The 144179-nt window shown below is 36.2% G+C and overlaps 3 protein-coding genes across 4 annotated transcripts; 2 read left to right on the plus strand and 1 right to left on the minus strand.

The window, feature by feature from the left end:
• Positions 1–17332: 17332 nt before the first annotated feature.
• On the minus strand, positions 17333–21075 carry CGGBP1 (CGG triplet repeat binding protein 1). 2 transcript variants are annotated; one of them, XM_040621108.1, is made up of 3 exons: positions 20918–21075; positions 20110–20313; positions 17333–17914 (listed from the first exon to the last, which is right to left on the minus strand). In XM_040621108.1, the coding sequence occupies exon 3, from the start codon at positions 17893–17895 to the stop codon at positions 17392–17394; it is 504 nt and encodes a 167-aa protein (XP_040477042.1). In that variant the 5' UTR covers positions 17896–17914; positions 20110–20313; positions 20918–21075; the 3' UTR covers positions 17333–17391. The 2 variants fall into 2 exon arrangements, with proteins under 2 accessions (XP_040477042.1, XP_008702810.1); XM_008704588.2 differs by lacking the exon at positions 20918–21075 and adding an exon at positions 20477–20872.
• A 191-nt stretch (positions 21076–21266) lies between these two features.
• On the plus strand, positions 21267–105933 carry ZNF654 (zinc finger protein 654). The gene is made up of 9 exons (XM_008704557.2): positions 21267–21613; positions 46508–46653; positions 68564–68645; positions 83189–83324; positions 85910–86112; positions 86763–86902; positions 96258–96399; positions 99887–102233; positions 102822–105933. Exons 1-9 carry the CDS (start codon positions 21425–21427, stop codon positions 102827–102829), a joined length of 3393 nt encoding a protein of 1130 aa, XP_008702779.1. The 5' UTR covers positions 21267–21424; the 3' UTR covers positions 102830–105933.
• Positions 105934–109370: 3437 nt separating this feature from the next.
• CUNH3orf38 (chromosome unknown C3orf38 homolog) lies at positions 109371–118440 on the plus strand. The gene is made up of 4 exons (XM_008704576.2): positions 109371–109457; positions 109550–110213; positions 112773–113011; positions 114710–118440. The coding sequence occupies exons 1-4, from the start codon at positions 109371–109373 to the stop codon at positions 115388–115390; spliced, it is 1671 nt and encodes a 556-aa protein (XP_008702798.2). The 3' UTR covers positions 115391–118440.
• Positions 118441–144179: the final 25739 nt, after the last annotated feature.

Raw genomic sequence — 144179 nt, forward strand, 5'->3', positions numbered from 1 at the left:
TCATATATAATATAATATAATATAATATAATATAATATAATATAATATAATAAAAACCTCAGTTAGATGAAGGAACGTATTGCAAACCAGCACAACACAAGGCATAACTGTGTGGAGTGAGTTGGTGTATATCTGTGTGGGTGTCTTTCCATGACACCACAACCCAGATGAAGGAAAGAAAAAGTTCACTGTTCTGACGACCTTTTAGAGGGTGATCTTCCTTGGTGACAAGGCAGTGTCAACATTTGATATTACCCTATGGGAACACAGTTCAAGGTCCCAAGCTCCTTTTGTTTTGTCAGTTCTTCCTTCAGAGCCTGGGGTTCAGCAAAGGGGAAAGAGAATGAAAGAGGTTAATGTGGTGTCTCTCCGATTGGATGGGGGCCCCCAAATGTGGGGTGACCAGATTGGGTGGAAGCGGGCGGCTCCACTCGGGCAGTGAAAGAATTCACCTGAGGCAGAACAAAGGAGATAGAATTTTGTTGAATACGGTGCAAGGGCAAGACAGAAGAGGAGAGGTTGTCTGCCACAAGGCAGTGAATGGGTGGGGGCTGTATTTAAAGGGGGAAGGTGAGGAGCTATGGGAGCATATGGAACTTTCCTTTTTTGGTACCTGTGTCCAGGTGTAAATAACCCATTGGAAAGCTAGGGCTTAGAGATATTTTAAGGTGGGTCTCCTGATGAGCCTGTCTGTATTCAGCCAGGGGGTTGGGGTCACTGTGGGCCTTTTCTAATTCCACTGTTAAGACTGTTGCCTAAAATCAGCCTCTACAGGTAACATTTGACTTCCACTCACATTCCACTGGCCAGCATGCCATGACCTGGAGAAGGAGACTGGGAAATGCAGTCCAGCTGTATGCAAGTTTGGGGAGCAGCTGGCCATACTGTGCCACATGGCCTTTGGGTTTTGTCATATCTGTGTCGTGTTACACAGTGTCTTGGAGTATTTTGCTCTACCCAAGTCTCATATATGCTATTATTTATTTGGTAGGTTTTACATTCACTTATTTTTTATACTTCAGGGTGTATTTCAGAAGAAAACTCGCAAAACTGTAATTGGAAAACCAAAGTGAAATATCCATAAATAGAACTTAACTATAAAAACTAATGTACTAAAAACAAAACAGTGTTATAAATTCTAAGCCTCTGAGCTGAGGCTGGCTCTTTCTTTGATGAAAATGGAGAGTAGAGGGCCAGAAAGAGGCACAGTGCCTATTCTACCAATATCAAAAAAAAGTATTTTTTTCCATTTTACAATTCTGAATTCTATTTGTTCTTTTTTTTTTTTAAGAATTTATTTATTTGATAGAGAGCGCGCGCGCGCATGAGCGGAGGTGGGGGAGCAAGGAGAGGGAGAAGCAGACTCCCCGCTGAGCAGGGAGCCTGACAACAGAGGACTCGATTCCAGGACCCTGGGATCATAACCTGAGCTTAAGGCAGATGCTTGACTGACTAAGCCATCCAGGCCCCTGGATTCTATTTGTTCTTGATTGTGATGTTGTCAAAAATGTTCTCGTTTTCCTAGCCTCTCACTAATACACGATTTTCAAATTTTCCATGTAATTTTGAGTACAGTTCTAAGTTACTTTTTAAAAATCCAATATTCTTTCAATAGCAAACTTTTCTATATGATAATGACAGATGTATTTGGATTCATTCCTGCCACCTCATGTTTTATCTTTCACACTGCTTTCCTCTTGTTTTATTCCTTTCTTGATTTGTTTGAATGGTTTTCTTTTTCTAAATTTCATTTTCATTAACAGAATTGGGAATTATACAGATGGTTCCTGTTCTTTCATTAATACACAAATTTATATTTTTTAGCAATATCTATATTTAATTATAGCAACATCTAAAAGTTATAATTTTAGCTATAACTAGGGTTGATCTTAGCATGGTTTTAGGTTTTATTTACTTTCGTTTTTACTCTAAACTTTCATCCCAGTCTCTAAATGTTGTCATCAAGAATTTTAGGACCATGTTTTTCACTGTTTTTAAGCATTATACATCAACAGTTTTAAAATCTAACTGTGGTGGTGCCTGGGTGGCTGAGTCGTTAGGCGTCTGCCTTCAGCTCAGGTCATGATCCCAGGGTCCTGGGATGGAGCTCTGTGTCAAGCTCTCTGCTCAGCGAGAAGCCTGCTTCTCCCTCTTCCACTCCCCCTGCTTGTGTTCCCTCTCTCGCTGTCTCTCTCTGTCAAATAAATAAATAAAATCTTTAAAATAAAATAAAATAAAAAATAAAATCTAACTGTGTATTCATGTTCTGCTCTTGTATATCACATCTTCTGTTATATTCGTTTGAAATTTTTTGTTATGTATTGTCATGTGATTATGTCAGAGAGGTTCTGTGGGTGGTGACTTTTGGAGCCTTTGCAGGTCAGAACATTCTTTTTGATCTTACATTTAAATTCTAGTTTGGATAGGAGTGCCTAGCTGGCTCAGTCAGTGGAGCATGTGACTCTTGAGCTCAAGGTTTTGAGCTCATGCCTCACACTGGGTGTAGAGATTACTTTAAATAAATAAATTCATTCATTCGTTCATTCATTCATTCATTCTAGTTGGATAGGTACATACCTGTGATTTCAGAATAATTCATACTCAGCATTTGGAAGGTATTTCTGCAGTATTTGCCAACAACCACCAAGTGATTCTGCAATTCTCGGTGGACACCTACTGGGTGTCCTACAAATTTAACTCAATTCTGACACTACCTGGAGAGAGCATTAGATCCCACCAGTTAACGACTCAGTCCTAGAAGACTGACCTCATGTCAGATGCCAATCACAAGTTCAGGCTGTCACTTGTGCTTCTGACAGACTGGTTATAAATGGGAGGTTCCTGTGACCCTCTCCTTGGTTGCTATAATTTGCTAGAGGAGTTCACAAAAGTCAGAGAAACATTTACTTACGTTCATCTGTTTATTATAAAAGATACTGATAAATAGCTAGATGAAGAAGTACGTAGGTGAGGTCCAGAGGGCTCTTAAGAGCTGGAGCTTCTGTCCTCTTGGAACTGGGATGCAACACCCTCCCAGCACGTGGGTGCCTTCGCCAACCTGGAAGCTCCTCAGGCTCATCAAACTCAGGCATGTTCTAAAGGGTTAGCCGTGAATAACAAAAGACACGCCTCTCTCGTCGGAAATTATGGGAACTTTAGGAGCTCTGTGCTATGAACCAGGGATAAAGACCAAATATATTTCTTACTATGCCACAGTATTGATCTATTGACTTCTATTACCCAGTATTTGGTATTATTCGGTACTGCAGTACTGCCCAGCTCCTGGAGGCATTTTCTGACCTCCAGACACAATCTCAGGGAATGTCATGGTGCCCTAGAGTGTGCAAAGCATCATTTCCTGTTTGGATAATAGTTTTCCTTTTGGGGAGATTTCAGAAATTTTTCTGAGTCCTAAGAATTCTGAAATTTCACAAATAATTATCTAAGGCAAAGATTTTTATTGTGTTAACATTGGAAAAAAAAACATTCAGAGCACTCTTATAAATCTCAACATTTGTGGTTTGGGGCATCATGGAAAATTTCCCTCAGTTGCATATTTGATTATTTGTCCCCTTTAGATTCTCTTTTTCTGTCTTTCTGGAACTTTGATAGACAACATACATGCTCACCTACTCTTTCATGCTCTTTGCCTTTTGCTCTTCAATTGTGGAGAGTTCTATAACTTTATCTCCCAAATCATTTAGTACTGATTGTCCATTTTCATTTAGAGGAACTATTTTTTTCTCTGATTGCAATCTTTTTGTTGTACCCTATAGTTTTGTGAATACAGTGTTCTCATGTATGATATCCAGTCTGAAGATAGTTCATTTTTTAAATGTTCTCTTTTGGTGTTTTGAATCATCTGATGCGTCATCTTAGTCAATGTTATTTAATGCCTTTGGTTTTGTCATATACCTGGTACACTTTTTGACTGATGCACTAAGTTAATGAGTAAGTTGGTATTATGGTTTGAATTATGTCCTTTGAAAAGACACATTGAAATCCTGATCCCAGTACCTGTGAACGTGACTTTATGTGGGAATAGTCTTTGTAGATGTAATCAATTTAAGATGAGATCACTAGCTTAGGCCCTAATCCAATATGACTGTGTCCCTGTAAGAGGGAAATTTAGGGGCTCCTGGGTGGCTCAGACGGTTAAGTGTCTGGCTCTTGATTTTGACTTAGGTCATGATCTCATGGTCCTGAAATCCGGCCCCACACAGGGCTCCGTGCTGGGTGTGAAGTCTGCTTAAGATTCTCTCTCCATCTCCCTCTGCCCCCTCCTCCCTCAAAAAAAAAAAAAAAAAGAGAGAGAGAGAGAAGAGGGTAATTTAAGCACAGGCACACTGAGAGAATGTCAGAATGTGACAACAGAGGCAGAGATTGGAGGGCTGCTGCTGGAGGTCAAAGATTCCCTGTAAGCCACCAGAAGATGGGAAGAGGCAAGGAAGAATTCCCCCCCAATAGGCTTCAGAGGGAATATGGCCTAGTTGACAGGCTTCAGTTCAAATGTGTAGCCTCCAAAACTGTGAGAGAATATACTTCTGTTTTCATGCATATATGCATTCATATATATGTACGAAGAGATTTATTATAAGGAATTGGCTCATATGATTATGGAGGCTGACAAGTCCCAAGAACTGCAGTTGGTAAGCGAGAGACCCGAGAGCCAATGTTGCAGTTCCAGTGTGAATATTGGCAGGCTTGAGACGCTGATGTCCCAGCTCAAAGCAGCCAGGCAGGAAGAAATTTCCCCTCCCTTGAGGGAGTGTTAGCTCTTTTGTTCTATTCAGGCCTTCCAGTGATTGGATGAGAGGACAATCTGTTTTATTCAGTCTACTGATTCAAAAGTTAGTGTCTTCCAAAAACACCCTTGCAAACACATTCAGAATAATGTTTGACTAAATATTTGGGCATTCCATGACCCAGTCAAGTTGACACATTAAATTGACCGTCACAAATCTGCCCCTGGTCAACCTGGCACCCATACACATCTCATTAAACCATACTTAATCTTCAGATAAAGAAAATAATAAGGTCCTAATTCCACCTAACATGACACAACTATCCTGTGTACAACCAAAAACATACTAAACCTTCCTTAGAAGAAAAGATTAGGTCTTGGAGTGAGGTTTACTCTTCTCTTTAATATCCTTTAACTTAAATTCTATGATATAAAATTAATATGTAAATAGTATGATATAAAGCCAATACATTTATGTACCATGATAAGGGAATAGGATAAGAAAGAAACAAAGAAATAGATAACAGATATATAAACACACAAATGTATTTGTAGCAAAAAAAAGAAAAAAAGAGGAAATACTCAGTGACAATTACAGTCTTCATTTCTGCGTTTGGTTTTGTGATCATTGCTGGTACATATAACTATCTTCTTTCACTGCCCACTCTGTATTCTTTATCTTCAGGAAGTACCACAGGTGGGCATGTTACCTGGTTGGGAGACCCAAATCTTCATTTCTGAAGGGTTTGGGCCTTTAGTGGCCCTGCCTGGATTAAGTTGTCAAAGTTTTCCATTGACCTAAATCACAGGGCATGGCAATACTAAGAGATACCCTAAGGGATCTCTGTATACTTTTCCTTACCTCCATTGTGGAGTAGCAGTCCAATTCCCGTTGGCAGTCAGGCTCAATTCACCCAGCCAGCACAGTAACTCCCTTCCTTGGCTATTGATGCAGAGACACAAGAAGCCCAAAGTGGCTGGACCGTTGTCTCAACTTCCAGTTTAATAGAACATCATAGTTGTGTCTCCTGGTAGAAGCATTCTTCCCTTTGGAACTAAGACATCTAGGCCAGCAGGGCATAAAGTCATGAGAACAGGAAGCAAATATTTTGCTAGTGGGTCACCAGGGGTAATAATAAATGACACCACTCCCATTTCTACTCCTCGATTCCTACACTGCTTGTGGGAGAAAGAGTACCATATATCAGATGCTGATTTAGGGTATATTAAACCTTCTGGAGAACATTTCCCCAACCCTGTACGGTATTGCCATCTAGGTAGCCTTATTAGCCATTTACCCTGCTGATTACTCAGAGACAACATCTCCTCTTCATATTCGTTCACTTCGAGCTTGCCATTTTTCTGGATCCATTCTGAATTCTTCAGCGGTTTTCTTCAAAGCACTTGGGCTTTGTTTTTTCTCTCTCTTACTTCTCAATCAATCTAATACCATCTACTTTTCATCATCTATACAATTCAGTCCTTCCATTATTCAGAGATTCCTTAAGATGTCTTATCTGTTCATTGAAGCCTTTCTTATTTTATAATGCTACAATGAATTTCTTCTCAGATTTTAAGGGATTTGAGACATAAAGGGAAGCAAATATATGTGTACGGCTTGTTATATCTATCCACTCTCTGGCTTTGATGTTTAAATGTCACATATTGAGACCAGAAACAAAGGACTTCTAGTTTAAAATGGTGAATTAGTGGGGTGCCTGGCTGGCTCAGTACAGCATGCAATGCTTGACCTTACAGTTGTGAGTTTAAGCCCCACATTGGATGTAGAGCTTACTTTAAAAAAATAAATAAAAATATTTTTTAAAAAATCAAGAAATACTTATTTAAAAAAAAAAAACTTGTCTAAGTCTTTATTTAAAAGAAAGGTGAATTTAATCTCCTCTGTCCCATAAAACTTCATTAAAATAAAAATATATAAAAGTGTATGTATGTGTGTGTACATGTGTATAAAACACAAGGACAAATGAAATGGAAAAGGACACTTGATATATGATAAATTTTGCCAACTTTTTTTTTTTTTAGAGGGGGCGGGCAGAGGGAGAGGGAGAGAGAGACTCTTAAGCAGGCTCCACACCCAGACTGGAGCTCAATCTCACAACCTGAGATCATGACCTGAGCCTAAATCAAGAGTCGGATGCCTAACGGACTGAGCCACCCAGGTGCCCTTTTAAAAGACAGAGTGTGGTTGGGTGGGGAATAAGTGACTGACTGCCTGGAGTGGAGGAAGTGCCCAAGTTATTCACTCTATAGAACCCATCAGAGGGGGCGCCTGGGTGGCTCAGTCGTTAAGCATCTGCCTTCAACTCAGGTCATGATCCCAGGCTCCTAGGATCGAGCCCCATGTCGGTCTCCCTGCTCAGCAGGAAACCTGCTTCTCCCTCTCCCTCTGCTGCTCCCCCTGCTTGTGTTCCCTCTCTTGCTGTGTCTGTCTCTGTCAAATAAATACAATCTTAAAAAAAAAATTAAAAAAAAAAAAAAAAGAACCTGTCAGAGGCTCAGCACTTAAGCTGAAACGAGGCCCTCGGCTTGCTGCAGGCCCACTTCCCTAGACCACGCAAGTAGGTAGGCATTCCCCCACTCATGCATCTCCACCCCTCACCCATCAAAGGACCAGAAGGTTATTGTCTGGAAAATCTGAGCCCGAGAAACTCTGGATTCAAGAAAGTCAGTCAAATAGAGGCTAGTAGGGAGGCAAGGGGCTAACAACATGGGATTAAAAGAATTATTACATATTGACCCATAAACTCCTGTATTAGATTCCTCGTGCTGTGGCAACAAAATACCACAAACCACAAGTCAGCAGCTTAAATAGCAGAAATATATTGTCTCCCAGCTCTATAGACTCAAAGTCCAAGATTAAAATGTAGGCAGAATAGGTTCCGAGTGCTGGGAGGGAGAATCTGTCCATCTCTCTCCTAGCCTCTGGTGCTTTGCCGGCAATCTTTCATGTTCCTCGGCTTCTGCTGCATCACTCCAATCTCTGCCCTTATCTTTACGTGGCATTCCTCCTGTGAGTGCATGTCTATATTCAAATTTCCCCTTTTCACAAGGGATCGTCATAGTGAACTGGGGACTCATCCTATTCCAGTATGACCTTATCTTAAGCTGCATCTGCAGTGACCCTGTTTCCAGATAAGGTCACATTCTGAGATACTGGGGTTTGTTTAGACTTCAGCATTTGAATTTAGGGGTACATAATTCAATCCATAGTAGTTCCCTTACTCGTCCGATTCTCAGAATTCCAATAATTGGGTATTCTATACACATCTCTGTCACCCCTCTCCCTGTGTGTTTGAAAAATTGAAACCACCTAGATAAAGATTTTAAAAAACTGACATTTGGAGTTCTTCAAAGACTGTGTTTTGCTTCTGATTATTCTACCTGTTGTCAAGTCTCACCCATGCGTACAGAGATTGCGATCAGCTCCTTAGTTCTTAAATATGAATGAGCATCCTAGAATCACTAGATACCTAAATAATATTTCCAATAAGGACGAGACAGATTAAAACAGTCAGAAATAGAAAGGCCTGTAGGAAACAGATACAAAGAAGGATCAGAAGAAAGCTTTTTAAAAAATTATAATTAATATTGACAGAGGGATAAAACACTGCAATCATAAATTTATCATTTTTTTTTAAGTAAATGCTACCCCCAATACGGGATTCAAAGGCATGACCCCAAGTTCAAGAGTCATATGCTCTACCAAATGAACCAGCTAGGAGGAGCCCCTGCAATCATAAATTTATAATGGGATGCTATGAAAAGGAAATGTTTACAGAAAAAGAAAGAGGTCTTAAAAATCAAAAGCAGGGTAGAATAAATGAAGAAGAGTAGATTATCAAAGAAATATAAGTATAATATGAAATATATATAATGAAACATATATGAATATATGAAAATGCATATACATGAATCATTTATGAAATATAATATACATATATTTCATTTATTTCCCTGGAGACCTTCCTTCCCAACTCTTTTCCCTCTTGCTGCACTCTTAAGAGTGTGTTTCTCTAGGTCCAATACAGTAGTCATCTCGCGATGTCTCTTCACTGCTTTTCTGGCAGTAAATATTTACAATCTAAAAATAACGTAAAACCACCTTATAAACTAAGAAACAAGTTTGAAAAAAGCTCTAGACTTATTAATATAACAATAGATGATGAAAGACAATAAAGCAATGACTTCAAATTATCAAAGAAAATTATTTTCAATCTTCTTGGCCAAAATTTTGATTGTGAGGCAATGATGAAGTTATTTTTAGTGACACAACATATCAAGAAATAAATCTTCCATACATTCTTTCTTGGGAAGCTTTTGGATGATACGCTTAAACCAAGCAATGGATTATGCAAAGCATAGGTTGTGGACTACAAGAAAGGAAGACCTAGCCAGACAAGCAGCAAAGCAGCAAAGCAAAGAGACATCTAAGGATGAACATTGTTTTGGACCTAAAAAAAAAAAAAGCAGATTCAAATTTGAGCAGTAGGAGAAAAGGCTAAGAAAGGTCTCTGGGAAAATAAATAGGATTAATAGATTATTTGACATATTTTTACATTACAAAAGTATCTGCTATAAATAGGTATATAGGTATTTGCCCTATCTCAGTGCATTTGGGAAAAAAGGGAACATAAGCAAAAGAAAAAAATGATATAAAATGATAACGTTTTTTAAAAAATCAAAAAATTGTTTGAGAAAGAAAATAATCACAGTACACTGTTCGGTTCAGTGGTGAACAGTCATTTACATGGCCATAAAAATGGAAACATTTTTTGTTAATTTTAACTACATAAAAATCCGATGGTGAGAGAAAGTGTGGAATGATGGTAGTGGAAAACAACAAAATGTTCATTTTTAAGCATCATGGCTAAAATGAATAAATTAAAGTTGTAGCATAAGCATATTATACTGAAAGTAGAAGAAACAGGTAAAAGAGTTCAAGGTAGGTGATGGGAGAATTGAAGAATAGGGAAGAGTGAGAGGGTGAGGCAGGGATTATTGATTATAAATCATTTACATTATCGGATTGTTAAAACTATATGCATGCGTTATTTTGACGAATGTAACAAATTTTTAAAAAAGAATATAGAAGCAAATAAAATAGCAAAATATGCTGATTATAATTTGAAAACATATTAATAAATGTTATGTCTTTCCCAAATGTGGTATGATGATTGGTAATCTACATACAGCCCTAAGAAAACAATTAAGTTGATCGGGTATTTATATTATTGCTTCATTGTTGATTCAAGTTAACAAACACAAAAGTCAACATGATCGGTACATTTACATACACCTAATGAGTTTAAGGTTAATTGCAAAGGCAGAGAATTTTATTGTAAAACTTATAGAAATGTAGAATCTCGTCATGTTTATGTATAACTCCGTGAGGATACTGGTTGCAGCATTCTGACAGTATTTGCAATTTTTTTAAATTTAGCCTTTTAACCATTTTTTATTTTTATTTTTTTTTATTTTTATTTTTTTAAAGATTTTATTTATTTATTTGACAGAGATAGAGACAGCCAGCGAGAGAGAGAACACAAGCAGGGGGAGCGGGAGAGGAAGAAGCAGGCTCACAGTGGAGGAGCCTGATGTGGGGCTCGATCCTGTAACGCCGGGATCACGCCCTGAGCCGAAGGCAGGCGCTTAACCGCTGTGCCACCCAGGCGCCCCTTACCATTTTTTAAAATTTATTTATTCATAATCTCCACCCAACGTGGAGCTTGTACTCACAACCCTACCCTGAGATCAAGAGTCATGTGTTCTACTGAGTGAGCCAGCCAGGCGCCCCAGTATTTGCAATTTGAATTACAGAAATCTACTCCACCCTATGGGTATATGTAAAAATGTGGATTAATAACTACATGGATTGTAGACATGAATTTCCTACTTATGACTCTTGTGATGTCAGTGAGTTGATAATATTTTGTTTTAGCCAAAGTTGCAGCATTAAGAATCTACAAGAGGAAGAGATGAAGAAGCATTAGAGAAGAAAGAAGGAAATCTGATAACACAGAAAGATTAAGAACAGATGGCCATTGGTATAGGGAAAGATTGCACCTTGAATATTCTGTGTCACTGAGATACTGAATAGTAAAGAATTACTGTTGTGCCAATAAGCAAGGGGATGCGAGGCAATCCTCTACTAGAAAGAGTTTTCAAAAGACTGTAAATTTCAGAATAGCTACCTTCATGGAGAGGAATGGAGTTAAATGACAAACAATTACCAGACATGGAGTTTCAATCCTGATATAATGTTGGTTTTCTGAAATAGAAAATTTAAGTGTTTCACAGACATTGTAAGTTATAAAGAACTACCTGATGATATATTATGACATTTCTCTTATTCCCATTAACTGGGAATTTGAAACACGTTGTTGGGGTTTTAGCAGTGATTAAATTTACGTTTGTTATAGGCATTATTGAAACACGGTGGAGTAATGTATACAACTACTATGAACAACTAGAAAGTTTAATCTATTTATAGAAGAAAAATACAGGGATATTAAAGTCATAGCTTTGAAATTAACTCCCCAGTATGTACTTAGTAATGAATAACTTGGAAAAAAGAAAGGTGACTTAACTTTGTAAATGTGCAACTAAATTTTATGAAAGTAAATTTTAAAGAATTCAACCAAAAAAGATGTTTTAAAGTATTTGTTCCGCAAATACTTTAATATTCTCATTAATGATATAAATGAATCATGTGATATTGCTATTCTTCATGGTTGGCTGTAACTATTGTTTGCAGGTTTCAGTAAAAGTCTACTTCATATCTCTACACACACGTGTGCGACAAAGATAACTTTGCTTGTTGTAAATAAGTCAATACACAGGGATGTAAAAATGCAAGTATTCTCTCTCACCACATTCAGTATCACCATGTCAGCAATCTTGGCATATGGCGCGTGCTGAACAACTCATACAAAATGCACTTCTAGAACAGTGTTTTTTTTTTTTCTCAAAAGTGAGAAAATACACTTTATAATTTTTTTCTTAGTTAATATTGTAGATATCTCTTCAGATCTATACTCTTAGATCACTTGAATAGCTCTATAATATGGATGTGTCATAATTTTTGGACCATTCCCCTATTGCTGGACATTCATAGTATTTGCAGTTGTTCATTATTATTATAATATTAAAATGAACTTCCTTTTCATATATCTTTACATATTGACTATTTTGTTCCATAGGATATATTCATAAAAGTGGAACTTGCTAAATTAAAAAGAATACCTAAAATTATTATTGAATAGGTACTACATGAGCAACGTAAGAAAAAAATCAGAGAGGAAAAACAAATGTAAGTACAATGTCTCCCATTACACATTGATTCATTTGATGCTAAAAAAGAAAAGTTTGGAGAATCTGTCATCTAATATACATACCAGCCCAGGGCATTGGATTATGATAATCATTAGTTAATGTGTGATTAGGTACACCACTGAGTATTGATATCCAATATTCAATGGAGCTCTTGATTTGCCATGCACATTGCATTAAAATGTGTGGCAGGTTTATATTTTACAGGTATTTAAACTGGTCAATTCCATTGCTTAATAGATTTTAATCTGAAAATATATACTTTGTGGATTACAAAAACTACCAGGTTTTCAAAGGATATGCAGACCATTTAACCCACAAACTTTCAATTTTTACTGCTCTTCTTGTACAAAATCAGACTTTGAGAATCAAAACAAAACCAGTGATAATGGTTTGGCTAACTAGTCTTATGACAAATGCTTGAAGGAGCTGCTTAGAAAAGACAACAATATGTCCCCCTCCACCCCCATCACAGTGTTATGATAATGAATTATGATACTGTATTATCACTAGAATGTATGCTCCTTGAAGGCATAAATTTATTTTCTCTGATGTGTCTCCAGTAGCTAGGGTAGTATTAGGTATAGGATAGGGACTCAATAAATACTAGTTGATTATTATTCAAATCTAACCAAGAACTTAAGGACTTTTAAATGATCTGATTCCAACATTTAAACAACAGGGAGGTAAGAGACATTCACTGTATATGGTATGCATATAAAACAATTGAAATCAAGTAACATATTGAGAGGGTAGTCAGATGGAAATCATGCCCTACATTATCAAGTGCATCAGATCACAAGGAGTCCTATTCTACCACCTAGTTTTAGCTTTCAGAGGACTAGGTTAGTTACTCTGATCCCAGGAGCATCTTTGCATCATGACATACTGTATTACAGGTACATAATACAATTCAACTTACACATAGACAGAAAAAAAAAAAAACAGGAACTGTTATGAGACCCAGAGGCACATATATTCACTTGGTTTACATTTAATAAAAGTTTTGATGAGATTCTTTAGGAAAAGTAAAGATAGTGTTGATTCACTAAACTGGATGCATTAGTATTGACTGATTTTTTAAAGGTCCTTTCTACCATTTTGATTCCAGGAAATATAGTTAAATACTTCATAAATTCATTAATTTTTTGTCAGAAGTGAATAGGAGAAATATATGCCCTCAAAACTATGTAACACTACTAATAGGCAAGACAATTTTCAACTTCTTTGCATTTTTTCACCCCCAGGGGTGAATAAGAATATAGCAGATCTTTGAAAAACCTAATAAAACATATGAAGTGCAAATTAGGCCCTTGTCTTTCATAAATAATATTTCTAGAAGTAGAAAATTAAAATGTTTCCAATTAAAAGCACTTACTAGGTTAATTCAACTATTACCTATGTAACTTTCAAGGAAAAGAGCTATTTGTAGCCATGGTATGTATCTGATTTGACAAAATATATGCTTTTACATTGGCCATAAGGGCTAATAATCCTTTTGAGATATAAGTAGTAGAAAAATAAAACTCAATTAGTAAAATTGTTATTTTGGAACTATATGTTACTTAAAAAATAAAATATAGGGCACTTGGCTGGCTCAGCTGGTAGAACATGTGACTCTTGATCTTGGGGTCACTGAGTTTGAGCCCCATGTTGGGTGCAGAGATTACTTAAATAATTAAAAAATATAGATGTTACTCACAAAATGTGTTTTCAAAAACTTCTGAAAACAATTTTTGAAATTTATTTCTAAAAGTCACAGAGACAAAACTTTAAAAGTGACACATTTATACTAAGGATACATGTGTGAGAAAAAAAAAGTAAGCATGGGAATACAAAAATAAACACAGTAAAATTTTAATGAATACAGTATTCTGGATACAAGTAGAACATCACTAGGTAAGAACTGTGTTTGTCTTAGAAGTCTAGGATGGTATGGATTGAGATAAATGGTTTAGGGCAGCCACTTCACTATTCACAAGTTAATCAGCGCTGACCAGAAACTAAAGCAATTTATTTTAGGTTAAGATTTTCAATGAAATTATAGGATGAATCTTCTATTTAACGAGTATGTTTTAAGGTGATCTGTACTCATTTAAAGGCAGTTGGGGCAAGTCAAACCACAGACAGCCCTCACAAAGACTAAGCACCAAATGACGAAATGTTTGTGGCTTTCGTTTTGGGCCACTTTAAATTTTATTTTGTTTAAATGTGTTTTCCATTAACATTCACATACAAATTTTCAGGCAAAAGTTTTAACATGGAACTTTCTGCTTGGAGATCTTGCCAACTGTTACTTACAATAGGTTTTAAGCAATGAATACTTCAGAACAATCCCAAGCCGATACTTAATTGGTTACAATTGTAAGATGCAGAGCTTTTTCTTTAAAGTTTTCTGGTCCCCCAAAATTCAGTAGGGCCAAATGCACTAACTGGAAGTAGCATTTGTTTAAAAAAAAAAAAAAAGGCTTAAAGATGATAGTGAATAAAATAACTATTTAGGCTCTCATACACAATCTTTCTAAATTTTCACCCTGTAAGAAATGATTACAATGTCCTTCAGGCTTGCTATATGCCCCACAGAATTAAACAAAACAAAACAAAACAACAAGGAATTTAACATTTCAACAAGCTAGTAACTATTTACTGTTAAGCATATAGTGAAATTCTGGAAGACATACTACCATACTTCAAGAAAACACTATTAACAGGTAAGCATGTGTTGAAGAAGGCAGTTTATAAATGAAACATTACAAATCTTATGTTTATGCATACAACTTATAAAATAGAAAAAGTTGCTATTTTTCCAATAGTACAGCATCACACTAACACTATATAGTTAAGATCGAAAGTTTCTGTACACACATCCACTACACCGCCACAGCAGCATACGCCTTAGACATCTTCATTTGTTATCCAACATACGCCAACCATGGTTTCAAGGATTTGTACCAGTTTGAGCAGGCTAAAACAATCATTCTGCCTTATCTATTGAACTATGAGACAAAGTTAACCGGTTTCAGGGAACAAAAAGTTTCATAATCAGTAAACAAACATATTAAACTTCCACAACAGGATGGAAAATGCTTCTAAGGACATGATATAATCCTAACAGGAGGATGCATTATGCCCCTAGATGGGAGTATGTGGGAATAGTTAGGAGCCTGGAGAAATACATTAAGACATATGGGACCTAAATATCAAATCAATTAATAACTACTAGAAACTCAAATGTGAATTATTGGCTTTTCTTGTGCAACATCATCCAGCTTACTGCTTAGGACTACTCTAAACTGTTCTGCCACTATGTGTTTGCTGTTAGTGCAAATTAATATTGAAATAGGGAGCAGTCTGAATCACATGGAATTTTGAAAAATTAGAATGATTGTATATCTAACCTTATTTTTGTATTCTCAAAATGCTATAAAACTCAATTATTTTCCTAGCTTCTTAGATCTTCTATCATCTTAGATAATTCCAATTAAACATGGTTGCCTGCAAATTCTTTCTAGGGGAAGTAAAAGCAGAGTACATTTTGGTTGTTTTGCCGCCGGTCTCATGTATGTGCTTTAGCAATGACAGCACTGCTCCAGGCATCTAGTGTGCTACTCCACGTAACTAAACATGAGAAAAACTCGGAGTTCAAATTTTGACAAGCAATTTTTTTTTTTGGTGGCAGGCTTATTTTAAAATGAAAACAAAACAAAAACCCACATAAAATCTAAAAATCAGATGGGCATTTTGACAACCTGAACTAGGAACTTAGGTCTGTAAAAAATTTAGACATGGGAAGCTGTTTCTGAAAAATATAACCTTTTCTTATTCACTTTGGTTTTTTTGTTTTGTTTTGTTTTAATGAAGATTTGTGGTAACATGACCTCAAAGAAAATTCCAAGTCACATAGGGTATTCATGTCAGTGCTTTGTAATAGAAATTTATTTTATAAGTATTTTAAACTTGAATGTTTTCAAGGAATTTAAGATTCTTTTTTAAAGCTCTAGTCCAAGTCTTCAGCTGTTTAGTTTTTAAAAAATATAATTTGGGTCTCCAATGGAGAGGACATAACTGGGCTAAGCTACTTTGATGACCTTACAGGATAGTGAGGTTCACATAGAGATCATTTCCTGAACATGGTTGACCTTTAACAGAACTGATTATTTCCTCACCCAAACAGTTATGCAGGATACTGCCAGATCTCCACTACCAAAATCTTGCCAGTTTTTCTAGACAATTGTTTACCATCCATGTTTAAAAACCTTGTACCACTAGAGGCAAAGCACATAAAAGTGAAAATAAGTAAACTTGTTTCTAGTCTATTTACCTAAAGTCTTACAAATCATATGGAAAAATTAATGTATAGAAAGTAATTTCCTTATTATCTGATCTGTCAGCCAAAAAGTAATTACTAGTTTTCTGTAAAAACAGGAAACTCAATCATAAAATGCCTGTTTAAATTAAAATGCCAATCTTGAAATCTTTTAACATCAAGAAATTAAAAAAAAAAAGAAGCTTGCAAATTCAAGAGGATGCTTGAAATGAAAGTTATGGTTCAAAAATTTGTTTATAGTAAGAGACTAAAATCATGTCACTGCAAAATTCCCCATGGCTTTTGGCACTGACATTGAAAGAAAGATTTTAGTCTTTTGGTCACTTGAAGCTGCTACTAAATACAGTAAGTCTTTAAAAAGGGTCAAAAAAGACAGTGAGGAACTGAAGGATAAGATAACTACATCATATACACGCATAGTTTGAAATAAAGACAGTCATTTCTTCGAGGGATCTGAAGATATAAGAACAGTTTCCCACCATCCCTTCCTTTTTGAAGGGGATCCTCTAATCAGAAATAATTCCTTTAAGTTACTGTGAGTGGTGTTGCCTGGCAGCAGCTTCAATTTCCTAGGCTAGTGTTCAATCCAAGTAATTAAGTAATCTCACAAGGAATAATCATATATGGCAACGGGGTAAAAAAGCAGGGCAGTTCTTCCATGCACAAACATTTCAGGAGAAAAACCATCAATTTTAAAGATAACCATCAGGTTTCAGGTATCCTAGCACACTCTAAACCCTAAGTTTTGCTTTACACCATTGGTGACTAAAATTAACAAGTTTTGCAGTGAGGTTTTTTTTTTTTTTTGGTTTTTTTTTGTTTTTTTTTTTGCCTGCAACTATATACACATTGCAAAACTACTCTGCATCACATGATTTTAAATGAAATAAATATAAAAATGAACCACACAATCAACACATAACTTTAATACTCCACATTTATCTTGATCACAATGATGGTAACCTCCTTGTCAACAATCTTGTGAGTTGAGGAGTTGATTCTCATTCTCATATCCATCAGGCAGATATGCTCTCCTCAGCTGGTCTGACTTAGGTATGGAGCCTCCATTCTTCACATGGCGAGACAGGAAAGCACGGACCGCTGGGTGATCAGCCTTCTCAAGTGGGATGTTGGCTTCCAGGCACATTTTCACAAAGTCCTGGATAACACTGACTTTCTCTGTTTGCGCAGTACTGTTGCACTGAAGGGATGCAGTTAGGGGCCTCTGCTTCTTTCTCACATTCTGCTCTTCAAATTCTGCCTTCCTCTTGGTATGAGTCTTTGACTTAAGGTGGTCACTAATGGCAGACTTGCGAACATGATTCAGAACCACATTGCAAGAAGTGCAGAAGAGTTTTCCTCCATCTTCATGCAGCTCACCTCCAAACTCAGTGACTCGATCCAGGGGAGTCACATACAAAGCAGTCTTAGAACGGTTTCGAGCAGGTGGTGCTGTCACTACAAATCTTTCCATTCTGACTCTGAATAAGGTTCTTTCAAGACAAGAGAAACAAAAATCAGTGTTGTAACAACAGTTCATTCAGGAAGTAATTAACAATAAAAAAAAGGTATAAACATTTTAAGACTTAAAGACTTTAGAAAACTTAATTCAAATTAATAGACTGTGTGTCCATTAAGTCTTAACTTACCTGAAATATGTAAGGGAAGGCAAAACCAGAACAAGTTATTAGCAACAACTAGGTCCATTCCTTGAATTGATGAAATTCAAATAAATTAGAACTATGAAAAAAGAACTCCAACTAACCCAGATGTTACTACCTTTTAGGAAAACCTAATCCGATGTCAATATTTAGGGTATTAATTCTATTAACTCTCATTCAATGTAGATGTGTACTGAAGTTTAAAAGAGCTTCTTTTACCTTCACAGCTCTGGGTCAACTGATTTTAGGAACACAATTGTAGGCAACTGTGTACAAAGTATATTCAAACAAGTAGGCCACTAAACTGGCCTAATTCTATATGAAGATTTGTTCTGAGAAGAAAAAAAAAAAGCAGAAACAAAAAAGAACACAGACCAACTGCAATTAACAGTAGTAACAAAGACATTAAATGTTAAAGCCAAGAACTAGAGCTCAAAGTAAGTCATTTTTTAATGCATATATACCTCTACTGAGTTTTCTAAAACGTGATAATCAAGATAAGCTAAGTGCTTTTTCTAACACTTTCTCCTCTTTTTTTCCATTAAAGACTAATACATTTGTTAATTATTTATTTCACTTATTAACTAGTAAGTTAGAACAAATCTAAGAAGGTAACACAGTGCCTAGTATATATGATAGGCGCTCAATCACAATTTGTTGATGGAATACTTTAAGTAAATGATTATCTTTACTATTTTCCCAAGTATTTAACTCAGAAGCAGCTTAATAATTTCTCAATTTACCCTAATAACAAATTTTTAGGATCTTTGCCAAAATCATGGCATTACATTATGGACACTGAAAACTTGAGATACCGAACAAATGTAGTCAGTGACACCCACTTGTTCTCTGGAGCCATACCTTTGGGCTAAGCTCTGCCTATATATAAGAAATTAAAATGAAATTGATAGAATTCAAGGTGGAATTCTGTTCTCTATAAGTAACATCAGAGAAAAATTCCTAAGTGCATTCTCAACAACTATGCTTTAAAAATGTAATCAGGGGCGCCTCGGTGGCGCAGTCGTTAAGCATCTGCCTTTGGCTCAGGGAGTGATCCCGGCGTTAAGGGATGGAGCCCCACATCAGGCTCCTCCGCTATGAGCCTGCTTCTTCTCTCCCACTCCCCCTGCTTATGTCCCTCTCTCGCTGGCTGTCTCTATCTCTGTCAAATAAATAAATAGAATCTTAAAAAAAAAATAAAAGGGTAATCAGTAATAATGGTGTATTCTCTTAACCCATACTAGAGAACTCATAATTGGGTTACAGGAAATGTCTTTCAAAAGAACACTAAATTGCCAATGTGTTAGACACCTGTGGACATAAACTCAGAGACAGGCTTAACGTTTCACAGAAATTCTGCAAAGTATGATAAAGTTTAGGTTTTAATACATTTAATTCAATTTTTTTTCCATTAACAAATTATTCAATGCTTGACTCTCATGTGCCAAATATTGTATTAGGCTATAGGTTTTCAATGGCAGATAAGACAGATATAATTTCTGCCCCAAAAATAATTAATATGAATTACCACTACACGTTTGTACTTTAAGTCAATGGTACGTATTTTTTACTCCCATAGCAAATCAGTCAAAATTATGATTAATTTTGTTCTAAGCTAGTTATGAAAAACATTAAATATCCATGCCCAGGAATACCTAAATCTTTCGATGTGAAAGTCTTCTGTATTCAAATATTTGGATTTCAAACTTTAAAACAATAAACATGTTCATTATTCTCTGAATCGTAAAATGCTCAATCATTTGTGCTAATGTGAAAGGCCTATACATTCCAATGTCTACTAACTTTCAAAAATCTGTTTCTCTTACTGCAGAGGCAAATATCCACCCAGTAGAGGATGCTCGACTTTACAGAGACCCGAATAACAAAAGTGTTTTTCAACAGAAGGTAAAGATACCTTAAACGAGGAAGTTAAAAAGTTAAAAGCAGGAATTAGCCAACAAAAACGTAGCAGCAAATTATTTACTAGGTCGAAATAAACTCAGAAGTTTTCAAGTTTAAGTGTTTACCCGATCAGTTTCCAGTTTTTTTCGTCTTGATACTTAGTTGTGAAGGGTCTCCAGCGCAAAACCAAAGACGCTTGAAATCCTGGCACTTTCGTTTGTTCAAACCCGCAGATGCTTTCAAATCAGTTTTTCAACAAGTGGTGATGGGGAAATAGTTTCTGGGCTTGCACCCTATTTTCCCTGCGGTGCCGGGAAGTCATGCCTTTACTGTAAAACATGAAAAACAAATGGAAAGAAAAAATGGGGGAGGGGGAGGGAACGAAGGGTAGATAAAAAGACGAACAAGAACGACACAGCCACCACGGAGGTGTCTTTAAAACCGCTCCCTTTAGGTTAACTCCACACAACAAATCCGGATCCCAACGTTTACCTCAACACTCCTCAACCCAGTCCTTTCTCAGTTGTTAGCCCCGCTTTGCACCTCCTCGCGCGCCCCAGGCCCCAGGGTTCGGGAGGGGGAGGGAAAGGCGGGGCGCGGGACGTTCCCGGCGTCTAGACTCCCTCCTCCCGCGCCAAGCTCAGCACGCTGGCGCCCCACAACCCCTGCCCCGCTAGCTGGGCAGGGCCGAGACCCAGCTGCCGGCCGTGGGCCCGGGAACTCGACAGCCGAGTTGGCGGCAGTCTCAAGGGAGGAGGCGGCAGGCGCCTGGCGGAGGCGTCTGCTGTCAGGCTTCCCGTCTCCTCCCTCTTCCTCCCGCCGACAACGGCGCCCCGGCCCCGCCCCCGGCTCCCGCTTCAGGACGGAAGGCCCCGGGCCCAAAGCCCGCACCAACGGCCGGGCCCACCCTCGGCCTCCCTAGCTCCTCGGTACCGTAGGATCGGGGCCGCCGTTAGGGGAAGTGGACGAGAGCCGGCCGGAAAGGAAAGGAGGAGGAGGAAAAAAAGGAGCAAGGGGGTGAGGGAGGAGGAAGACCCGTCGCCGCCGCCGCCGCCGTCGTCGCCGTTGCCCGATCGAGCCCCGCGGCGGCCGCCGTGTCCCCCGCCGCGCCCCGTCCTCTTGCACCGCCTACGGCAAAGCTCGTAGGCGGTCCCCAGCAACCGCCGAGCAGCATTGACCAACGGACCGCGAGTCTATCAAACAGACGGCTGATTTGGCCAATGGGATTGGAAGGGTGGGCATGTGTATGATTGGCGGCTAGGCTTCTCCAATGAAAACTGGGGGCGTGGGTGGGCGGAGCCGGAAGTAGAGCCAGCCGAGAGGCCCCTGTCCGGCTGGGGCGGAGGGAAGGGGGAGGGAACTAGAGGAGGAGGAGGTTAACCGAGGCAGCTACAGCGGCGGCGGCGTAGGGGCTGGTACGCGCTGGGCGGCGAGAGCCTCATGGCGGAGGAAGAGAGCGATCAAGAGGCCGAACGCCTCGGAGAAGAGCTCGTGGCCATTGTGGAGTCCCCGCCAGGCCCTGTTGGGTTTAGAGCTGCGGGCGACGGCAGAGGTGGCGCTGGCGGCGGCAGCTGCGGTGTCGGCGGCTTTGGGATCAGCAGTCGGGATTACTGCCGACGCTTCTGTCAGGTGAGGCGCCCGTCGGCCGCCCGGACTTGTCACCCGGGTCCTGGGCCTCCCTGCGTCTCCTGGCCTTCTCGTTCTCGAATCAGGGCTGTGTCCGGTGTTCGCTTCCCCAGCCCAACAAGGAGAAAGAGTGAAGCTCCCTTCTCCACCTATCCGGCTTGGGGTGGGGGGCAGGGAGAGGGACTGGGATGACCCGCGGGTTTAGGGTTGCTGAGAAAGTGAGAGTTTGTCAGGGGTGGAGGGGCTGGAGGGAAGGAGGGTCAGCTGGCAGGAAGGCTGTGTACTGACATGCCTCCTCTCCTCCAAACAGACCCCTTTCTGCCCGAGGGTCCCGCCTTCTTGGGTTTCCTACCCTCTTCCTTCTCATCTCATTTGGAATCTCTGGCAACATTTCCTGCCTTCCCTTCTCCGGCCCTTGCCCCCCGTATTCTCCCCTTTTTCGGAGATGGGTGGCATGCCATCTCTCTACCGCCCCCTCTCCTGTCATCGCCACCCCTCCCCCTTTGCTAGGGTCTCCTGTCATCCCCTCACGAGATCCCACTGGGCCAGTTCTCCAGTTGGTTTAGGCGCTGACCCACTGTTAGTTACTTTTTTGGGAGGTGGGGTTAAGGCAGTGTGATTGTCATCTTTCCTTCTCTTACCCTGGTTCCCCGACAAGCGTACTCTCTTTTCTAATGAACTGCTGATAGAAAAAGTAGTTTTCCTTAAACTATTGCTCCGGTTACCTCACCACCCCCTTCCGTTTTTAAATTACAATGTATTTTATGCAGCCTGTAAAATACAGTGTCCGAACGGTGACGATAAATTATTTACTTGGTAGTCTGCCACTACGATATGATGTAGTTTAAGCTGTTTGACCATAATAAAATATTAGAGCGACAAAGTACTTGTCCAGGGGTAAAATTTGTGCAATTTACATTCACATCTACGTGTATTTATAGTTTAAACATTTCGTTCTCATTCACAACACTCTCGTTTTGCGAACTGTTTTGGATTTTTTTTTTAACACTCCATTCCATTTTTTATTTGTTTATTATCTTGGATTATATAGGGTTCAAATTATTGCTCCACCACTTCCTAGTTGTGTTACCTTGCAACCTAAGTAACCTACAAGTTACTTAACCTCTTTGTGCCTTAGTTTCCTCTTCTGCCAAATAGGGAGAGTAATTAAATGAGTGAATATGTAAAGGATTTGAATCTTTTACATATTAATTGAACTTAGCTATTAATTTCATTGTGGTAACAAGTAGGAATAAAGTTAACAAAAAGTGGGCATTGTGTTTGCTGAAATTTGATTTTATGCCTTTGCAAGCATTGAAAGAAAAAGGATGGAGTTGACGTTTTCAGGTAAGTTTTTAACACTTTAGTTTAAATCAATTGTTTTTTGACTCCTCCTCCCACCTCAGTAGATAAGTTGGTTTGAAGGTGGAAATTGTCCTGGTATAAAGTGTGTCAGTTTTCTTTGGCACTGCTCTCTATTTAGTGACTTTCTTGAAAAAAATTTTTTTTGGTATTGGCATTCACCACTGGATTTAGAGATTCAGTGTCTTTACAGTACTTATCTTTTAACTGTATGTTTTTCATGTAGAAAGCATGTTATAGGTAGACTTTGTATCTATAGTAATTTTAAGTTTCTGAAAATTAAGTTACAGTTGATTTTTTAAATATATTCAGTGGCAGAAAGTCTCTTCATTTTTATCTATGTTTGCTTTTTATGTAATTAATCAGCAACTTGGTTTTCTTTACATTTAGCTTTGTTGATTTATTTGATCAGATAACTGTTAATTGCTGTAGAATTTGAAATTTTGAGGGCCAGAACATTTTTGTTGAACTTTTAACTACTCTTCTGTATCCTGAAATCAGTTTTAAGAACAATGAGTAAATTTAGCATGTAAAATACAGCATCTGAACAGTGACAGTAAATTATTTTAAGAACAAATGAAGTTGAAGGTTCTATAAAACTTCACTACCTCTTAAATATCCAAGAAAATAAACTAAACAGGAAATACTTAACGAACTTTTATATTGCTAAGTTATGAGTTAAGTTATACTGACATACTTTCATGTTACCATCTTCTACCTGAAACCTCATTACATATTTTATAGTACTCTGGATTACCAGTAGATCTGTTCTTAGAGTTCCTGTCCTAGTTCCACCTTGCAAGTGAGCTTTGAAGTTCTTTTTTTGTATTAAAACTTTAAGATGGAATAAAGGATTATCTGTATTAAGTTGAAGTTTATCCATTGATTAATATAATTCTAGTATAGTAGTTCTGTTTTATTCCCCCAGTAAGGGAAGCAGTGGATCATATTACTAATTACCAAAGATTGTTTTTTTAAAGCATTTGGTTTCCTAATATTTATTAAGAATAATATTAAGTAACGTACATTCATTAGTAAATTACTTAATCATGGGTAATCTATAAAATGGATAATATACACTTGGGTGGGTGACAGTTAACTAAATATATGAATTATACACAGAACCTTGTGATGTTGAGAAGAAAGACTCCAATTTATCTTCCCTTTAGAGAGAAATATTAATCAAAATTTCTTGGCAGTTAGTTGTGTGGGTGAGGGGAGAGAGGAAGGAACACTTGAAGAGAAGTTCTTGTGTCTTTTTTACAACAAGGAAAAGTAAAACAGAAGACAGTAGGTAATACATGTGATAAATTATGCCTATACCCAATACTTTGATGTACTTTTCTATTTGAGAAGCAATGCCGGTAATTATAAAATCTTAAACCAAGGGAATAGCCCTTGAGGTTTCAGCTAATTTTTGAGATGATACATTTGAGAGATTGAAAGTGTTGGTTTCCAAATAGTTACATGGTCTAATGTTGGACTAACTGCTGTGTCACATTCTCCCTTGGCTCTTATTTGTAGACTCTGAACAAATGCTTAAATAAAATTGGCCCTTAACTGATATTTCATTTGCTTTAAAGAGGAAAGGAGAGGGAAAAATAATTTTCATTGAGGGCCTACTAACTCTTAAGGCCTTCACATTGGTCTTATTATGCAAGTTACATAATTGAAATGGAGGCCTGAACAAGTTAACTTGCCTTCAGTTCCAATAGGTGTGCAAACTGGGATTGGAGCCCAGCCTTCAATTTCTACTGAAAGGTAGATTGAAATTACAATTAAATCCTCAAATGATTAGGGGTGCCTGGGTGGCTCAGTTGGTTAAGTTCCTGCCTTTGGCTTAGGTCATGATCCCAGAGTCCTGGGGTCGAGCCCCACGTCGGGCTCCCTGCTCAGCTTCTCCCTCTCCCACTGCTGCTCCCTCTGCTTGTGCGCATGCTCTCTCTGTCAAGTAAATAAATAAAATCTTTAAAAAAATTCTCAAATAATTATAAAATGAACTTTTTTTGGCAAGTTGCATAAAGGGGAAAAGTAGTTACTGGAAGTACTCAGGGAATCATGGATGAAAAAGATTTTAAAGTATTCTTTCATTATGCCACAGTATAAAAAATATTTGAAGAAATAGTCAGATAATTATTATTTCTCTAACTTCTTTGGTACTGTGAACTATTTCTCCAATACTTGAAGGTTATAATAATTCGGCTTACCTTGTTGCTAGGTATATTGAAATGTTTTCATCATAAGTTGTATACTAACAAGTTAAGGTACTTTGTTCTTAGTTTAGTGCCAGAAAGAATGTAGTGAGTGATAAATAAGTATTTCTGGAAATATTTTGATATGTTGATTAAAGTAGATTTTAAATTGTTTTTTTACTATACTAGGGTTAATAGCCATCCCACGAGGATTTCATGAGTAGAAAAGGAGAGAATGAACCTGAAGTGCTCAGTACTATAGCGAGCACATAGGTAAGATTAAATAGATAGAAGCTATTAATATTTCTGTCGTGCGAAATCCTCTGAAGGTTTAAGAGGGACGTTAGAGGTAATCTAATCTGTAAGTCACTTATAGTTTGTATCCCACAATAAAATTTAGAGAAAATTTAGGAATGTTACATTTCTAAAATTCTGTTATTTAACTAGAAGACCCTGATGAAATACTAAATGATATGCAGAACAACTGCATGTTCTCAGAGATTTTGTTTTCTTCAGGGGACCTTCATTAAGTCTGGAGATATTTTTGATTGTCTTCATTGGGGGATTGCTACTGGCATATTGTGGGTAGAGGCCAGGGAGGCTGTTGAACATGCACAGGGCAGCCCCAACAACAAAGAATTATCTGGCCCAAAATATCAGTAGTGTCAAAGTTGAGAAACCCTACTATACCCTTACTTTGGAACTCAGTGGATACTTTATGTCTGTAATACTGATACAAATGGCAAAAATGTATATTTTAAAATACATGCTAATGTCTCTTACTTTAGAGAAATTAAAATTTAAGCTTTTCTTTTAATGAGTTTTATTTATTTAAGTAATCTTTACACCCAACGTGGGGCTTGAACTCAGGACCCTGAGCTCAAGGGTTACATGCTCTTCCAACTGAGCTAGCCAGGCACCCCAGAGAAATTAAAATTTAATTGTTTTTGGAAAATATAGTCTTTATTTTTTAGTCTTTTTTTTTTAAAGGTTTTATTTATTTATTCTACAGAGATAGAGACAGCCAGCGAGCGAGAGAACACAAGCAGGGGGAGAGGGAGAGGAAGAAGCAGGCTCATAGCGGAGGAGCCTGATGTGGGGCTCGATCCCCTAACGCCGGGATCACGCCCTGAGCCGAAGGCAGACGCTTAACCGCTGTGCCACCCAGGCGCCCCTATTTTTTAGTCTTAATATAGAATTTACATAGTATTTATAGTTCTTTGAGTAGTTTCTTAGGGTAAAGAATACATTATTAATAATTCTTGCTATTAATTGGAATTATTTTAAATTTATTTTGAATTTTTATAAATGTTTCTTATGTATTTATTTTAAAAGGTCTTATAGGACTTAAATATCAGGAATTGCGTTTTGCTTCTAATAGAGACCTGATTTAAACAGCTTAAACCGTTGTATACATTTATTTTTTTTATGTGAAAAGTCTTGAATGGATAGTATAGGAATGATCATAGTACCATCATTTGCTTTTTCTTATCGGTCATCCTTGTCTTATCTCAAGTTTACCTCAAGACTCAAGATAGTTGCTGGAGTTTCAGCCATCACATCTGAGTTCTAAGTAGCAGGAATAGGGTGTGTGTGGGGTAAGCCAAACATATATTGCCCAAATCCTTCTCAGTGACTTCCATTTCCATCTTGTTAGCTATCCCCATTTGAAAAAAAAAAAAATGTTAGGACTTTTTTGTATTGTTTTTTTGTATTATATTTCCTGATAAACACGTGTCTGTGATTCTACTAGTAAGGGAGAAGTAAACAAGACTGCGTATTAGAGAGGCAACCAGTCCCGCCCCCCCACAGCTTATCATAAAAAGCAGCCATCATACTCTGTCCTATTCTTAACCCACATATTCCCTGGAGGCAATCACTTGCAACTCTTTTAGCTCTTACAGTTTTTACCTCCATGTTTATAATTTTTTTCCTCGTTATAGATATGATCAGTTAGCTTAGTTGATGGAGGAGGTAGGGAGTACCTTACTGAATCACTGTTCAGTTTGTACACTTTGATTTTACACCCTTCTCCCCTTTCCTCTATATCGCTTCCCTTTCTTCTAACCCCTTCCTCCCTTGCCCTGTCATTTCTGAGTCTCTTACAGTTCAGCCTCTTCAGAGAATGCAGAGTTCCCATTGATCTAGTAGGGGAAGAGATCTAGGGGAGACTTTGAACAGATCTGTTTTTCACTCTCACCTCCACTTTTGGAGATAATGTGGTATTTCAGATTCCTGAGATTTTCTGGTGTTTTCAGTACAAATTAACTTGTTCCTGAATTCCCTCCCTCCTTTCTAAATAAGAGCTATCTGAATGTTGTCATCTCTTTTCATTGTTTTCCTCCTTGTGGTTTTAGGTCTTTTGAAACAAAAGTATTTTTACTGTTATTTCAGTGGAGTTTTCAAGTGGGAGCAGAAATAAATGTATGTTCAATCTGCCACATTTAACTAGAAGTCTCAAGTTAGTTTTTCAGCTCAATAAGGAATAGACATGAAAGATGATGAAAAGGAAAAGAACTGAAACTAATTCAGAGTGATTTATTTACTTTTGAAAAAGAGTATCCTACTTCCTGATGTACTCTGTAGTGAATATTCAGAGCTAGAAATAATTTCATCACACAGATTTACTTTGTTCCTTATGGCAAAATAATTTTTATTACTAAATTGCAAATTAAAATTTTAGCTTTTTAAAAATGGTTTTAAAAATTTGACACATTTGGGCCATTTCCAGTGTTCATAAAAGGTGAATTCCATGGAAACACATTAGTTTATTATAATTAGGAAAAACAAAATAAAATGAACCCTTGATCTTGATGGCTATATTTGGGGAGCTAAATGCTTTGTTGTTGTTTAATGCATTTTAGGTTGACTTTCGGAACTGAATGGTACTAATTTTTCCTTATGACATTATTTATGATAGCAAATCCTTGAAAATAACCTTAATGACCAAAGTTAGGGGACTTGTTACATGTAGTAGAATCCTATGTTCTCCTAACAGTCATATTTTTAAATATTTATTCATATGGGAAACAGTTCATGGTATAATATCTACTGAAAAGACACAGGAAGCAGGTAATTTCACTTTTGTAAATAAAAAAGACTGAAAAGAAATATACAAATTGTTAATAGTGAATAACTTCTTAGTGATAAGTTTATAGCTGAATTTGATTATTTTCTTTACACTTACTAATTTTTTATACTTTCTTGATTAAACCAACTACCTTTATAATCAGAGGAAAAATAAATTATAAAAACATTTTATTTTTTACTCTTCCTACCTTCCTACCTTATTTTTTGTGAAGAAATGCAGTAAATGCCAGATTACTTGAGTATGATAAAATGTTAACTCCTTGTTTCTTAAGAATATGTAAATTTTTAAAAAATGAATTGGTTAAGTGAACTTACAAAGGTCATTTTAGGTTAACCAATGAAACCCTAAATTTAAATAACTTCTTTATACACAATCTTGCATTAAAAAATATGTCCATATTGCTTTCTAATAACGACCCATCATACTGGCTTAAAAAAATCAATCTCAGTTTTAATTTTGTAGATTAAATGGTAGGAGAAAATATTTTTAAATGAAGTTCATTGCTTTTAAGTATTTTAATGATACCATCATTTTGCAGTTCTGCCAAACAGAAGTGAGGCACCAGTTATACTATTATTGTTGGCACCGAGTCTTGATTTTTCTGCCAAAAATTGCTAAACTATACCTTAGCAATTACAAACAAAAGCAGAAAAGAGAACTTTAAATTAAATTTAAGAAAGCTATGGTAAAATCACTGTCTGGTAAGTTATTTGAAAACATAAGATCAGTAAAATATAGTTAGTTGGTATACCATTTTAAATGTATATTAATATGTAATGGTAAGGATAGTGGAACATTTAAAATCTAAGGTAATAAACTAAATATTAATTCTGGTTAAATTGTAAATCATTTATAGTAGTACCTAGTCTAAATTAGATAGTATTTTTAAGTTTTGTAATTTCCAATAAATCTAACACTAGATCGGTAACCTTTAGCTTTCATATAATATATATCACATTGATTTCTTAGCTCCCTATTTCTCTGACTGGTCAGCTCATTATTTCAGCAGTATACTCTATCCACTATGGGTCTGTTCCTAGTATGAGGCCCAATCAATGTCACCTGGTTAGAGCCATGGTGGAATACTGGTGGCAAAATCAACATGAGAGGAGTTCTGTCTGTATAATTTGTTACATAAGATCCTAAAGTCTAGTACACTGACACTCTGTACCAAGCACTGGGTACACTCAACTCTTCAAAGCAGAACTGAATATGAAAATAGCTGAAAGGCTTTCCATCTAGGCAGTAGGAAAAAAAGTCATTGATATTATAGATGAAGCTTGTCAGTTATATAAGACACTGGGTATATAGTAGTAAGCAAATAGGCATTGTCCTTGTTTTTGTGTACAGTTATAACTTTGATAAGTTCTATGAAGAATAGGTATACAATACTATAAAATAGGGCCTAATAAGAGCTTGCCTATTTTTGTATTCTTGGGCAAGCTGAAGTCTGCTGAGCTTTTTTGGTTTAGTTTGAACATGTTGAGTTTAAGATACCTTTCCTCAGCCAAGGAGAGATCTTAAAGATAGTTGGATTTACAGAATTCAGAATGCAGAGATGAGGTCTGGTTATCCTAGCTGTGTGGATGGATAGTATTTGAAGTCATCTGTATGAATAAGCTAACATAGGGAGATAATATGGAATGGGAAAAGAAGGAGGACTTAGAAATGAACCTTCAGCAACTCCGTAGTTAAATTTCCTGGTAGAAAAGATTGAGTCTTCAGATGAAATCTGAGAAGGATTAGTTAAAGAGGTTGGAGAATACCAAGTAACTATGGTGTCACAGAAGTCAGTGGAAGAGAATGTTTCAGGATGGAGTGAATGGTACTTGACATTGAAAGCTATTGAGATCCAACCATTGAATTAACATGGAGAGGTCTTTGGTGACTTTAAGCAGAGCTGTTTTAATGTAGTGATGGGAGCAAGAATCAGAGTGGAGTAGTTTGAGGAGTGAGAGGCAAAGAAAGAGAGACAGTAAGTATGGATAGCTTATAAAGGAGAGGAAATGATATCAGTAGAAGCTGGAGAGCTTGTGGATTAAAGGTGAGTATTTAAAAAAATATAGAGGTGAGAATTTGGCGTGTTTAAAATCTGATGAAAATGATTCATTTGAATGGATGACGTAAATCTACAAAAGAAAGAAGGGATAATCTATAAAATAAGATTTCAAAAAGGGAAGGAAGGTTAAGATACAAAACACAAAATGGAGGGGTTGCTTTATGTAGGAGCTTTGAGGTATCAGGAAAGTTCATGTGTTGAGAGTACGTGATACTAGTTGGAGCTTTAAGGTAAATGGAGGTCTAAAATCGTAGCTTCTTAGAGAGAGGTAGGTTGAATTGACCTACAGAACCATTTGGATTTACTGATTATGAATGTAGAGTGACCACTAGTCTGTACTTTTGTTCAGCAGTGCTCATCTGCATAGGTGAAGGCATGATTAGTTATATGATTAGTTATATTCATTTTGGGTTGAATATTATGTTGTAATTGATCAGTTAATTAGCTTTGAGAAAGAAGGGCACAAGCTACAAGCTCATTTTCTGGCTCCATTTGTGGTAAAATATGGTACAGAGAAGTGAAAGGAGGAAAGAGAGAAGGTAGAGAAGCAGTTATGTCAGTATGGGAGCCCCTTTATCTATGGTTTCATTTTCTGCGATTTCAGTTACCTGAGGTCAGCTGTGGTCTGGAAGCAGATGATCTTCCTTTTGATATATTGTCAGAAGGTCAGTGGTAGCCTAACACTATGTCACATTACCTATGTCATTCATCTCACTTCATTTCATGACGTAGGCATTTTATCATCTCACATCATCATTAGAAGAAGGGTGAGCAGAGTACAATAAGATATTTTTGAGAGAGAGAGATACCACATTCTCATAACTTCTGTTAAAGGAAATTGTTAAAATTGTTCTGTGTTATAATTAGTTATTATTGCTAATCTCTTTTTGTGCCTAATTTATAAACTAAACTTCATTATAGATATATATGTATAAGAAGAAACATAGTATATATAGGGTTTGATACTATCTGTGGTTTCGGGTATCCACTGGGGATCTTGGAATGTATCCCCTGAAGATAAGGGGGGACTACTATAGGTATTAATAGGTGCACAGCATTGCTTTTTATGCAATGGAAATATGTGTATGTATATAAGTGGGTATATATAATGTCCCCATAAAATGTATATACAGTTTATTAATATATATTTCTATAACTGGAGTTTACTAAAATTAACCATTGTATATTTTGAAGTTGAAGTGTTCTAAATACTCCCTAATCACTATTGTCACTGATTAGATGTGTGTGTCTTATATTTTTAATATCTGAAAGTTTTACTTATTTTATTGGAATGTTCTATATATGTATATATAAGTCATATTTTGAGTGTTTTCCAAGTGTCAGGTGCTGTGATAAGTCCTTTCATGTGTTTTATCACTTAATCCATTACCCTATAGGTTAGTGCCATTTTTCCCATTTTACAGATCAGGAAACTAAGACCAAGAGAGTAAATGGCTTAACTAAGGTACTGTAGCTAGTTGGTGATCGTCGGATTGGAATCTGGCCAGCCTGTCAAGAGCCTGTGTGTGTACTTAGCCATTTCAATACACGCATACATTATACTGTACCTAGGAATATGCATTTGGTACCTATTGTAGCATCTGTGTATGTGTATTTGATAAAGCAGTTGTGGACTGAGTAGAAATAGTTATTAAAAAAGACTGAAGGCAGCAGAAACTAAAGATGTTCATGAATGTAAAAGAGAAAAAGATCAAACTTAAGCTATTGGAAATTCCCTTTAAGAAGTGATTCTCAAACCTTTTATTTTTTTTTCCTCCCAACCCACCTAAATGGGATATACTTCTCTCAGAAGCAGTGGCTCACTATAGTGTTTATTTTTAAAATGCAAGAGTTGTGATGATTACAAACCAGTAGAAGTTATTTTATGTTACTGTGTTTTGAAGGCAGCAGAGTATGGAATATGTTTTAGATATTTATCTTCAAAGATTACATTTTAAAGTATCTTTCCATATTACTTAGATACAACCTTGCACAGATGTGGAATTCTTACTAATCCAGGGTACAGTGAATATGCATTTTTCGGCTTAATTATCTATCCTTTTACCGTGCCTTGAAAACTCTTGCCTAAAGATCTCTCAAGTAAAAGTAAAGTCTAAAATTTATAGTCCATGCTCATGAGGGTGTAGTGAAATGGATAGCTAGCTCATTTTCAGCTGGTGGGAGTAAAAATCACCACAACCTTTCTGGACTACTATCCATTAGACTATATTACAAACATTAAAAATAATTTTTACCTTTTGGCTTAGTAATTTTCCTTAAAGCATTAACTTTTGAGGAAATATAAATTTGGATATAAAGGTATGCATTATAACATTAATTGTAATTAATGAGAGGAATAAATTGAAAATGGAAAAGCAGCCAGAACATCTAAAATAGTTGAAAACTTTTCAACCCTCAAGAACTATTAGTTAGCCTTAAAAAACGATGTGTTCAATAACTAATGACCTAGGAAAATATAATAATACAAAAAAATTTAGGTGGAAAATTTGTAACAGGATTATATATTTCGGACGTAGGCTGGTGTAGTCTCACTGTGCTTATATGTGGATTTTAGAGAGGGAAAGTGTGGTGAAGATAAATGAGCCACTTCATTAGAAATAAGATTTTTTGATGATAGAATATAGGAGCCATTCATATACTTCAGAAAGTCTGTGAACTCTCTGAAATTATTTGCAAAAAGTTGTATTTGCCATTTCTTTGTTGAGTAGGTCTGTTTTTTGTTTTTGTTTGTTTGTTTGTTTTGGTCTGTTTTCTGTTTTGTCACATTCTCTTTAAGAATTTCAAAACTTGCTAAAAAAACAAACACAACCCAACAACAGTCCAAACACACCAAAAAGTTATGAACCTTTGCTGTAAGCCATTGTGACATAAGCAGTATTGCCTGTTTTTTATAAATAAAACTTTATTGGAGTATGCACATTCATTTTTACATTTTCTGTGGCTCCTTTCATGATACAATGGCAGGGTTGAGTAGTTGGGATAGAGGATGTATGGTCCGTAAGCTGCTTTTTGGCTCTTTAAGAAAAAGTATGTCAGCCCCTGTCCTAGATTCTCATTTATTCTTTGCAACAACCCTGTGAGATAGGTGCTATTTTTATCTTCATTTTATGAATAGTGCAGCTGAGACTCAGAGAGGTTAAGCAACTAACCCCAAGTCACACAGCTTGAAAAAGGAAATATACCAAGATGTTAACAGTGGTTATATGTGGGTAGTACAATGATGGATGATTTTGTTTTCATATATAATCCCAATTTACTAGCGAGCATATATAACTTATGATCTAGAGAGGAGAAAGTTGTAAAAAAAAATAGGTAGAACTAAGTTATGAGGATCTTAAAATTCATTTATCCTTTTATTATTTTGATTTCCTATGTGTCATCCTGTGTTTATATACTTCTAGTGGATATGGAATTTTTGCTTCTCTTCTTGGCACTTAACTCTTACTATGCGGCTCCTTAACTCTTCTTGATTTTATGAAAAAAAATTGTATTTATAGTTTCTTAATTTTCTATATTAACTGAAATCATTTTTCTTAAACTCTTGAGATTCTTTGTTCTCTCTTTTATACTTTGAAGTTACCTTCAAGTATTAAGTGCTGATAACTTAATAGGTGCTCTTAAAATGTTAGATATGTATCTAACAGTATATAACTTACTTTTTCTTAATATCAGTTGAATTATCCTTAATTATTTTAGGCATAGCTCTAGATACATGAAGTACCATAAAAGTGTCATAGAAATTTTTCTTTCCTAAAAGAAAAAAGTTGGCTGTAAATTATGTGAAAAGCTTCATTTTAATGATTATAGGAGATTTAAGGAGGAAAAAGTCACAACCTCTACCTTCAAGGAAGTGAATCATCTGGTAAGGGAAAAAAGACATATCTGACTACTGTATGCACTGTTAGAACCTTGATCCAAACCACAGTTATCTTTTCCCTGGATTATTTTATCTCTCTGCTTCCAATTTTTCTGTTTATTCTCCATACAGCCAAAGCGATCCTTTTAAAGACATGTGAGATCTCTTCTAAACCTTCCATGTCTCAGAAACAAAACAAAAATTCTTACAGTGGACTATAGTGCTTCATGATCAGGCTCTTGTCTGTCTCTTTGATTAGTCTCATAATACTCTTTGCCTCCACTAATTACCTTCAGCTGCACTAGCACTTTTGCCCTTTGCCCTTTGGTTTTGCACTTGGCTTTTGTTTTGTCTGCCAGAAACGCTTATCATTTGGATTTCTATATGATTTGCTCTAGGACCCAGCTCAAACATCCTTTTAATAAGAGAGATGGAAGCCTTCCCTGAACACCCCACATAAAGTATAAAGTAGCATCACATCTTTAGCATTCCCTTTTCCATTTACCTTGTTTTTTTTTTCCAAGGTACTTAATACTATCTAACATATATTTGTGTACCAATTTTCCTTTCACTAAAAATGAAAGCATTAGAGTACTTGGTACACAGTAAGCACTCAATAAGCTTAGAATAAATGAATGAATAAATATAAATAAACCTAAAACAGCGAAATGATGGCTAGTCCCACTAACACAATGTATATTAAGTCCTCTCGAAGTTCAACTGGAGAGACTACCTCTGATAGTCATAATTTGGGAAAGTGTTAGTGGATGAGATAACATTTGAATTGAGTCTTAAAAAATTGTTAATATTAAAGTGTAGACATGAAAAAGAAAGTGGTATGAGTAGGAGGAAATTATAAGTAGAGCAGATAATTTGTGAAAAGGTAGATGATATGATGTATTTATGAATGGGGGTAGTTAATTGTGTGGGGCTGTCTTTCTTAAAAAAGTGTGATTCCCCAGACCTGCAATAGGAATGTGTACACTATTAGCAATGCAAATTCTCGGCCGCACCCCAGACCTTCTAAATCTTGAAACTTGGGTTGGGGCCCAGCAGTTTGTGTTTTTAACAAGCCTCCAGATGATTCTGATGCATACTAAAGTTTGAGAACCACTGGAGTAGAACATATATTCAGAAAAGTATTGGTACATATTAAGATTGGAAAAAATGGATTGGTCTAGATCTTGGCTTAGGAATTTGAATTTTAGGTTCAAGGGCACAACAGTACCATTATTGAAATCCTGTTTTAAAACAGACTTGATTGATGAAGTAATGAATGAAAGCCTAGACAAAAGGAAGCTATTGGAATATTTCAGAAAAAGAGCGATTGAGGGCCCAACTGGATAGTGGCAATGAAAATGGGAAAGACAAGAATAATATCAAGAAATACGGAAATAAAGTATTTAACATCTGGTTAAATGTGGAGACAGGAACAAAGAATTTTATGAATTTGCATTGGGTTTCTAGTCGAAATGTCTAAGAATATGGTGGTAATATTAGTAGTAAATGGTAGAAGGAACAATTAAGGGATTTAAATGAAGAGTACAGTTTGACTACTGGGTTTGAAGAGCTAGTACATTCTAAAAAAAAAAAAAAAAAGAGGAACAGAAATTGTTAATCACTAGCCAGAATGGACATTTTTTTAATGTTGAGGATATGCATTCCCATTTAAGAACAAGGCATTTTCAGGTAACCGATGATAAAGTTTATTAAAATACAGAACTCATAATTTCTTTTCTCTTTTTAGTAATACTTTAGTACTTGGAGTAAAGGCTTTTTAATAGAGGAGGCTTCTGTGTTTGAGTGTTAACTTACCTATGATCTTTTTTAAGTTTAAAATATCTTTTCAGGTTTTAATTTAGGGACAGGGGACCAAATGTCAACACAACTAATAATGTATCAAATTTGATCAAATGAATTGTCTTCCATTATCAGGTTCACAAAGAATCCAAAGAGAGTAAGATCCCAAATTCTTCCCTTCCAGAATATTGCTTAGTCAGAGCCAGTGGGTCTTCTGTGCCCCTGTGGTTAGAGGTGGGGATTTTTCTAGAGCTGTAGCTTGGGTAGTCTTCCTCTGGTTGGGAGTAGCTTTTCTCACTTCTCTAAAAGAGAATTATTTAACTCCCAATTTCTTTTGTGTCTTACTAGCTTTTTAAAGAATCTAGAAGGTCAGTAGGGCAAAAATTTTACTCTACCCAGTCTGATACCCATTAAATTTAGAACAGTAATTCCTTCAATTTAGTACATAGTCCAGTTGACTCGCACTACTTTTGCCAGTAGATTTTAGTGATATCACAGGGAAGGTGGGTGCACAGGAAACAGGATATCAAGTCAGTTTTGGTTTCAACCTCACTAGGATGCCAGTCAGTTCTGCCAAATGCCAGAGTCTAGAAATTGTACCTAAGTTTTACTGGGAAAATTCATGAGGTGGTTGATTGTGCCACTGTATGTTAACCATATTTTGGGGGGCAATGGGAGCTAACTTAATCTGAACATTACTACTTCCTTGAAAGTGTACCTGAATTTTCTGCCTTGCAAAGTTTGCAAATTTCTGTGGAAGGCAGCCTGGGGCACTAGAATGTGTTTGATGTTTCCTCCTTTAGATTTTTTTCATATTAAAAACTTTTAATTTCCATTTCTTCTGTATAGTCCTGGCGTTCCTGTGCTGTAATAAGTGTGCATTCTGTTTAGTGGCACAGCTTCTATACTATCTCTTGTAAATAGTGTATCACTTACTTGTAGTGTGGCAAGTTCAAGGCACAATCTCCAGAAGACTTCAGCCCTGCAATTTCCAAAGCCCCAGTGTTCTATCCTTATCTCTGGATTTTTTTGTCCCCAGCCTTGTGCCAAGACATTTTTAGTCCTGTGCTACCTTGGATATTGCCATCTTCCCTGAGATTCTTAGGCCTATTGAGCTAAAACCATAGAAGCACTCCTGTTGTGCCCCATATTTGTATTATTTGGGTAAGAACCATAAACAGGTACCAGAAAAGAAGCTGCTTTTGATGTTTCTGATGTCTGTGCTTAAAGGAACCCAGTGAAAACAATATCTCTTTTGCCACTTGCTCCTCTAGACCTTTTCTTTATTCTGCTTTTAACTGTTCTGGGCCTTGCATCATTTGTTCTACTTCATTGGCAGTGTAAACATTCCTTTTTGTCACATTCCTTTCAGCAATAGTAGGTTACACTATTTCAGATAACCATGGCTGGTTTTTGTTTTTGTTTACATTTTAGCCTGTTTTTAAGTTGGCTTCTTTTGTCTTCCTTTTCCTTTCTCTTTGCCTTTGGGCCCAGGTTTGAATGTTCTACAGTTACCTCTTGTAAGATCTCCCATGTCATAGATGAAAGTCAAGGAATTTTGAGTTCATTGAAAAGCATTCATTATTAAACAGATTTTGCCCACTCTCATCTCTCTGACTTAAAATTTTATCAGCTCAACCTCAGACCTAGGACTGATCTCTTATTTTGTTTTTCTTCAGTGTTGCTTTCCTTATTCACTCTCTGATGCCTGACTTTGAGTTTCTTGGGCACTTTCCATTGTGGCACCGTGCCATACCATACATTACCCTCCATAATAACTAGTAATTTGAAATGTCCATGAAATGCTTCTGATATTTTAAGGTACTCTCCCAGCTTCTTCTTCTTTTTTTTTTTTACCTTCAAATCTGTACAGATTTTATGTTACCTTATATAATGATCTTCAAGGTGTGGTTTTTCACTTGCTCTTATTATGGACTTTCTATTTCTTTAAAAGAACATATTGCCATAGTTGGATTTCTAGTCTGGTTCACTCTGAGATTTTCATCCAAAGTTACCTTCCATTCCTGTTACATACCTTTGGAACTAGTCACCCTTTCTTTCTAATGAGGAACAACTAAAATATTCTTTTCCCCTTAATTCCGCTTTTAAGAGCACATAATTCTGGTATATATGTATTTCCTTTTTCTTTTTTCCTGTCTATCTAGTCTTGATTCTTTTTTTTTTTTTCAGATTTATTTATTTGAGAAAGAGAGGGAGCAGGGGGAGGGGCAAAGGGACAGGAGAGGGAGAGAATGTCAAGCAGACTCTCCACTGAGCACGGAGCCTGACGCAGGGCTCCATCTCATGACTCTGAGATCATGACCTGAGCGGAAATCAAGAGTCAGACTGCTTAACAGACTGAGCCACCCAGGTGCCCCTATCTAGCCTTAATTTTAAGAGTGAACTTATTCTTAAGGTAGTACCCCTCTTCCATCTTTATCAACATGACCTCCTTTTATTTTTTAATTCTCCCACTGTTATTTTAATTGTAAGTACATCATTTTTAAGCAAGTTTAGTTCTTGAGATGGAGCAAATCTGGTACCTAAAGTTAGTGTTTGATGCATGGACCTTTTAAGTGTCTCTTTTGGCCTTTGAATTTGTAATAATTCCATTGAATTTTTCTTCTGTCCCAGCATAAGAAAGTGATTTATGTCCTATATAATAAGGAATCTGACTCTTCTTCATCTGTTCACTTGGTAAAATCTACTGGCCATCTTTGTTGAACTCAGATAAAATCTTCACATCTGCAGCCTTGATTAGATTTATGTACTTATCCATTCCAGAAGCTACTTGAGATCATATTGTGACACTGAGTTCAGAAGCCTTTGGACAAGTCCACATGAATCTAAGAGCTGCTCTTTGAGAACAAAATTAAGAGGGGGAGGAACAGAGTTAGTTCACCTGATCTAGGACTAACCATTTATTTTTCAGTTTTTGTCAAAATAAGAAATTTTATTTTTTTTAACATACAGTGTTATATTAGTTTCAGATGTACAATATGTGATTTGACAGTTCCATACCTCACCTGGTGCTTATCACAGCAAGTGTATGCTTTAATCCCCGTTACCTATTTAACCCATCCTTCCAACCCTCTCCCCTTTGGTAACCATCAGTTTGTTCTTTATAATTAAGAGTCTGTTTCTTGATTTTTTTTCCCTCTCTCTCTCTTTTTTCCCTCTCTCTCTCTCTTTTTTCCCTTTGTGCATTTTTTTTTTTGTTTCTTAAATTCCACATATGAGTGAAATTGTATTTGCCTTTCTCTGACTGACTTATTTTGCTTGGCATTATACTTTCCAGCTCCATCCATGTCATTGCAAATAGCAAGATTTCGTTCTTTTTTATGGCCCAATAATATTCCACAGGACTAACAACTTACAGGCTAGACATTCACACACTAGTGTTATAAGACGCATATGGAATTTAACCAACTTCTCAGTTTAATCCCCTGACTTGTAGTTGTTTGAGAAACCAGACAGAAAGAACAAAAAATTTTCCACCTATTAATGTCTAAACCCCTATATGACTAAAGGACATTTTTTAAAAAATGTAATAATAAAATCAGTGCCTCAGCCATACCTGGTAGGCCATGCTGAATTGAAGTCAGACGCAGAGCTCTGTTTAGTGCAAGCTCGTTAAGTCATTATTATGTGCACACGCATCTGTGTATACCACTGGCATCCTGCATTCTGATTTGATGTTCATATGCATTTGCTTGTGCATATATTTTGGGGTTCACTTGTTTATTTGCCAGTTTTAATGTTTATGAGGGAAGCATTTATATATTATTCTTCCTAGTGAGTTTGGAATCAAATGAAAAATTGACAGGGATCAAAATTTGTCTAAAATATTTAAAATGAGGGACACCTGGGAAGCTCAGTCAGTTAAGCATCTACCTTCAGCTTGGGTCATGATCCCAAGGTCCTGGGATCAAGTCCCACATGAGGCTCCTTGGTCAGCGGGGAGCCTGCTTCTCCCTCTGCCTGCCGTTCTCCCTGCTTGTTTGCTCACTCACTCTCTCTATAATAAATAAATAAAATATTTAAAAAAATAAAGTATTTGAAATGAGCCTATTTCTTCTTTGGGTCAACTTAAGAGAAAAACTGGGATGGTTTTTTTTGTTTTTTTGGGGGGGGGTTTGGGTTCTTTTTGGCAAGTTGGGTCTTTAAGCAGGCTCAGGCAACCACACGGAAGACTCTGGCTTGTCTCATACCATATGGATGCAGAAAACGCAAGGAGGAGATGAGAGCCTTCTGGCAATGATACTGTAATGGATATACTTGCTTTGGTTTATAGCTTTGACTAGATAATCATGAAGATTCCTTTTAATAGTAAGATTGTATGGAATATTAAGGGGTGCCTGGGTGGCTCAGTTGGTTGAGCATCTGACTCTTGATTTTGGCTCAGGTCATGATCTCAGGTTCTGAGATTGGGCCTCCCATTGGGTTCAGTGCTCAGTGTGGAGTCTGCTTGAGATTGTCTCTCTCCCTTTCCCTCTGCCCCTACCCCCATGTACACGTGCTCTCCCTCTCTCTCTCAAATAAATAAATAAATAACATCTGGAAAAAAAAAGATTGTATGGGATATTAAGATTTAGAGGTGCTTACTCCATTTTCCATTTTGTAAACAGTTGAGTCTTACTACATTCACAGAACCTATTTAAGACCTTAATGTTGCAGAAATACCTATTTAAGGAGTAGTGAGCTGAATAAACATTATGCTTAATTAAGCCCCCAAAGCACTGGGTTTTAGGTTGTCTGTTACTAAAGATTATGTCCTTTGCAGATTCCAAACAACTTTTAACTTATTAGGATCTATTTCTAAACCATTTTGGTGGGTTTTTAAAATATGACTTTAATTTTAGATTTTCTTTACATGGCTATTGTGATAGAAAAAGTCAAATGACAGTGACTCTTGTTTTGTATAGAACTCTTCTTTATCTTTTTTATTCTCAATGGAAAACTGTTAAAAAAAAAAAAAAAGGAATCCTCAGGTATCTGTTCAGGCATGAAGCATTTTATTTGTATTGCCGTATCTAGGATATGCATCATTTGACAATGAGTATTGAACTAAATAGTTGAAACTCCAGTAGCTTTTGAACAGATTTTATTTGGAAGTGGCCTGTCTCCTGCTAAAAGTGCATAATATTTGTTGTAATTCATCGTACTTAGAAACTAATAATTAACTAGTTAAAACTGATGCAATGAAATAGTCGAAAAGTACGCTTACCTTCGCTATTTTCTTAAAGTGTACTGATGTGTGCCTATCCTAGATTTTAATATATTCTCTTACTTCTCTCATCGCTCTTAAGGTTTTACTAAATTTATTTTATAGGAAACTGAGACAGAAGTATAATAATTTTGCTAAGTTTACACAACTAATAAATGACAAAAGCAGGTCTGATTCTAAAACCTGTACTCTTTCTACAGTGCTGCCAATCTACCTGATTTATTTTTCCATCTGACCCTAAAAAAATACCCATAGGCAAGGGTAAATCTTGATGTGTAGTTAGGTAACAAAGTAAGGAAAGTAAATGTAGAATTATGCTTATGTTATAAAATGGCATCTAGAAAATAAATTAGAACATTGAAATTTGAGCGAAAAGGTGAAAATAAAAAAAAAACATTTTAAAGTTTTAAAAACTGAACTTATTTTATACTTATTAAATATAGTACAATTATCAGAAACAGAAAAGCAACGTTGGTATAATAATCACTAAATTACAGACCTTATTAGAAATTTAACAGTTTTTCCACTGATGATTTTTTTGTTCCAGAATGTTATTTCTGGATCTCACATTGTATTTGGTTGTTATTTACCCTTAGTCTCTGCCAGTGTGTAACAGTTTATTCAGTTTTTTTCTTATCTTTCATGACCTTGGCACATTTGAAGAATACTGATTAGTTTTTTTGTAAAACATCCCTCAGTTTTGGGGCTCCTGGGTGGCTCAGTCATTAAGCGTCTGCCTTCGGCTCAGGGCGTAATCCCAGAGTCCTGGGATCGAGCCCCACATTGGGCTCCATGCTCCACTGGGAGCCTGCTTCTTCCTCTCCCACTCCCCCTGCTTGTGTTCCCTCTCTCGCTGGCTGTCTCTCTCTCTGTGTCAAATAAATAAATAAAATCTTAAAAAAAAAGAAATCCCTCAGTTTGGGTTTATCTGATGATTTTTCATGATTGGAATGAGGTTAGGCATTTTTGGCAAAAGTAGCACTAAAATGCCATTGCTTCTTTCTTGGTATGCCATATGAAGAGATTTGTGATGATGATATGTTGTATTACTTACTGGTGATATTTACTTTGATGATTTGGTTAAGTTTGTGTCTGTGGGGTTTCTACACTCTCTTAAGTTACTACCTTTATTTTTAGTTGATAAATGTCTTGGGGGAGATAATTTGAGACTGCAAATCCAGCATTGCCTCAAACTTTTTTTTTTTTAAGATTTTATTTATTTATTTATTTATTTATTTGAGAGAGAGAGTGAGTGAGAGAGAGAGCGAGAGAGAGAGAGCACATGAGCCTGGAGGAGGAGCAGAGGGACAGGGAGAAGCAGACTCCCTGCTAAGTGGGAGCCCAATGTGGTCCTCCATCCCAGGACTCTGGGATCATGAACTGAGCCAAAGGCAGCTGCTTAACCAACTGAGCCACCCAGGCACCCCTGCCTCAAAGTTTTACCCACAAATATTAGCATTGATATATGGATCTTGTCTTCAGCATTCATTACTGTGTATTTGCCTAATGCTAATTCTCTATATCTCTTTTCTTCTGTGTTTATTTTTTTTAAAGATTTTATTTATTTATTTGACAGAGATAGAGACAGTCAGCGAGAGGGGGAACACAAGCAGGGGGAGTGGGAGAGGAAGAAGCAGGCTCATAGCAGAGGAGCCTGATGTGGGGCTCGATCCCATAACGCCGGGATCACGCCCTGAGCCGAAGGCAGACGCTTAACCTCTGTGCCACCCAGGCGCCCCCTCTTCTGTGTTTATTAATTGGGATTTTTACTGTGAGGAAGTGCTGTCTCATCTCTAACATTTATTTATCTGATTATTTGTATCCTGGATATTTATCTTGTTCTATGGATTAAAGTACAATACTATAATTTATTTTGTCGCTTAAATTGTTCCAACTTTAGCACTTAGGAGATCCTTCAGGTTGGCTCCTGTGTTTTTATACCCCATGATTTTTTTCAGCATTTCAGTACTTTCTGGAACCAGAAAATGTTCTATTCTCATCTGTGTTTTCCCTGCTTCAGGCCTGCTGGAGGAGGCCTTGAGGAGTCCAAGTTTCTTTTTTGGAGAATAGTGTTTAGAAACCAAGATTTGGTCCTTAAGTGTATATATTGCTACTGGGGTGTTACTGCTCCTATGTCCTCTCAGTAGACAGAGCTAGGGGATTATTTATATATATAGTAGCTATATTACAAATGAATAACATAGTCATACAGAAGGGGGTGGGGAAAAGACTAAATGTCTATTACAATGCTTTAGGTATTTAGAAAGTTAGCAAATTAATTCAAGGCATAGATTGCATATGAATTTTAGGGACACTTTTCATTCCATAGTGATTTGGATGATGTATCTTAATGTTCTTAAATAATGAATGTAATTTTAACTGAATGGGTTTACAGTAAGTCTGTCTTTTGACAGTTTTGCCAGAGAATAAATCTGTGCTCATTCTCACAATAATTTGCCTTGGTAAATGAATATATGGCAGTATATAATATGTACTACATCCCTTTTAGATCAGGATATATGCTCCTGTAAATGGGAGTGCTGAGAAAATGCTGTAGGATCATTGCATGATTCCAGCATCTTCTTTGGCAGTAGCTCTGCCCTTCTCTTCACCTCCTCTTATATTATGGCATGCTTTTGACCTTAGCCTGTAACTTCAGCAGTATTCATGTAGTTTCTATAAATTATAGTAAATTGCATTGCAGTATGTTTATTATACCCTTCAGAATGAAAAAAAAAAGGTTTTTACCAATCTCTAATGGACTATTGATCTTGATCCTGTTTCTTAGACCATTTTCTTGAAGAATTTAGAACTGTAGCAATGGTTGATTTTAAAGATCCAGGTAAATACTTTTCCTTTCTTTGCAGCAACTTCAACATTATTCTGGCCGTTATGTAAAGACTGTTACTTATTAGAATGCAAAAGAAAAAGAAAAATAGAAGATGTGTTGCTTGCTGTACTTCAGCCTGTTAGAGCATGTTCAGATTATGATGTCATAGTGTCCACTTTCATTAACTGAGTGCTTATGATAGCACAGGAGAAAAATTTCAAATAAAAGGGCAATATAATGTACAATTTCACATGTTTTAAGGAAAATATTTAAAAGAGAAATATAGTGTTATAGTGAGTCTTAAAGTGTTAGATTAATGTTACAGGGTATTAGCAGTGTCTGGCATGATATTGAACAGTGTAAGAAGATATGTAAGTTTCAGTAATTTTGTTTCTATCCCTTCATAGGTATTCTAACAAACCTATTGGAGGTGTTGCCCACAAGGACTTTTATTGTGTTAGGTTTGGGCTCAGCTAGATCAGGCCGTATATTAGTAGTAGAATCTTGTTGAATGAGGGTATAGTAAGAATAGAAGCTGAGAAAATAGAAAGTTTCTTTTCTAAGGAGATAAACTCATCCCATAAATAGGAAGTGAATAAGGTTATAAGTAGATATGGATTAGGGCAAACTGTTTGGGAAGGAGGACAGGAAGATATGAGACTGTCAGGTTACCTATATTTTATGTGTCATCGGAATGGTGTTGTGGCCAAAAAGAGGCTAATAAAGTTGGTCAAACACTCTAGTGAAGAGAGAATTTAAAGGCAGGTAACCACAGTGTAACTTTTTTTTTTTTTTTTTTTTTTTGCCTTTGGTAGTTTAGAAAAGTTTGTCCTATTTGGAGTCATCACAGTAGTAATTTTTACTTCCCGGTTAACTTTCTGGTAGTGCAATTTGGAATTGTCAGAGAACCGTGAATGGTATAAGATTGTATCTAAATTAGCCTGCCACAGTTTCATGGATATTGGCAGAAAACATGAAACTCCTGGGTCAGAGATAATGGACTTTATTACTCATGGCACAGCAAGCAGCATGAGCTTCATGCTCGTGGTGGTTCCCCTTTCCCCTCCACTCTTACAAAGGTGATGTAAGTGGCATAGGTGGATCCTGCACTCACAGTGAGTTTTTATCATAGCTGAGGAAGCCCAAGCTTAGGGAACCCTAATCTTTTATAATGGTCTACAAGTGTGTCTGCCTGGCTTTTGCTTCAGAGGGAGATGACCTTGTGATTATGCTAAATAGATAACAGGCTCACTGCTGTGGAGGGAGACATCATCCTTTTCAAGGCTGTTGCCTATGAATATCTTTGAAAAGATGAAGGCAGTCAGGCCTTTTTTTGAAAAACTGTAGAAATACAAGAGACCCATGGAAAATTCTCTCCTAAGAGGAAATAATGAGTGTGAAAAGTCCTTGAGCTCTGAGTGTTCTTGGCTTTTGTACTCTGTTCTGTTTTTTCCAGCTTTTAAAACAGAGTTGGCAAACTTTCTCTGTAGTGGGGCAGATATTAGATATTTTAGGCTTTGTGAGCCGTATGATTTCTGTCATAACTATATAACTGGTTGTTATAGCAGGAAAGCAGCCATAGATAGGATGTAAAAGGACGAATCTGGTTATGTTCCAGTAAAGCACTATGGACATTGAAATTTGAATTTCATATGATTTTTAGACATCATAAAATATTTTTTTTCAACCATTTAAAAATGTAACATCCATTCTTAGCTTGTGGGTCATATAAAAACAGTTTAGCAGTCTTATATATGAGAAATCATAATTAACATTTTATAGCAATTGATAGTTCTAAAATGCTTTCTCATAAATTATCCTAATTTGGCTTCACAGTAAACCTGCAAGAGAAGCATTATTATCTCTATTTCATAGTGAGGAAACTAATGCATAGACAAGGAAGATGACCTATCCAAATTCATAAAGCTAGTAAAGTGACAGAGCCAAGACTAATTATATTCTGGACTCTTTTCTCCATCATATTGTATAGCTTAAACTTTTATAATCAGAGCATCATGCCACTATATCTTTTTAATACCCATTGGTGCCAGAATGCTTAGAATTTAGTCTTTAATAAATAGTAATAATAATCACGTTCATTTCTAATTTTCTTTATTACTATATTCTACTCTCTAGCTATCTTAATCTTTGATAATTGATGTTTTGACAAAGGCTGGATATAGGAGGTGAAGGACTTTGTTACAGTTTATTAAAGATTTGGCAGTTGGACAGTATGATTATTCATATAGTATTTCTTTCCCACATTTTCAAAGATAATAGTTAATTTTATTTTCAGATGTACAGTATGAAAATAAACAATAACGTTTTTCCCCTTAATCATTTGTATTCATGCTGAACTAATGCTTTAATTTATCTAGTAGTTCCATCATAATTTTTAAACTCAAGATGTTGAGAACATTTTCTATAATAATGTACTGTTTGGATTATTTTCCTATCAGGTGGTTGAAGATTATGCTGGAAGATGGCAGGTCCCTTTGCCACAGCTTCAGGTTCTTCAGACTGCACTCTGCTGTTTTACATCAGCCAGTGCATCATTCCCGGATGAATGTGAGCACGTACAGTATGTTTTGAGTAGCCTTGCCTTGTAAGTACTCTTTACTTCTTATAAAGTATTATTTTTCTTGACATAGCTGAGAATTGGCTTTTGATTATTTTTTCTGTGGAAGGAGCCTTTCCTAAAGTCTTCCCTCAAAAGAAATTTCCAAAACTCTGGACTTAAAAAAAAAAAAAAAAGAAAGAAAGAACAAAAATGAAAAGAAATTTCCATTTCTTCATTTAAGTATTTAGGTTTAACTTTAAACATATAGCCGTAATTTTACTTTTAGTTTTAGAGTTAATTGGAATTTTTACATAGATTCTTATGGTCGCTGTCATCACTTTCCTTTTATAATTCCCTAGCTCTAATAGTAAGCTCCAAAATACAGCAATTGCGGCCATGATATATAGCAGAGGGACCTTAAATCAGGCCAGAGAGAGCTTAGGAAACTCCTGGTTTTTTAAAAAACACTTGTAGAGGAATTCAAGTTAAAGATCACAAAGTGAGCACTTGGGTTTATTCTTTTTGCTCTGGTAGATCGTACTAAAGTTATAGTAAAGATGTAAAAGAGAGAAATACAGTGAAAAGAAAGTAGAGAAGAGCCATCAGTGAATGAAAGATTTGAGAAATTTTCTATGGGAGAGAACACAAAAGAGTGAGTGGTCACTGAAACATGACAGAACAAGTCACAACTTCACTTTTTGTTTTGCGCGTGTGCATGCGCCTCAGATCACACATCACGGTAACATGTTGTGAAATCATTTATCAACATTAGAGAATACAACAGAAAATATCAGAATGTCTTGTAGGATAAGTATTACTTAGTGAAATTCTTGTCTTATATATTTATTTTCATTTATGTGTGTATACTTGATTATTTGTAAAACATGTTTAAAAACCGTAGCAGTTAAAACAATTATACTCTGCCTTATAAGATAGGTCTAGTTTGTCCTGCCCCCCTCCCCCCAGAATCCTAGAGAGGTGTAGAATTTGAATATGCAAGGTGTGAAATAGAGAGTGAGGAATGAGATACTTTGGGAGAATGCAGATAAAGGAGTTAATTGCAGTTTTTCCATTCAGGCCAATCACCAAACCTTAGGGCCAGGTTGGGGTAGGGAAACAGAGTTGCTGCTTTTTTTTTTTTCCCCCTCTAGAGAATTAAATGACTTTGGAGCAATGACCTTTGCTTTCTGGCAGTTAAAGTTTCCTCTTTCAGACAGCTAGCTAATCACTTAATTACCCTAAAGAAAAACTTGTCAGTCACCAAAGTCTAGACATGTTCATAAGAACTCCCAATTAATCTTTATAGCCTTATTCTTCAATATTAATGGGGATTCAAGAATCCTCAAGACAGTTGAGGAATGCTTTCAACATGAAAAAAATATAGTGAAAAACAAAAAATTTGGAAGAAAATTTAAAACATTAAGAAAAATAGAACATATGTAATACACATTTACAGAGAGAGTTAAGATGATATGTGTAACATTAAAACATCAACATATCATACTGTGTGAATGGAATAATGAGATATCAAAAATGAGTTTGTGTAAATTAAGGAAATCTGATGATGGGTTAAAATTTAAAGTTCTGTAGGAGGAAATTTGGAGAGTAAAGTTGGAGAAATAATCCAGGATGTAAAACAGAACCAAAGAGAAGGAATATGTCAGAGAAAAAAAAATGATATGGTGCCTTTATGTAGGAGGTTCATTATCTGACTAGTTGGAGTTCCAGAAAAAGAACTTAAAGAAAAGATATTGGAGGAAAATTTTAAAGAAAAAATAAAAGAATTTTCCAGAGCTTAAAGTCATGAACTTCCAGACTAAAAGAACTCAAGAAGTGCTTAGGATAGTAAATATAAAAGATACTCAGCTAAATACATCATTTTGTGATTTCAAAATACCAAGAATTGGGGCGCCTGGGTGGCTCAGTCGTTAAGCTTATGCCTTCGGCTCAGGTCATGATCCCAGGGTCCTGGCACTGAGCCCCACATCAGGCTCCCTGCTCAGTGGGAAGCCCGCTTCTCCCTCTCCCACTCCCCCTGCTTGTGTTCCCTCTCTCACTGTATCTCTGTCTGTCAAATAAATAAAATCTTTTAAAAAACAAAACAAAACACAAAATACCAAGAATGAAAAAACAGATTTGAACACCTTGTAGAGAGGAAAAACTAGGTTGCCTACAAAGGAACAAACATCAAATTGGTATCAGTCTTCATACAACACATAACTAACAGTGGGTGATAGAATATAATGAATCAGTGTCTTGAAAGATTTGAGGAGAAATTATTTTCAATGTAGGATTTTATACTCATCCAAACTGTCAGTGAATATGAGAGAAAGATTTCCAGGATGTAAGGATGTAGAAGATTGACTTGTCGACATACCCTTTCTTTTAGGAAGTTATTGGAGAATGTGCTCCAGAAAATGACAGTGGATCTAGAAAATAGTGGCTTTTTTACTTGAGCGAGAGGGAAGAGAAGTCCTAGGATCACTGTTGAGTAGTAGGCCTTACAGATATGTCACCTTGAAGAGGGAAATATTGAGTAAAAATGGAGATTGGAGAGTAAACTTGACAATTTAGAATCATTTAAGGTAGTGATAAAAGGCAAAGAAAAGGAAAATGTAATTAGACACTCCAGGAAAATTAAAAATAATCTAAACAGGAAAAAACACAGAATTATAGCAAGCTACTTCAATATGTACTGAGTGTTATTTACGTAGTTTTCTTAATGTAAATGATGTTTACTACTTTAAACTTTTAGTATAGTACAAAAATAATTACAGTTATAGAACAGAAGGAAATTAATTATTCACCATTCAACATAAGATTATTTGATGGAAGTTACAAGTTGAAAGTGAAGAATAAGGGGCGCCTGGGTGGCTCAGTTGTTAAGCGTCTGCCTTTGGCTCAGGTCATGATCCCAGCGCTCTGGGATCGAGCCTCCGCATTGGGCTCCCTGCTCAGTGGGAAGCCTGCTTCTCCCTTTCCCACTTCCCCTGCTTGTGTTCCCTCTCTCGCAGCCTCTCTCTGTCAAATAAATATATAAAATCTTAAAAAAAAAAATGAATAAGGGCACTAAAATATATCCTTTGATCTTATTTTACAAGATGGGAGTATCAGTAGTACATGAAACCATAAATAAATGTGTAAATAAAGTTACAAAGATCAGTAATAGATGAAATAATAGTAACTAATGGGAATGTAAATTGGTTGTGTGAGGAGTTAAATTCTCTTTTCCCACAGCAGGAAGTCAAGAGGTAATATTTAAAAATGGTAAATCAAGAAATACTGACAAAGCTTATTATCAACAGCTTTTAAAAATTTTGGGAGTTGTTAATTCTGGGGCATTGGACTAGTGAGAGAGAAGACTGTTTTTGTACAGTTAGCATTTTTAAATCTTGAAGATGTATTAATTTCTTATATATGAGCTATGTGGTTTTTTGCTTTGTTTATGTAAAATTTAAAAGAGTGCATGTACATTGTGTTTCTTTAAAAGTTTATTTGTAGATATTTAAATTATAGGTGAGAACTGTGAGGTGATGGATATGTTAACTAGCTTGATTATGGTGATAATTTCACTGTGTGTATGTATATCAAAACATCTAGTTGTATACCTTAAATGTATACAATTTCTGTTTGTCAATTATACCCCAATGAAGCTGGAAAAAAAATTATAGGAGGAAGGAGAGTTTAATATAACCTTATAGGGTGCCTGGGTGGCTCAGTTGGTTAAGCGATTGACTGCCTTTGGCTCAGGTCGGGATCCTGTCTGCATTGGGCTCCCTGCTCAGTGGGGAGTCTGCTTCTCCCTCTGACCTTCCCCCCCCTCATGCTCTCTCTCTCATTCGCTCTCTCTCAAATAAATAAATAAAATCTTAAAAAAAAATGTATAAAAAAAGAATATAACCTTATAGATTTGTAAGAGCAGTGCAGTGTAAAGAAAACTATATTATTTAAAAATATGTGTTTCTTTTATTTATTTTTTTATGATTCCCAAATGAATATGGGAGATGTATTAGGACTTTTTTGATTATAATTGACAAACTTACTCAAACTAGCTTAGGCAAAAAAAGAAGGGTGTGGGGGGGATTCATTGGGTGACTATACCATGGAAAAGCAAGGACCAGAACTAGTTTCAGGATGTTCTGAATCCAGAGAATAAAATATCATCTAGAACTGTTCTCCCACTTTCTGTCTTCCCTTTTTTGTCTTCACTGAGGGCTCCTGACAGTTCTGCGATTAAGCTTAGTTTATTAACCAAGAGGGAAGAAACTCCCTCCCCCCATTTGCAATCCTCAAAATATTTTTGGGAACTTGAGCCCAGCCAACTTATGTACCCCCTGGTTTGACTAATAGCTGTGTTTAGGAGAGTATACTAAGATTTTTGGCTCAGTTTGATGATCAGCTCACCCCATGGCTGGGGGGAATGAGGATACTACATTGACAGCCCAATCAGAACCATAGAAATGTTGGAGGGGTAAGTAGTTCCCTCAAGAAGTAAATAAGGTAGTGTGAAAGAGAGCAGCTAGGTAAACAAACATAACAGATGTCTGCTACAAAGAATAATTTTATGTGTCACTTTGAAAACTACCAAAATGATTTTAGTTATTTTCTGCTGATTTCTGAGGAAAAGAAAATTGTAAGTATTAAAATAAATACATTATTTGTAAGCAAGAAGTGTTATTCTTGTTTCAGTGCCTGTTTACAGACTTTTCCCCCACCTTTCACCTATATAATCTTTGTTAACATTCATGTTATAATGGGAAATGCTTTTAAGGTTTTCAGAAGTACTTTATTTTTTTTTAAAATTTAACTCATTTGTTAGTTTTTCTTTGCTTGCTATCTTTTTCACTACTGCTAATGAAAAAAATTATTAAGCAGAAGCAAATCTTATCTGAGATGGACAGTGTTAGGCACAAGAAAGTAGAATATCTTAGTGGTTTGTCAAAGAGTAATGTTCCTTGTAAGGAAAACTTCCTGCATTATTTGAATTTACTTTAACAGAAAAGTTAATTGTATTTTTAATACCAGAAGAAAAATGAGGAAATAGCAACATGGTGATACTATTAAAGCATAGAGAGTCTGTAACAGTGTTCAGTTTATTTAAATAAATATATAAGCCTGAAAATTTTTCTAATTCCATATTCATTCATTCATTCATTCTGTAAATCTCCTGTGCTTGGTTCTAAGCTAAAATAGGAAATAAGAGAGGTAAGTCCTTGTTCTCAACGACCTTACAAAGCTAAAAAATAGTAAATAAGCAGTCACACTATTATGTAATTATAATTATGAAAAAATTACAGGATACCATCAGAGAGTATAACAGGGGACTTGACTTGGTCTGGGAGGTCAGGGAAAATTTGCTTGGTGAGCTAAAACTTGAGCCGAGCTCTGAACGAACGGTAACAGTTAATTAGATTAAGGAGCAGAAGAGCCTCCCTGGGATGGCAAATAGAATGTTCGAGGTGACTGGATAGGATGTCAGGATATTAATGGATTTCATTATAATTCATATCTGTTTGTTGAAATCTTGTTTGTGATCTATATTATGTACTTAACATTTTTTATTCACTTGACATACTAAAAAATTATAGGCGAGCTGAAGAGTTAAGTAGTATCTACAAGATTTTGTTTTATATAAGTATATATGTAAGTATGTATTTATATATATAATATATATGTTAAACATATAAGTTACTATATTCTGTGGCAGTATTATCTGGTCCATATATGTCCACCTTCATAAAAGCCTGTTCCACCTTGTAAATTATACATATGTGAAGGTGTGCCTTCTATAGGGAGACTACAAAAACTATGGTTTTGTGAAGGTCTTCTTTACAGGGAAGGAAGAGGATTCTGTTTTTATTCATACTTGAGGTTTCTTTTTTTTTTTAACCGTGGCAATGAATATAGTCATGTAGAGAACTGTCTTAAATTGACTAATGATTTTACCTAGGTTGACTGTTTTTTTAAGCGTATTTTCTAAAAAAAAATGATTTAGCTGTGTTTGTATGTATGTATGTATGTATGTATTTGCACTAAAAAGGACCTCAGGTTAAATCTCTTTTATAGATAAGAAAATTTAGGCCTGAGAACTGTAGGGGACTTTTGCAAGTCTGAGTTGAGTGTTTTTTGTTTTTGTTTTTTCCTATTGTTTTCTTGTTTTAGATTGGTTAAACACTGATTTCTGTTTTACAGGTAGAACAGAGCCAAATACCCTGAAACTAAGTGAATCTTTAGGCAGAGAACTTAGACTTTACCAGTTTTATATAAAATAAAAGCAAACTTTAATGCTGCCCTTCCCAGCCACCTTTAGCCCAATAGAAAGTAAATGTAGCATTCCACAAAGGTTCCGTGATGGACAATACCTATTTGCCTGGCAGCCATTAGGTCCACAAAGATCTATATGATCCACTGGAGAGGGAACTAGTTAGCTAGTAGTGTTTATTTTGTGTAGTGACAAATACTAAAAATGTATACCCTAATATGCCAATTTGCCTAGAAGAGAAGGCCTTTTCCTTCTCTTCATGGAATTAAATGGGTATAATCAGAGTCTTATTTAGAGTGGCTAGACATTCATGTGTTAGGCCACACATGTAATGATAGCTCAACCCTTTCTGACTATGTTGCTAAATTGAATTAATTTCAAACATAGAATTTGTGCCTAATTTCTACTCAACCAAGTTTTATTTGGTTGTATTTATAACTTAGGTCTGGGCTTCAACTAACTTAGGAAATAGCCTAGAAATTAAAGGAAGAAAGGATAATTATAAAGGGCTATTTTTTGGGGTGGGGCCGTGCCCCACAAAAGGTGTTGGTCTTTTGGCCCCAATCTGTATATCCTTTCTGTGCAATGTGTAGCACTCTTATTGCATGTTGACTTTTTAATTATTTTGACCAACACTTATTCAAAACCTTCTCCAATTTTTTATCTATTATCTTTACTAATCATTTGTGGCAGGTGATCCCATTTATTTTATAGAGAAATCTAGGCTATCTAGCCTTTGTTTTCTCTCTTTAAAGAAATGATTTCTGGAGCATCTGGCTGGCTCAGTTGGTAGAGCACATGAGTCATTCTCAGGGTCATGAGTTCAAGTGCCACATTGGGCATGGAGCCTACTTAAAAATTAATTAATTAAAAAAAGAAATGATTTCCTTTTTGAGGCAATTGATGGTTTTAATTTAATTCCCATACTAAATTCCCTCAGCATTGCTTTGTTTTTCTTTACCATTACATTAAAATATTTTGTTTTCAGGATTTGTTGTAGCTGAAGTCAACATTAGACAAACCTACATGGATTTGTTTATACTGGCTATGTTTAGAAACTCAGCATTTCATTTGGTGCTAGTAGTGCCTAAAATATTTTTTCCTTATAATTTTGGCCTTTATTGTTCCATTTGTTAATCTTGGGGGGAAGCAGTTGAGACTTCATTTTATTGGCATTTATTAGTCATTTTATTGACAAAGAGATAGGAATTATTAACTGGTATATTTGTGTTGACATACCCTATTCCTATCCATGTTGGTATATATCAGAACCTAGAGGTATATACATGTATAGTTTTGTAAAATGGTATTTATTGCTTTTCTAATATAGTTGAAGGAAGGCTTGATAATTCTTGGTCAGTGGAGATACAAAAAACCTATAGAGAGAAAAAGCAGTAGACTAAAAGCTGTTACTATTTTCACTGCTATTAGGATTATTTATTCTTTAGAAGAAGATGTATATAGTCATTATGAATGGTATAAATACATGTTTGAATTTTTCTGAATTTGAATGTCTTTATTTTGGGTTAAGCCAGATTCCTGAAAAACTACAGCTTTGAACATTTTAACTTTTCCTTCCTTCCTCCTAATAGCTTTGGTTTATAGAACTGGACCACAACATCATACTGTCAGCTTTCACTGTGGAATAAAACAAGAAGAAGAAGGGGAAAAAAAAGAAATGCTTCTGAAATTGTTGAAAAGATGACAAAGTTTTGCCCGTTGCTCCTTATACAGAAATCTTAAAATCATGCCCTTAGATGCACCTAAATTACATGAAAGCAAATATTAAGAGATCTAAGGGGAGAAATAGCAATATAATAATAGTAGGAAACTTTAATATCCCACTTTAATCAATGGTTAGATCATACAGATGAAACATAAGGAAACATTGGCCTTAAACCACACATTAGACCTGATGGACTAAACAGACATATACAGAATATTCTATCCAAAAGAAATAGAATACACATTCTTCTCATGCGCACAGGATAGATCATTTATTAGGCCACAAAAAAGTCTTAATACATTTAAGAAGACTGAAATCATGTAAGCATCTTTTCTGACCATAGAGGTATAAAAACAAATCAATTACAAGAAGATAACTGGAAAAACTACCAACATGTGAAGATTAAATAGCATTCTGTTGAACAAATGGGTCAAAAAAGAAGTCAAAAAGAAACCAAAAAATACCTTGAGACAAATGAAAATGGATATGTGTACAACATACCAAAACTTGCAGGATGCAGCAAAAGCAGTGCTAAAAGGAAAGTTCATAAGGATAAATGCCTACTTGAAGAAGCAAGAAAGGTCAATAAATAACCTAACTTTACACTGCAAGGAACTAGGAAAAAAAGAACGAATGAAGCCCAAAGTTAATAGAAGGAAATAATAACAAAGATCAGAATAGAAATGAAAGAGAGACTAAGCAAAAGAAAAGATCAATGAAACAAAGAGCTGATTCTTTGAAAAAAGAAGCAAAATTGAGAAACCTTTATCTAGGTTCATAAACAAAAAAAGACTCAAAATCAGAAATGAAAGAGAAGATAGTACAACTGATCCCACAGAAATACAAAGGGTAAGAGACTACTATGAACAGTTACACACCAACAAATTAGACAACCTAGAAGAAATGGATAAATTCCTAGAAGTGCACAATCCACTAAGACTGCATCATGAAGAAATAGAAATCTGAACAGACTAATTACTAGAAAGGAGACTGAGTTATCAGAACCTTCCAACAAATAAAAGTCCAGGACCAGATGGCTTCACTGGTGAATTCCATCCAATATTCAAAGAAGAATTAATATCAATCCTTTTCAAACTCTTTCAAAAAATTGAAGAGGCAGGAACACTTCCAAATTAATTTCACAAGGCCAGCATTACCTGGATACTAAAACCAGACAGGGACATCACAATTAAAGAAAAATTACAGTTCAGTATCCCTGAGGAGCATAGATACAAAAGTACTCAACAAAATGTCAGCAGACTGAATACAACAGCTCATTAAAAGGATCAAAATGGTGATTAAGTGGGGTTTTTTTTTTCCTAGAGGATGCAAGGATGGTTCAAGCGTTCACAAATCAATGTGATACACTGCATTAACAAAATAAAGGATAAAAATCATTATGATTCTCTCAATAGATGCAGAAAATCATTTAAGAAAATTGAATATCCATTTATGATAAAAACTCTCAACAAAGTGGGTAGAGGGAACATACATCAACATCATAAAAGCCCACAGCTAACTCATACTTAATGGTGAAAAGCTGAAAGTTTTCCCTCTAAGACAAGGATGCCCATTCTTGCCACTTTTATTCACACAGTAGTGGAAGTCCTCGCCAGAGCAGTCATGCAAAAAAAAAAGGGGGGGGGGGCTCATCCAAATCAGAAAAGAAGTAAAACTGTCTCTATTGGCAGATGATGTGATATTATGGATAGAAAACTATAAAGAAAACTGTTAGAACTAATAAAAAAAGTCAATAAAATTGCAAGAAGAAAAATCAGTGTACAAAAATGTTGCATTTCTTTGTGCTAATAATGAACTGTCAGAGAAATTAAGAAAACAGTCCTATATACAACTGTAACAAAAAATATCTAGAAATTCCAACAAGGAAGTGAAAGACTTGTACACTGAAAACTATATGGCACTAATGAAAGAAATTGAAGACACAAATAAATGGAAAGATGTTCCATGCTCATGGATTGGAAGAATTAATGTTAAAATGTCCATACCACCCAAACCAATCTACAGATTCAGTCCAGTCTCTATCAAAAATCCAATGGCATTTTTCACAGAAATAGAACAAATAATTCCTAAGATTTGAATGTAGCCACAAAGATCCCAAATAGCCAAGGCAATCTTGAGAAGGAAGAACGAAGCTGGAGGCATCATGTGACCTGAATTCAAACTATATTACAAAGCTGTAGTAATCAAAACAGTATGGTATTGGCATAAAAACAGACATAGATTAACATAACAGAATAGAGAGCCCCAAAATAAATTCATGCATATATGGTCAGTTAATTTACATCAAAGGACCTGAGAATATATATTGGAGAATGGACCATTTTGGGGAATGGACCATCTCTTTAATAAATGGTGTTGGGAAAACTGGAGATAGCCACATGCAAAGGAGTGGAACTAGACCACTGTCTTACACCATTCACAAAAATCAACTCAAAATGGATTGAAGACTTAAACTTAAGACTTGAAACCATAAAACTCCCAGAAGAAAACTGGTGATAAGGTCCTTGACATTAGTCTTGGCAGTGATATTTTTGGATTTGACACCAAAAGCAAAGGCAACAAAAGCACAATAAACAAGGGGGCTTACATCAATCTAAAAAGCTTATGCACAACAAAGGAAACCAACAAAATGAAAAGCAGCCTACTAGATGGGAGAAAATATTTGCAGATCATCTATTTGTTGACGTGGTTAATATCCCAAAGCTATAAAGATCTCCTATAACTCAATAGTAAAAAACCAAACAATCTAATTAAAAAATGGGCAGAGGATCTGAATAGACATTTTTCCAAAGAAGATATACAGTTGGCTAACAGGTATATGAAAAGGTGCTCATCACTAATCATCAGGGAAATGCAAATCAAATCACAATGAGTTATCACCTCACACTTAGAATGGCTAGTATCAAAAATACAAGAAATAAGTGTTGGCAAGAGTGTGAGAAAACAGAACTCTTGTGCCCTGTTGGTGGGAATGTAAATTGTTGCAGCCACTATGAAAAAGAGCATGGAGTACCCTCAAAGAATAGAAAGTAGAACTACCATATGATCCATCAATTCTTCTTCTGAGTATTTATCCAAAGAAAACAAAATCATTATCTTGCAAAGATATTGTTACCCCTATGTTCATTGCAGTACTATTTGCAATAGCTAAGACATGGAAAGAACCTCCATGCCCATCAATGGATAAATGGGTAAAGAAAATGTGATACATATATACATACATATACATGTATGTAGATCACATCTATATATATCACATAAAATGTATATATATATCATATCATATATCATATCATATCATATCATATCATATCATATCATATATATACCACAAAAAAGAAGGTATCCCATTATTTGTGACAATGTGGATAGACCTTGAAGGCATTTTGCTAAGTGAAAGAAGTCAGAGAAAGGGTGTTGAGTTTGATAAGTTCTTTATACCTTTTGGATACTAGCCCTTTATCTGATTAGACATTTGCAAATATCTTCTCCCATTCTGTAGGTTGTCTTTTGGTTCTGTCGACTCTTTCTTTTGCTGCCAGCAATGTAAGAGTACCTGTATCCCTATACCTTTGTCAGTACTTGTGTTTTAAAAACTTTTCAATTATGACAATTGTCAAACCTATTCAAAAGTAGAAGGAATATTATAATGAACTGCCCTACCCATCACCATCTTCAGCAAGTATCAGCATATCATCAGTCTTGTTTTCTCTGTACATCCCCACTCCGTACCCATTTCTGGTTATCTTTTTTTTAACTTACAGCTTTTAGAGGTAAAAATTTCATATTATTAAATTCATGCTTTGTAGGTATATAATTTGGTAATTTTTAGTAAATGCATAGAGTTGTGCAGCTATCATCACAAACTAGTTTTACATTTTCATCACACCAAAAAGCTCCCTGATGCTCATTTGCAGCCAATCCCCAGTCCCTCCTCAGCCCAAGGCAACCCCTGATCTATTTTCTATCTCAATAGAGTTGTTATTTCTGGACATTTTATACAAACAATATGACACAATATATAGACTTTTAGATATGATTTCTTTCACTTAGAATAATGTTTTTGAGGCTCATCCATGTTGTAGCACTTATCAAGAACTCATTCCTTTTTGTGCTGAATAGTATTCCACTGTATGGGTAATAGTACATTTTGTTTATGCATTCAGCAACTAATGGATATTTGGATTGTTTCCAATTTTTGTCTTTGAACATTTGTGTATTATTAAGTCTTGTGTGGACAAATGTTTTTATTTCTCTTGAGTAGCTACCTAGGAATGGATGTTATATGTTACGTTTAACATTTGTTTAACACAGAACTGCCAAACTGTGTCCAAAGTGACTATACCATTAGAAGTTCTAACCGGCTGTCCAGGTGGGGTTTCAGTTTCTCCACATTGTCACTAACACTTTTTATATTATTTGTCTTTTTTATAATAGCCATTCTAGTAGTCGTGTGGTGGTAGCTCAATTTGGCTTTAATTTTCATTTCCTCAATGCTGTTGATGGCAACCATCTTTTTGTGTACTTATTTGCTATCACATATCTTCTTTGGTAATGTGTTTATTCAAATCTGCCCATTTTTCAGTTGGATTGTTTGCCCTATTGAGTTGTAAGACTTTTTTTATATATTCTTTTTATACATTCAGTATCAGATAAGTGATTAGTAAATACTTCCACTCTGTAGCCTGTCTTCATTTTCTAATTGATATCTTCTGAAGTTTATTCCTGGTCTTAAGAAATTTGATTGTAATTTGCCTTGTGTAGTTTTCCCTCATATGTCTTGATCTTAAGCTTCTTGGATCTTTGGATTTATAATTTTAACCAAATTTGGGAAATTTCTTTATAAAAATAAAAGATTTTTATTTTTGAGTAATCTTTATACCCAATATGGGGCTTGAACCACAGTCCTGAGATCAAGAATTGCATGCTTTACCAACTGGGGCAGCCAGGCACCCTCAAAAATTATTTTAAAAGCATCATTATGTTTTCTTAAGGGATGACACTTGAAGAGAATCCACAGTTGACCCACAGTTTACTGATGGTTCTGTTAATTTTTATCAGTCCCTTTTCTTTTGGTGTGTTTTATTTTAATAACGCTTTGTCTTGTTTTCACTGATGTTACCTTCTGCACTATCTGATTTGACATTAATCCCACATAATGTATTTTTCATCTCAGATATTGCATTTTTTTATCTATATAAGTTTTATTTGGGTCTTTTATATCTTTCTTAACATGGTTATTCTTTACCTTAGGAGTTAGCAAACTATGGCCCATGGGTCAAATGCTGCCGATGCCTCCCTCCCTTTTTAATATGGTTTTCAAGCTAAGAATAGTCTTTGTATTTTTAAAGATTTATTTATTTTATTTGAGAGAGAGAATACACAGAGGGAGGGACAGAGGGAGAGGGAGAAAGAATCTAAAGCAGACTCCCTGCTGACCATGGAACCCAACTTAGGGCTTGATCTCATGACCCTGAGATCACAACCTGAGCCAAAATCAAGAGTCAGACGCTCAACCAGCTACACCTCCCAGGTTCCCCAGTCTTTGCATTTTTGAACAGTCGTGTTAAAAATGTGATGGAGATCTTATGTGGCCTCCCAAACCTAAAATATCTGGCAACCCAGCCTCCACCCTAAAGAAAATATAACAGTAGAGGAGGGGCACCTGGGTGGCTCAGTTAGTTAAGTATCTGCCTTCTACTCACGTCATGATCCCAGGGTCCTGGGGATTGAGCCCCGTGTCAGTCTACTCATTGGGGAGCCATCTTCTCCCTCTCTGCTGCTCTCCCCTGCTTGTGCCTTCTCTTTCTCTCTGTCAAATAAATAAAATCTTTAAAAAAAAAAAAAAAACAACAACAGTAGAGGAATTTGAAACTGGTGGTACACTGAAGGTTATGATAGCAACAACATAATACAAACCCATTTAATTCATGACTAGATTTACTTAAATTTCCATAATAAAGGCCTAAGGGAAGAAAAGGCATGTCTATCCCCAGGCATAAATACTATTAATATCAGTCTATGCTGTTGTATATCATGAAGTCCAGCGTTCAGCTAAGAATGGTAGACACATAAAGAGCAAGAAAAAAATACACTATCAAGAGAAAATCAATTAGAAGAACTAAATTCAGATATAAATGCTTTAGTGGAAATTTTGATAACATGGTTAAACATATTGGGGATTTTAGTAGAGAGATGGGACACTTTAAGAAAGATTCAAATGGAAATGCTGGAAATGAAAAAAACAGTAATAGAGGATGAATGCCTTTGATGAGCCTATCAGTAGAGTTGACACAGTTGAGGAAAGAATGAATGAACTTGAATATAAGTCAATAGAAATTACCCAGACTAAAAGAGAAAAAGAGAAGAAAAAAAAATAACAGCATTTAAGAGCTTTGGAGAAATCTTTTTTTTCTTTTTTTTTTTAAGATTTTATTTATTTATTTGACAGAGAGACAGCCAGCGAGAGAGGGAACACAAGCAGGGGGAGTGGGAGAGGAAGAAGCAGGCTCCCAGAGGAAGAGCCTGACGCGGGGCCCGATCCCAGAACTCCAGGATCACGCCCTGAGCCGAAGGCAGAGGCTTAACCGCTGTGCCACCCAGGCGCCCCAGAGCTTTGGAGAAATCTTAAACTGTATAATATATGTCTACTAGAATCCTAGAAGGAGAAGAAAAATGAGGCTGAAGAAATATTGCTAAAGTGATGGCCATGAATTTTCCAACTATAAAGAAAAATATCCAACCACAGATCCAGGAAACTCAGAAGCAGGATAATGTCAAACATACACACCCTGACCTACCACCTGGATCTCCTAGATGAATCACATTCAGACTCTGAAAATCAGAGAGGATATCTTGAAGGCCACCAGAGTAAGGCATTACCTAATTTAGAAGACTAAAGAAATCTAGCAGACATCTCATACCATTTTGCATTCTCACCCACAAAATTAGTCCCTTTTTTACATTCGATCTCACCAATTTTGTGTTATCAAAGTTTTGATTTTTTTTGCTAATCAGAAGAAAAGTGGTATTTTAGTATATTTTTTAAAAATATTTATTTATTTATTATAGGAAGAGAGAGCACAAGCAGGAGGGCCAGAGGGAGAGGGAGAGAGAATCCCTAGCAAACTCCATGCTGAGTACAGAGCCCGATGTAGGGCTCGATCTTAATGACCCTGAGATCAGGACCTGAGCCAAAATCAAGAGTCGGACATTCAACTAACTGCACCACCCAGGCACCCTTCAATGTAGTTTTAATTTGTATTTTTGATATGTATTTTTCTTTTTCTTTCCTTCTCTTTGTTTCTGTCTTTCTATCTTTTTTAAAGATTTTTTACTTATTTGGGAGAACGAGAGAGCAAGAGCAGGGTGGGGCAGGAGGAGGACCAGAGGGAAGAGGGACAAGCAGACTCCACACTGAGCAGAGCCTGACATGGAGCTCGGTTCTCACAACCCTGAGATCATGGACCGAGCTGAAACCAAGAGTCAGTGCTTAACCGACTGAGCCACCCAGGCACCCCTTTAATTGTATTTTTCTTATTGTGAGTGAAGTTGAACATCTTTTTGCATATCCATACAAACCATTATTTTTTCATATATCTTTAGATTTTTCTTATGTTGCTTGTATTTTTAGATATTTTTTAATGTAATTAAATTTTGCCAGTATTCCTTTATTGCTCTTGCATCTTGAATCATAGTTAAGAATGATATAAAGAAAAATTGTCTATAACCAGGTTATATGGAATTTTTTTCTGATATTTGTAATGTTTAATTTTTTATATTTAAGTTTTTGATCCACTTTGAATTTTTTGTTTGGAAGCTAGAGTGAATCAGTTTTATCTTACAACATTTGACTATCCAATACAAAGAAGTCAACTTTTTCCCTACTGATTTGAGATGCTGCTTTTGTCATACACGCACTTCTCACAGGCAGTTGGTCTATTTTTGGATTTTTCATTTCATTAGGCTATTTGTTCATCTGCCAGTACAATGGTGGTTCAATTATAGAGGCTTTACAAAATGTTTAATAGCCATAGCTCTTTTTCATTGCTCTTGCTGTTTCATGGTTTTTCTAGATATTCAACTTTCTAATCAACTCACCTACCTCCACAAAACTTGGAAGTACTTTTATTATATGTAAATTTATAAATTGCTTAAGGCAAATTTAGTGCTTAAATTATTGAAGTATGTACTTCATATGTTCTTTACCTTCCTCCAGTCCAAGGACACTGGAACAATAATGCTAAAATTTCTCCTTCCAACTTAAATGCTATTTATGTCATGTATTTTTGCTGTATTTTAAAGCCCAGATGAGATTATTTCTTCATGGTGCCAAAATTTGTAGCCTATATAGTCACTAATTTGCATCTTAGATCCTTCTTACTAATTTAATTCCCTATCTCTTTGAAAACAGTTTCTATTTTTCTCTGGTTGTTTATACATTGTTTTTTGTATTTGATGTTTTATGGTTTACTGTGATAAGCTAGGTGTAGACTTGTTTTTATTTTATCCTTGTGGGATTTCCTGGGCTTCCTAGATCTGAGGGTTGGTATTTTTCACCAAGTATGAAAAATTCTGGTTTTTGTCTTTACCTCATTTCTCTCTTTATCTCTTTTTTGTGTGTGCAAGTATAATTAGACATCTTACACATGTACACTCCATTCCCTGTATCTCCAGTTCTTGCTTGTATTTTCTATTTCTTTTTCTCTTTACATTATATTCGATATTAGTAAGTGGATTTCTTGCATTTGGATAGTTAAGCATCATACTTCAGTGGAATTTTCCTATGGTGGATAAATACACAAATCCACATTCTTGTATTCAGGATGAAAATTACTTATATGCTGCAGAGACCCAAAAAAGAATAGCAATTCTTGTTATAACTACCAAACTACCAGTCTACTATGTGTGTCTTATTTTAAGGAAGTCTGGTACCTTATTATCATTTGTGACAGATGAGAAAATATAGTCTGACTTCCAAGCATCCTGATGACAGAACATAGTTTGTTTCATAAATAGGAACTGTAACAATACTCTAGTTATTTAAACTTGTATAACTTATAGCAGTATACTGATTGATGCAAGTTAAGTATGATTATATGGAATAATTTTTTAAATTCAAAGGCATGCTATTAATCATGTATTTGTCCCACTATAAATAATTTGTTTTTATAGAAATCATTTTGTTTAAGTAATTCTATTTTGAATAATTATTTCAGTTTATGTAAATGAACTTCAGTTAACTCATACTTGGACTAAGGTTAATTATAAATTGATTAGTGTATAGACTGGTAATATAAAATATTGTATTAAATATACATTATACAAACATTAAACATTATATTAAACATACTCAAAATTAAAAACGGATATGAACATACACTAATAAATTTTTAGAGACCCTTTGATGAATTTAGTCAGATACCTTAAAAATCTTCATAATTTAAGTGAAGAAAAATTGATGTCTTATGTTTTAACAAAACTAACAGTACACAGCAAAGTAGAACAACTCTATGAAGATCTTGTGTTTCCTCTTAGATTACTGAAGGAGGAACTTTGATGGCAATGTTAATAATAAAAATTAACAGTACTATATTATCAGCAAGCATCAGTAGCACTACCAGGGATTGTTCTAAGTGCTTTACAAAAGGTAGTTATTATTATTGTTTCTATTTTATAAACAAACTGAGGCATAGAGCTATTAAGTGACTTGCCCAGGGTTACATATCAAGAAAGTGGTGCAGCTGAGATTGAAACCCAAACAATTGTGGCTGTAGACCATGGGTGAGTAAAGGACCAGATAGTAAACATTTCAGGCTTACCTCATAAGGTTTCTGTTACCACTACTCAGTTCTGTCATGTAGTGTGCAAGCAGCCATAGCCAATATGTAAATGGATGGGTATGGTTGTTTTCTTGTAGTATCTTATTTATTTGAATATTTGGATATTTGAATTTCATATAATTTTTACCTGTCATGAAAAGTTATTCCAGGTTTTTTTTTCTTCTTCTTCTTTTTTTAAGTTTAAATATGGTTAACTATTCTTAACATGCATTATTCAACCGGCTATCATTGGGCCAGATTTAGCCTGTGGACAGTAGTCTGCCAGCCCTTCTCTAGACTGCTACAGATATTTTGGGGTCCTACTTCTATTCTGGACTCACCCTCCCCCATATAGAGTTTTCTTCCATGAGGGCTAGGTAACTTGATCTCTAAACATTCAGTTGATCCTTTATACTAGTCAATAGGGAGTACAATAGGTTTAAAACCTGAAGTTTCTACATCTGTATATAACCTAGAATTTTCCCCAGTGATTTCACTACCACATAAATACTTGTTGACTTCCCTGAAACCCTAAGGCAGAGCTAGTTAGATTTGTTTTTATTTACTCTTTTGTTTTTATTTACTCTTACTTTGCATGTAGTTTTAGTATTTTAATATCATTATCATGGAGTTGGGCCTTGTTATTGAGGTAGCCAATAGTGGGGCATGCACAGATCTCTCTTTTGTAATGCTGGCTCCCCGTTCATGTTCACATAATTCAGACATTATATAATTCTCCATATTTTATTGGATTCTGTACAAGGTCACGTGCGTCTGCATTCACATATCTAAACATACTCCATAGCACATTTTATTTCTACTAAAAACCTCTGTTATCTCTCCCCCTCTTTTAATACAACTAATTGCTCTACCAGTCAGTACTATCCGCTCAACATAATGATGCAATCCCTTTCCCTTCTACTTCATGCAAATTTAACGCCTATTTCAACAAGTTATAATATGTTTGTAAAGTATAATACTATGATAGTACAGAATCAGCTATATATTTGGAGAGAAGGGAGGGCATTTTAGACCAGATTCCTAGGTGAAATTGTGTAAATAGGTCTTGAGGAAGCAATAGATCCAAAGACCTTAAGAAATAGAAGTTAAGGAAATGGGGAGAAGCTTGCTATGATTAGAGAACATGAAATTTCTGATAAAAGCAGTGTGGGTCGAGTATAGTTTTGAATCAGACATAAAAGTTTTTATATCATGATAAGGAATTTGTATTTCCTGCTCTAGATTAATAATCTCAAATACCTAAATAGAATGGAAAGGGAATGATAGTAAAACAAATAAGCAGCTAGTATGTTGGAGAGGTGGACGGAGCCTGGCAAATTGGAAAAGAGGTTCATGTTGTTTAAAGGCAGTAGCTGCTCAGCTTATTTTGTCATAGAGAGATGCAAACCCTGTGTTATAGGGGTTCCTGTTTTTTAGCTCAGAGAAATCTAGATTTAATCTGAAGTAGCACAGTTTTTAAGTATTAGCAACTCACTAAAATATTTTTTTTAAAAATATTTTATCCATACAAAATAAGTGTGTTAGCTGAAGGTCTTTGCTTTAGATGGTACAATCCAAACAGCAGTTTGTAAAGTTTAAGTAGTCAAATCATTCTGTGTTTTAGGACGATAACAATGGCAGCTATATTAAACATGTACTTTTAAGTTTAAGTGTAGAATAGCAAGACTGGAGATAGGAAGGGTCTATTAGAAGTTTAATGAAGAAATAAGTCAAGCAGAGAAAGACAATTATCATATGGTTTCACTCATTTATGGAACATAAGTAGGAAGATCGGTAGGAGAAGAAAGGGAAGAAGAAAGTGGGGGTTAAACAGAAGGGGTAATGAACCATGAGAGACTATGGACTCTGGGACACAAACTGAGGGCTTCAGAGGGGAGGGGGGTAGGGGAATGGGATAGGCTGGTGATGGGTATTAAGGAGGGCACGTATTGCATGGTGCGCTGGGTGTTATACGCAAGTAATGAATCATGGAACTTTACATCAAAAACTAGGGATGTACTGTATGGTGACTAATATAATAAAAAAAATATTATTAAAAAAAGTAGTTTAATGGTGATGTAGATGTGAATTAATAGGGATAGTGAAGATTCCAGAGGTACATTGATGGGGCTTTTTTCATACTCAGGGATGGTAAAATGAATAATTGCAAAAGGGTTAATAGTGAAAAATAATTCTTTACATTCCTGGCCCCAAATTCTGTTTTACTTGTGTGGAGTCAACTGCTTTTACCAGTTTGTTGCATATCCCTCTAGATAGTTTGACAATACACATTGGTATTCATGTGCACCATATCCCCACCCTCCCTTCACACAAATGATAATGTAATTAATATATTAATATATTTCTGCATCTTTTCTTAACAGCGTATCTTGGAATTTTCCCATTATCTATTCATATAGATTTAAGTGTATTCTCACTAATATTCTCATTAACATTTGCATTATATTTCATTGTATGGGTGTATTGTACTTCATTTTCCCAGTCCCCTGTGGTAGACATTTAGTATGTTTCTATTCTTTTGCTATTACAAATCATTGTGCGTGCATATCCGTATATGTCTTTGAGCTAATGTGTGTATATTTGGCTGATTTAGTTCTATAAGTGGAATTCCTAAGTCAAATGATTATGTGCGTATTGTAAATTTTCTGATTTTACTGTGTTGCCCTTTAAAAGAGGTAGTATCTCTTACCGTCCCTCCAACAAGATATCAGAGCATATTTCTCTACATCAGAGCCATCGTAGAATATGTCAACATTTTCATTTTTGTAAATATGATGGAAAATGTATTTCATCTTTATAAATTTTTACTTGAGTAAAGTAGAACATCTTTTCATTTTGAAAAAAAGTTCACTTGTGTTTCTTTTCTGTGAGGTAGTGCTCTCCCAGTGTTTTACCAGGTTGTTAACTTTTTAAAAATCACTTGTTCAGGGGTGTCTGGGTGGCTCATTGGGTTGTGTGCAACTCTTGATGTTAGCTCAGGTCTTGATCTCAGGGTCATGAGTTCAAGCCCTGCATTGGGCTCCCCATGCCCAGTGTGGATCCTACTTAAAAAAAAATAATTAAGCTTCTTAATTAAGGAAATCAACAGAGATTCTTTCTCAGTGCATCATTTTGCTTTGACTACTTTTATGTTTTTTGGTCTGTTAACATTTAAAATTTTTAAGTAGTTAAAGTTTTATAAAATATGTTATGGGGCATGGTTATTATGTTATATTTAGAAGTTTTTGTAATTATTTTGTATTACTTGGGTCTTTTATATAATTTTTTAAAACTATATAGTCTCATAGTTATATCTGCATCCTAAAAACTTCATTCTTAGAGATTAATTTGGATTAAAGGCAAAAAGTGATTAAAAATACAATATTAAATAATTTGCATAGTTTTTCATGCTCATGATTAGCAAATAAGTCCTATTTCTTCCTGTATGAAATTATGAATTATTAAAGACACATAAAGTATTTAGTATCAATATTTTCCAAAAACAATTATTTAAAAAGGAGGAACCACAGATTTTTGGGCAGTCTGTCATGAGTGGGATAATCAAGGTAAGCCCAGAGTTTGAGAACCCACGTGTTGTTTATTAGATACCGAATTGGTGATATTGCTATAACATTAATGTTGGCTGAGAGTTTCACAGTGACTCTCTACTTTTCTTATACTTTTGTGTTAATTTTATCCATCCTTTTTATCCATCTGAAGAAAATTAAATTTTGAATTTTCTAAGGGGCCCATTGTACAAGGGTGAAGCTGGATCCATTTTAAATCATCTTGACATGTGTAGCAACAATTTTGCCACCTGTTATACCACTGCATTTTTTTTTTTTTTTGCATTGTGAACACTGGTAGGCATGAGTAATGTAATTGTTCATTCTATAGTTCTAGAACTTCAGTACATTTCTTTGTATTTTCTTTGAAGACACGTCTATTAAAATTTTACTAAAAATCTAAATGAATCTTAAATGCTCATTGTAATGATTCAAATCTGGCTATTTTAAAACTAAATATCTTATATGTTACATAGCTTTTATCTCTTGAGAATATTTTTAATTGGGGCAAAAAAAATTAAAGAAGCAATGAAAGTTATTATTCACATATTCTTTCTAGGAGCTTCTTTGAGTTGCTGCTGTTCTTTGGAAGAGATGAGTTTTATGAAGAGCCCTTAAAGGATATTCTTGGATCATTTCAGGTAAAACAGTTTATTCCTTCACATTTTGTCTACATTTAACACATGCCTTATTCTCCCTCTAAAAATGGTATATTTATTATTTATTGCTTGTAAGTTTTTATATTTACTAAGATGGCAGTCATTAGGATATTTTACTAGCAGAAAAAGAAGGTTCTTAAAATTAACTTCTAGCTATTATTTCTAAAAGCAGTTCAAATTAACATTCCAGTTCAACATTTGCTAGACCAGAGCTTGCTGCTACCACCCTTGTAGATTCTTAAGCACATCTTGCACATATACTCACACTGTTTATTGCTATAGGCTTTGGTTTCAAAGCCCCATGTAGAACTCAGCCCTAGTAAAAAAGGACTTTTCTTGCCTAGCCTAAAAGCAGGCTGCCTGTCCCATATCACTTTTTCCCCTTGACTGTATCCTGATTTTCTCATTTATTTTCTCAATAGCCTTCCCAAGATAGGAAGCATGGGGGGCAGGGGGGGGGGGCACGTGCTATATGAGAGGAGAAAGTAAATCCAGAAGGGAATGACAAAGATCCAAAGACGTGTAGAAGCAAGAACATTTGATCATTTGATCTTTTTACCATTTGCAGTCCCTAGTACATATGGCTCACTAATGTGTCCTTGTCATCTCATTATTCTCTGGGGTGGAATAAAGGAAGATGTACTTTGAGCTCCCTCTAGGGGTAAAGTGTTCAGACATCTTAACATTTATTCCTATTACGTGTTAGTAAAGAGAGGCTTATGGTCAACCAGGAGAATTGCTATCTATCTTTAGGAAGGAGATTAGCATAGTAACCAAAAAGTCATGCAGTGCTTTCTCTCACCTAGAATTTTTATTTTGTATTTATTGAAAGAGATCTTTTAGACTGAATTAAAATAGATTTTTATGATTGCTCACGCTGGTGCGATCATAGACATAAGAAAATTAGAGGCAGACTTAATTGGCTAAGATGTATCTAAAACTTCTTCACACTCAGAATCTGACTCTAGATTTGTTTTTCTACTCAGTTACTGTCTATTTTTCTATACTGTTTTGTCTTCAGTGGCATCAAAAGTGTTGATGAGGTAGCATTTCCTAAAGTAGTTGATAAAAGAACTAAAAGCCATTGGCACTGGGCTTTTAAAAGCTTAAGCTGGGGGCGCCTGGGTGGCACAGCGGTTAAGCGTCTGCCTTCGGCTCAGGGCGTGATCCCGGCGATCTGGGATCGAGCCCCACATCAGGCTCTTCCGCTATGGGCCTGCTTCTTCCTCTCCCACTCCTCCTGCTTGTGTTCCCTCTCTCGCTGGCGGTCTCTATCTCTGTCGAATAAATAAATAAAATCTTTAAAAAAAAAAAATAAAATAAAAGCTTAAGCTGGTTTTATGGTTCTGTTTAACCAGCTAGCTTTTGACTCCTGCTTCAGAGTATTGTCAGATTACGTTAATTGCCCTGTACCCTCCTCAAACTGTTTGCGTCCCACAAGTTAAAAGAGTGCTCTGGTAGGCTCTTGGATTTTATTCGGAGTCACCAATATACCCTTTTGCAAGTTTTTATGCTGTCTCTTTGAATGTCCATGGATACAGAATGACAGCTACATTGTGATCATTACCAGGCTGACTTGGATTCTAAGATAGCATTGACTATAAAACATATTCTGATTTTAGAATTGTAGAAATAGGGAAAAAATGCATCTTAGAATCAATAAAACTAGGTATATTGTATTAAACATTCTACTTTATCCATTCTTCTATTTAGTAAGGAAGTAAAAATACCAATTTTCTTTTTTTTTTTAAAGATTTTATTTATTTATTTGACAGAGATAGAGACAGCCAGCAAGAGAGGGAACACAAGCAGGGGAAGTGGGAGAGGAAGAAGCAGGCTCATAGTGAAGGAGCCTGATGTGGGACTCGATCCCATAACGCCAGGATCACGCCCTGAGCCGAAGGCAGGCACTTAACCGCTGTGCCACCCAGGCGCCCCAAAAATACCTATTTTCATGGAGCTTACTTACATTCTTTTTTTTTCTCTTAAGTTTATTTATTTATTTTTAGTAATCTACACCCTATGTGGGGCTTAACTCACGACCCTGAGATCAAGAATCCTATGCTTTTCCAACTGAACAGCCAGGTGCCCCATTATGGAGCTTACATTCTAATTAAAGTCTGTATTCTGTATTTAAAACTTTTTAATTTTCCATTCCATTTTTCCTTTGACACTTGTGTTCTTGGCATTCCATTCTTGAATTTTTACTAGGCATATATTTATTAAGTTCTCCAGTATATGCCAGGTACTAAGCTCTGGGAAAAAAAGTAGTAAGCAAAACCAGAACAACCCTCCTGTTGTGGAGTATAATGCTAGTATAGAGACAGAAAGACAATAAATCAAATCTTCGTAAATTTAAGAGTATTTTAGGAAGTGACAAATGACTCACAGGAAGATGAAGCAGGCCAGGGAGATAGGGAGTGCTGGCACGATGGTACTGGGGAAGGAAATTTCAGTTTTAAATGAGATCGTCAGGAAATGCCTCATGAAAATGTTAACTGAGCACTGATAATGGGAACTGCTGAAGTGTTTGTAGAGTAGATGAGAGACAATATTTGAATTATGTTTTAAATGTGTGAAATCATAACATCTGTGAAGGGATTTTTTTTTTTTTTTTTTTTTTTTTTTTTTTTGAGCAGGGTTTCCTTTCAGTTTCAAAATAATTCCTCAGGGAAGAGTTCTTGATTTTGTACCCTTTTCTGTCTCCTGCTCAATTTCTAAAACGTGCCCCTCCTTTTGTTCTCTTTTGTTTTTAAAATTTCTACGCCACTTCTGCCACTTTTGTTGCTATGGCTTCTTCCTACTTCCGCTTATTTCTTACTACTCTTGAGTTTTCTCAGGCCTCTAACTCCTGCCTTCTAGGAGAGATTTCACCACCTTTCATCCTCCATTTTCTGAACTGAGCTGCCGCTATTTGGTACTTTCAGGCCTGTGCCCTTGGGGACCTGCGAAGGGCCCACATGTAGTCCATCATGTATAGTTCCCTAAACTCTTGCATTTGCTAAGGTCTTGTAAATTCCCCAGGCTTTGACTTATCTTTGACAAAGTCCAGTGATTATCCCAATGTCACTTTTTGGAATGTTTTTATATTTTCTAATGTAAACCCTATTTCCCCAAGTGGTTAATTACTATCCATCTTTCATAAAGATTTATACCAACTTAAGATCTTGCACTTTCTCCTCTACCATAAGTAGGATAAACATAATGTTGCTTATACTTTAATGTACCTGGGAATCTTGTTAAAATGCAGATATTGATTCAGTAGTTGTGGGGTAGGGGCCTGAGAGTCTACAATTCTCTCAAGCTCAGAAGTGATGCCTGTAGTGCTTGTCCCGGGACCACAACTTGAATTAACAAGGGATTAATATTCTTTGCAGAATTTGAGTTAATTATCCCTTCTGTCAGATTGTAGGCTCTGAAATCATACTACCTGGATTTCTGTTTTCACAGTAAAACCAAAACCCGGCCCTTAAGTTTATTCTTAAAGTTACTCTTTTCTTCAGTGAATTTCTGAATCTTCTAAAATCTGAGCTACTCAAGTAGAAATTTTAAATCTTGTTACTGACTGACTATAATTTTTCCTCTACCTTATTCCAAAAGGAAATTTCATTCTTAGAGCCAGATGTTCCATTTGCTGGCTTCTAAAAGCTTGCTTTCTTAATTTTTGTCTTCCAGTAATTTTTCTTTACCTCAAAAAAAGATGACGACACATTGCTTATATGATGAACCTACCTCGTTATTATTTTTAATCTGTTCATTGGTGAGCTTTCCATAGGCTTGTGATTGAATTCATACACTAGGTCTCCAAAACCCATTAACGTGATTAAATCAGATTCCCAGTGAAATGGTAAAAATAACATGAGAACAAAATTTCTTATGAATGTTGGAAACTAGGATCAGGATCTGTATGAAGCCCTCAGGGATGAATCTATCTCAAGTGATAGGCCAAACAATACTTGGTTAACTGAATGTGATTAAATAGGGGAAAGAGAGGGGAGGCCTACCAAATGCTATCCAGTAATGACCCCTACCCCTGTCAGCTTGTAATAGTGGGGACTGGAAGAAATACCAGATGGTGGGGTATTAGGTGTATGGCCAATCTCATTCTTGTTGGTGCTTCTTGAAAGTGCGCCAGGTGTGCAGCAGAGCCCACAGAACAGGAATACTGATATGACTAAGCTATCAATATTAAAAATGGGGTATGTGGCTCTCCATGAAAGCATTCCTTCCATTGAGAAAATGAGAGTATGACCCAAACTAAATGCAGCCTGCCCCAATATCCAGAGGTTAGAAAGTTTTGCAAAGAGGTATGGTTGTCTCCCACTGTAGCTTCCTCTTTCTGCCTCATGGGCCATTGATCTAACAAAGTAAACTTACAACCTTTTCCCTTCTGTCTTGGTTGAGCTTAAAGGAGTCAAAGAGACCTATTTACCCATAGTAGAACAGCTCTCTGTTCCAGATATTCTAGGTAAAGATTCATAAAGAGATTAATGCCAGTTACCATCAGTTACATGGTTAAGATAAAACAGCTAAAAAAAGGATCAGTTTTGTTCTTTCTGTGGTTGAGCTCAGGGTATCCTCTATGAAACTGAAAGTGAAATCGTAAAGAAGGGACCATCCAAGAGAATGTATGGAGTTAAAATATTGCATGGAAATGAAACTACTAAATTAAAAGTAGGCGATCAACAGCAGATTAGCTCCAGAAAAAACTCAGTGAAGGAAACAGATCTCTAAAAATGTATTTTCAGTTCATAGTTACATGCAGCCATATCTTATTGTAGTCTTCAATTTTCAGGATAAAGGAAAGTTCCTACAGATGCAGGACTCATGTAAAACAGGATTCTCACAAAGGAAAAAATCAGGCTAGCAATGAACTTCCCCATTGTAACAAATACCAGAATAAATAAATAATGTCTGTGGAGTTTTTCAAGGGAAAAAATATTATTTAATAATACAGCTGCCAAGCCCTATAGTTTATGAGAGAGAGCAAAAGAAAGAAATAGTCCAAATACTAGAAAAACAAAACAACTATAAGTCTTTTATCAGAAAAAAAAAAAAGTATGCCAGCTGATTTAGAAATGGTCAAAACAAAGAATTTACAAATGAGTTGTTATAGAACTAAAAAATAGGACTGATGTGAGGAAACAAGTAAAAATTAGTAGACTATTGTTAATATGGCTGTAATGAAAATTCTTTAATGTTAGAAATGATTCTGGAAAAAGAAAATACAAGCACATAGGTAACGATATGGAACTAAAATCTCAGATTATAGATTGGATGGCGGTAAGGAGGATAGGGAAGAATCAGGTATATTTTGGGGGCATTTAAGCTGAAGTAACCATATAGAGTAGTGCCATTCACTAAGTGGGCAGTGATTATAGGGGGAAGAACAGGATATAGAAAGAAGATAACTTCCATTCCAGGGGCGCCTGGGTGGCACAGCGGTTAAGCGTCTGCCTTGGGCTCAGCGCGTGATCCCGGCGTTGTGGGATTGAGCCCCACATCAGGCTCTTCTGCTGTGAGCCTGCTTCTTCCTCTCCCACTCCCCCTGCTTGTGTTCCCTCTCTCGCTGGCTGTCTCTATCTCTGTCAAATAAATAAATAAAATCTTTAAAAAAAAAAAAAAAGATAACTTCCATTCCAGACAGAGTTTTAAATATCTTTGGAACATCCAAATGCCCAATGATAGATAAATTGATGGGTCTATATTTGTATCTTTCTTGCCTTTATTTAAAAAAAAAAAAAAAAACCAAGAACATGTATTACTTTTATAAATCAAGAGAAAAATAGATGTTATAAAGCCTCCAATTTAGGGGGGGAAAAAGAAGACCCTGGAGTAGTCAGCAAAACGCTAACCAATAATCTAAAAGCCTTACTGCTAGAGCTCTGCAGTTGTTTTATTTAGTAAGCCTGCCCTGACCTCAGTGAGCACTCTGTCCTCTCATCCCTTGGGGTCAATGTATAATTCACAAAGATCTTTTTTGTTCAGACTAGAAGTAGGCCTTAGTTAAGCTTTCTTTCCTGAGACTGTAGTCTGTTTTTCTTTTTTTTTTTTTTTTTTAAGATTTTATTTATTTATTTGACAGAGAGAGACAGCCAGCAAGAGAGGGAACACAAGCAGGGGGAGTGGGAGAGGAAGAAGCAGGTTCCCAGCGGAGGAGCCTGATGTGGGACTCGATCCCAGAACACTGGGATCACACCCTGAGCCAAAGGCAGACGCTTAAAAACTGCGCCACCCAGGCGCTCCTGTATTCTATTTTTCAATCTGCTTGTCCTTCTTTGGATAACTGGGGGAAAGCAGATGGGAGGAGATTGGGGATACAACCTCCCAAACAGCAGGAGGCCCAACACTATTTTATTGCGATAGCATCGTAAAAGAAGAGCAAAAAGAATCAAAAGTAAAAGAACCAGCCACAAGAGAGGAATTTAAATAAATTGTTACGCCCATCCTATTGCACTGGGGCAAGTGTTGATTTTCCCTAAGGAGTCAGAGTGTGTATTCCTTGGCATTATAACCCAGCATACTTCCCAGATTTTATTTTTAGCTAATATGAAGTTTAAAAGATTTGTTTGAGAGAGAGCGTGTGCGTGAGAGAGAGTGCACATGGGGGAGAGGAGCAGAGGGAGAGAGAGAATCTCAAGCAGACACCCCACTGAGCACTGAGGGTGGACCCCAGTGGCGGGGATTGATCTCACAACTCTGAGATCATGACATGAGCTGAAATCAAGAGTTGGACACTTAACCGACTGAGCTACCCGGGCACCCCTAAAATGAAGAACCTACTTTCTACTAAAACCTTCTGGACTATGTTTCCTTCCTAGACCACTTGGAATAAGCTGCCCAAAGACTTTATTTGGTAAAGTCCTAATCATGGTATTCAAACCACCTTTGTAGTACTGGTTAAAATGCTTTTAGAGGATATGATCATACCAACTTAATAATATCAAGACATTTTGAGGAGCGGTTTCAAAATTGTGTTCGCATATTCTTCTCTGACAGAAGTTCTCTCCTGTCTTTGCTTAATTCCATTTTGACTGCATAGGATGCCACCACCCCCTTCCCCATCACAAGCTTTTCTATTGTTACTGAAACACTAATTCCTGTGTATTCTGTCTGTGGTTTGATAAGACTCTCCAACTATGCTGTTAGAGCTCATGGGCAGAGGCTACTTTCATCCCTGCGTGTCCAGCACTTAGTCTTAGCCCCTCGTATTGATAGGTTTGCCAACACAAACGAAGGATAAATAAGTCCATAGGCATTTCTTTCTTTAAAAAAAAAATCCCTCTTAGAGATGGATCATCATTGCTGAACTCTAAAAAACAAGAAAAAATGAGGTATATTTTCTGAAATTTACCTCATGGTCCATTGGTTACTACTGTACAGTGAGATGAGGGACAGATCAACAAATGCATTCATGGGGTGAAACCACTGAATATTTATTTGTGGATTTTACTTTGACAGTGTGTAGAAAAAAGAGAAATAGAAGTCTGCTTAATTGAGAAAGGTATAAGGGAAGAGATTTCACTATCTATGAAAGAAACATGCTTGACAAGTATGCCACATATTTAGCACTGGGAATGAAAAAGACTGATGTTACAATTAAAGCTTCAGATTCTGAAATCATTTTATAAAAATTGTATTCCTTAGATAAATCTTGTGTTGAAATGGGTAAAGCTTTGATATTTTTTCACTGTCATTTATATGTTTGAAATTGTTACTCCTATTAATAACTCTTGTATATTAGCACCTCAGAAATATTTTCACTTTCTCTATTATTTTTTTTAAAATCTGAGATAGAAACACTTTAGCTCAACTGTTGAAGTTCTATAATCACTTTGAAGAGATTTAAGAGCCAGAGTTATTTCAAGCATAATACAATAAATAAACTTGAGACAGTTAAGCCCCAGGGATCAAGAGCAAGCTCCAAAAGATAAGGCTGTCAGCATCAATAAGTTGCAAATCTCAGGAAAGGCTGGTATACCCTGACACATGGAATGACAGTCATCTCAAAAGTAGGTACTGAACATTGTGCATTGATAGTTACTCATACCATAGTATCCAACTATAAACAAAGACCTTATGTTCTGAGCATCTTACAGTTTTGTGTTGTTAGGAGCAGGCATGTAACTGTCTTCAAAATCAAAATTTAATTGTAGATTAATACTTTGAAAATAGCTCTGAAAGCACATCAGGGTCATTGAGGCATTCATTGATCACTGAAAGATGATTCTATAGTGTCCTAATACATAGCTAGAATTATAAGCATATTAGTGCTTGAAGTAGTTTATGTTTTCCCAGCTAAAATACTAGATCATAGAAAATTTGGCTGTAAAGAACTGTAAAGGTCATTAAATCCATTGTAACTTTATTTATTTTTTTTTTTTTAAAGATTTTATTTATTTATTTGACAGAGATAGAGACAGTCAGTGAGAGAGGGAGCACAAGCAGGGGGAGTGGGAGAGGAAGAAGCAGGCTCATAGCGGAGAAGCCTGATGTGGGGCTCGATCCCATAACGCCGGGATCACGCCCTGAGCCGAAGGCAGACGCTTAACCGCTGTGCCACCCAGGCGCCCCTATTAAATCCATTGTAACTTTAATACATGATAAAACCAAGGACAGAGATTCATTCATTCATCCATTCAGTAATATTTATTGGAGATTAACTTGCCCAATTTGTGGCATTGCCAGTACTGTGACCTGTTCTCTTGACTAACTCTGTTGCTCTTCTGCTGAATCAGATTTTATATTTATTTCTTTGTGTGGGAACCTTTACTCAAGTAAATCTTGCACACACCTTAATTCTGCGTCACCGTCTGTCTTATAGGTTAGAATCATAACAATAGCACTTCTCTGTTGGCCGTATTATTTCCCTCCTGATTTAAAAATGTTAATAATAGGGTTGTACTTTTCATTAGCGTGACAATCACCAATTCTGAAATTTGGTTATGCTCTCAGTTGAAGGTTTTGCTCTACTTAGGAGTGGCTTCCCCTTCAGATAAAACTCCAGTTGATAATTTAGGTAACATTTACATTTACTACTTAAGATTTTTTCAAATGTATAAAAATGTAATCGTGTTTATTAAACAGGGAACAATTACTTATATTTTTTTCTAAAGTTCCCAAATAGGGCATCTTAAATAGTTCACTAAGTACATGATTCTAGTTATTTTTAAAAATCAAATTTATGTAATTTATAGGCATTCATGAATTTTTATAATTTTGAGATAATTGTTTAATCCAATAATCCCTTATTTTACAGATCAGAAAATTAAGCTCTGATGGAGTTGAGGTTTATAGAAGTAGAACAAGGGCCTAAGTCTTACTACCTTCAACCAATATTATACTTATTCTATTCTATGAATTGAAATAATCATGTGTTTGCAGTAATGTAGTTGTCAAAACAATAGGTTTAAAGAAATTTTTTTTAAGTTTTATTTATTTAAGTAATCTCTAGACCCAACATAGGGCTTGAACTCATGACCCTGAGATCAAGGGTTACATGCTCTTCCAACTGAGCCAGCCACGTGCCCCTAAAAAAATGTTTTATTTATATGGCTATCTTAATAAAATGCTTTGTGATCTAACATTTTGAGACCTTCCAAAGACTTACTGGGGAGAGGGAGGAAGAAGAAATTAATGTGGTTATCTAAATGATAGCAGATGAAGGCCTATACTAGAGTGTAAACAGTAGAAATAACAGGAAGAAGCACATCAAATAAAGAAAAGTGACATAATATTAGGATCAATAGAAGACAGTGAGTTTTATATTTGATTCCAAATCCAATGTAAAAACAAATAATAGCTAAAACCAGGAATCTCTAGACTTTTGATAGGACAACCATCCAGGCTTTAAAAATATATATACATATCAATACATGTATATTTGTTATTTATGTACATATACTAATATTATATACATTATAAAACATAAAAACACTTTAAAAAGATAAAAGTAAAATCATGTTTTAACAGTGTAAAAACTAATGACAGCAGTGTGACTGAATGTGTTTATTTTGAAAAATGTTAACACTTGGTCATATAGTAATTCGTAGTCTGATTTTAGGTTCAGTTTTTGATACTTACAGCTGTCATGGGTGAAAAAGACACCTTTGGTAGATGCAAATGAAAAAATCTTCTAAACTATGATACTCAGTTTTAAATTCCTTCCACCAAATTTAAAGTGGTTGAAATTTGACTACTAAATTTCTGTTGTTACTGAAATCAATGTTTTCTTGATACTAACCATTTTTAACATATGAATTGAAAACCTAATAAAATGCTGCAGTTGAAAGGTTTTTCAATAAAAAATTCTAGTTTAAGTTTTTTAAGGGCACAGATACAAACATTATAGGTGACATGCTGATTTTTGGCAACAGCAAACATGTAAAAATGCAAACACTTCCAAACATTCATTTTAAATTATTTTCTCCATAAGAACTTTCTTTTGAAAAGCAGTAACCTTCTCACTGTTACACTGTTTTCTTTATATGGACAAACTCAGAATGCTTATTTTTCAAAAACATTAGGTAAATATTCCTTAGGAACTTACCACAGAAAAGAACAGCAAATGTGTGATGTTGTCTTTTTCTAAAAGAAAACTACCTAACATCTTTAAATTTTACAACTTGTTGAAATGCTTTGCTTTAAGATAACCAATGAAAGTGTGATATTGACCACATTGAAGACCTTTTTAAAATATTTTTGCTTTGATTTATGCTATAATAGCTTGTTTTATGAATGAATTTGACATGGTATTCTATAATTTTACTCTGGAACCTGCATTTCATTCAAAATAAGACAAACACTGCACAGTGCTTCTGATTACACGGATTTCCATAAAACCCTATTTTAATTAAAAAGTTAATTATTGAGAATTTATCTTCTCTGGTATACCTTTCCTTTCTTGGCTCTGTTTGAAGAAGCTTTTAATTACCTAAGAAGCAAGATGTCAACCTTTAATAATACAAGGCCTCCTCTTACATGATAAATACCAGAGTGGACTGGTACTCATTTTCAGTACTGCAGAAGGAATTAAGTTTATTATGGATTGAGGTAGCTAGTAGAGGCTTCTCAGGGAAAAGTAGGACTGTGAAAAGATAGGAAAGGATTTAGAATGGCTTATGGGAAGGTTTAGAAAGGTTTATAGGAAGTTGAAGGAGAAAGAGAGTGATAATGAGAAAAGCATAGCAAGACAGTACCTGATGAATCTAAGAGACAAGGAAGAGATGGATTCATGTACACTAGGTGAATGAGTTAGGAAGGTACATCCAGAGGTCCTTAAATATGAGGTTGGGGCATTAAGAATTTTATGCTATTAAAAAAAGAATTTTATCCTATGAGCTGCCAAAGAGTTCAGATCAAGTATACAGAATGGCCAGAAAACTGGTCTACAGCTTTGCAGACATGTTGAGGGGCCAGTTCTAAATAGGCAACAAGTTCAGGGAAGAAAATTCTCCTGAACAAAACATTAAGCCCATACCACAATAGATTCTGAAAGAAGAGTGAGGGAAGGAGTTTTGTCTTCTCTCTACCTTTGGCAAAAACACAATGTTGAATGGAAGTTTCTGAGGAAATTATGGTTAGCACAGTGTAGATGACTTACTAAAGAATTAGGTTAATATACAGGTCCAAGTTTTTAAGTGAACATTCTAAAAAATATATAATATGTATATACAGAAAAGATAAGTTGTGAATTCTATAGTGGTTTAAATGCTTCCTTTTTCACTTTCAAGGCTTTTAAATTGCATTTCATCCATAGAAACCACTGTATTATTTAAGGAATGAGGAGCCAAAAGATATTTACAGACTGATTTGTTCTCTTTCATCCCATGTCTTTTTAAATATACTACAATGACAACGAAATCTTCATTTCATCTCTGTTTCCTGTCTAAAGCTATTTCCCATAAAAGTGGTCTCCGGAATATGGTGCCCTTGACTCAAGAAGTGCACATACACAAAAAACCAAAACTCTACCTTATAATTGTTGTCTCAGAAAAATGAACTTAAGCTAATTGATGAATTTTTAATAGAATGGTTGATAGGAGTACAAGTATGTAATTTCTAGTATTAGCATTTATGAAAGTACACTCCAAATGTAGAAGGTACAATTAAAAAGCATGCCAAAGTTAACTGAGGGGTGGCAGTTATTAAATATACAGTTTATCGGAGCTTTCCTCTAGAAATTTTGATTTAGTATGTTTAATTGGTGCCTGGGAATCTGTTTTTTAACAAGACCTCCAAGTATTTCTTACTCTTCAGCCACATTTAGGAAATTACCAATAGACCTATTGCACCGTATCTTGACTTAGGCCTAAGTCCAGTTATAGGGCCCACAGTGCTAATGGCTGTATGATTGGTACCTTACCTACTATAAGACAGCTAGAAGGATGGGTTGTCCAAGAGCTCAGAAGCAAAGTTAAAGCTCACCAGTGATTCAGGGGCCAGCATCCAGTTCACCTTATCTCTTATGCTTTTATTGAACCAAAAGCCAGCGTACAGTAGTTAAATTTTAGGGGTAGCAGTATGTGTGTCTAGAGTAATTTAGAAGTTTACCTTTAGCTTGGAAACTGATGATTGTTTTAAATCATAAGTTGTTACCACAGATTGTTACTATGTTCCATGTGTTTAAAACATATCATGGCTGATCAAAAACTTTATACCCTATTTTTATGAATGCTATAACATGCTGACACATGGAAATGTAGAAATTAATTAATTTTATGCTAAGGCATTTGGGTATGCTAAGATAAACTATCCAAATTGTTAAAAAATACTAGAAGAAATAATAGCTAACATTTTAAAAGTGCTTACTGTGTGCCAGGCACTGTACTAAGCACTTTTCAATACTTTATATTTAAACCTTACAGCAATCCTGTGAAGTAGGTGTTTTTAGTATCTATTCTGCAGATGAGTTAACTGAAGGAGCACGGAGAGGTTGAGTAACTTGCCCATTACTTATACAGTTTTTGTTTGCTTGCTTGCTTGCTTGCTTGCTCATTTTAATTTGGGAATACTCTAAATAACTTTTAGAAGATACTTATTTTCAGGTTATGACTTCATGATCCTTTGACTTCTGTGACTAAATGATTCTTTATCTTGAAACTTGGTATTTCTTCTGCTTTGTTCTCTTATAAAACAAATAAAACCCCTTTTTGTGTTTAAAGAATAAAAAGTGGCATATAGATACCACTTTGTAACATTCAAATGATGGAAGAACATGACATATAAAAACAAAGTGTTTATTGCCACTTTGAATATGTAGCCTGGTGATTTTTGTCATAAGATTTGTAATGATGTATTGTTTTATACTGAAGCTTTGCTTTATAACTGTTACTACGTTTTTAATGTCTGAGGGATTTTTTGAGCACAGAAAGAAATTTTGGCAATTGTTTGTGCTTTAATTGATGTGCAGTTTATTCAAATTTTTAACATTGCCAATTTCAATATCTAATTTCTTTCCTTAAGGCTGTAAGCTCAGTGTATGCATTTAAAAAAATAAATCTAGTCATACCTTCACTAGGCCTTCAGTTAATCTTCTAAAGTTATCTAATTAAATTCCTTGAAACATTTTCAAAAACAACAAAGGTGTATAATGAATTAAAAAAGCATAATCAAACAATTAAATTTTATAAATCTAAATCTAATAAATCATATTTTTAAATTCATTCGGCCAAGTTCTCCTAAATATTAAGATTTGTTTACAAGCTTAACTTTGTTACATAATTCATACTATAATCACGAGTCTCATATATACATTCTCTAAAAACATTTCAAACATCTTTTAAAAAATTCCCAGAAAATGCATAGACAAATTATCAGTTAATGCCCAGCTTATCAATACATCTTCATTTTAAAACGAATGCAAAGTTTTCGTATTAGAGGTTGGATTCATTCCTTCAGTCTGCCATTTCTTCATCCCAAGACTATAAATCTGCTAACAAAACAAAATGCAACAGAATTTCTATCTTCCAGCCTTTTAGCACAACTCAAGAGTATACATTTGGGATCAAAGCAAGGGACCTGTGTCTGTCTGCCAACCACAGTCTGTATTGGCCAAGGACCCCTCTACCTCCTTTTTATAGTCAGGCTCTTGCTTGCCATTGTTAACCAAAGTTTTACGAGCCCTCACATAAATTTAACTGAACATTTAAGTTTTACATTTTTGCAACCTGGTTCTTTTCCTAGAAATGATGCATCCTGTTAAGTTTTTCCCTTAGGTTTTGCAACCTGGTTCTTTTCCTAGAAATGATGCATCCCTTAAGTTTTTCCCTTGGGTTACACTTCATCCCTATTATAATTGGATTTTCTAAGTCCAATTATGTAAAAACTCTGTAACCTTTGGCATTAAAGCCTATTTGTGTACTGATGGGGTTTTGACACCCTACTTAGGTTACTATAGCAACCCTTTCTCTTTTATAATTTAATAGCTGCCTCATTGACCATCAGTCATTTTATTGACAAGGATGATCAAGTTTAGTTTTTAACCCCTTTAAATTCACAAAGCCAAAATGATTTTTCTCTCCTAGGAATGCCAGAATCACCTCCGCAGATATGGAAATGTGAATCTGGAACTGGTGACTCGAATCATTAGAGATGGTGGCCCATGGGAAGATCCAGTGTTGCAAGCTGTTCTTAAAGCCCAGCCAGCATCTCAGGAGATAGGTACTTCAGGAGACTCAAAATCAAAACCAACATTTGTGAGAAGCAAGCGCAATTTCATTTCTAACTAGAGCAGTAATAGTGATTTTTCTTTGAATAAGAGTAATGTATTTTCACATGAAATGTGTTTAAATTGTTATACTAACCTGGCCCAAGAATGACTTTTGACACCAGACTAGGTACATTTATATCCAGTAATTTCCCATTTATTCTAATGGGAATTCAGAGTGTGAACACTTTTACTATCCAGATGTTACTTACAGAAAGTTTGTTTTCGCCATTTGTTATATTTTAAAAATCTATTTAAGTAGGAACAAACTTAAAAAAACACCCTGCTTAAGCACATGGACTCTCCCTTATACAGGAAACTCTGTGAAGGCTGGAACTCTGCCAGTTTTTATCACCACTGCTGCATATCCTATACCCAGCCCAGGGCCTGGGACAGAGTAGGTGCTCAGTATAAGTATTTGTTAACTGAATGAATGACCACATGATGAATGTGTTAAGTGAATGAGTGACTAGTTGAAGGAATAAGTAAATTTCAATTCCAAATACTCTGGAGCAGTATTTCCCAAACTTCATCCATTAATAGATGTTCCCCTTAATGCCCTTCGTACTTCTTTGACATCACCTCCTCTTCAACCTAGATCCACAGTGTTTCCTGTGGGCCAAAATTTCCTTTTGAGGCAAAAGGCTCTGTCAGTTACTTCTAGTTAATTCTTTTTAAAAATGTTTGCCATATTAATCCTGAGCCCCAGAACATTTTCGATCACCAAACTTAGAATGTAAACTCAGCAGTAGTATAAGCAAAAAAGTATGGAAAACATTTGAAACCATGGAGAGCCCATGAAGTGCAATTATAAGATGGCCAGAGGGAAGAGACAAGACTTCCTAGCCTTGGAACCATTTAGACCTTGGTCTGGTGAGGATACTTCACACCACATATTATGCTGAGCAGGTTAGGATCTTTCCATTTGTCTCAAGTCAAGGGTTGGGGGTGGGCTTTGAGTAGAACTGAGTGGAGAAGGGGCTATGCTTCTCCAGCTTAAGAGCAAGCCATCCCCAGATACAAATGTGGAGGACTGTGACAGAGATGTGAGAGAAGATGAAGAAAGACAGAAGACCAGGAGAAGTAGTAAAAAGTGGTGGGATGAGAAGGCTACAGTATATATCACAGTGGTTTAGTGGTAAATACCCAGGGGATACAAAGGAGACTGGAACTTGATGTGAGGGCTTCAGAAAGGAATAAAAAACTGAAGAGGGAGGAAGTTGGAACTGAAGAGAAAGAGTTAGATCACTGAGGAAAAGTATTAAGAGTCCAGATAGGGAAGGCAAGGGTGACAAACTGAAGAAAACTATGAGGAAACTGGGGAATGTGGCCAGAGCAGACAGGAGTGAGACAAAGAGTTTCAAAAGGAGTGAGAACAGGAGAAGAAAGTTTGGACTTTTAGGGGAGCTTTGAGGCTTCTCTGACTAGGAGCTAGAACAGATCTGTTGTTGGTTGGTATGAGGGCTGATGGCATTTCTCTCTCTCTCTTTCTCTCTCTCGTCCTTATGTACATACTCCTTTCATACTTCCACTAGCATACCTCACTTTGGGAAAAGCTGCTCTAGAGTCTGATGAATATGGATGACTCTCCTCTAGTTGGTGACTTCTAGGGTAAAGACCAGTCTGAAGTTTATCTTTGCATTAACTACACAAATCACTGTCTGCTTATCATATACAGTACACAGAACTTCAAGGCAAATGTTGAAGCCCAAATAAAACATCACTCATAGGCATTTTAGGAGCTACTGATTAAACATACACAACTTAAACACTTTGGATTTGAAATATGGGTCCCTGTTCCTGTTCTACCACTTACTCTTAAGTCCTTGGGCAAGTCATTTGACCTCTCTGAGACTCAGTTTTGTGATCTGTGAAAGAAGTACTATGATACCTGTCATAGGTTGTTGTTAGGTCTAAATAAACTTATGTAGATAAAAAGTATGTATCTGTTTTTAAGCTGTGTAAAAGCAAGTATTAATTAGTAATTATTCTTAGTGACATATGAGCATATATTAATAAGCAATCCTATTTGGCACTACTTCCAACTTAATTTTTTGTTAAAAAGTTATAAAATATATTACGTTTTCACTAACTCAAATTACTTTTCTCTATAATTAATCTACATCAATGTGGTTTTAATGATAAATTCAGAGTCAGCCTTTTTATCTTATTGTAATGAAATATTGGGCAGTAAAAAAATATATAATAGACTAGAAATTCCAGACCCCATGTTATCTGAAACATTTTAACATATTAGTGAACTGAAAAGAGAGTATTTCATTTTATTTCCTTTTTAAATTTTTTCACTTTTTAGACTGAAAAGAAATCAATAGTTCTTGAGCACTGTTTTGGTGATGCTCTTATTTCCATTTTTCCAATCATGTAACTGAATATTCTTTTCACAAATAAACTCCTACTAAGGAAAATGCTATTTAATTAAATAGCTACTTAATCTACTTAGATACCACATTAGTGGTGAAGTTTCAAACAACTTTGAGAATCTTAAGAGTAATAAGAGTCTGTTTTCTTTTTAATATAGTGAACAAATATTTAAGTTCTGAAAATCCACTGTTCTTTGAACTACGTGCCAGATACCTAATTGCTTGTGAACGCATACCTGAAGCAATGGCTCTTATTAAATCTTGTATAAATCACCCAGAAATCAGCAAAGACTTGTACTTCCATCAAGCGCTCTTCACATGTCTGTTTATGTCACCTGTAGAAGATCAGCTATTCCGGGAGGTATTGTTTGACATTATGTTTACCTATTACTATTTTAACCTTACCAAAAGTTTTAAAAAAGTAGCCCATTCTTGTTAAATTCCTTTTACAGTAACACCAAAGGTCTTAAGATTACATTGTCTAGATGTGTTCTCATTGGCACCATTCTTTAAGCTCCTGTTGAATTAGACAATCTGATATTAACAAATGATGAAATTAACAAAACATTCATCAATAAGCATTATTCATGTTGAGCTTCTTGTGACAGATAAGAGGTAAATAAAAACTGAGAAGCATTTTAAATAAGATTTCAAGGAATTATTCAGCACTTTTTAAAATACATTTTTATAAAGTATTTTACCTTTTAAATAAAATACTAAGAAATTAAATGCTCATGTTTGTTACTTTTTTTTTTTTTTTAAAGATGAAACAGTCTTTTCCTAATAATAGAACCTATTTATAAATTGTGGACATTAATGAGATTAAAAGTAGTCATAAAAGTGTAGGTTCTATATAGTGAAACTATGAAAATATTTCTGTGTAATTCATCATCTTTGTAGAAGAAAACCAGACATCTAATTTTTTCCTGAGTTTTAACTCCACACATTTAATGCAATTAGCTTTTTAGATATTTTTAATGATAAGAACTGATTTTTCTTTTCCTTTTATAGCATTTATTGAAAACTGATTGTAAGAGTGGAATTGATATCATCTGTAACACTGAAAAAGAAGGCAAGACTATGTTAGCCCTGCAACTATGTGAATCCTTTCTTATTCCACAGCTCCAGAATGGAGATATGTACTGTATCTGGTAAGTTTTCCCAGTACAGAAACTGAAATGATAAGATGGGGGAACTGAAGGAGAAATGGTTAGCAGAGTCTGGACTTTGTTTTTCAGAAAGTTATATGAAAATGTTAAGTTGCTTTTAAAAAAATTATTGTGCAAGAAACAACAGTAAGTTGTAATACCTGAAAAAGACAATGACCATGTACCAGTAATTGACAGTGTAAATGTTTAAAGTATGTATTATAAAAGGTGGAGTGTTCATTTTTTTGTTAGTTTTTTAAGACTTTATTTTTTAGAGCCATTTTAGGCTTACAGCAAGATTGAGGGGGAAGTACAGACATTTCCCATTATATCCCCATCCCCATACATGCATAGCTTCCCCCAGTATCAACATTACTCAAAAACAAAACAAAAAACATTACTCACCAGAATGGTGCTTTTTTTTTTTTTAAACCACGGATGAACCTACAGTGGTATATCATAACCACCCGAAGTCCATAGTTTATCTTAGGATTCACCATTGGTGTTATATAATCTATGGGTTTGGATAAATGTATAATGAATTGCATCATTGTAATATCATATGGAGTATTTTCACTACCCCAGAAGTTCTCTGTACTCCACCTATTCGTTTCTTATCTCCCTCTCCCCTCCCTCACCTCTGGAAACCACTGATCTTTTTACTACTGTCATTGTTTTGCCTTTTCCACAGTAGCATATAGTTGGAATTATACAGTATATAGCCTTTTCAGATTGGCTTTTTTCACTTAGTAATATGCATTTAAGGTTCCACCATGTCTTTTCATAGCTTGATAGCTAATTTCTTTTTAGTGCTGAGTAATATTCCATTGTCTGGATGTATGACAGTTTATTTATACATTCAACTACTGAAGGACATCTTGGTTGCTTCCAAGTTTTGGCAACTACAAATAAAGCTGCTATAAACATCCTTGTTCAGGTTTTTGTGTGGACATAAGTTTTCAAATCCTTTGGGGTAAATACCAAGGAGCATGATTACTGAAATGTAAGAATAGGTTTAGTTTTATAAGAAACTGCCCTACTTGTCTTCCAAAGTGGCTGTACTGTTTTGTATTCCCACCAGCATGTATGAGAGTTCCTGTTGTTCATCCTCACCAGCATTTGCTGTTGTCAGTGTTCCAGAATTTGGCCATTCTAGTAGGTGTGTAGTGGTATCCTGTTTTAATTTGCATTTCCCTGATGACGTATGATGTGGAGCATCTTTTCATATGCTTGTTTTTTATTATCTATGTATCTTCTTTGGTGAGGTGTTGGTTAAGATTTTTGGCCCATTTTAAATCAGATTATTAGTTTTCTTTTTGTTGAGTTTTGAAAGGTCTTTGTGTATTATGGATAGCCCTTTATCAGATTCTGTGTCTTTTACAAATATTTTCTCCCAGTCTATGGTTTGTCTTTTAATTCTCTTGATACTGTCTTTCACAGAGCAGAGTTTTTAATTTTTGAACAAAGTCTAGCTTATCAGTTATTTCTTTCATGGATCATGACTATGGTTGTTTTAAAAAGGCATCACCATACCCAGGGTCATCTAGGTGTTCTCCTATGTTATCTTCTAGGAGTTTTATAGTTTTGCATTTTATGTTTAGGTCTGTGATCCATTTTGAGTTAATCTTTGTGAAAGGTATAAAGTGTGTCTAGACTCAATTTTTTTTTTTTTTTGCATGTGGAAGTCCAGTTGTCCAGCACTGTTTGTTGATGAGACTGTGTTCATTGTATTATCTTTGCTCCTTTATCAAAGATCAGTTGACTATATTTATGTGGGTCTATTTCTGGGCTCTCTGTTCTGTTCTCTTGATATATTTGTCTTTTCTTTCACCAATACAACATTTTCTTTATAAATACATCTCAAAGTGGGGTATCATCAGTCCTCCAACTTTGTTCTTCAATATTCTATTGGCTATTTTGGGTCTTTTGCCTCAATATAAACCTTAGAATCAATTTGTTGATATCCATAAAATAACTTCCTGGGATTTTGATTGAGATTGCATTGAATTTGTAGATCAAGTTGGGAAGAACTGACATCATGACAACATTGAGTTTTCCTATTCATGGGAACATGGAATATCTCTTCATTTATTTAGTTTTTTTTATTTCATTCATTAGTTTTGTAGTTTTCATCTAACAGCCCTGAGATCATGACCTGAGCCAAAATCAAGAATCAGACCCTTACTGAGGCACCCCACCTATAGGCATTTTTTAATCAATACTTCCGAATTGGAAATTCTGAAATACTTATTTTGCACAAACATCCTTTTTAATAGATAAGCTTAACATTAGTGGCAAGTTTTGATAGAGTAGAAAGCCTTCACTATATATTGTCTATATTTAAAGTTTATTCTTCTAAAGAGAGAAATTCCAGGACTCATGTCACTGAATATAAGAAATTTAAGAAATAAACTGCTAGCTTATTTAAACTGTTTAACCTGGTGGTTCCAGCTTGTTAACTTAAAGTTATATATTGGTTTGAGAGTGATTGTGATAAAAATTATCCAGAAGAGTGAGTCAAGAGATATTTAGACTTTAAAAGGATACCACACTCCTAAAACCAGCAATTTTTATCTTTTAGGATTCAGTCAAATTTAAATACATGTTTTACATTATATGCATCAGTCTAGTTTATTTCTTGTAATAGTTTTTGGAAACTATCACCATAACAGGGTTTATTTCACAGAGGAACTTACGTAGTGACCCACAGCCACCAAGCACCATAAGCATAAGACATTTCAGTCACCAATGCTTGTTCATATATCTTCTCTCTGCTGTCCTGATAGCCATACTCTCCACCTCAAGAAAATTGTCATTTTCATAACTAGTTCCCAGACTATACACTAGCATACTTTAGTACTCTTCTACCCCATCCATCGCTCCTCAACCCCACCATATACACACACAATTATAAATTGGTACATGCATTAAGCAATCTTAAGGAATTTATAATCTGTCATTCTAGTATCAAGTAGCTCTTTAAAAACTTCAGTAAGCATAAAGTCACACAGAGGGCTTGTTATTTAATGCAGGTTTTCATGCCTACTCTCAGAGCTTTTAATTGCGTATTTCTGGGTAAGGAACTATACTTTTTTATCTTTCCTCTTTGACATTTTAATTATTATGTGTAGTGGTGTGGACCTCCTTGGGTTCATCTTGTTTCAAACTCTCTGTGCCTCCTGAACCTGGATGTTGTCAGCTATTATTGCCTCATGTAAGTTTTCTGCCCCTTTCACTCCTCCTTCTCGGACCTCTATAATGTAAATGTGTGTTTGCTTGGTGTTATCTAAGACATCCCTTAACCCATCCTCGTTTTTTAAAATTCTTTTTTCTTTTTGCTCTTCAGCTTGGGTGCTTTCCATTATCCTGTCTTTCAGGCTGCTGATCTCTTCTGCATTCACTAATCTGCTGATTCCCGCTAGTGTATTTTTCACTTTAGTTTTTGCACTTTTCAACTCTGATTGGTTTTTATATTTTCTATTTCTTTGATGAAGTTCTCACTGAGTTCATCCACTCTTCTCTCCAGTCTGGTGAGCATATTTATGACCATTTCTTTGAACTCTTTATCAGGTGGATCACTTTTCTGTTTCATTTAGCTCTTTTTCTGAGGTTTTTTTCTTATTCTTTCATTTGGAGCATATTCCTCTGTCTCCTCATTTGCTTCACTTTGTTTTTGTTTCTGTGAATTAGGTGGAACAGCTACTTGTACACTTGAAGGAATGATCTTGTGTACGGTCATCTCCTGTGTAGATTGTGTGTGCCTGGTGACTTTGGCAAGCTAGCTAGAGCTGTGGCTGGCCCGCTGTGTACTGGGGCCATGCTGTTGGGAAGGCCAGAGCTGAAGTGCATGTGGGCTGGGGTGGTGCTGGGGTTCTCTGCACCGCAGGTACACTGGCAGAACAGCTGAAGCTGAAGTGGGTGCAGGATGGTCCCAGGGCTCTCCTGTGTTGAGGGTGACAGCAGATGATAAAGTGGGTACAGGCTGGGGTGTCCTGGGATACTCTGTGTAGGGGGTTGCCCTCATGGGGCAGCCAGAGCAGAAGCAAGTGTGGACTACAGTGCCCTGGGATGCTCTGCTCCAGGTGTGCCCTGGCAGGTTGTCTGGAGCTGAAGTAGTGTGGGCCTGGAGTATTTCAGGGTGCTTTGTGCCTGTGTTAACCTTGTCAAGTAGTCTAGAGCTATAGTGAACACTGACTACAGGTGTCCTGGTGGGCACTATACTAGGGCTGCCAGTGGGACAGTTGCAGCTGGTATGGGTAGAGGACCAGGGCTTACTGAGGCAGCAGGGTGCCCAGACTATGCTTCTATCCATACTGTCAAGGTGGATGGGGAATGTAAACTGTGGTGCTTGACAGCTTCACTGACTTAGAGAGAGTTCCAGCAGTCTCCCTGACGTTTGGCAGAGTTCTAGGGCTAGATCCCTTACATTCTAGTTGCCCTTTTAAACTGCAGCTTTCTGTGTGTGTGTGTGTGTGTGTGTGTGTGTGTGTGTGCGCGCGCTCGCGCGTGCGCTTCTCAGGACAGATGAATCTGCTCACAGACCCTCAGTACTACCCCTCCCCACTGCAGTGCCAGCGTTGGGAGTGGGGGTTCCCCTGTTACCGTGTCTCCATCTTTCTTGCTGTTCTCTATGTGGTCTCCCTATCTTTTGTTTGCAGAAGTTGTTCAGTCAGTCCTCAGTTCTTCAGGAGGAATTGCTCTATAAATGAGTATAGATTTGGTGTGTCCCTGGAGAAGCTGAGTTCAGGGTCTCCCTATGTCGCCATCTTGGACCTAAATTCTTAAATATTTAAAACAATAGCTTGATGGATTTAATGATACTCATTTAATATTTTTATTTTATAGATTAAAATTTTCAGACTCAGAGATACAAATAGCTAATTAGTAGCAGAGCTGGGTCTAGAAACTACTGGCCTTATCTTCTAGAGGAGTATACTTTTAGTTAAATTATTGCAAATTTGTGTTAAAAAGTTTACCATGTAAATTGGAATTTCAAATAGAGGGGATCAAGAGACAGTGGTAAGACATACAATTTTAAATAGTTTTTAAAGTATTATCATGTCTTTCTTTTTTTTTTTTTTTTAGAGAGGGGGAGGTGGGGGGCAGAGGGAGAGGGAGAGAGAGACTCTCAAGCAGACTCCATGCCAACCCATGGCTCAGTCTCACAACCCTGAGATCATGACTTGGGCCGAAATCAAGAGTCGGGCGCTTAACCGACTGAGCCACCCAGGTGCCCCTAAGGTATTATCATTTCTTGATATGTAGTTATTCTGAAACAGAATATAGTCATAACTATTATAGTAGATCTTTTCCTGTGGGGAAAGGAGGAAAGGAATGTTCTGACTTTGGCTATATTAAGCTATTTAAACAGGATATCTTTAGCCTTTTCATTTTAATATACTCATAAGTATATTGGAATCTCAAGTATAAACAAAGAAACAAAAAGACCAAGAAGATATTTTATTTTCTTCTTTTGGCTAACCATTTTACTCTCTAGGGAGGGACCTTAAAAACAGAAGAGTGCCTGTCTTTCCTGCCCCCAGCCACTGGCACCCTCTAAGAATAGAAGCTGGGTATGCAACTCCCAGCTGCCTAACTGTTCCTTTATCTTTCCTTCTGAGTAGGCGGAGTTCTGATTGCCTGCTCTCTTATTTCTTCTACCTCTCCTCTATATTTCTGAATTGCTGGGGTCCTTTTTTCTTGCTTCTAAAGATTGATTTTCACCGTAATTGAAGAGCAGGATTCTTTCCAGTCTCTAGGGTCTGTGTCGTCTGTTTAATTTTGGCCTTCCCTATGAACAAGCTTAACCTTATCTCCCCTTTCTGTGGACAGAACCTGATCCACAGTTCAGTTTTGCTCTATCTGAAGCCAGTGGATCAAGTTACCAACCCCATTTCTCTCACTATTGCTAATAACAAATACTAGTAATAATAACAGCAGCTACTAATATCTACTGAGTGCTTTCTGTAGGCTATATTTTGTATATGCCTTCTTTTATTATTCCAATAATCTTATGGGGTAGATACTGTTAAGCCTAAGCCATGAAACTAGAAAATAATGAAGCCAGGATTCATATCCAGGCAGCCTGACTCACAGCCTCTACTATTAAATACTACTTACTGTATATAGGTCAAATATATATTTAAAAAATCTATGTTGTAAGGGTGGCTGCAGATCTTGTTATAGCCTGCATTCTCTGCAACTTGTTGATGATTTTATTAGTAGTTAGTTACCTGGGAAATGTGTTTATATACCATATAGGTACTGTGTTTTCTAAAGGACCCTCTGTTTGAAAAGAAAATGTAAACTTCATAAACAGTGTTTGCTAATAAGCAAAGAAGACTATCATTTGTTTTCAGGGTATTTTGTTTTCCTTCAAAATCCATTGTATAAGTAAAACCTGAGAACCCTTTTGTAAATTCAGTCAAAAATAGAGCTTCATAACCATATCCTGAGATTTCTGCTTTGCTTTCTAGAAAGCTTAAATCCATATTGGTAGCCCTTTCCTGGCAAATTTATGAGGATCTTGAGATTACATTTTGTTCACCAGGTTTCATCTTGATTTAACAGAGACAAAGGGAAATAAGATCTCTCTCTTCAAAAAATAAAAAATAATAATAATACTGTATCCTAAGGATGTCTATTAGGAGTCTCAAATTATTCTTTGGAGCAAGTTGGAGAATATATACATTTCTAATATGTTAAACACTCATCTGTATAAAATTGAATGCAATGGAATAACCTCCCATAACTTCCAACTACCATTTTTTTTCTCTTTAAATCTGTTGCAGAGATATGGTATGTCTTCCTAAACAGTTAATCTTCTTGCCTTCTACCTCATCCCTTTGTTCATAAAATACCCCTTAGAATGTCTAAGTTTCCCTTAATACATTCCCCTAATGTCTAAGTTTCCCTTAATACATTTCTTCAAGAGACTCCTTCTAAATGCTCTTAGCATTTAGGGATACATTTTTTTTTTTTTTACCAGTTTATTAACTACCAAATATTTATTGAATAAATCTCACTGCTTGGTACTATTAAGACTATAAAGATAAGGAAAGAATATAGGAAATCAGTGATTTATTAAACATTGGTATATACTAGATATTTCACCTAGGTGTTTTTACTTACCTTTGTCAATTCTTTTTATGTGTAAGAAAACTGTGGATAAAAGAGATAAAAGCCACATAGGTAGTAACAAAATGGGGTTGGGATTTATACTAGTCAATGTGCAAGTGATAGCATCCTATGTCTAATTAGTTTAGGGAAAAGGTATTGTACATGGAAAAAATACTGGGGTATGACCAAAAAAGGGGGGGCAGAGATATAATAGGTCCCCAAATAAAACTGCTACCAGGGACACTGATTTCTCTTTTCTGCCAGTTTACTTCATTCTTTCCTGTTGTAGACTGGAAAGAATGTCAACAGTCTCCAGCCTTCATAGTTTAGAGTTGACAACATTCCAGGGACTCTGACTGGCCTAACTGGGGTCAGTTGCCTACCCTTAATTTAATATCTTAAGGATGGTGAGGAGGTTCACAGAGGAAACATGGCCACTGGGGTTCCAACCTTGTGTAGTTAGGGCTACTTCACAGAGAAAGGTGGCTCACTGTGAACTGGGTAATATCACACCAGTGTATAATGTCTTATTGAGAGTCTCTTATTCCCAGTCACATGTTCTTGCCACTACTATATAATGTGTCATTGAGATTTACAATGTAGTAATAGTTAGGGGAACAGGACCTACAGAATATCAACAAGGAAACATATGAAAGGCATGAAATCAACCAGAGGGATAAGATCTGTTCTGAAGTAGTTGTCACTTTAGTGTGGGGGTATTTATGAAGGCATTCAGGAAGAAGTTACTTGATATTGGACTTTGAAGATAAGCTTATCTTAGAAATGAGGTACTTTCCAAGTACAGTAAATTAGCATAAACAAAATGAGAATCAACAAAGCACATTAACTAATTAACCTCGAAGAGTACACAGGATTAAAATCCTATCCTTCTGACCCCAAAACCCATATTTTTGTTGCTATTAATACTACATGACATATGGGATACACTGAATGAAATGATTTGAAAGTCTGGGAACAGATCAGTTTAGCAACCCCTGTAGAAGTACATATGTAAGATTAGAGCACCTAAGGTGGTAGCACTGAGAAAGCCTGGTATGGTTGTGAGCAAAAATGTAATTGAAATACATAGGCTATGGGAAATAAACAGATTAGAACCAAACAGGTTTGAGGAATGTTTAGTGTCATTGACTGACCTAGGAAAAGATAATCAGTTTTGCGGGAGTATTACTCGTTCTAAGTGGGTTCTGGTGATAGCAATCTAAATTGAAATACCCAGGCATGGAAATTGGGAAAGAAGTCAGAGCTAGAGATTTGGGAACAAGGAGTGTAACCTGGTGAGCTTTTTTATGTATGCAAAAAAAGTAGAGTTGTGACTGTAACTTATGAATACCCAGAAGGAAATGGAAGTAGAATTTTGGTTTTATTTCTTCTCTGCTGCTTGCTATCATTTTTTCTTTTGTGTTTTCTGTATTGTCTAAGTAGACTGTGTGGCACCTTCATGATAGTAGTCATGCTGTCCTTAGACTTAATAGCTGTATGTGTTGGGCTCAAAGTATATCCTCAGTAAATTACTTTAAAAAAATTTTATCAATTATTTGAATAGTTTTTAGATTATGATGCTTTATGTCACTTGACACATTTTAAAGAGTTACAATTTGTGATTTCTAAATATATCAGTTCTATCTTATGATTTCCTTTGTCTCAAAACCCCCTGCACCCACCTTGTCTGTCTAATAACATTGGCTGTGTTTTAGAAAAGAATCTACCTGTGAAATACTTTAAATGGTCCATAGCTTGTCTGTTTAAAAGTATTCCATCTTAATGGATAAGCAGATGATCTTAAACATAAAATTTCAGAATCTGTACTATAATATCTTACACTTTTAACCTATAGTACTTTGGGTTTCTTTGCAGAAAGTGTACAAAACTGATTTCTAAATTTACAAGTAGGTATTAAGGACCAAAGTTTATTTTTTTAAAGTAGTATCATTAATATTGATACATAGGGATTAGAATTTGTTATGTACTAGAGGTGCTTAGGTTTGTCAGCATATGATTGGAACTCATTCCTTACCACTGTAAGATTCTGATCTCTCTTTTCCCCCCAGCTTCTCTTAGTCCCACACAGCAGAAGTAGCTCAGAGGTTAACGTAATATCCATTAATGCCCACTTTGTATACACCCCAGCCAGGGTACTTAGAGAATCAGTAAAAGAGAGCTAATATCTGTATTTGAATAAACTGTATTTTTGATATTTCTCTTTTTTTCTCATTTACAGGGAGTTGATTTTCATATGGAGTAAACTTCAGCTTAAGTCTAATCCTTCAAAACAAGTTTTTGTAGATCAATGCTACCAGCTTTTAAGAACAGCAACTAATGTGAGAGTCATATTTCCTTTCATGAAAATCATTAAAGATGAGGTAAATAGGATACCTTTGTCCCTCAATTTTAAATTAAGTTTAAATGATACTTCACCAAAACGTGAATCTTTTATGATAAAATTTATTTGAAGGGAAGGAGGATTTTAAGGCCACATTCTCCATATATTATGTTTGTAGAATCTTAAGTTATTTGCAAATGAATTTTGTATATCTATAGGTAATACCTGCTCACTTTTACAGAAAAATATAGTTCATAGTTTTAAGTCTGGTATTCAGGTAAAAAGGAACAATGAATTTTGAAGCATTTTTGAAACCTGACAAATTTTTAGAGTATTTAAAGTAATAGTGAAATCCATTACCTGTTTTTAAAAATAGTTTTGAAGTAAGGTCTTCATGGGTCACTTAAAAGTGGGTACAGTTGCACATGACTCTTACATTGACATGAAATGGGATCCTACAGATCCTTTAATTTTTTCACCCTCAAATATTAACAGAACTTTGAATACAAAGGTAAGAAAGATAAAGCTATCCTACATTTTAGGTAGTTCCATTTAGCTGAATCTTTATATGGGTTACTTTTAAATATACAGGAGGCATCCATTAAATAATATATTTTAATTTTTCTTATATATTTATGCATTTATCACAGTATCTGTCACTCATTAGATATATGACCATGTAGTGATTATATCTCTATGATATAAAGTTAGCAGCATTGTACTCAGAGAATTTTATAAATTTCCTATTTATTTTACTAACTGCATTCATGGCTTCATTATTAAATAGTGAAATGTCATTCAGATGCATTGTCAAAGTTAACCTCTACGCACATCAAAAAGGGAAAAGAAACCAAACTATGCTATAGAATCCTTTTCAACATTTGAAGTGCATAGAATCACCTATAAAACTTAAAAAAAATAAAATGTATCCATATATGTTTTTTACATAGGATTCTTATTTGCACCACAAGTTGAAAGATTTTTTGTTATAGAAATTTTTCAATATAGGTGAAGGTCATCCAGTTATCATAAAGCTTTCTTATTTTCACATCTAGTCAACCTGAGAATATAAGAGGAAAAATACAAAGATGAAATAAATATTAAAAATGTGCTTAACTCTTTATACTCTGCTAAAAACATCTTTACTGATAGAATAGATCATTTATATGCCCAGGACTGTGAAAAGAGGCACAAACAATGCTGTGTGAGTTCAGAAGAATGAGACATTACAGATGGCATATCTGTAAAGGCTTCACAGAGGAAGATGCTTTCAGCTGGGTTTTGAATGATAGAGGAGGATAATACTAACATGTAGAGGATTTTGTGCTTTTCAGAGCATTTTTGCCTCATTGTATTACTTGTTTTTCTCACAACTCTCTATCGGCATTAATAGGGTAGGAGGAATGTGGGGAGGTGTGTGGGAGATGAGGCTAATCAGAGAGACTGCAGGAAGTTGTGGAGTGGGGGGTGGTTGTTGGAAATCCTTCAGGGCCTTGCATGCTGCACTGAAAATTAGAGCTTCAGCCTATAAATATACTAGAATTGTTGAAGGATTTCAGGTAAGGAAGTAGCCTGTTACATTTTGTGACGATCTTAAAATTTTCAGATTTGGGCAACTGGGTACATGATAATTTCGTGAGTTAAGACAGAGGATGTAGATAGAACTTAGGAGAAAGAGAAGGAATTCTGTTCTTGAAGCAGTGAATTTTGAATTCACTATCTGGAAAATCTAGATGGAAATATCTAATTATAACAGATAATCAGAAATAAGAAATTTGAATTCAGAAAAGGATTCCAAGCTGAAATGATGGATTTACAGGAGGAAGCTAAAGTCAATAGAATAGACCTGCTCCCATTCACATTTGCAAACATTTATTCAAAGGTCACTATATGCCGACTTCTATGCTAATGATAGGAGGATACAAAAAATGAGATACTGTCTTTGTGATTTAAAAATTCAAAGTCAGGGGGTAGGGTATACACAGTTACAAAACAATTATGTATGTGGTTTTTATAAATAAGTATAACTATTCTCAGTGGAAAGAATAGAGAATGTTTAACTCTGCCCCAGGGCTGGGGCCAGAATGAATGGGGAGAAAAACTTTCAGGGTAAAACTGATTCTTAGCAGGGGCGCCTGGGTGGCACAGCGGTTAAGCGTTTGCCTTCGGCTCAGGGCGTGATCCCCGCGTTATGGGATCGAGCCCCACATCAGGCTCCTCCGTTATGAGCCTGCTTGTGTTTCCTCTCTCGCTGACTGTCTCTATCTCTGTCAAATAAATAAATAAAATCTTTAAAAAAAAAAAAACTGATTCTTAGCAAATGAATAAGAAATAGGAATTTACTAGCTAGATAAAGTGGGATTATGATATGCAAAATTAAGGTCTGCTTGTAGAACTGTAAGTAATTAAATAGGGTTACACAGTGTGTAAGAGACGATGAAGACATGAGGCTGGCAAGGTAGTGTTCCTCCCTGTCATCTATAGTATACCAGATGCAGGCAGTACACACGCACGCGCACACACACACACACACACACACGCACACACACTTTTAAAGACATTATTATTGTGTCTTTTTCTATTCAAACAAGCATTTATATCATTCCAAATCTGTTTATTATTTGAGTTAAGGTGGGTGGACAGTAAATTCCCAAGTGCAGTTATCTTTGAGTCATCAGAAAAAGTTTCAAAGCTTGAATAATTTTCAGATAATTTTCAAGTAGGTTCATTATTCTGATTTTTATTAGATTTGGAAAGATTGTAATTGCCCTCTTCATGTGGGCCACACTTTTCCTCTTACTTGGATAAATAATATTACTTAATAAGTAATATTTTTAGTGCAGATTTATGAGTTTCTGTAAGCAGTTTTTTAAAAAAATATAGTTCTTTTTTTAACATTGATAAATGTTAAAATTGATAAATGCTTTAAATATATTTACTTTAACCTTCTGCCTCAGAATGTAAGATTGGTACCTAAAATAAATTGGGCTGGATTTGTAAGAAACCTTAATCACCATAAGTTATGAGGCATTTTGTATTATGGTTAGTAGGAATTTTCAAATTTGAAAATTAAATGAATTGGAAGCTAAAATGTTGTCTCTTCCAGATTATTCTCAAGTTAAAAAAGAAAGATTTACTTATATATTAAAAAAGAGTTAAACAAGGCTACCTGTTGAGGAAAACTGCACATCTGAAATACTATGTCTATTCAGCTTTCATTTCAGAGTTGTATTTCATTTATTTATTTATTTTTTAAAGATTTTATTTATTTATTTATCAGAGAGAGAGAGAAAGAGAGCACAAGCAGGAGGAGAGCAGCAGGCAGGGGGAGAAGCAGGCTCTCCCCGCTGAGCAAGGAGTCTGATGTGGGGCTCGATCCCAGCACCCTAAGAATATGACCTGAGGCAAAGGCAGATGCTTAACCGACTAAGCCACCCAGACATCCCAGAGAGTTGTATTTTAAAATGATAAAAGTATATTAGTTTTTTTTACAAAGGTATTTAGTAGTAATATTTTTCCTTTTCCAGGTTGAAGAAGATGGCCTACAAATTTGTGTTGAAATATGTGGTTGTGCTCTACAGCTAGATCTTCATGATGATCCCAAAACTAAATGTTTAATTTATAAAACAATTGCACATTTTTTGCCAAATGATTTGGAGATCCTCAGGATTTGTGCACTCTCAATATTTTTTCTTGAGCGCTCCTTGGAAGCTTATCATACTGTTGAAGAGCTTTACAAACGTCCAGATGAGGAATATAACGAAGGCACAAGCAGTGTTCAAAATCGTGTTCGTTTTGAATTACTTCCAATTTTGAAAAAGGGATTGTTTTTTGATCCCGAATTCTGGAACTTCGTAATGATTAAGAAAAACTGTGTAGCATTATTGAGTGATAAATCAGCAGTTAGATTTCTAAATGAAAGTACACTGGAAAATTCTATAGGTAATCTAAAAAAGGCAGTGGAACAGCGAGGTTTAGATGAAGGGCTGGACTCTCTTACAGACCAGAGCACTGGAGAGCTTGATCCTGATGATGTATCTAGAGTGCAACCTAAGGGTCACATTAATACAAAGAAAAATCTTATGGCTCTTAATGTTTCCAAAGTAGATCACAACGTCCCAAGGCACCGGTGTATGTTATGTAACAAGGAATTTCTAGGTGGTCACATCGTAAGGCATGCCCAGGCTCATCAGAAAAAGGGTAGTTTTTCATGTGTAATATGTGGTAGGAAATTTAGAAACAGAGGACTTATGCAGAAGCATTTAAAGAATCATGTTAAGAAAATACAAAGACAGCAAATTGCTGCAGCTCAACAGGAGGATCAGGAAATCCCTGCTTTGGAAGAAATAAATTGTTCTGATACTTTCATTTCATTTGAAAATGGAAATTCTGGTAATAAAGATTTGGCAATAGAGACAATTACTGCTTCCAGTGATGAAAACAAAGAAGTCATCCCTGCACATGTGGCTGAATTCATTGAAATTCCTGTAAGTGTATCAGAAGATGTTATCGAAAACATGATTGAAAATGGAAGTCCTGATACTTCTTTAAATAATGTCTCAGAGCCTTTGCCTGTATGTGAGGATGACTATGAGGAGGAAGAGGATGAAGAAGGTGATTACGAAGACGATGATTATGACCTGAATCAAGAAACTTCAGTACTTCATAAAATCAATGGAACTGTGTGCCATCCAAAAGACATATATGCCACAGATCAAGAAGGAAACTTTAAGTGTCCTGCTCTTGGTTGTGTCAGAATATTTAAAAGAATTGGATTTCTAAATAAACACGCTAGGACTGTACATCCAACTGACTTAAACGTGCGGCAAACAGTCATGAAGTGGAGCAAAGGAAAATGCAAATTCTGTCAACGGCAATTTGAAGATTCCCAACATTTTATAGATCACCTTAATAGACACAGCTATCCAAATGTGTACTTTTGTTTGCATTTTAATTGCAATGAGTCGTTTAAGTTGCCCTTCCAGCTTGCTCAGCACACAAAAAGTCACAGGATATTTCAAGCTCAGTGTAGTTTTCCAGAATGCCACGAGCTTTTTGAAGATCTTCCTCTGCTATATGAACATGAGGCTCAGCACTATTTAAGTAAAACACCAGAATCATCTGCACAACCAAGTGAAACAATTCTTTGGGATGTTCTTACGGACTCAAATCCTAATCATCAGGAAAAAGACTCATCTAGTAATGAGAAACAAACTATTAGTCTGCCAGTTTCTACTAGCAAATCAAGGAAAGATTCCACAGAACCAAAGACATGTACAGAAAGTATGGAAAAGAAAACAGATGGTTTAGTTCAGAATGGAAATGAACATTCTGATGACACTGTTTCTGATATAAGCTTGACAGACCAAAAGATGCCTGACATAGAGCCAAATTCTGAAAATAATTGTAGTGTTAGTGATTTAGTCAATGGACACAGTGGAACAGAGCAGACACCGTTAGTTTCGTCAGATCCTGCTTTGAAAGTTGATACAAATAGAATCAGGACAGAAAACGGTTCTGTTTTACCCAGTGTTGTACCACAAGAACATAATACCCTGCCAGTATCTCAGGCACCTTCCAAACCAAATCTGACGAGTGAACATACTTCATATGGCTTAATTTTAACAAAGCCATATGTCAGACCACTGCCTCCCAGTTACCTTGATGAACGGTACCTTAGTATGCCAAAACGCAGAAAATTTCTGACTGACAGAGTAGATGCCTGTTCTGATCAAGATAACGTTTGTAAAAAATCCATGAAAAGATTAAGATGTGGCAAATGCCTGACCACCTACTGTAATGCAGAAGCACTTGAGGCTCACCTTGCACAAAAGAAATGTCAGACACTCTTTGGATTTGATTCAGATGATGAAAGTAAGTCTTCTATCTTCTCAATAGGTGTATCTGTAGAAATAGAAAATGCCATAGATCTTTATGAGGTTAAGAAAGTTAACATTTGTATAGCACAGATAATAAAGCACCACCCCATACATTATTTCTTTTAATCCATATAGACGCTATTAGGTGATGTTACTACTCCTGTTTTATAGATCAAACTGATATTTCACAAGTTAAGTAATTTGCATAGGTATAGCCTATGAACTTGTGGAAGTCAGAACTTGGACACGGTTTTTCATACTCTTTGATCATACTCATTCACTGTGTCTGAGGCATTTCTTCATCCCAAATTTCATGTAATAAAAGGTTTAAAAACAAAGTAATTGTGATGGACATGTTTTTCATTTGCATCCCAGAATACAAACCAAGTGAAGTTGAGCTGCTTTTACAGAAACAGAAGTGAAAAAGAACCAGAAAATAATTGAAAGACAAAATTGAGCAAAAGATCTTGCCTTTCTACTAATATCAATATTTTTTGAATGAGTAAGAGTATAAACAGGAATCTGACTTAGAATTCCAGTTGAACTATAAAATTTGAATTAACAGACATGTTCTGTTTTACAGGTGCCTGATAAAAATGTTTCAGAAAGATCTGTCGATCAAGCAGTAGTGTGAAAAAAGCACTGCAAGAAATTGCATCATCAGTTTGCTATTTTCCTGATGGCCTTAATTTTCAAGCGGTCTTGGATTACTAAAGATAAAGACAAAGCACATTTTCTAGAATGAACTCAGAGAGGAGATGTGCTGGTTTAGACTCCAAAAGGGTTATTACAGAACTCCCAAAGTACCAGTTATCCAGAAAACCACATTTTTTAAAAAGCTGATGACTATGAATGCAGCATGTTCAGTTTCACCTATGTGAGAAACATGTTCAGGCAACTAGTCAGAAAGAAAAACCAGCTATGGCCTTACAGAAAGGGAAAAGTTAATCCATTATAAAAAAGGGGGGGGTTGGTTTACAATAAACAACTTAAAGTATTCTACAAATGAGATTTGTTTTCTTGTCATGCATAATCAGATTATGTCCTCCCTTCTCTTCAAACATGGTTTAAAGAACTATTGGTATTTGGTTTATTATAATTTAGAAACTGATACATGAAAATAAAACTTGATTTATCACCATGCTATCCATAAAAGATTGTAACTTGTTTCCAAGATGATTGATTAGACAGGACAGAGTTCAATGAATGTTATGCCAGCACTGAAAATTAAAAAACAAAAGGAAACAAAACAACACTTTGCTAATAAGCTCTTAATAGAACCTTCCACTTTCCATTTTTGTAATACCAATGGTATTTAAAGGCAGCAGTGTCAAATAGAAGTAGTACCATCAGTAACTTTGGGGAGAGATGGGAGGAATCTAAGACCATAAAGGCTATCTAATTGAAGGAAAACACTGAATTGCAAATAACTCAATGTGAATAATGGTATAAGCACACTGGGATATTTCTATTTGTATATAGAGTAGTGTTAGGACATTGCTTGATGATTCATAGTAAGGTCCTTTTAGACATTAATGTGAGTTATCTAAGTACAGTCCTATAAAAATAACTGGCTGTAAAAAAATATGTCAGCTAAAATCAGGTCAAGAATTCATTGGTTTTATTCAGTTAGGAGAGTTAATTCTAAAATAAGCCATACTACTCACGCTTTCTTATTTATTAGTGATGAATTTGGTCTGAATAGTAATTTTTATATATAAAAGGAAATATTTACACAAAAATTTGCACAGCAGGAACACAGTTAAGATATATTGATGCTTTTATTTTCCTTGATGACCAGTAATTTTCCTAAGGAAGATTTTAACTTACTAGGCAAATGAATTGTTAAAACCCAAAATGTTTTTTAAAATACCCTCTCAGATATGTTCCACTTGTACATTCTCTAAAAGAGGAAGCTTAAAGACCTTCTTTTACCTGTTAGTGTGTTAATCTATAGCAGGGATAAAATGAACAAAAATGCAAAGGCAAATTCTTAAAAAATGGAGCTACTAATGTACCATTGTCAACCAAATATTCCAGTTATTCCAACTGATACATTTTTGTTCAAAGCAGATAATCCTACTGGATTCTACGATTACAAAATTTTGGATATTAAGCTTCTTGAATGCAGTCACTACGGAAGGGAACATTTCTTCCAAGGTAGCATCCAGACCTTATTAAATCAGGATTTCTAAGTCATGAAAGATCTCCAAAAAAAAAAATTGCCCAATTTTATTAGTTTATTTATTCATTCACTACTATGCAATTGATAGTCACGAGTCCATTTCCATCAGATTAAGGTTTTTGTTTTGTTTGTGTAGCCTACATTAGGCTGTGGAATTTACATTTAAATAACATAAGTAAACACAACTCAGTCAGCTTTTTAAATCCATTAGGGTCAACTCAAAAAACAAACAAAAAAACCATTTTCTGTACGTCCTGATACTGAAAATATAATACTTGAGTTCTTTTCAGTTCAGTATAAAATACATCATGTAATGAAGAGTGTTTGGAAACTAGTTCATTTGGACAATGAAGTTTTTTTGAAATATAATTTCTGCTTTGTACATTTTCCAGAAGTTTAAAATTACAGCTTAACATTTTATCACATTTTTTAACTTTTTATTTTTATAAGTTGTATCTCTTGACAAATCCATGTCTGCAAATTATTTTCATTCATTCTGCAGTTCATACCAAGATGTTTTAAACATAATCCACTTGTTAATTTTGTCTTTAATTTGAGGTTTTATTTCTACTTTTGTGTTGCTAGGGGAAAACTGTTTCTGAAACACTTAGATCAAATCGGTTTATATATAATTAAATCAAGGTATGTTTTATAAAAATTTATTTGGCCATGCTGTTCTAAACCTCTATATACTTCTCAAATAATTGCTATTGAAAGTATGTGTACATTTCATTATTTATGTCTTATAAAACATAAGCTGACATCACTTTGCTTTTGTGGGGTGCATAAACTTCCAACAGTTCTAATTTGGGAGTCAGAAGAAAAGGAAGCTTTCTTATTCCTCAGATTCTTCTCTTTTACTTTCTATTCCTTCTATTTTGAGGATGTGCTTATCTTACATGGACCAACTTTCATTTTTTTTAATAAAAATTTCGTCAAAATATTAACTATAAACTTTCTGCTGTTTCAGTAAGGTCAAGAAAATAGCAAATCTGAATTTTTGCTGCTCAGATATTACAGAAAAGAGGGATCTCCGTGGACAAGGACACTGGTACTTTGGGCTTTAGCCATATTCATTTTTTTAAACCACCGATTATATAATGAGTAGATAACTTATAACATTGAACTTGTGATTCTTTTCAAATCACACTTGAAGGTTCAGCCGTACTCCTTTCATGTTTGGTTTAAACTGTTGTATGGATGAAAAACCTAAAAGGGATGATAGTGTTTATCTTTTAATTTATTTGGTACTGTAAAACACCTTTTCAGAATGCCTAAATGCTGCATATGCATTTTGGAATTGTTAATATGTGAAAGATATTACAGATTCAGCAAGAAAGGAAATTTGTGCTTCCTTGTTGAACATTAAATTATTTTACTTTGCATTTTATAAGAGTACAAATTAAAACTGAGCCATTGAACTGCAATAATTCAACAATAGCGTCTCATTTCAAGAAATTTTTTGTACTGTACATAGACTTGTTCAATAAAACATTGTCCTTGTTGGTAATGAAGTGTTCAGTTTTATGTAGCACACTGCTTCAAAAGGAATTAGGCTTAAGGTATGTAGTTAATAATTTCTATTATGTCTCTTAAGAGAATGAATTATTTCAGTTAATATTACCATATTCAGATTATTAATTTTTTAAAACATTTTAAAATAGAAAAATCTAGTTTACATAAAACATTTAGACATTATTTTAACTAACGTCCACATTACAGGAATTACAACTTGACAGAATACTGGTATTAAAGTTATTTTGGGTACCCTCTGCAAACTTAGTAGGTACACAAATACCAGAAGTCTCTAAATGAAAGACAGTGGATGGATTTATCTCTGTTGGTAAATTTTCAAAGATGAAGAGCATCTGGTGGAACTCAAAATAAAAACAAACACTGGGAAGTCATTTTGAAATAAGGTGTAAATATTGATGAAGATGACTTCCTATAAAGCATTTCAGTGGGAAAACATGTAAACCAATTAATCTGTAGCTAAAAGTGAGGTCCTTGGGCATGAGGGCTCCTACTTTTTTGGTTGACAAAGGAAAACCCCCTACACCTTTTGCTATAATTTGCAACTAGAAAAAAAAGAGGGCTGAAGTAGAAAAAGACCCTGTTTGATGCGATGATAGCAATGCAAATGAAAGGACGGTGCTATGTGCAGTGATTTGCACATACTGCAAACATGCTTTGAAAAATACTGAGAAAGTTAACTGAAGCATTCTAGAGCTGAGATCTGGAATTCTCAGTCTATACTTTTGGTCAGATGATTTTAAACTATTAAATGTATTGAGGTATTTAGATAAAGGTATTAGAGTTATCTAGACTTTTCATTTTTCTTTTCTGAGACTTGAGGAATTCTGGAAATCAATAAAATATTACTAAGTATGCTTCCAAGATAAACAAATGAGGTTGCTTTTCAGAGCTTAATATGAATTCCATACTGGTTTCAAGAATCAACTAATAAAAGGGTCAGAAGTTTTGGCTATATATGAAGATGTGAAATGGAGCAGCAATCCAATATTACATGGAGTTAAAACTAAAAGTGGGAGAGAGGTTCATGCCTTATTTATGAGTGCTACACACTGGAGAAGAAATGTCTCTTGTTTTACTAAATTACTATGTATAGCTAATTTATATATGTGACCCCTAATTGTTAAAACAACTCAAAGACAGATATGAACACTGCGTTTTAGAAACCAAGGCTCAAAAACATTAAATAACTTGACTGAAGTCACACAGGAGAGGTGGGATTGAAAAATCAGATGTGTCCTCCTAAAACCATAATGCCATGCAGTTTTCATTCTGCCATGCAGGTTTCCCTGCAAATACAGAGCATGAGTGGCTCTAATATATCCAAACAGAGATTCAGACTTGCCGGGCGATTAGTGATTTCAGAGACAAAGGATGAAATCTGGTAGGAGTAGGTGACTGATGTTTCATTTTCTTCTATTAGCAGTGATTCTTACAGTGTGGTCCCTGGAGCAGCAAAATTGACATCACGTAAGAACTTAGAAATGCTAAATTTTGGGGGGTGCCTGGGTGGCTCAGTCAGTTAAGCGTCTGTGTCTGCCTCAGGTCATGATCCTAAGGTCCTGGGACAGAGCCCCGTGTTCTTAGGCTCCCTGCTCAGAGGAGTCTGCTTCTCCCTCTCCCTCTGCCCTTCCCTGCCACTCCTGCTCTCGCTCTTGCTTGCTCTGTCTCTCAAGTAAATAAATAAAAGCAAGAGGCAAGTTTAAGGAACAAACAGCATGGGGCCCAGTCAAATAGCACTGTGACTAGTCTGGAGTAAGAGACTGAGAAAATAACAAATGAAGACAGGTAAAAGAGACAAAGTCGTCACGATGGCCTTCAGGGCTCTAGATCTGCAATATCCAATACGGTAGCCACTGGCCACATATGGCTATTAAAATTTAACTAAAATTCAAATAAAACTTAAAATTTGGTTCCTTGGTCGTACTAGCCACATTACAGCTGCTCAACAGCTACATGTGGCTGATGGTTACTGTACTGAACAACACAGATACGGAACATTTTCATGATCTCAAAGTACTTTTGGACAGGTGGTTCTGTATCAGTGGTTCTAAATTGGGGGTGATTTTGTCCCCCAGGGACATTTGGCAAATTGGGAGATATTTTTGGTAGCCACAACTTGGAGGAGGTGCTACTGGCATCTAGGGGGTAGAGGCAAGGGATGCTGTTAAACATCCTACAATGCATAGAGCAGCCCCCAAACAAGCCCCCAAACAAACCCTGCCCAAAATGTTAATAGTGCCTCGACTGAGAAACCCTGCTCTAGATCAATCCTGACTGCAGCTCTAACCTCACTGCCTCCTCCTTGAACAGGCTGCTCTGGCCTCCTTCCTACATGCCAAGCACTCTGCTTCTTCCTTGGAACCTCCACTGTTATTTCTTGCTACAACACTCTTCTGTGCTTCGCTCACTCTCCTCAGGTCTTTCTTTCAATATTACTTAGAGAAGTCTTTCTTGACAGTCTGTATAAAATAGCAACATCCACTCCATCCCTCTCCTTTTATTTTTCTCCATAGCATTTCCTGGCACAGTATATAGTTTCTCATATATTTGTCTATTTCATCTCACTAGACTGAAAACTCCAAAGAAATTGTATTTGTTCCCAACACAACAATGTCTGGCAAATAGGTGCTCAATAAATACTCCCCCCCCTCTTTGTAAATGAAGGAATGAATGAAAGAAAAGGTTGGGTATGCCTTCTATATAGTCCCACACCAGCATGGTGAGCACTTGCCAGCTCTTTACTTGCAGCACTCTCAAAACATCCTTGAAGGAGGGTCTGTGTCATTTCTCTGAATCTTCAATACCTAGCATAGGAGGCACTCATGAATACTTAATGAAAAATGAAGGATATTTATCTGTTGAATAAATGATACCCCAAATAACATCCACTGGCAAAGTAGTATAACCATGCTTTGAATGCCTACGCTACATTTACAGTTTATTTTATAACTGGTATTTAGCTGTGATAATTTTTAAAACGTTAAATTTGCTCACCTGCATCTGCAGACATGTATATTTCAGCTACAAAATGGCAATACCCTAATTAAATGTTAACAAATCTAAAATATGCCTAAAATGTGGAAGAGGCTAAAAGGCAAGTGACAATGTGTTTAAGTCTGATTCCTCATCGTACTCGGTCGAGCAGAGCATGACATTCCCATTGGTGAATACGAGTTGCTGCCACACGAACAGTAGCAGCTAACATGCACTGACTTCTTTCTGGGTGCCAGGCACTGTCCTTCACCCCGCCCCCGCAACCCTATGAGGTACTTAACTTTACTAGGTCCATTTCGAGATAGGAAACTGAGGGACAAAAACGCTAAAAAGCATGTCCACGGTCACAGTTAGCGACTGGGGGAGTAAAGCCCTGGTGATCTGGCTTCCAGAGTCCCCAACCCTAAATTGCTCGCGATGCAGCATCGTCTAAAACCAAGCCGGCGAGGACCGGGATGCAAGCTTAACAGCCGATCCCAAATTGTTAGAGACGAAAGCAAGAAGGTATGGCATAGGATAGGTGACTTTTTTTTTTTTTAACTTTTCATAGTCTAATGCTGATTAAATCAGAATTATTTTAACACTGTACTACGTAATTTAAGAATATCAAACTACAGGTGCACCCAACTCAGAACTGGCCGCAGACGACGTTCAAGCGCTCCCGGGGGTCAGGCCCACGGGCGGGGAGAAGACGCCTCCATTGGCCGGCCCCGCGGCATCACGGGAGCTTGCTGTGCGCAGGGACCGCCACCCGCTTTCCACGCACCTGCACCTGCGCAGCCCTCCCAGGCGCATTTTTGGAGGCTGGACTCCTGAGACTTCAGGGCTTCGCTTTCCGGAACCAGGTCCTTTATGAAGATCGCTGTTCTCGGTGCAAACGCGGTTACGTCCCTAAAGTGAGATCCGTCGGATTCCCCTCCGTCCTGTCCAGCCCGGAACGACAAGTCGGGGCACCGTATTTCCTGATTGACCTTGTTGGCAATCACTTCCGCCCAGGGGTTTGGAATACCCGAGGCCCTTTGGCGGCGAACAACAGACAAGGCACTTCCGGTGTATGTTGCCAAGGCGGCGGCCTGGTGGGCCTGAAGGGACGACGTTACTGTCGTCCTCTCCCCCCCCTTTTGGGGGTCGAGATGTCGGGGCTCAGCTATCCAGAGATGGAGGGCTGTCGTAACCTGCTCGGCCTACTAGACAACGATGATATCATGGCCCTGTGCGACACCATCACCAACCGCCTGGTGCAGCCTGAGGACCGCCAAGGTAAGTGTTGACTTTTCTCCCCAAGAGCGGACGCCCCTCGCAAAGCCTCACTCGGGCCCCAGGTTGCCAGAACGTAGGAGCAGAGGAAGTGCGAGACCTCGCCCCGCAACGGGGCCCGACGGTACTGGGAACTCTGGAGAGCCCCGGCCGCCGCCGCTCCGCACCCTGGGAGCCACCGCGCACCCTCAGGCAGCCCTGAAGCGCCAGATCCCCGGGGGAGGTAGTGGCACTGGAAAGCTGGATGTATGGGCAAATGCTTAGTTTTTCGAGAATTTAGAGTACGTGAATAGTCTTTACAGAATTTCCGGGGAGCCGGGGTGTTTCTCATTTTCAGTTTCGGCTGAGCTGAGGAGCCAGCTGCTGCTCGGGTTTTTTTCTTCTGGCTTCGGAGAGGGTATCATAAACACTTTTCAGCCTTGTAGGTAAAACAACTACCTACTAATAAGAAAGTAGGTAGTTTGAATCCATGTCTCTTTTCGGATCTAATTTTTTTCTGAGATGATTTTTGTGTAGTAGGAATACATTACTTTCAGAGCCAAATAAACATTTCGGTAGAGTAGATTTAAAGGGTTATTAATATTCAGCCTGATTGTAGCTGCTCCGTATAAAAATGTAATCAAGAAGCCTATGTGTTTATTTCACTTGGCATATCATCTGGACAGTCTTACTTTAAATTTGCCGAATTTTACTTTAAAATGTGAAAACTCCAGATTCCTGTGTTATCATGACTTAAATAACTACAAACGCATAATCTGTTATTTCTCAGCTTTTAAATTGGATTTACATTTTTGCCACTTAAGAAAATCGTTCATTTGAAACTTCAAACTTTAATGTTTCTTCAAACATTAAAGAAAAAATTCCTAAGAATTTAGAATTTAAATAGTTTTAGACTGAATATAGTTCTTAAGCATTTATATATTTCACATGCTAATCACCACCTAACAGTCCTTGTGAGTGTAAGTTTAAAATTGTAATAGATAAAAATGTTGGATTTAATTGCTGGTGGGTCTAAAAGCAAATAAAAAGAAACTTCCCTACACAGAAATGTTAAATGATTTGGAGAGATACTTCTCAGAGAGAAAGAAAATAAGTAATAAGCATATGAAAAGATAACCTCTTTGTTTATTTATTATGAAAAGATAATCTCTTTAAAAAGCAATGAAATGGAAACCAAAACACACAGTGGTTTTCCTATCTACCAGGTGGGCAAAAAACTAAACGTGGTGATCATGCAAAGCAGCTCTGTAATGTCAATAATTTGACAATTATTGAAGGAGTGTAGATTAGAACTTTGGAAAACAAGTTTGACATCATCTCCTAAATGGAATTATTTGCTTACTTCTGGGCTCATATTCTGGACCTGCGCTTTTCAAACTTGAATGTGCCTGTGAATCAGTCCCTCAGGGATCTTCTGGAAACGTAGATTCTGATTCAGTAGTTTTGGTGTGAGCCCAGAAATTCAGCATTTCTAACAAGCTCCCATGTGATCCTCATGCTGCTTGCCCTTCTGTGCACTGGGAGACATTTATGAAAATGTTCAAAGTGATGGTGTTTATAATTGGACACACCCAGTAAAAATCTAAACAGAAGGATAGATACTTTGTGATGTAGTCATTTAATTTACTGTGGTACAGTTAAATGAATTAACAGTGAAAAAATTATCTAGAGCTACATATATCCACAGATCAATGTCAGAAACATTAAGTGAAAAGCTGAGTATGAAAGACACTATATATATGTATATGGATTGGATTTATAGAGTGTTTAAAAAAAACAAACTGTATTGTTTAGGAGTTCATTGTTACACTGTACAACTATAAACAAAAGCAAGGGAATGATAAACAACGTTTAGGATAGCAGCTACCTCTAAGGTGGGTGAGTAGGGAGGGAATAGTATTAAGTAGGGAGGGTTAAAATGAGGACCTCAAAGATACTAGTAATATCTTATGTCTTAAGCTATGTGGTGTGTACACAGGAGTTCATTTCTTTACTATTCTGTATTCTTCATGTTAAAAAAATAATCTTTGATATGTTGTTTAATATAACATTTTTTAAACTAAAAAAGTACAATTCTTAGTTCTGCCACTTCTTAGAAGCATAATTGTTGATACCTCATACATCCTTATATTTCATTGTCTATAAAGTAAGGAGTTTAAAAGTCCTTGCACATCTAAAATACTGTAATTTTACCTTTGTTAGGGATTATAAATGAATTTAGGTCCATTGTCCTTCTTAGAAAAAAAATTTTTTCTCTGGCTCAAATTTTTTTCTTAAAACGTGTCATTCTTTAAAAGAAAATGCAAAACTTTTACTGTCTTATGAGAAGTGAAAGAAAGAGGTAAGTAAGTTTAGGTAGGGAAGTTTAAAACATAAAGAAAAATTTTTTTAAACCCAAAATCTGACAACCCACTTCCTGGTTTTTAAAAATTACCATCTCATGCAAAAGGAGTAATGCCATGACAAGAATTTATAAATGTTATTTGATAGGGTTTCTGCTGACCCTGGACAGATTTACAAGTGACTTATGATTTTCTACTAATCTTTATAATTTCCTTCTAGATGCTATTCGTGCAATATTAATGTACAGTCAAAGTGTAGAAGAACTTTTGAGGCGTAAGAAAGTCCACCGAGAAGTCATATTTAAGTACTTGGCAACACAGGGGGTTATTGTACCTCCAGCTACTGAAAAGCACAATCTTATTCAGCATGCAAAGGATTACTGGAAAAAGCAGTTACATCTGAAACTGAAGGAAACACCAGAGCCAGTTAAGACAGAGGACGTTAGACTATTTCAACAGGTAAAATAGATCTTATAGTAACACCCTAAATCATAGTTCTGTCTAAACTCTTTAGATAATTCTAGATCTGTGGAAACACGGCTAATAATATTTTGGCTTTTATAATTTAGCTTTACTCCATATCCTTTGCATCCTAAGGGAAGACCAGTAAAGCACCTAAAAGAAAGAAAATATCTTTGACGTTTAATAATGTAAATAAAATGCTGTATTGATTTGTGAGGAAAAGACTGTTTTTATCACTTTATCAAACGAGTACTATTGGATTTGTAAAGAGAGTGGATAGACTGCAGGATCAATTTAATGTTAATTTAGCTTCTAGTTCTCTGTAATATTCTTGTCCACTTAAAAAGAATGCTGTTGTAAGCCCTGTCTCATTTTGAAGACTTTCTTGGTATTAAATTGGTGTTAAATTGTAAAAATTCCATGAGAGAAACTTTAATAATTTTTACATTAGATTTTTTTTTTTAAGCTAGAAAAAATCCTCTTGTAATAATTTCCTCCAGCTGACATTGTCTGTTCCTATTTCTTTGTAGCCACTGGACATTTTAGATATTGTGTGAATATTTAAATGTTGATTTATGAACTTTAGGTAATTTGCAAATTTTATTTTTTTATTTTTTAAGTAAAGCACAGAAAGACACCCCCCTTTCCAAATCAAACATATAGCTTAATAAATGTCCATAAGGCAAAAACATTTGTAATGACCACGCTGGTTAGGAAACAGAAATTTGCCACCCACTCCAGAAGCCCCTTCCATGAATTTGCATATTTTAAACTACATACTTTGAATTAGTGAGGTTTTTCAGTGAGAGGCATTTGCTTTCACATTGGGAAACGCTCTTCTAAGAACTTTTTTAATGTGCTAAAGAGAATGTTGACTCTGAAATCACACAGATGTGGTTTCAAACAGGGTCTGCCGTATGCTAGGTGTGAACTTGAGCAAGTCACTTGACTTTACTGAGCCCTGTTTACTTTCACAGGCATAATAATGATAGTATCTATGTCATTAGCTTGTGAAAATAGAAGGAAATAGTCCATAAGTGCCAAACACAGAGCCAAACACATTCAATCATGGGTGCTCTGTCAATAAAAGATTTCTTACCATCAAAATGAGGTTCTGTACTCTGGAATAGTCACATCTGTTCACATAGATGAATAAAATAGAAGCTTATCAGGTATATTTTTGTAATAACATTTCCCTTTGTAAAAAAGAAAAATAACAGTATAAAATTAATGCCAATCATAAGTAATGTATTTCAGTCGTATTAGAACTCTGTTTAAAGATAGTAAAAAATGCTTATTTGTTGCCAGCTTTATTTTAGTATAGTTTATATGCAACAAAGTGTATCCATTTAAAGCATATAGTATGAAGGTTTTGACAGACATTGTGAAACCACTGCCACAATCGAGAAATACTTACATAAATCACTGTTGACTGTTCATGCTGATAATTTTAAGAGACTTTGTTAAACCTTAATTTCTTTGCTGAATTTTCCGATGTTTAAGCTGGGAAATTCTAAAATGATTTTTACCCTTTTTGGAAAAACAGTTTGCTTGATGGGTTCAGTGAGTTAACTTGTAGTTCATTTAGCTTCTTCTGTACTCAGTATATGAAAACTTAGCTCTCAACAGACTAGATAGAAAAAAGATATGAGAACTGATATTGGTTATATTTTATATTTTATTTATCTTAATCAGCAGGAAAAAGAAGATAAAAAAGCTGAAAAAGTTGATTTTCGTCGATTAGGAGAAGAATTCTGTCACTGGTTCTTTGAACTTCTTAATTCTCAGAATCCTTTTCTGGGACCACCTCAAGATGAGTGGGGGCCACAGCACTTCTGGCACGATGTCAAGCTTAGGTTTTATTACAACACCTCTGAACAAAATGTGATAGACTACTATGGAGCAGAAATTGTGAGCCTTCGTCTGCTGTCACTAGTGAAAGAAGAGTATCTTTTTCTCAGTCCCAACCTAGATTCCCATGGACTGAAATGTGCCTCTTCTCCCCATGGTCTGGTTATGGTTGGAGTTGCTGGGACTGTCCACCGAGGGAACACTTGTTTGGGCATTTTTGAACAAATTTTTGGACTCATACGCTGCCCTTTTGTGGAAAATACGTGGAAAATCAAATTTATCAACCTGAGAATTATTGGAGAGGGGTCTCTTGCCCCTGGAACATTAACAAAACCAGCTATTACATTTGAACCTAGTGATCTAGAGGCCTTTTATAATGTAATTACTTTATGTGGTACCAACGAAGTACAACTTAATGTAAGGCAGGCATTGGATAGTGGAACTGGAGACCAAGCTTTATGCAGTAGAGATGAGGCATTGTTGAACAAAAGAGAACTGAGTTTACCCAACCCTCTAAAGCACTGAACATTGTATGTCAGTCTGAAAAACCTTCTATACAGAAACTCTTCCAAATGTCACATCAGTAATGTCTAAGTGATTTCAGGTGCGAGGATTGACATATTTTAGTTGAAATATCTTTCTTGACAATAGACTAACATATTATTGAATACTTGCCTCTTTCTACCTGAGTTGCAGCAAATGTTCTGAGAGCTAATGCAGTTCATCAAATAAATCCCACCTTAGATGGTATAACTAATGGTGTGCCTTAGAAACCAGGTAATATTTTCATTTTACTTAGTGAATATTCTGCTAATATCTGTACTTTTCACGTGGGAAAGGTTTAATGTAAACTCAAAGTTATCACTTTAGAAAACTTGAGTGACAGTCTCACGCAAAAAGTCCAATAATTTAGCAGGTGGAGAAAAATTTACTTTGCCTTTTTAAAATTTGAGGATTTTCAAAGTTCGTCCAAGCTAAATATCTTAAAATTTGTAACATTTTCTGAACTCTTTTGGGCAGTGATAAGTGCTATTCTCAAAACAGACCTTATTCTTATCTAAGGCTTCAGCTAACAGTTTTATAGAACATTTATTATAATACCATATAAAGGAAACATACTGTTGAAATTTTTTAAAAGGTGTGCCCAGTTCTAACTTAAATGAATTACTATTTTCCTCTTGATCGATCTTGGTGACCAAAAAAAACCCCACCACACACACACACGCAAATTTATAAGGTGGGCATATCTATATACATATATATAGATATACTCCCACATCATAAATTAAAGTTATTAGTATTTTTCACCTCTGAATTGTTCTAGTAGGTTTGAATTACAAGGATAAGTTGCCAGATTAATTACATAGTTGCTTTAGGGTTTAAATTCTTCATCACTTGGCAACTACTTGCTGATCTTGGATTTAGTTAGTAATTTTAATTTACAAAAATGCCATATGGAAAAAATTCAGCTGGGAATTGTGATGATATGTTGTACATGTTAATTTTTTACCTTTAACTCTTCTCGTGAACATTTAGAATAACAAGAATTTTGAAAGCAGGAGGAAAAAATTCACCTTTTTTGTTTTTTTAATGCCATGCCTTTTATGAGGAGTACAAATTGATACATCCTAAAATAAGAACTTAATAAAGGAGGGAAATTCCTACTGTCTGCTATAAGAATAGTATATTGTTTAGATTTAAAGCCAGGTTATCATTTTCTTCTTTCAGTATAGAGTATCATTATAACATATACTCAATAAATATCCTAAGTAAAGGATAAAATTAAAAACTATTCCCATCTGTTTTCTTTGTGGTATTGATAATGAGTAATGTAGAAGTATTACTACAGATGCTCAGGGTGAGCAGAAGTTGCTTCTAGCTACCTTCAGTATTGACTTTTTGAATTCGAGTTTGCTCAGTCAAGTCAGGCTGCAATCTTTGCATGTTCTTTTAATCAATGTTAGAAATTTGAAATCTTCCTGATAGGCTCTCTCGAGAATTGGAACTATGTTTTATTTTCTGTGAATCCCCACAGTTGGGCAACACAGTAGGACCTAATGTTTAACTGAAGGGGTGAAAAAATGAGCAAAAGAAGTTTACATACTGTATAAAAGACTTTTCTGCATCTAGGTTTTCTTTGGTTCTTATCGGTGATGGGTTGTTTCTTTCTTTTTTTTTTTTTTATCATTTCATCTGTTTGAATTTCATATGTGGATACACAGAAACTTTTAGGCTCCAAGCTAACAGATATAACCTTCTTTAAAATTTTACTAAATTTAAAAAGCCCAGGGGTCAGAATGGGATAAAGTGAAAGGCTGCAACCATTATAGGGAGGGGTAGGATTTTCTATTCAGAGAAAGAAGATCTGGAGGAATTGAAATTTATTCACGAAGTTTAAAGCTTGGTCAGGTCTTTGAGAATGTCCAGAAGCACCCTGCAGATTGAACTCTGCTTTTGCTACCATCCCTTTGTTTTGTATATGTTAGAGAATGGCAGAGACCCCAGCTTTAGATGTCTTTTGCTTCATTTCACCCTCAGCTGGTATTTTGAAAGTTGTTGGAGTCAAGTAGTAAAGAATACAACCCTACACATAATTCATAGTGATTGAATGGTCAAACCAGAGGGGCAGTTGGGCTTTATTTACTGTAGACTGATCTGTGATAGCCTAATAATAGGGCATACACGAAGTATCTGTTCTTGTTAAAATAAAAAAAAAAAATTTAAGAGTTACATTGGGATGTTTTATTAGTATCTAGAATGCCAAAAACACATTTCATGAGTCTTATTAGCTAAAATACCAAATAATAGGAAAAAAGCCATCTCTGTTTCATGAAATTAACTTGCAAACGGCCAACATAGGAAAACTTCATTCCTGTGTTCTCAGGTAATATTCTTAAGCTAAAGGAAGGCTAGTTACCCAGTGCCAGTAAGAAATTGTAATTGCACCAGAAAAGGATTTAAAGAATAGTGGTTTAATTTAAAAAATCAGCAATTTTGTGTTTTGACAAAATGGCACCCATGGCTAAGTAGATGATAAACATGAACAAAAACCATCCTCTAATGTTTTTATTAGTATCTACATTCACAAATTTAGATGCCCTTTTCTTCACTGGTTCTTAATTTGGGCTGTGGGGAGTGATCATGGATCCTTTGAAAAATGAGAGCTATGTTCTTTTCCCCATGAAAAAAATGTGTTTGCATATAGTGTTACAGTATTTGCATTATTTCAGTGAGTTTATGGACTTCCCTAAAGCACATCTGTGACTCATAAGGATTCTTATACTTCATGTTAAAATCTGGCCATAATAGTTATATTTCCCCCAAACTACTCTTTGATACTAAAATTATTTTTAGGAAATTTTGTGCCCTTGCTTGAGTCCCTAAACTAGAGGACTTAATCTTCCTTATGAATGAAAGGATAATCTCTAGGAAATCTGTTAGTTTATGATAGTAACTGTTTGTGGATTTTGTTTTTCAAAAGACATCAGATACTAAGACAAAACCTACTGAAATACTGTTAAAGTGAAACAAAAATATTCAGAATTCATTTTATTTTGGCAAGATAAATTTAGAGAGAAAAATCTGAAAAGAAAAAGTATTAAAAAAAATTCTCAGCATGCGTGGGTGGCTCAGTCGGTTAAGCATCTGCCTTCTGCTCAGGTCAGGATCCCAGGATCCCAGAATCCGCGCGCCCCCTGCACACACACACACACACACACACACACACACCCTGCCCTCTCCCTTGTTCTCTCAGACAAATAAGTAAAATCTTTAAAAAAAAAAATTCTCTTGATCTTTACAAAAACTTTATCCTAAGATGTTTATTTATTAATGATTGTACACTGCTAATTTCAATGAAGGATTTTTAACATAGGATCATATACATGCCATACATCTGAAGGGCATGTATATGTGATCTCACACCATTCCCTCTCACCTCCCCTCACCCCCACCCAGTTTATAACGATTGTGTATACTCAAGTTTGAATGCAGATAGCACAACTGCAAGTGCTGGGAAGTAAGACTATGGATCTGGGTTCTCTTCAAGTTTATTTGGCATATTTTTATGGAGCATCTACAATTTAAGTCACTGAATCAAGCACAAGGTAAAATAATACATCAGTAGGTTACTTACCTACCTAAATTTCCTCTGTTAAGTTTCAGTTTCCTCGTTTAGATGTCTTAAGATGAGAACTACTTTAGGCCCTTTTTTTTTAGGATGTGGTTATATCTTTTTGTATGGGTCAGGAAAAAAGAACAAATGAAATTTTAGATAGCTGTGTGGCCCTAGCTATGCCACACTGATCATATCAATCAGAATATAAGATATTTTGACAGACCACTTTATTTAGAGTTGGAAGGAAAATATTTTCGAAATGTATTAGACCACACTAAATCTTTTTAGCCTTTTTTTTTTTTTCTGGTTTGAACCTTTCCAGTAGTCCTTCAGTAAAACATTAATATTAAAATGGAGTATTATTTACTGTGAGATAGAATGTACCCCCAGATATTAAACCATAAACTCCAGAAATGTGTTAGTCATGAAATGTTAATAGAATTACTGGCCTAGAATTTGGTACCTCCTAATTTCTATTCCTAGTACTGCCCAGTATTTCCCTTCATAGTCATTTAGTGAGGGTTCTTTGGTTAGCAGTTTTCATCTTCAGTTTTTAGATACCCTAAATCTCAAGTATGAAATTAGTTACTTTTGAATTGATGAATTTAAGAATTGAAAGAATCCCCTGCTGCACACTGCCAGCTGTGTTACTTATCTGACATTTTCTGAACAAAAAAATCAGTAACTACTTAGGAAAGCCTTTTCTCTTGAAGCATTTAGTTTCACAAATTTGTATTAATCTTTTCATCTTTTAAAATACTGATGGTTAGTATTACATTTAATTGTTCTCAAATTGTTACAGGTAAGTTACTACTCCCTCTCTAAATAGATGGTAAATTACTAGAACTGGTGATTCTTTTCTAAAAGAATTTTTTTTAAATTGTAGTATAATTAGCATACAGTGTTACATTAGTTTCGGATGTACAATATAATGATTCGACAATTCTATACATTACTCGGTGCTCATCACGATAAGTGTACTCTTAATCCCGTTCATCTATTTCACCCATCCAGTGTTTGATGAATCCTTTTGACTGTCTTCAGTATGAATGTCATTTGCTGGCTCTGATTTCCAAAGCAAAGATGGCTTTAATCTCTATTGTTTATCTAAATACAGAGTAGGAGTGTTAGTGCATGCGGTATCCTCTTGTAATTATACTTCTTAAGTTGCTTGGTGATTTGAAATCACTTGAAAAGATATAGAATGCTCTTGTATGATATTATAATTGAAGTAATTGGGATATGTAAAAATATATGTAAAAATTTACATGAAATTTCTTGAACTCAGTGTCTCATCACAATCACTAGTCCTGTTCCCTTCCTGTTGTACTTTCAGCCTCAGAAATAGTCTTTCCCACATTTAATTTCTTGCCATGTCTAGATGCAACATATCTACAGTATTGCTTTCTGTTTCAGCTGCTGCTATAATTAGAATTTCTTTACCTAAACATTGACTTAATTTATTTCTTTGCTTTAATATTTTTAATATATTTATAACATTAAAATTTCCTTAAAGTATAGCTTTCATCATATCTTCCATGCTCAGAACTTTCAGTGGTATTGCAGTACCTCCAAAATAAAGTCCAGATTTTATAATTTGGTTTTCATCACCATCTAGGTTTGATTTCACTCATTTTCATGCATTGTTTGGTCCAGCCAACATCTGCTGTTAAGTAGTCTTAGTATTTGTCCTGTGCTTACTTAGCCCTCAGCTTTTACTGGCAAGTATAGATAGTCCCTGACTTAGAGTGGTTCGACTTAGGATTTTTCAACTTTACAAAGGCATGAAATTGAAATGCATTCGGTAAAAACCATACTTGTTGTTGTTGTTGTTGTTGTTGTTGTTGTTGTTTTATCTCTCTACACCCCATGTGGGGCTGGAACTCACAACCCCAAGATCAGGAGTCACGTGCTCCGGCTGAGCCAGCCAGGCGCCCCAGTAAAAGCCATACTTTGAATTTTGGTCTTTTCCCAGGCTAGTGAAAGGGGGGACAATACTCTCTTGGTGCTGGGCAGCAGCAGGTTGTCCCATGTCCCAGTCAGCCATGCAGTCACAAGGGTAAACAAGGATGAACAACCAGTATACTTACTACAATCATTTGGTATCCATATGGTCATTCTGTTTTTCACTTTCCTTACAGTATTCAGTAAGTTACATGAGATATCAACACCTTATTTATTATAAAATAGGTTTTGTATTAGATGATTTGCCTACTGTAAGCTAATGTAAGTGTTCTGAACACATTTAAGGTAGGCTAGGCAAAGATAAGGTTTCAATAGGTCCTAACCTAGTAAGTGCATTTTCAACCTAATGATATTTTCAACTTCTGTTGGTTTTATTGGGATGTAACCCCATCATAAGTCAAGGTAGGTCTGTATACAAAGTAGTGAAATTTAATATTTTTGTTGTTGCAGACAGTCTGGTAATATACTATAGAATTAAAAGGGCTATGATTGAAATGGTTTAAAAACTGGAAATTTCTTTAAGTCAAGCATTTTTTCTCTGGAGGTGTTTTGTATATATCATCTGTCTAAAATTTTCCCTAGATTTTTGCATGGCTGCTTAATTTTTATCTTTTAGGATTTGTCTTAAATGTTTCCTCCTAAGTGGACCTCGTTGTTAATATTTATCAGAGCACCTGTTTATTTCAGTCCTAGCACTTTAAATATTAATTTACTAACTTGTTAATCTCCCCCACTAGATTTTAAACTGAGAGCAGAGACTAGCTGTTTGGCTTACATTTTTTTCCATTGCTTTGCACAGAGGCTAGGTATTCAAATCAATATTTATTAAAGATATAAGTGAGGGAACAAATGATACTTTTTTCAGAGGCTTTTATATTCTTAGCCCTTTACCTGTCTGCTAAAGACAATGCCTAGCATATGTATTAGGTGCTCAATAAATATTAGTTTAATGAGTAAAGCTGAAGTTATCTTCCTGAATAATGATATATGAGCTCTAATACAATCAACAATAATCTGGTAGATAGAATTATTAAAGTTTTATTATGCTTTTGTAAAAGACAAACTGAGGCCCCAAAAGTTAAGTAATGTGCTGAAGTTCACACGATTTTGTTGTGGGGATTTTTTTCCTGTTTTTTTTTGTTTTTGTTTTGGGGGAGGAGGATGATTTAATTTTTAAACTACAAAGCCTGTTTTTTTTCTTGCACTTTATTTCTAGTCTGACTACTACTACCTTATTTTGAAAGAATTTAAACTCTAATTCTCCTTTTCTTCACATGTAAAAATAAACAATTAGATGATTTCTAAACTATTTTGAAGTTACATGGTTTTGTGAGTGTGTGCTTTCTTAGCAACTCAAGAATGTTTTAAAGGAATTTGTAGTTCATTGAAGTTGAATTATTTTGCTTCCTCATAAATTATGCTAATTGAAAAACACTCTTTATTCTTCGTTTTTTCTAACAAATGTACATTTATAAATATATGTGTATAGTGTGTGTATTTCTATTTACAGAGGGAAAAACAAGAGGATAAAAATATTACACGTCATTTCTAGAAAAAAACTATGAAGCCTTTAAAATAGTTTCCTATTTTCTAATCACTAGAGTTGCTGAAGTTGTTTGAACTGTTGTGTAAAACTTTTTTGCTTTGTTACATATATTCAAAATATATTTTCATGTTTTAGTTGAAAAGTGCAGAGTGGTTGACAGAAGGCCAAATTATAGACTGCTAGTAACCTGTGGTAAAAATTTAGATGTTAATAAAATAAGTACTGGATAGATGATTCCTTCAAAGAGACGGCATAATAAGAGTTAACATACGTTTAAGAGTGACATTGGAGACGAGTGGCAGATTGAGAATAGGATTTTTCAGTAAGAAGCATGGCCCTGGGTGGGTGTTGCTCATAAGGTCATTAAAAGTTATTCTGCGAAGTTTAATGGAAAATACTTAGCAAAGACCAAAGGTTTTACTCTACTGACTGCACTGACTGAAGTAGATTAGTTTTACAGTAGAACGAGTTTACAGAAACAAGATAGCAATAGAAAAGCATGTCAGGGGCTTTAATGCTGAAACTAGTAGTAGAACAGTCATAGAATTGAACTCATAGGAGCGAAGAGAATTGCAGAATAAGCCATAATTTTGATTCTAAAAACAACCTTAAGCTAGAGCAAGAGTTTAGGACTCAGAAAAAAGTAGATTTTAAATAATGTGTCAGTATTTTCTTTTAAACAGTCTTCTCTCAATTTGGTAACCCCTTATCAAGCACTTACTATGTACCAGGTACCTTAATAGAAGACACTTGGTACTTAAAATATTTGCTCTAGTTTCTTAATGCTTTTCTCACTTTGTTTAACTTGCATCAAGTAACATTTACTGTTTAATAAAAGTTTATTTTATTAGAAAGTGCTTTTCGCTGATCTCCCATTGATGCCCTACTTACTACTTTAACCATTGCCATCTTTTGGTCCTTAACTTTGAATTGTAGGTAAAGCCCTAACCTTTGGATTAGAACAATGCCCCAAAAGGATGGTGATCTTTGGTAACTAGTTTGGCAGTTTCAGAGGGGGAAAAAATGCACTGAAACATTTTTTTTCCATATCATATTTTGGAAATTTTATGCACATAATTCACATATTTAGCAAGTTTTATAGGTAAATTAAAATCTCAGTTTTTGATAGTGTTATGTTCTTAGTGTATAATCAGTAGATGCATATATAATAACACAGACTATGTTGGTCAGTTTATCACAGCCAACATGAAGTCAACAGTGTTTCTTTTTTTTTTTAACAGTGTTTATTTTCACTAATGTACTTCCCTGTGAATTTTAATGCTTGTTAAATTTGCATTTTGTGGTTGTTACTCTTATCTCTGATTCCCAAAATGACTCATTGAAAAGTGATGAAAATAGTAACAAATACTGTAATGTCATAATGTGAATGCAGAATTAGAATCTGTGCTGTGCAAGAGATTCTGTGAGAGTGATGTTTTTAAATTTTCAGCTGAACTATATATAAAGAAGGACAATTATGAATATCTGAAATTTGGCCTGCAGTCCATTCACCCCTGGTTAATAGTACATGGGCCAAATATTTGCATCACCATCAAAAGTCACATTTTTTTGAAGTGCATTGATTTCTCTGGTAAATGAATTTGGGTGATTTTATTTTTCCTGAACAGTGTAAAATAACATCCCAGTTTAAAATTTGTCATTCAAGATGAAGAGTTCAGAAATACAGAAGTATTATTCAGAGTTGCATTTCTTAAAATGAAAATGAGTTTTTGTCCCAGACACCTGGCATACACAGCCCACTCAGTGCTTGGTGGCAGAAAGCCAGCTTACCTTAGATTGTCACCAGAGTTCCTCCTTAATAGGGTCCTGTCTTAGACCTGTCACTTGGACACCAAACCATATTTTAACATCTCTTAATGATTATATCCATTTTTCTGATTTTTTTCTGCATCATGTCATTGGATATAATCCTCCGAAATAATGCACTTGGTTTACTGCTAGCCTCTGACAACCGTAAAATAGTCGTCCACTGTGGGTCTGAACTTGGAGTCTCAGTTCAAATATCAAACAAATCTAACAGGAAGTAATTTTTAAAAAGGCATTGTTGCTGAGTAGCTGGTAAAAACAGTCTCAACATTAATAAATATAATCAGATTACAGAACAAGCTATTGGAAAAATTCTGCCAAAAGGAAGATCATATAATTCAGTGACAACATGGAAGAGCAACTGCCATCATGTGTTTAGAGGATATTGTATTTTTCAGACAGAACCGCTGATGTGCAGTGTCTGATTCATTTGGCATGTATGTGTATTTCATGTAAGAGTGAGAAGTCCCTAGCAACTTCTTGTCCTATTCATCCCTGAAAACTCATCAATATAGAAAACAAGACTGCACTGGGCAATAAGCTTTGGTGGGGACTAGACAGGACGTAGTACGATTTTTAATGATGGAACGTACACTAGCTATTTGGGCAGCAATGAAGGTGTTAAATGAATAAGAGGGTTATAAAAAAGCCAATCAACTCTTTCCTTAAGAGAGCAGTTATCAACAATAAACCATCAATATGTTGATTCAGTGTTGAAAGAAGTAGAAAATACAGTCAAATTTTAACGCTTGAGTCTATCCTGTTCATAATGCTGTATGAAAAACTGAACAGGAAGTTGCAAAACTTTTTTCTTTCAATACTTCCTGTGTGAAGGAAAGGTATTCACATGATGTTTTGAGTTAAAAGCAGAAGTTAAAAACAGTTCTTTGAGACATCGTTAATGTCAGGAAAGGGCATTTCTTTGATTTTAGGTGCCTTGCTTAAGTGGCATATAAGTCTACCCACTGTCTTGAGAAGACACCCCTTCAGATTCATAATGTGAATTGTAATGGCAAGGAGATCAGATTATGTTAAGATTACACATCTTTTGCAAATGGCTCAGTTCTGAAGAGCTTCGTGCCCACCCCCACCACAATCTTATTTTCTTGGTTTACTGCAGAAACATGTTTTGGGACATATCTAAAACCACGTCCAAATACTGCAACATAACATGAAAGAATACTTTCCTGAATTGAATGCAAAGGACAGATGGGAAACCGCTTTAACACCATCTGCGGGTAGGTTTTTCTTTTGGTGACTCTAGGTGAGAAGATTATTGTGGTAGTATAAGACTAAAAAAGAATTTTATATGTGGATCAGTAAGAAAAACGAGTTTTTTAAATCACACACCTATTTTTGGAATACTAGCATAGTGACAAGCTTCCTCTTTCTATACAACCATAGGAATGTAGAACAGAATTGTGGGATAAGACTGCTAGGATATATATCATGGTTACGGAGTGTACCAATGTAGTGTACACATTGTACACCAAAAGTTTGTGCTGATCTGACTTTGCTGTTTTTTGTTTTTAAGCAGTAATCACCTTTTCACCCAAGCAATTTAACTGAAGTCATCACCTTGATTTTTTTTTTTTTTTTTTTTTTAGCAGCCATTCAATGCCCTTATTTTCTGTCTTTTCCTAATCCTGGTATTCTGGCAATTTGTTAGAGATCATTCCACTATCTCCTTTTACTCTTCACCCAAATAAGGCTTAGGTTGGAAACATTTTCGGTACTGGAGTGAAAAAACTTGGAACTATTTTCTTTTGTTCACATTACATTTTCCAAAAAGACATGTCATTCATCAGTAGACGGTCTTTCAGAAGCATGTAGAGCACGGATATGTTTTTGCACAATATATTGGAGGGAGGCGAGATTTTCATCAAATGATTTTTATATTCTTTGTTATTTCTAGCCAAAATAAAGCTTTTATTGATTATCATAATTATTAAACGGGTAAATATGTCATTTCTACACTTAAATTCAGATGGCTTGCTGTGATGTCTTCATTTTATAGGTTAGTCTTTGTAAAGCTGGAACTGTTGAAGTTCTTGGATTTGCACATTAGGGAAGTCCCAACACTTGTACACAAGTGCCTCTAAAATACCTCTGGTCCCAGTTGCTTAACTTTACATAGTTTAACTTTAACCTGTAATAAATGTACCATGCCGATAAAGAAGTTCTCAAGATATATAAAATATAGTCAGCGGTATATATACCGCTCTTTCTTAAAAATACCACTCTTGAGGGGCGCCTGGGTGGCACAGCGGTTAAGCATCTGCCTTCGGCTCAGGGCGTGATCCCGGCATTATGGGATCGAGCCCCACATCAGGCTCCTCCGCTATGAGCCTGCTTCTTCCTCTCCCACTCCCCCTGCTTGTGTTCCCTCTCTCGCTGGCTGTCTCTATCTCTGTCGAATGAATAAATAAAATCTTAAAAAAAAAAAAATACCACTCTTGAATAACTAAGCAATAGCTAATTCTTTCAAGACTAAGTGAATTTGCATTACCAAACTTGTAAAGCCTGCCTAGAACTATGTAGATGAATGAACAGGTACCTTTTTTGCGTACATTTCATTTTCTAAGGTAAATTTGTTTTCATGGATAAACTTTTTTTTATTCACAAACTGTATTTTCCAAGGATTTTAATAAAATGTTTTTTTACAAGTTGTTCCATTTTGGAGTACCTACTTGAAATTATTGAATGTTAGTTCCATTTGAACATGTTTATTGGATTACATTTTACTAGAAACAAATTTGTGAAGGCCCAGGTAGCATGAGATGCTATTGCCAAACTACGTTGCCTTTCTTCATCATCCTTTCTTCCCCCATCACATATTTTCTTTTAAAATTAAGGAATCAAAGAGACTTCATCCTTCTTGTATTTCCATCTCGAATGCTGCTGCTCTTTTTTTAGATGGAAAGAAGCTTGCAATAGCGTCTTAAAGTGTAACATGGAATTTTAGTGACATCTTGTGGCTAAGGCTTTTCTCCGAGTCTGTCTGTGTCACAGAACCGGCTTTGTACTAGTGGACTTCCAACTGCAAAATATGTTCTTCCGAACATACCTGAAAGCTCAGAAACACTGAAGCTGGCTTGAAGACGTTTAAGGCAATCTGTTTCCTTATCCTCAATCTCCTGCCCTCTCAACACTAACCTGACTGTGGCTGAGGGTCTGAGCAGTAGACTTTCCCTTTTCTTCAACTTTTTTTTTTTTTTAAGGCTACCATTCTTTCACTTCACAAAAGGAAGATCTGTTTCTCAGCCCTCCTGAACCTCATTATGTTGCACTGCCCTATGGTATCAGAACCTCTGGGTCGTAAACACAGAGAATTTTGAATTATTCAGATAAGGAATAGGTATAGAGAAAGAGAATCACCACAATGATTATTCAACAAAAGTTTTGCAAGTCAGATGGTGCAAAAGTTGAAAGAAAAGACCCAGCTGGAGGCCCTGTGGAATTCAGGATCTACTGGACAGTTTTCAGTTTGCTCAGTGGTAGCTGGGTAATCAAAAATGTCAAATCTCAGATTTGATGTGGACCATAAGGTCTTTATGACCAAAAGTCTGAAAAACTTTGTTAATGCTGCCTAGTATTTGCTTGATATCATTACTTGTCACCTTTGATCCTGAAAAAGAGTTCTGGATTGATTCACTGGCAACAGTAAACTTGCCATTTAAATTTGATCAATAGCCCTATATCACCAAGGTCTTTGTCCGTGTCAAACCTGTGGCCACTCTGTATGCATGTTGTTTACTCTTTGTACAAAGATATATACTAGCGACTTGAAAAAGTTTTGCAAGTCAAGTGTCTATTAAACTTTCTTTAAAATTATTTGGTTTCAACAAAATTAAAAGGAAAACCAAATTAAGTTTTTGCGTGGTCATTTAGTAAAAGTAAATGTTGGCAATAAATCACTATCTGATTTTTTTCCTTTTGATATAAAATTTACATACACTAAAATGTGCAAATCTTACTCAGGAATATGTTCAAAATATTGGCTGATATTTTCATTCCTCTCTACTTGTTAATATGTTCATAATTTCTCATGCTTATATACTAAAAAAAAAGGAAATAGAATTGAGGATGAACTCTGACTTAAACAAGCAGTAAACCCATCTCATTGAAGTGTAGGTCTCCAGTAAAATGTGTGAGTTAGTTGTGTTGTTTTGATCAATTTTATAACACTAAAAATTAAGGTAATTCAACCCAGAGAAATGTTAGTACTTGAAACATTGTAGGGAAATGAAAAAAAATTATGATCATATTTTTGTCGCATAGAAGTGTACAGTTATCATTAAGTCTTTAAGCACAAAATTATCGCATTGGGGTAAAATTCTGTGGGACAACTGGAATAAAGTACAAATCAGAGGAGTACAAGTAAAATTTCTTTTTTTTTTTAAGATTTTATTTATTTATTTGACAGAGAGAGAGACAGCCAGTGAGAGAGGGAACACAAGCAGGGGAGTGGGAGAGGAAGAAGCAGGCTCATAGCGGAGGAGCCTGATGTGGGACTCGATCCCAGGACCCCGGGATCACGCCCTGAGCCGAAGGCAGACGCTTAACCGCTGTGCCACCCAGGCGCCCCTACAAGTAAAATTTCTAACTATAAACGGGCTTGTTTGTAAATATTTAAAAAGATATCCATGGGTATAGAATTCAATGAAGTTGCTTACATTTTAAAGAGTTAACACTTTTATTTTTAAAAATGAAGATTACTTCTGTGTGTGTGTGTGTGTGTGTTTACTTAAATTCAATTAGCCAACATACAGTACATCATTAGTTTCAGATGTGGAGTTCAGTAATTCATCAGTTGCATGTAACACCCAGTGCTCATCATATCACGTGCCCTCCTTACCCAGTTACTCCATCCCCCCACCTGAGATTATTTTTTTTCAACTATTTAATAACATAATGAAATATTTCAGATGTGTTGACTCAACATTTGTGAAGGCATATAGTTTGTAAACATTCCATTATGGAATATATAAGCAAACAAGTTTGAAAAGCAGGACTTTATCATTTAACTGGGCCTTCAGTTCCATGAACCACATAGATGTTTGGGAGGAAAATCACTTTTACTTGTGCTTTAGATATGTGATAATATTTTCTAAAATTATTCCTTTGGTTATAGGCTGTACCATTGATTCAATTACTTTTTGGTGCTAAAAATTCCCATCACATTCAATAGATGTAGAGAGGTAAAGAAAACAAAGTCAATGTCAGAAATGTTAAGAGTATGTGGGGTGGGGGGAATGAGGAAGTGCTCTAAGATTGAAGAAATAAGTTACCTACATACAACAGGTTGTTCTAAATTGTTATTTTTATGTGGCCAGGTTTAACGTGATGGGACTCACATTCGTCAATGTTATTATCGTTAGTGACAGCAGACAACAAATGCTGAGTGTCTCTTGCATGACATTGTGCTGGACACTGACATTACACAGAAGTATAGACAACCTGAGCTGTAAAACAAAGAGCTGGTTTTGCTCCAGGGCTGGGTTGAATAGTTATAACAGAGACTATATGAGTTGTGAAGGGGTTCAGAACGAGCCCTCCCAAAATTATTACTTTGAACTGAAGTGAACCAAGGCCCAGAAGACTCAGGAAGAGATTTTTACCTCCCCCTTCACTGCCTGAAAGAACTTAGAAATGATGTAGGCATGCCAGGTCGGAGGATCAAGGGGGCGGGGTCCTGCAGGAGCAGCCAAGAGGGGGTCCTTGGTTGGCTGTGTGCAGGATAGAAATCAAATGCGAGCCAGCAGGAAGTGAGAGCAAAGTTTATTTAAGATAAGAGTGCAGGTACAGAGTGTCTGGGAGACTCAGAAAGGAAAGGAGAGAGAGTCTTGTCTTTGTTTGGGGTCTGGGGTTTTTACCGGGGATGGTGGTCTGGTGTATGTGTCCTGTCAGGTACCAGGAACCAGTCAGAATGAGGACACGTGTCTAGGCGTCCTCCATAAGTCACTCATTCCTTGGAGCCAGGGGTCTTGGCATCGAAATGTTTAGCACCGCTAGTCTGGGAATACCCACAGGAAGGCCTTGTCAGGTCATTCTCACCCAGTCCTTCCTTCCATGTTATCTAGTGTGCTGGAAGACTCTAAAGAAATCATTAACTCCTTGACTTTGTACAAGTAAGATACACTACAGGCATGTGTAAGAGCTGGGGTGCAGAGCCTGGCAAGAACAGAAGCAGGAAAAGGAGCAAGAAGCAGGTTTGTATGGACTCCCTCCGCTTCCCTATCTCAGAAGTCCTGGTGCTGAGGTAACTACCAAGAATTTGGGCTGTGTGTGGTGAGCTGGGGGAAAACTCTGCAGGGCCTAGAGATCTCCCCTCCCATGTCCCATTGTCTCTGCACGGCAGGGCAGATGTTTGTTTACCCAACATTTGGTCTTCCCCTTTGAAGTCTCAGACATCTAACCGCCCCCCCCCCAGCCCAGGATGGCGCAGAAGCCTCGAATGCCTTGGTGCCTGTGGTCCTACTCTCGTACATACACAATTAAAATTTTCTCCTGTTGATCTTAGGTTCAGTTAATTAATGGACCAGCCGAAAGTACCTAGAAGGAAAGAAGGGAAAAGTTTTCTTCCCCCACACTTGCAAAGCCTAAAATATTTGTTACCTGATCTTTTTTTTTTCTTTTAAAGATTTTATTTATTTATTTGAGAGAGAGAGAGAGAGAGAGAGACGTAAGCGGGGAGGAGAGAGAAGCAGGCTCCCAGCCAAGCAGGGAGTCAGATGCGACGAGGGGCTCAATACAAGAACGCTGGGATCATGACCTGAGCCAAAAGGAGATGCTTAACCAACTGAGGCGCCCAGCTGCCCCTTGTTACCTGATCTTTAACCCCAAAAGTTTGCCTGTCTCTGATGTAAAGAGCAACTTTGCAAGCAGGACTGGTGGTGCCCACAAAGGCTCAGTGGTAGGAGTGCAGGGAGGTGAAGTAGAAGAAGTAGTAGAAGAGTCAGTAGAAGTGGGTTAGGGCCGGCCTGAGAGACTTTACATCGGACATTGAGATGCCACAGCAATTTTCTGAGCCAGGGGTGATAGTTACATTGCTCTTTAGATAAAGATTAATTTGGCAGCCATATGTAAAATAGATTAGAATGCAGTATTAATAACTCAGGGAGAGAAGCAAGTGAGAAGATGGTAGCAGTGGTAAATATACAAGACAGTGTGTATCTGTCACTCAGCAGTGACTTAGGAATGAAAAGAAAAGAACAAAAACATTAATATTTATTAACAATTAATACCAATATGACTTTAAAAGACCTTTTAATCTGAACTTTATTCCAGGGTCAGTAAACATGATTTGACCCAAAAATGTTATGCAGAACCATGTGCATAATAAGCTGCTACTCCAGGGGCACCCGGGCAGCTCAGTCGGTGAAGTGTCTCATTCTTGGTTTGGGCTCAGGTCATGATCTCAGGGTCGTGAGACTGAGCCCCAAGTCAGACTCCACGCTTAGTCTGCCTGAGACTCTCTCTCCCTCTCCCTGGGCCCCTCCTGCTCGTGCTCCCTCTCTCTCTCTCTCAAATAAATAAATAAAAAAAACAAAGATGCTACTCCAAATGTGAAATTAATCAACCAACCACAAAATCTCCTCTTGAATGCAATGTTATTAACTTACTCATCTATTAAATCATTTTATTCACTAAAAATTTATTCTGTGCCTACTTTTTTCTAAGCACTCTTCTTGCTGAATGAAAGAGCAGTGAACCAAAGAGACAAAAACATTTCTGTCCTCATGGAGCTTACATTCCAGCAGGAAAAGTAAAGAAAGAAACATGTAAAATGTAACAAGGTTAGATGGTAGTAAATGTTATTGGTAAAAAACAAAAACAAACAGGCAAGAAAGGCAAGTTGTAAAGGGGAGAGCTTATTTAAAAATAAGTTATTTTTTATCTAGAATGGTGGGGGGAAACTTCCCTAGAAGGCAGCATTTAACCAGAGTAGAAAGTGGTACAGGAGTGACCCACAGGGCTATCCGGGTAGAGAGAACACCAAGTGTAAAAAGTCTTTTTTTTTTTTTAAGACTTTATTTATTTATTTATTTGACAGAGAGAGAGAGAGCCAGCGAGAGAGGGAACACAAGCAGGGGGAGTGGGAGAGGAAGAAGCGGGCTCCCAGCAGAAGAGCCTGATGTGGGGCTTGATCCCAGGACTCTGGGATCACGCCCTAAGCCGAAGGCAGACGCTGAACGACTAAGCCACCCAGGCGCCCCACCAAGTGTAAAATTCTTGAGTGGGAATGTGATTAGCAGGTTTAAGGAACATCAGGGAGACCAATAGAGCCGGAATGAGTCAGTGAGTTAGAGGCAGAGCAGTGGAAAATTAGAAGTAGCAAGGGGGCATAAAGCCAGGGCCTTATAGTTCATTATAAGAACCGTAGTTTATACCCTAATTACAGTACGAAGCCAGTGGAGGATTCTCAACAGAGTAGTATGATCTGATTTTTTTAAAGGATCCTGGCCATGAGAAAGAACAAGGACACAAGGGTGGGGGGAAGCAGTTAAGAAGCTCTTTGCAGGAAACCAGGTGAGAGAAGATGGTAGCTTAGACCAGGGAGGCAGCAGTGGGGCCTGTAAGAACTAGTCAGACTCGAGATTGTGTGGGATAGGAGAGCTGACAGAATTTCCTGACTGCAAGGCAAAGAGAAGAGAGAATGATGGTTCTAGAGTTTCTGGCCTGAGCACCTGGAAGGATGCAGTTGCAATGAATTAAGATGCAAGCAGGACGCCTGGGGGGCTCAGTCGTTAAGTGTCTGCCTTTGGCTCAGGGCCTGATCCCGGTGTTAGGGATCGAGCCCCACATGAGGCTCCTCAGCTGGGAGCCTACTTCTTCCTCTCCCACTCCCCCTGCTTGTGTTCCCTCTCTCACTGGCTGTCTCTCTCTCTGTCAAATAAATAAATAAATAAAATCTTTAAAAAAAAAAGGCGCAAGAAATTGCGGAAGCAGCACAGCTGGGGAAGGAGTGATGTGGAGAAAGACTAGGAGTTTGTGTTTCGATGTGCTCATTTGAGATATTCATTACAGATCTACATGGAGATACCAAGTTTGCAGTTGACAATGAAATAATGATATCCCTTGAGTTTCTCTAGGAGTATCTAAAGCTGTCAAGAAGGCCTAAGATATGTGTTTGGGAAACAGACTCCAACCAAAGGTATACATTTCAAAATCATTAGCAGAAAGATGTTATCTAGTACCGCGATAATGGCTGAGACCATCCAGGTATGAATTTAGGTCCTGAGGAAGTCTGAGGGCTGACTTCTGGGTCCCTCCAGTGTTAAGAGGTCAGGCAAATGAGAAGTCAGTAGGAGAACAGTGACCAGTTAAATGCAAGGAAAACCAAAGGAGGGTGGTGTTCTAAAAGCCCGTTGAAGAAACGTTTCAAGGAGGAAGGAGCGAGTGAATGTTTAAATTGTAAGTCATCGACTAGGGCCACTTTAGTCTTAGTGACGGGGTAGGAGCCAGGATTGTATGAGTGCCACAGAGAATGCACGATATTGGAGTCATGAACACTCTTTTACAAGAATTATGATCTAAAAGGGAGCACAGACATAATGTAGTAGTTTGAGAGTGATGTGGGGTCATGGGAAGGTTTTTAAAGACGAGAGAAAATTTCTATCCTTATGGTAATGACCCAGGAGCGATCAGGAGTTGGGGTCAACTACTGGTGTGATGTTCCCGAGAAGTCAGGTGGGGACGGGGTCCACAGCACAGGAGCAGGACTGGTCTCAGGTAGGAGCACAGACAGATCGTGCGTACGAATGCAGCCCCGAGAGAAGCAATATGGTGAAGGCCACGAGAGAACAAGCTTGCCCTCTCACTGGCTTGCTGACCAGGCGCCGAGTTGCTTTCCCTCTCTCTGCCTGTGGTCTCTCATTTGTGAAATGAGGGTAACAATGGTCCCTGGCTTATAGGGTTGTCATGGAGATTAAGTGATTTGGCTTATATAAAGTGCTTACTATAATTTCTAGTGAACAGTCAGGGCTGGGTTGATGCCAGGAAGATACGAGTGCATAGGTGCGGAAGGCATGGGGGGTATGGTGGTAGTGGGAGAATGAAGATACTCTTTTCTGATTGCTTTTATTCATTTATTTGTCTTTTATTAAAATAGGAAGCAAGATCATTAGTTGGGAGTGAGGAGGGGAGTCAGTGTTAGGTCTTTGAAAAGAGGGAAGAAGAGATGTGGAATGTTGCCTGGGAGAGTAGAAATGTACCTGGATTAGGGAACTGCGGTAGAATTTCTTGGTAACATTTTGTGCCCAGTTGATGTTCATGAAGAGAAATTCAAAGTGAGGGCTGGTGATACTCTACTCCTTCCAAGTTCCTCTTCTTGAGAGCGGGTGAGGAGTGTGCTCGTAGAGTTGAATTTAACTGGGGTTGGGGTTTTGCTAGAACAGTACAATGAAGGGAAAGGTTAAGAGACTTGATTTACACAAGAGAGTGTTACATCGTGACAGACAATGGACATTTGATTAGTTGCAAGGAAAGACGTAAGGGCTGAAAACCAAACTTGACAGTGAAAAGCCTGTAGGATTTATGGACTATAGGCCTAAGAATTTGGGTAGTCACAGCATGGAAGGGAGTGAGTTGGAAATATGGGAGGCAGCAGTTGGAAAATGGGATACCCGAGATTGTTATTAAGCAGGGGATGTAGTCCTCGGTAGAAAAGTGTAAGGTATGCTGATGGGAGCGGGTGATGTCTTAGCTCTGGCCGCCATAACAAAATGCCGCAGCCCTGGGGCGCTTCAACAGCGGGAATTTATTTCTCGTAGTTCTGGAAACTGGAAGTCCAAGACCGAGGTACCAGCAGGGTCAGGGCAGACGGCCACCTTCTTGCTGTGTCCTCACACAGCCTTTCCTTGACGCATGTGAGTGGTGAAAGAGAGGAAGCAAGCTTTCTGGTGTCTCCTTACAAAGGCACCCATCTCATCATGAGGGCGACACCTTCCTGAGCTCATCTAAACCTTATAACCCCCTAAACGACTCCTCTCCGAATACCACCCTCACCCTAGGGGTGGGCTTCAGCGTGTGAATTTGTGGGGCACACCTCAGCCCATAGCAGATGAGGAGGGAGGGTGGGACCCAGTCCCCGGAGAAGAGGAAAACCAGGAACTATTTATTGGTTACCGGAGTGATCATCTCTGAAATCACAGGAGTGATGTCAGCGAATTACGTGTGAACCAGGATTTAAAACGCTTGAAGAAACGGAGCGACCTAGGATCTGTAGATGCTTACAAGGACGCTGCTGGGCGGCATCGTCCAACGACACGAGATTCAGAGCCGAGTGTTTGCAGGAAGGAGTGAGGAAGAATGGGCACCTTCACGCCATCTGCTAAGAGAAGTGTGAGAGAGGAAGCGGCTTCCACCTGAGGAGGCTGCGGAGAAAGCAAAATGCTCAAGTTAGACTCTGAACAAGAAAGTGAAGGGAGAACATTCATAGCACAGGCTCAATGGGACAATGACGAAAACGGATCTTCTATTTACCCAAGTAGAAAAAGCTTCACTGGCCTTGAGGGATCAGTCAGCCTTACTTTGGAAAGCCTTGGCCTTGCTTTTACAATTATCTAAGAATTGCCTTATTGTCCGATTTCTCATTTATCAATGTGAGTTCCTGGGAATTGTGTATAATTAGTAAAGAAAAGAAGATTAAAAAAAAGATTTTATTTATTTATTTGACAGAGAGGGAACGCACAAGCAGGGAGAGCAGCAGGCAGAGGGAGAGGGAGAAGCAGGCTCCCTGCTGAGCAGGGAGTCCGAGGCGGGATTCAATCCCAGGACTTGGGGATCGGGGATCGTGACCTGAGCCGAAGTCAGAGGCTTAGCCGACTGAGCCACCCAGACACCCCTAAAATAAGTTGTTGAGTGCACTAGAGGGATCTATTTATTTAAAGAAGCATAGTGGTAAATCCTTCCATGAAGTGCCATGTCTTTCTGAGCCAGATTTCCCACACTCTCTTTTGACTGATAGATTCACCATAAGGAATAGCTATGGTTGTGATGAGGCAATCATCACTGCCAGCAGCGGGGGGTGTGCAAGGACTAGGGGGGTCCGGGGGTGGATGCCAGCTCCAGGAGTTAACAGCTGTGCTGTTGGCTGCAGCAAGGAGAGCTTTAACCGTCACTCAGGAGGGCAGCATTAGACCCCGACAGAGAGAAGGGACACTGAATCAGCATTTTCTTTCTTTCTTTCTTTCTTTCTTTCTTTCTTTCTTTCTTTCTTTCTTTCTTTCTTTCTTTCCTTTCTTTCTTTCTTTCTTTTCTTTTTGGCACTGTTGTTATTCACATTATTCTGGTTTGTCTTTTCCAAATTAATGTTTTCTGGGTTGACCTTGCATTCCCTCTTCATTAATATTCTACTGATGATGGATGATGGCTATCTGTGAAAGGAAGTTCTGGAATGCCACACTGTCTGACGTAAATCTGAACAAAAGTGATTTTGCCCACCAAAAATAAGCATTACTTGGCTGGAAGAGGGTGTATTCTGGAAGAATGGCTAGCAATTTAAATATGAACAAGTGGCGATTTTATGGCTAGTTAAGGTGGTGGAGGTGGGGGGAAAAGTTTGCAGAATGCAAATGTTTAAAGGTCTAAAAAGCATTGGCAAATACTTTATTCCAAACTCCTCCTCTGTCCTTCACCACCAAACCATCGCAGACACCAGTAATCAATCTTCTCATTCTTTCACACTGAGCTCAAAGGAGGTCACACATTCTTGAATACATTTTTCCAGGCACCATTCCTAATCAATTGGCATTAGAAAAACAGGTAAAATCCAACCATCATCTCAGGTCTAGATGTTTTCTGTGCTTCATGGGAAATGCAACAACCTTGTTATGTTCTTTAAAGAGAGTCACGTCCTTGAACCACAAAGTGGGCATTTGTAAATATTATTGATTTATTCAGTAACATTTATTTTCTGTTTTCACTATGAATTTTATTGTGTTTCGTGAATGTGGGATATATTTTTCAACAGTTTGTAATGCAGATATATAGTGCCTCTGATATTGAAAGATGATTATTTGTGCAGTAAATCCTCTGAGGTGACTATAGTGATTATAAGATTTGGTTTAGTGATTTGAAACCTGTATTTCTAATATAATAATTGTAGTATATAAATAGACTTTAGTTAATGACATTATTTATGTCTTGCATTTACATATGAATAGATATTTGTTTATGTTTTCTACTTGTGATTTCAGTGAGAAATTTATCTTGGTAATTTAAACATCTTTAATTAAAATTCCATTGAATATAAATAATGCAGTTCATCATATAATTATATGGTTTAGAGTTTGGAGAGATCTTAAAGATTATGTATTCCACCCTGAAAAGTAATGCAGAAATTACTTCTACAGCATTTCATGCAGGTTGTCACTCAAATTTCTCAGAATATATTTCCTAAGAGGGAGGTCACTGTCTTCCCTCATCAAATACGTCCTCGGCCATTATCAATGTTAGGTATAGAGTCTGCAAAGATGAAAATGGTGGAGTTTTGCAATATAGGTGAGGTTCAGTGGGGTGAAGTCTGGAGCCAACGACCAAGAAAGAATTCTTGAGACGTCTTTGGTGCAAAATGGTGGTTTATTAAAGCACTAGGATAGGACCCTTGGGCAGAAAGAGCTGCTGCTCCTGGATTGTGAGGGGTGGCTGATTATATACTATGGGGTTGGGGGAGGTAAGGAAAAAGGGAGGTTTCAAAAGGATTCTCATATGTTAAAGAGGACCTACAAGATACTGGAGGCCTTGCCATTGTCAAGTTAAAGTTGTTTTTTTTCCTCTAGCAAGGCATTAACATTAAGATAGTTGGGAGTTTCCTGGAAGAATGTCACACACGTCCCACCTAGGAGTGGGGGGTTGGGGGAGGTTGCAGGGTGTCAGCTTATGCTTTGTCCTCAGTTTGCCTTCTGTTCCCTCATCAAAAAGACATGACTTTCATGATAACAGCAAGTAAGCCAGATACACTATGTATATAAGTAACTTCAAATTATCTTCTCTGTTCAGAAAATTCCACAGAAGATGCTTATTCCTAATCTCGATGTGTTCAACATCCAAAAATAAAGCTATTAGATATTGTCAATTCCACCTCCTTATTTCTTTCCTGTCACATCCAAACTTCTAGAAACCATTCTGTATATTTTCTTTTCTCCCTTTCCTCCTATTTACTTCTCAACCTACCACAAGTTGTCTTCTGCTCAAACCATTCTACCAAAAATCTCTCTCACAAGGTCATCAGTGACCATTTTAACTGTAAATAAAAAGTTTAGAGTTTTTTTCTCTTATATCTTTTTTGCTAACTTAATGGAGTTGGCAAATTTCCTTGAACCTTCAATTCCCTTGACGTCTCTGACATCCTACTTTCCTACTTTTACTCTAGGTAACTATGGTAAGTCATATCTTCATCATAGCAACCTAATCCGTTTAATCCCTTCTATTTTCATATCATCCAAAGCTTGACACTTCGCAGATTTTTGTCCTCCCGGAGAAATGTATTATGGACATTTTCTTTATGCAAGCATTCTTCAAAGGCACCATGGGGGAGAAAAACTGAGGAAGATGTATATATATTCTAAAGGAATTTACAATCTATTGGGCACTATGTAATCAAATAACCATATTATTAGGACGTTTAAGGTAGAAACTACACAAGAAGTAGCAAGTACTATTTCGTTTCTTTTCTGGAAATATGACCAACAAGACATTTAAAATTCTTTAATTGTTTAGGAGGAGGGTAGAGATACTAACTTTAGAATTTATGCAATCATGTATGTTTCTTTTTTTTTTTTTTAAGATTTTTAAAAATTTATTTATGTGACAGAGAGACAGCCAGCGAGAGAGGGAACACAGCAGGGGAGTGGGAGAGGAAGAAGCAGGCTCCCAGCGAAGGAGCCCAATGTGGGACTTGATCCCCCAATGCCAGGATCACGCCCTGAGACAAAGGCAGACGCTTAACGACTGTGCCACCCAGGCGCCCCACGATCATGTATGTTTCAATTTTAAAGGTAACCACTAAAATCAATCAATTTTACAATTTTTAGAATGTAAAATGAAGGGGAAACATGAAGTTAACAGAAAAAATGAAGTTAAATTCATTTTAAAAGCAATTTTAATTAGAAAATTAAAATGAAATGTTAGGAATAAGTCCAAATATATTAGTAGCCATAATAAATGTAAATAGATTAAATTGCCAATTAAAAGAAAAAGATGGTGAGATTTGATAAAAAATTTTTAGCTATTAGTGATCCATGTGAAAATAAATGACCGTTTCGTCTCTTGCAGAAGTCCTGTCCATGTAGTTTAATAAACAAAATGATGAAAACAATTCTGTTCATCTAATGAAAACATAAAAAAAACTAGAACAAAAAGATAAAATTGAGCAAAGATGTTTGAAAGCATAACAGTGATAAAATCTAGCATACAGAATTTAAAAACGTATATTAAAATACATGTAAGGAAAAGACAATTTAATTGAAAAATTGGTAAAATAGATGAATAAGCAATTTTTAAGAGAAGAAAGACAAGTGACTAATAAGTTTAAGTTCATATATAATCTGGAGAGTACAAATTAAAACTACAATAAGAAACAAGTCATATCTCTCAGTTTAACAAAAATTAAAAAGCCCTGAAAATACCAAGTTTCAGTGAGAATATGGAGCAATGGGTACAATGCTGGGAGTAAATATTGGGACAAATTCTACCACTCTGTAATTTATCTTCTAGATACATAAATTCAGAAAAAAACTCTGGAAAATAGGTATAAGAAAGTGGTTTTAGCAACATTGCTTATAATAGTGTAAAGAAGTGGAAGCAATTTAAATGTCTTTCACCATGTAGAGTAGATTAAAAAGTGTATATTATAATGGACTATTCTAATTAGTAAAAATAAATTAATTAGGATTACATGTATCAGCAAGGCTAAATATTGAGCACCCCCATTCAAATACTCTTTAAAAAATTTTTTTTAAGTTTTTATTTTAATTCCAATAAGTTAACATCCAGTGTTATATTAGTTTCAGGTGTACAATATAGTGATTCAACAATTCCATACATCATCTGGTGCTCATCACAAGTGCATGCCTTAATCCCCGTCACCTATTTACATATCCCTCCCCCCCCTTTCTGGTAACCATCAGTTTGTTCTCTGTAATTAAGAGTCTGTTTCTTGATTTCTTTCTCTTACTTTTCCCTTTACCTGTTTATTTTGTTTCTTAAATTCCATATATGAATGAACTCATATGGTATTTGTCCTTTTCTGACTGACTTGTTTCACTTAGTGTTGTACTCTCTATCTCCAACCATGTTGTTGCAAATGTTTCACCCAAATACTCTTAAGTCAAAGGATAAGATATACAGCATGACATCATTTCAATACATTTTGAAGAATGAAAACTATATATTATTTAGAATTACATACATATATAGAAAAATTATAAAGAATGCACATGAATAGGGTACCTGGGTGGCTCAGTCGCTTAAGTGTCTGCCTTTGGCTCAGGTCATGATCCCAGGGTCCTGGGATCCAGCCCTGCATCAGGTTCCCGGCTCAGCAGGGAGTCTGCTTCTCCCTCTGCCTGCTGCTTCCCCTGCTTGTGCTCTCTGTCTCTCTCACTCTGCTCTCTCTCTCTCAAATAAATAAATAAAATCTTTTTTAAAAATGCACATGATTAAAAGTACCAAAATTATGGTCATGATTACCTCTATTACCTCTGTGAAAGAAGGAGAATTCCATTGGGGAAGGGTACATTGAGGTCTTCAAGTATGTTTTTAATTTTTTATTTGTTATGTTCCTCTCTATACCTTCTTATATTTTGAAATATTTAAAAAAAATATGTGTTTTTTGAAGCATTATAAGAATTGAGAGAAGGTGGGAGATCAACTTTGACTCGAGGCAATCAAGGAAGGTAACTAGCTAGCCAAAGAAGCAAAGGGATGAAAGTCAGAGATGGATGTGAAGAGGGCATCCCAGGGGAGGATAATACCGAGAGCTTCTGTCCTGAAACTAGGAGCAAACTCAGAGAACTGAGGATGGCTTGATTCCACTTGAACATGGAAACAGACACCAGAAGGAAATGTAATTTAGGATGCTTCAGAAAAAAATCTTTGGCCATTAGGGTTCCTATTTTGTTCACATACAGTGGACAGATATTTATAGCTTCTTAGCAGGGAATTGTAAATTTGGTGTGTGCTTTACTAATACTAAAATGGCCCAGCATAAATCAACACTGAGAATGTAAAAATGATGAATCTGATAGGTGAGCCATATTTAAGAGACCACTGCAATATTCCCAGCAACACATGATGGAGAAGTACCTACGGCTATGACAGTGGCATTTGAAGTGGGAAAGAGAAGATGGGTATGAGAAAGAATATTGAGATGAGAATTTAAAGTTTCAGAGTCTGATGGAACATGGGGTGTGGAGATGCCATGGAAGAGTCACAGATAACTGCAAACTTTGGATGCTAGATGGAAGTATTGTTATGGCATTAATAGAAATAGAAATATCAGGAGAATGTACTGGTTTTGAAAATGAAGTTCAGTTTTAAATACATTGAATTTTACATATTTCCTATAGAAATACTGAGAAGGCAGCTGAGCACCCTAAGCCTATATCTGCTCCGTGGTGATATTAGAAGACATGTAGTTATGATTCTATCCAAAGGAAACAAAGAAAATATTGGTGGAAACAGAATCTTCTGGAATGACTATTTTTAGGATCCTAGAAGAGAACTAGGAAGAGTTGTGTAATGAGTGCTGAAGAAGGAAATAGGTGGTCACAGCATCATGTTGAAGTGAGGTGAGGGAACTAGAACTGGATTAGATGATTCAAAGGTCACTTGTGTCTATTGAGAAAGTGCATTTAAAAGAATGACTACAAATGTCATGTGTTGTTTAAAAGCAATCTGCTTACATGTTGTTTAAAAATAAATGGTGAAAAACGTAAAGTTTTCCCTCTAAGATCAGGAACAAGATAAGGATGTCCACTCTCATCACCTTTATTCAATATAGTGCTGGAAGTCCTACTCATAGCAATCAGATGAGACAAAGAAATAAAAAGCATACAAATTGATAAGGAAGAGGTAAAACTCACTATTTGCAGATGACATGATAACATATATAGAAAAACCTATGGACTCCACCAAGAAACTTAGAACTAATAAGTGAATTTGGTAAAGTTGCAGGATACGAAATTAATATATAGCAATCTGTTCTGTTTTTATACACTAATAACAAAGTAGCAGAAGGAGAAATTAAGGAAACAATATCATCTACAATTTCATTAAAAAGAATAAAGTGCCAAAAAAAAAAAAAGAAAAAAAAAAAAAGAAGTATCTGGAGTAAGTTTAAGCAAGGTGAAAGACCTGCACATTGAAGAAGGAAATTGAAGACAACAAATACAAATAGAAAGATATACCATGTTCATGGATTGGAAGAATTAATGTTAAAATATTCATAAACCACCCAAAGCAATCTATAGATTCAATGCAATCTCTATCAAGATAAATCCCAGTAGTATGTTTTATGGAACTAGAACAAATAATCCTAAAATTTGTATGGAACCACAAAAGACACCAAATGGCCAAAGCAACCTTGAGAAAAGAACAAAGCCAGAGGTCTCACAACCCCAGATTTCAAGCTATACTACAAAGCTATAATAGTCAAAACAGTATGGTACTGGCACAAAAATAGACACATAGATCAATAGAACAGAACAGAAAGTCCAGATAAACCCAAAATTATATGGTCAATTAATCTGCGATGAAGGAGGCCAGAATATACAATGGGGAAAAAATAGTCTCTTCCATAAGTGGTGTTGGAAAAACTGGACATATGTGCAAATGAAATGAAACTGGACCATTTTCTTACACCATATACAAAAGTAAAATGAATGAAAGACCTAAATATAAGACCTGAAACCATAAAGCTCCTAAACACAGGCAATAATCTCTTGGACATCAGCCTTTCTTTCTAGATATGTTCCTGCAAAGGAAACACAAAAGCAAAAATAAACTATTGGGACCACATCAAACTATAAAGCATCTTTTTTTTTTTTAAGATTTTTATTTATTTATTTGAGAGAGAGAGAGCATGAGAGAGAGAGAACAAGCAGGTGGAAGTGTAGGGAGAAAGGAAGAAGCAGACTCCTCACTGAGCAGGGATCCCAACGTGGGGCTCGATTCCAGGACCCCAAGATCATGACCTGAGCCAAAGGCAGATGCTTAACTGACTGAGCCACCCAGGCGCCCCTCAAACTATAAAGTTTTTGCACAGTGAAGGAAACCATCAACAAAATGAAAGGCAACCTACAGAATGGGAGATGATATTTGTGAATGACATGATAAGCGTTAATATCCAGACTATATAAAGAACTCCTACATCTCCACACCAGAAAAGCCCCAAATACTCCGATTAAAAATGGGTAGAGGAACTGAATAGACATTTGTCTGAAGAAGACATAGAGATGGCCAACATCAAAAAGATAAGAAATAACAAGTATTGGTAAGGATGTGGAGAAAACCTCACCTCATGCACTGTTGGTGGGAATGTAAATTGGTGCAGCCGTAACAGTATGGAAATTCCTCAGAAGATTAAACATAAGAAATACTACATGATCCAGTAATTCCACAGCTGGGTATTTACCCAAAGAAAATGAAAACACTAATTCAAAAAGATACAGGCACCCCTATGTTTATCGCAGCATTATTTACAACAGGCAGGACACTGAAGCAACCTAAGAAGCGTCTATTGACAGATGAATGAATAAAGATGTGGTATATATATATATAATGGAATATTAATCAGCCATAAAAAACAATGAAATCTTGGCATTCACAACATGAATGGACCTATTTCATATTAT

This window comes from Ursus maritimus, unplaced genomic scaffold (assembly GCF_017311325.1).
Source record: "Ursus maritimus isolate PB19 unplaced genomic scaffold, ASM1731132v1 scaffold_4, whole genome shotgun sequence".
Classification (NCBI taxonomy): domain Eukaryota; kingdom Metazoa; phylum Chordata; class Mammalia; order Carnivora; family Ursidae; genus Ursus; species Ursus maritimus.

Coding starts and splice junctions, on each gene's coding strand:
- CGGBP1 (XM_040621108.1), bottom strand. CDS start 17,895: ATGGAAAGATTTGTAGTGACAGCACCACCTGCTCGAAACCGTTCTAAG.
- ZNF654 (XM_008704557.2), top strand. CDS start 21,425: ATGGCGGAGGAAGAGAGCGATCAAGAGGCCGAACGCCTCGGAGAAGAG. Junction 21,614..46,507: donor ACTGCCGACGCTTCTGTCAG/GTGAGGCGCCCG, acceptor TTTTCCTATCAG/GTGGTTGAAGATTATGCTGG. Junction 86,903..96,257: donor GGAGATATGTACTGTATCTG/GTAAGTTTTCCC, acceptor TCTCATTTACAG/GGAGTTGATTTTCATATGGA.
- CUNH3orf38 (XM_008704576.2), top strand. CDS start 109,371: ATGCAGCATCGTCTAAAACCAAGCCGGCGAGGACCGGGATGCAAGCTT. Junction 109,458..109,549: donor TTAGAGACGAAAGCAAGAAG/GTATGGCATAGG, acceptor TGTACTACGTAA/TTTAAGAATATCAAACTACA. Junction 110,214..112,772: donor GCAGCCTGAGGACCGCCAAG/GTAAGTGTTGAC, acceptor ATTTCCTTCTAG/ATGCTATTCGTGCAATATTA.